We start from the raw sequence: 144,179 nt of genomic DNA, 5'->3' as shown, positions 1-144,179 counted from the left end.
CCCCTTCTTGTACACAGCGTCAGCGTTGATCCTCCAGTTCAGCCCATAAGTGCACTCCCAGGTACTTGTAGTCCTCCACAACAGCCACATCCTCTCCTAGAATGCGGCTGTTGTGCCAGACGGCAGCAGACAGAACAGTTTGTGGCTGGGGTGATGGGGGTCTTTTATAATCCTGAGGGCTTTCTTTAAGGTTAACCAGGTATGTTTACTCCACTACATTTATTTTAGTTACATTACAGATTCTGATTAATGATGTGAAATATAAACAACCCTTAAAGCAGACTTTAGTTACACCTGAGTAAAATACAGGGAAGGTGATTGTCAAGTGCCAACAATCAGGAGAGATATTTGATTGGAGGACTGGCTTATCTAAAGCCAGTTGAGTAGCCCTTGAAATGTTTTTGCTCTATGAAACCTGATGTACTTTATGATTCTGTTTTCTTCAAGCTTGTATTTTGTTGGTAGAATGCACTTATTGTAAGTCGCTTTGGATAAAAGCGTCAGCTAAATGCAATGTAATGTAATGATTGTTGGTGCTTGAGAAGACTACATATTTATCTGCAGATCCCTATAAAGTATATACATTACTCGTTATTCTCTACAAATAGTTAATTAAAAACTGTATATAATTGCTATTTTGGACATCCCTTTTCAAGATTTCAATATTACTCTAAACGTGTAATAACGTGCTTTAACCAGTAGGAGGTATGGGTTAAAAACATAGGTTAAAAAGCTGTCAAGTTTACAGTGTTAACAAAATAAAATATACTGCTGTTTCTGGTTTAGTTTACGACGGATATATTCTGTTATTGTTTTGATATTTGTAACAAAAAAGCGATGGATAAACCCCACAGCAACACAGAAAAGATGGTCTTAACATGAGTAGTTAATAAAAAACAATAATATCAAAACTAATTATTACTACTAACTTTATTGTGAAATTAAAACAGAACGGTAAAAGAATAGTTTCCGGTCTATTTTGAGGCCAGATCTCTGTAGATAAATAAAGAACTACGACCGATGTATAATATTTACAATGCATTCATGTGATGACTTTCAAAGAGTAAAGCAAGCACTGCTGAATAAAGTATGATTTATCTTTTACGAAACGTTTTTTTATATGGAATGCAGTTGGAGGTCAACCAATCACAGAGCTTGAGGCAACGCGGAACAATAGCTGAGGATTCTGGGTAGTGTAGTGTCTTCGGCCATCCTAAACTGAACAAATATTTGTTTCTCCGAATCGAAGGGGGAAATTACAAAAGCATTGCACACAATTTAAACCAATCAATGTTGTGTAATCAACAAGGATAATCTGGTGTTTTTGAGTTGATGAGTAATGCAGATATCACTGTAAAATCAATCGACAGTGAGGAGAATACGTACTTCCGGGGTAAAATCCTCCGTTATCCAATGGGAATGGATGCTCACATTGCTCTCCGTAATACAATAAAGGGGACATGATCAAATCGGAATATAATGTGCTTTTAAAAAACGTTAACTAAAGGGAACAATCTATTTGACACAGCTGAAGCGCTGGCCTTCCTTAAAAACTAACTAATTTAATAAAAATCACAGTTGTATTACACACAATGCACTGTTTTTTGAGAACAAAAAATCGTAACTAATGCACCATAATACATTCTGACGAAAAATAAAAATTATTATGAATACAAATAAAATAAAAGAAGCCTCCCGTGAGTTACTACAAGCTATAAAGTAGATTTTAAAAACGTTTTATAGAATAAAAGCTCACTGCAGGACGTTGTAGAAATGCGTGTGTGCACCACGACAAAAGAGCCTCATTCACTTTACATTGGGGTTGTTTGCTGGTGCCGACACGTAAATGTAACAAAGTTCGTGAGTCCACCACGCAATGCGGTGTTAAGGAGTCGTGGTGGAGTCACGCATTCTGGTGAGATCAGGTTGTTGGTATCAGCTATGCCCAGCATGGGCTCCTCCATCAGGCCTGGTCCTCCTCGCTGAGGAAAGACCCTCACGGACCGTCCACACAGCGGCGTGCGTTGACGCTTGGCGGTGGGCGTGTCTGAAGCTTGGGGAGTCAACGTGACCAACAACATGAATCTCCCGCCCCCGACATAGCAAAAAAGGAAAAGCCCGGTTCTTCTCCACTATTGCCAAAATGGATGCCGGTTTTGTAGCAAGTGTAGTAGCAAGGGTGGATTTAGTGTATGCAATGTCTCGCAGGAGGCCATGTAGTGTGCGTCGCTGTTGGGTACATCCGATACTCAGAAAACGTCTGCAACGGGGGGAATACCACGTTCTGGTCCAAGAGCTCCGCCTGGATGGTGTACTGTTTCAGCAGTACTTCAGGATGAGCAAAGACGTGTTCGACGAGTTGCTCGGAAAAGTGGGTCCACTCACTGATTTCAAAGGCAGACACCCATATGCGTTTGTCAATCGGACCCGCCGAGCGACTCGCCATCTGCCTACGGTACGTTTTGTGTATTTCTACTTCTGTAACCTGACTCTGTATATAAAGAGAGAGAATGCATGCCATGGATGAATGATGAATGAAGTCTGTGATTTAGTTCAGATGGATGACATTAATTAAGATAGCTAGGTAAATACAGTATTGCTCCCCTGTGTACGTGTGTGTGTGTGTGTGTGTGTGTGTGTGTGTGTGTGTGGTTGAACAGAGAGTGTGTGTGCAGTGTAGTTGAACAGTGTGTGTGTCTGTGTGTAGTTGAACAGAGAGTGTGTGTGCAGTGTAGTTGAACAGAGAGTGTGTGTGTGTGTGTAGTTGAACAGAGAGTGTGTGTGCAGTGTAGTTGAACAGAGAGTGTGTGTGTGTGGTTGAACAGTGTGTGTGTGTAGTTGAACAGAGAGTGTGTGTGCAGTGTAGTTGAACAGAGTGTGTGGTCTGTGTCTGGTCTGTGTGTGTTGGGGGGTGGTCTGTGTGCGTGCGTGTGTGTGTGTGGGGACATATACTTTTTTTTTAATCATGTATATTTTTTTCTCAGGTACCTGGCAACCGGTGACTCATACAGGACCATAGCATTCAGCTATCGGGTCGGGCATGCAACCGTGGCTGTCATCGTCAGGGAGGTTGTGGGTGCCATCTGGACCGCCCTGGTTGAGGAGACCATGCCGGTACCACAGACGGAGGACTGGAGAGCCAACGCTGCTGGGTTCCAGGAGCGCTGGAACTTTCAGAATTGCGTTGGTGCCATTGATGGGAAGCACGTGGTGATCCAGGCTCCGCACATTCTGGGTCCCTGTACTTCAACTACAAGTCCACCCACTCCTTGGTACTGCTGGCTGTCGTGGATGCCCAGTACCTCTTCAGGGTAGTGGATGTCGGAGGTTTTGGAAGGAGCAGCGACGGTGGGAGCCTGCGGAATTCTGCATTTGGAGAGGGCCTCCGAGATGGCAGTCTGCAGCTACCACCGTCATCCCAGGAGCAGAGCGGCTCGGCCTTCTTCCCCATGTCTTCGTTGGAGAGGAGGCTTTTCCGCTGATGGGACAACCTGCTGCGTCCGTTCCCTGGACGTCACCTCACACGCGAAAAGAGGATGTTCAACTACCGACTCAGCCGGGCCAGGTTGGTGGTTGAATGTGCGTTTGGCATCCTCTCATCTCAGTGGAGAATGTTCCGGCGTGTCATCACCACAAGCCCGGAGGTAGCAGAGTTGTGTGTGAAGGCCACCTGTGTGTTGCACAACTTCCTCCGCAGGAAGACGATAGGAAGGTCATCACGCACACCTGTCGCAGAGTCCACGGATGAAGCTCCAGCTACTCCAACCCTGCGTGATGCACCGAGGATGGGCTCCAACAACGCCACACGCAGATCCATCCAACTGCAGCTATTTCAATGAGGAGGGTGCAGTGCCATGGCAGCAGAACGTGGTGTAGGGTCACCATGGCTCTTTTAAGAGCCTCCAAACCAAAAGCTCTTTTAAGAGCTACCCATATTTTCTTTAAAAAGCAAATATTCCATATGAGCCATTTTAAAAACAAACATTCCTAATAAACATGTTTCTTAAATTGATATTATGCATTGCTAACAACCTTTTTCCTTCAGCCCTGTTTTTACTGATAAACCACTCGTGATTTCAGGTTTTCACATGAACAATTATACAGAAGACAGCACATTATACATCGACATACATGAAGCTTCTGTATCTTCCGTATGTTGTAACTGACAAACGACATGAACAAGTGAAGACACAGTATAGCCATAACATACTTTAAATAACTTTTATTTATAATAATGTATATGTAATATTGTGAGTGAAGTGTGTGCAGTGATGAGTGTAAAACATGTAGTGTGGATCAGTATGGCTGTAAATAACAAAACAAAAGTGATGAATCAGTCTTCCTCCTGCTCTGCTTCAAAAAATGCCTTACGAATGGCAAATTTCAGCCTTATTTTCTTTGCCATGGACATCCTTCGCAATGAAGGCAAGAGGCCCCGGAGAAACAACTCGTCCTCGTCCTCCTCCAGCACTGGACGAGGTTGAGGTAGTGACATGGAGAGAACAGGAGCGATGGCGGACATCTCCCTTCCCCTTTTTCCCCGGCCCTCAACATTATCCTCCTCCTCTCCTGCCTGCCCTGCCTCAGCTTGCTGGCTGCTGGCTGGCTGAGTCTCACCAAGGCTTTCATCTAGCTGGCTTTGGCTCTCATCCTCTGGCACCTGGCTGGGGTCAGGAGTAGTACAGGGGGGTGGAGGCAGGGTTTGCCGGGGGATATTGCTGGACGTCTCACGGTCAATGAGAAATGGGGTTAAAAAACCCATCACTGCCGTGAAACGCCAGGGCTGCCCTGACGACCCTGCCCCGCTTCTTTTTGCCTCCTTCTCCCTAGCTTTCTCCTTCCGGAACCTGTCCCTCAGAGACTTCCACCTTGTCCTGCACAATTCCTCTAATGAAATGAAATAATAAAGTTAATTTGTTGAACTACTTGAAGAATTTACTAAATTATGCCTACATTAATGAAAAGCAAATCCCTTTATCACTGTCATTTGCATAAAAGGTTTTACATTCACACTTTATATGATGAACATTTATGATATTAATGTCTATGGTGCTATTTTATGCTACATTCCATGCTGGCTAAATATACTGTCTATGCCTGCAAGCTGTCCATTCAATGTTAAAATTAAGTACACTGGATATATCAAATCAAGTTTTATTTATATAGCACATTTATAAACGATTTTTGGTTGAGCCAAAGTGCTGTACATATAATAAAACTAGCCTACAGTAGAGACACGTTACAGCTAATACAACAGCACAGTTTGTTCAGAATATCATATATAATATAAACTCCCCAAACTGGCGAAAACCTACCAGTTCCACCCACTGTCTCTGCCACCTCCCTCCATGCCTGGCTCCTCCGGTTTGTATCCCGGTAAATGAACAGAGACTGATCATACAGCACCGGGTGATTCACTACCGCTATAATTAATTTCTCCTCCATTTTTTGGAATATGAGGAAAAGACCTGCGTAGTCTCTCCCAGCATACACCCGGTTTGATTGGCTAGCGCTGTACTGGCAGATTTGCATAAACGGGATTTCATTGACTGACGCCTCCGTCGAGGCGTCAAAAGTTGAACATTGCTCAACTTTTGACGCCAGCTACGCCAGCAACACTCCACGTCGCTTCCCAAAATGCAGTTCGGCTAAAAGTGACGTCACCCCATTCAAAGTGAATGGGCAGAAGCGTTGGAAGCCTCAACGCACGCCGCTGTGTGGATGGGCCGTCAGTCCTCTCCAAACCAACAGACAGGACGTCCATCACACGGAGGTCTCTGCAGCTCTCTGAACACCAGGTTGTTTCAATCCGTCCACACTGAATATGAGAGGGGGAAAATGAAAATAATAAATGCTTTAGACAATAAGAAATATAAAGTTGACAGTTGAGTTGCTCAGTTTTTTTAGATTGTCAATACTATTACTGTATAACTAATATCTCAGGTTAAGAGGCACCTTCAAATAAAGATTGGTCTTTAAATACATTTTGTCTCTTGAATTGTTTGTCTAAAGTCAAGGATCTAGAACTGGTACTTGCAGTTTTAATGATACAGTCCGGTTATTATGCTGTTTGGGGGAGGCATCACAGGTAAGAGTACTAACTAGCTACCATCCCATGTACCTTAGCTTGACTTAAATGTATTACACGTATAATTAAGTGATGGCAAAATATAAATAATGTCATGCAAACATATTAATATTTGCTTGATTCCAGAGTTTAATTTAGCACAATTGCATACACACATTAAGGGATTTTACGATTCTGAAGTCTTCGTTCTAAATAGAAAATAGCATGGATAATTTACAAAGGCTTTAAAAACACAGCAGGAGCCCAAGATAATTATAAAACTTGCCATTATTTCAGTACAGTTCAATTGGTTTTAATTTCATAAACGGTTATCAACCGTTAGTGCCAAAGCAGTAGGCTAATATGAATTACTGCTGTTGACTGAACCACTACTTGTTTAGCTAGCATAAACTCAACAAAGCTAGCGTTAGCTGGCTAACTGACGTTATTTTGCCGCTAAACGGCACGATATAAAACGGTGGTCTTCAAAGCGGATTTAATCCTCAATCACAATAATAATATTCAAAGTAATACTGGGCAAGTAATGGGCAAAACTTACCGTTGATTGACACGCCATGTCAGCGGACTGGTAGCGACACTGACCGTAGCCCCGCAGTCATCCGGTTCGACGTGACTATGGCTGTGACTGTGACTGAACCGAGCCTCGTTGTTCTGATAGCTCCTCCCCTTCGCTCCAACCCCCCTCCCTCCCCCCACATCTACAGGTGAAAATTACTTTTGCGACACATTTATCACAAGAAGTGTAGCAAAAGTCAAGACCGCAGATTCGTCGATTTATACTGCCACAGAGCAGATTCGTCAAGTTGTAATGACTGATTTGAGAGGTTGTAATAACCAAGTTGCAGTTGTAATGGAAAATATATTTAAAAAATATGTATTTTTCTGCAAGTGAACATTTCATCACTAAATTCCTTTTTTTCTACACCTGTGCATAGTTCACGTCACTTCCGGTCAAATAAGTCATGTGACTCGTCAAAATGGCGCCGCCCACAGGGTTGATGTTATTTCGGTAATTAATCACCTTAAAATCACTGATAACGTCATCGGATTAAAAAAAAAAAAAAAGACTGGCAGAGACTGGTCTGTTTTATCGGATGCTAATTATTTAAAAATGCGTGTCATGAGGATTGCCTCCCTTTAATGTTATTCACTTCTAAAGCTACCTGTGGCTTTCCTGAGCGTTTCGTTAAATTACACTTGAGACTTTCACACAGTCAGACACACAAGCTTCATCATGGCTGGACGCCTGCTGTTTGTCATCCTCATGTGTAAGTTAAACCTCTTATTGATGTATTCATTATTAATGTAGGCTATTACAAACTTAAGCACACAAGCAAATAATGTTTTTTAATATTGCTAACCCACACGTCACTTGTTTAAAACTGTTTAGAGAGATTTGGTGTCGGTTTATGAGCAAACAGTTCGTACAGTTTGAAAGCTTCTAAAAGGGATTCATATTTAATATTTTTATGTTATAGTTAATATGTGTTCTTGTTGCCTATACTTTTCCCTGTGCTGGCTCAAATGTTACGTTTTTTGTTGTTGTTGAAGTCATTAATTTGTTAACTTTACATCTAGTTACCTTGCTCACTTGCTAATTCTTTTTTCAACAGATTGCTTTCACATGTATCAAGCACAAGGTCAGTCTCTGATCCATTGTCTTTAATATCAAGGTGTTTTATGGTTGGATAATGATTTGACTTATCTTACAAACTATTTGATTGTAAAGTATATATTTTTCTTCAACATCTATATTATGTAAATACTTCCCCCCCATTAAGAATACTTGTATATCAATTTAATTATTCAGTATTTAAAAGCATTTGGTTTCATTGTCTTATTGCAGCTTTTGAGTGATATCATTTGCTGCACGATTTCCAGATCTTCTTCCACCGACACTGACAGTGAATCCTCCGGTGATCACAGAGACAGACTCAGTCACTCTGCACTGTCAGACTCCACCCTCTGTTTCTGTGTCTCAGTGTTATTTCTACACTTTAAGTGGAGGAACTAGAGTCTTCCCTTGTCTGAAGACTCTGACAGGAACTGAGCTGCTGCAGATGTCACAGCAAAGATCACCTGCTGATCTTCAAGTGAAATGTTTTTACATTGTAACGTTTGAAGGGTCAAATTCTCTATCTCCACACAGTGACCCGTCCTCCATCACCGTACACAGTGAGTGACTTTTATTCCCATCCACAGCTATACAAATATTTATTTTAGAGAAAAAGTGTGACAAATATAAATCTCCTGAGAGTGATGTATCCTCCATCATCATTCAAAGGGAGTCAACACTATTAATACTCACTATGAGCACAATAGTTCTTCAGGTTTTCATTAGGCATTCTCTGCCATTATATATAAATGACCAACAGCAATGGTTTAAACAAATTACATATTCAGCTTTTGAACTGAACATATCCTTATATTTCCAGATCCTCTTCCCCCGACACTGACAGTGAATCCTCCGGTGATCACAGAGACAGACTCAGTCACTCTGCACTGTCAGACTCCACCCTCTGTTTCTGTGTTACACTGTTATTTCTACACTTTAACTGGACTCATTGTCAGAGGCTTCTCTTGTCTGAAGACTCTGACAGGAACTGAGCTGCTGCTGATGTCACAGCAGAGATCACCTGCTGAGGTTCAAGTGAAATGTTTTTACACGGTAACGTTTGGAGGGTCAACTTCTCCACACAGTGACCCGTCCTCCATCACCGTACACAGTGAGTGACTTTTATTCCCATCCACAACTATACATTTATTTATTTGAGAGAAAAAGCATGACTTGTATAAATCTCCTGAAAGTGATGTATCACCCATCATCATTCAAAGTGAATCAACACTATTGCTACTCACTACAGTATGAGCACAACACTTGTTTAGGTTTTCAATAGGCATTCTCTGCCATTATATATAAATGATCAACAGCAATGGTTTAAACAAATTACATATTCAGCTTTTTAACTGAACTCATCCTTATATTTCCAGATCCTCTTCCCCCGACACTGACAGTGAATCCTCCGGTGATCACAGAGACAGACTCGGTCACTCTGCACTGTCAGACTCCACCCTCTGTTTCTGTGTCTCACTGTTATTTCTACACTTTAAGTGGACTCATTGTCAGAGGCTTCTCTTGTCTGAAGACTCTGACAGGAACAGAGCTGCTGAAGATGTCTCAGCAGAGATCACCTGTTGAGGTTCAGGTGAAATGTTTTTACACTGTAAAACATGGAGGGTCAACTTCTCTATCTCCACACAGTGACCCGTCCTCCATCACCGTATACAGTGAGTGACTTTTACTCCCATCCAGAGCAATACATATATTTATTTTAGACAAAAGTTCTTTAATTGCAGGTGTGAATATTTTGTAAGGAAATTCAAATCCAAGCGAAGAAAGAAATACTGATTTGACAACCCCTATTTCCTCTAAAGTGCCATCCCTGGGCGATCAGATACATGTGATACGTTTAAAAAATACATTTCTAATCAAAGTATTTGTTTACTGAATGGTTTTACACATAAGCTTATGGTGGATTGGTGTCAACAATAGACATATATATTAGACACACAAATAATACTGAACATTTATTTATTTGTGAATGCTGAAAATGTTTCTCTTTTTGTAGATACTGTAGAAAAGGAGTCAAGCACCACCCAGTCGATCGCACCATCAAATGATTCCACAGGTAGGACATTTGATTTATTATAGAGACACGCAAGTGAACCATGGCACTTTTACATTTCCCCTTTGTGGGACGAATAAAGGTATTCTGATTCTGTGCCAGAAAATACATTTTAAAAATTCAACAGAAATGTTTCTTTTTAAAAATCATGCCTGGGGTTTTTCAAAAGTATTTACCGATCTCTTGTCAACAGTTTCATGTAGGACGCTTTTTGTTTCGGCCGAGAATACCTACCACACGAAATGTATATTTTTATTTTGGGGGGAACTGTCCCTTTAGGTCTGCAGTCAAGAACATTATAAAACAGCACTTAATTTTCAATTTGTTTGAAATGCTGTTGTGCTCTCTGTGTTTTCATTTGCGAGGTCTGACTGTTATCAGTCCTTATCCCTTCCCCCCTGTAACACCTGCAAAACAGACATCAGGTAACACATTTCCACATTTATTTTCAGAAATAAGTTATTTACCATATAGGTGTTTGAGTGCATCGGGTTTTTTGAAATGTACTTTTGTTGTTTCACAAGGTTGGACTGTCGTAATGTCAAAGAACACTGGTAGTTCCTCCTCTTCCTCCCCAACACCAGTGAAAGCAGCATCAGGTGCAATCATTTCCCATTATTCATACTGACTCATTAAAGATTTGAATATGTCTTGCTCATACTAAGAAGATGTTTGCTGATTGGTCACTCTCTGGTCAGTCTGTGAAGGACATCCAGTTGTTTGAATACAGATCGTGGCAAAGGAAAAACAGGAACGGATACTTAATATTTCATATGCAAACCTGCCGTACTGTGGATGATAAAAGAATATGTGTGGGCCGTCTGCACTCATAATATTCCATTGATAGTATGCCAGCTCCTTAAGAGGACTCCTTGCACATATTCCAAAAATGTAAATTAAAAAATATATGTTACTATGTACTCTAGTTACATACTAATAATAATTCTTAAATTGTTTTAAACTTTAATTCAGGTTTACAATATGATTTAGATTTATTTTGTATCAGTAACAAAGCTATACTCAGCTTTACTTTTTACATAATGGTGTGATCTGGAAGTGTTGGATGAATCATTGTATTCATGCACCGTACATGATAATGTTGGGAGGAGCAGATGTTGGACTGACGCTTATATTCCTGTCGTTTCAAAGCAGAAATATGGAAGTTTGTCGCAGTTGTGGCTGGATGTGGAGTTGCTGTGGGCGTCATCCTGCTGGTTTCTGCACTTCTCTGTAACAACAAAATAACTGGTATGAATGTGTCAATGTGTTTGTTTCATAAGGTCAGAATCTGCTTTGAGAGACTTGAACAACTACTCAAGATATACACCGTTTGGCTTGGGTCTTAAATGTCATTTGCAGTTTCAAACAAATATTTAAAGCAGCTTCACATTTGTTCATTTGAACGTTTGACGTAGCTCACATCTACTAAAATATATATTGTGGCGAGCAAGACCTAGATCTGAAACGTAAAATAAACCACTCGCGTGGGCGACCACCACTGCACGAGACAAAATAAACTCTGTGCTCAGGCCTCACACTGTTTTCACATACGAGCAAAGTATTGTTTGAGAACTGATGGTATAGAAATCTCCTCTCAACAGAAACATAACCCTGGAAGTGTACTCCATCACATTGTGTATGTTTTATAATCAGTAAAGAGAGAAGTATGATTTGATATACAGACCTTGAATTAAAACATTGTGTGTTTTCTCACTAGCTGGTCCCGATGAGGTGAAAAGGCAGGATACCAAAGTTGAATATGTAAGCTTGGCATGAGACACAAATAAATAGTGTGGTTTATATAACTATATTTATAGAACTACAAATTATATAAGTATATTTGTTTTCTTTCTTTCCCCAGTCTGACACATACCATATGTACTGCCCTGAGGAGCCAGCTGCTTCAGACCTGAAGATGGGTCAAATGTACAGCCCGGTGCAGTCACACTGAAGCCGTTTGTACTGAACAGAGAGCAAGAGGAACAAGTCTAAAAAACTATTTAAAAAAAACTATGTGTTTGAAGTAAACTTTTATAATCCAAACTAATGTTAGACGACTGAAATGTATTTCTCTCATCAACCAAACTGAGATTAAAGAAAGATTTAGCCAAACTTTTACCTAAAGCAAAAGTTGACTCTTTCTAGTTTGAAAATGTGTTTCTGTTTAATGTTGTGTATGCTGTTTTACATCTATTATGAACACAAGTTGAAAAAAGGGAAAACCCTAATATATACTGTATATCTATTAAATCGGATGTAACTTGTATAGTAACTCTGTGACTATGCCCTATAAATGTATTTATACTGCTTTGAGTTTCATTGTTTCAGTTGATCAGTTTCCACACACACACAGAAACACAGAGAAAATAACACCAGGGGTAAATAAAGGAAGGAAAATATGTCTTTGTATTTATTCATCATCTCTCTCAAACATGAGGATACGTGTTTGTGGTCACCTTCACACATTATGGCTGTAATATCAATGGAACATTCTGAGATCTTCTTCATGCATCTTTCGCTCGTCTGAAATGTCTTCTGCTTTAAAACAAGGAGAAACTGGCAGAATAAAGCAAGTTCTAAAATAAAATATCTAAAATAAATAAAAATGATGGCACTGTCAACTGTTTTTAGCAACTCACTGCCAAAAATAAAGACCACTCTGAATTCTCTTCACGTGACCAAGTGCATTTTACATTCCACATACTCTTACATTATACTTCTTCCTCCTCACTGAAGAATCAAACATGTTAAATGTCTTATCATACTTTGCACAAATTACATTTGTTATACTTTGACTAGAAATGCATTGTTGTTACGGTTGGCAGACTGTATTTCTTTCTCTTTTAAAATGTCAGCACACATTTGTGACACTATGGAAAACTGTCGTGGTGTGATCTGAAATGCTCTGAGCAAAGTCACCTAGCACTTTATTCTCAGTTTCTGTTGTTTACTAATGTTTACTGCTTTAATGGATGTGAGCCTTAGTGCTAAGGACAAAGATTTGTTTTCTTGATAGAGCGCTGCCTGTTGCCAGGTATGAGCAAATTCATTCTGATTGGCCATGTTCTCTATGTGTTTATAAGCATCTTCTTGTTGAGTTAGTCCGTACTGAAGTCCGGTCGTGCTGCTAAAGGTCACCTGCTGATGGTCGATGCTACCAGAGGGAGCAGAGCTGCGGCTAGAGGGCTGGAGAGGCGCGATGCTGAACCACACTCCATGGCATTTTCCTGCAGAAGACACTCTTTTTTAAAACATGAATAATATCAGGGTTGATGTGCTTTGTCTTGGAAGAAAGGAGTGGATGCTAATAGATATAAACTGAAGTTATTGAACGAGTCGTCTTATTTCCATAGTCTTTTGTAGAGGTTGTAAAACAGGACAACAGTTGAACCACTTCACCACATGGAGGTACAACTGAGAAGAAACACCCGGTCAATCGTCCCTCATTGAACAGGAAACAACTACGCTGGTTTCAAACAGCTACAGTTTAAGCAGTGAGTTGGTCTATGGATTGACAGTTTGCTGATAAGTATATAATTTACTTTCTGTTTTGCTAACTAAAATCTGTATATAATCTATAAACAATAAGAGTCAAGTTGTTAAAGCTGAAATTATCCTGTTATGGTCAAATTTTGCTTAACTTATTTGTTATCTATTTCACAGAGTTTCTCAATTTCATACAGGGATAATTCACATTAATGGTTCACTTGTTTAACTTTGAATTCCTGCCTTATAGAACAATCTGCAACAGTTATATGATCCTGACAAAGTGCTTTGTTTGTTTGTTGGTTTATTATAGTTGAACAGAATGAGATTAACTAAATGTGTCTTTGATATATAAATGTAGCTATAAATCATCTATTTGTTTCATGCTTTCAATCTCAGTTACAAATAATACAATATATGACTCATCATTTTTGCCATCATTCATAACTCGAGAGATAGATTTATTCCACTCTTATCTTCTGTACTGTTAATATGAAGCTGCAGCGACTAGTTTGCTTAGTTTAACAGAGCCAAGTTAAGTGCTAATTGTTTAAAAAAATCTGCCTATAATACGTCTAAATATGTTCTATTTCTTGCCCATGAGCAGTGACTTCCTGAAGCTTTGCCGTAACCATGAGGTCGCAAGCAACCAGTAAAAAGTCCAGGAAGTGAAGAAATACTCCGGCACATAAACCAGACTCTTCCTCCATACCCTCATCATCAACTAAACATTGTCACTGTACATGTAGCGCACACGGACACACATCCTCTTACCTCAGGGTGGAAAGGATGACAGGATTCAGGCTTCTTCCTGTCCTTCTGATACTTCAGTCTGTCACATTTTAGTGACTCGTTGTGTTCAAAGGAGTCAAGGGTGAAAATATACATTAACAGGACATGTTCAGCGCTTCACAATAATACAACCTATTTAGTCCGATGCAAGTCAAACCTAAGCTCTACAGAAGAAAAGTACATATATTTCACAATCAGTAATATGATCTACTTTCATCTGCTTCAACGTATGAATCATCTGTGCTTCCTCTAGAAAGGATATACATGATCTCGATGGGATCCATGGTAACTGGAGGATAACTGCTGCAGTCACACTTGTTGTCCACTACCACCATGAAGAGGTTGCTGCTGGGAATCTGCTGTATGACGAAAGATCTGCAGCACAAATAGAGAATAAGAATTAAAAAAAATTATGATTAGGAGCAGACTGAACATCGACTGTTTATTTTGAATTGGTATCGTTAGGAAAGGCAGGGATTATGTGATGATTTCACAAGTAGGCCTGGAGCAGTACCTGACACAGCCCTCACAGTCGATGTTGCCTGTTGTTTCTTTGATGGTGCGTTCGGAGACAAAGGCAGGGTATTCTGTGTCACACGGCACCATGTGGGTTTTACCTCGAGGTCTCTGAGCTGAATGTGTGACAAAGCAATTGTAGCTTTACAAAACCACAGAGAAACCGAAAGACGCTCAAGCCTGAAACAATAGACGTTACCTTTCACAGAAAGATCCACGTTCCACCAGCTGTACAGGTTAAATTCTAGCAGAAAACTTGAGGAAAAACACAAAGGTCACATCATAACAAATGTTTCCAGAGACAGCAATTAAATATGAAACTATATTAGTTAAGGATAAGCATGAATGAATAGTTAACTAATTTCTTTATTAAAGGGTAAAGCATTGTTAATTTAAAAAGAATTGTGATATGTATTACCTATTAAGCACAATATTGAGTATTTAGCCACCGTCAACCAATGTATCATGTTACTAGTACATGTGCCAAGCTAAGAAGTAATAACAGTTCATATAATATATTTGTATGTGTAAACACCTATATATAAAACTGATACAATTAATTATATTTTTCAAAACTTTTATCATTCACTAGGTGATTACCTAATTACCTCTCCCTCCTGTGAATACAACACTTATAATAGTTTACCACATTGTGTAGGCTTCATCATATCATGTCATTTATGGGCCTATGTAATGTGCACTTCCTTTAAATAATTGAGTATATTGCTTACATGACAAGTTCAGTCAGGAGCCACTTAAAAACAGTGAAGGGCTGAAACAGAGAAAAGTATTTAGTGTTAGAATCTGAAACAAAATGAGTTGAAATATGTTTGAGGTTGTTTAAATGCTTGAGTTCATTTTGCGACTCTGCTCTAAACACATGTTCCACCACAGATTCTAACTCAGGTGTAGATGCAGTAGTGAAGCAGATAGTAAAAGTATCGTTTCTAATGTCTTTATCTTTAAACCAGCTGCTGTTCTGCCTTACATTTGATAGAGAGCGTGCACTGTCGCTGCTCCCAGCGTACTCTCTGCAGAGCGCCTGGTAATCATACAGCGTGATCCTGCAACACAAACAGAGCAGCAGAGGATGGAAAGTCAAACTTGAAATTTATGTTTAATGGTTTAATGCAGGGGTGTCAAACTCAAATACACAGTGGGCCAAAATAAATAAATGGGTACTAGTCGAGGGCCAATTCAATGTTTATTATTTATTTATCGAAATGAACTTATTGCACATATTAAACCTATAACTAACAAAGCTTAAATGATTGCCTATAAAAAACAACGTTAAACATTAAATAATCAGTTGCATTCATTTCTTATGGCTCTATCTGCAGCTTTTCCGGAGTCATTTCTTATGATTACATTTTTCCACAGGCCAACAACAGCTTCAAGAAAACTATTTCCCTCAAAGAGAAAACCAAACATGCCCTGTTGTCGTGAGAGAAAAAGTGCAGAAGGAAACATCCATGTAAACTCAGTGTGCTGCTCTGTGATGCTAGCTCAAGCAGATACTTGGCATCTCATCTTGGGTGCAAGTTCATCAATGTTTGGGCTCTGGCTCTGAGCTGAGGACACCCTCAGGATTGAGTGAAGGTGTGCGTGCAATATACCGGCGGGCCAGATCTAATAGTAATTCAAAATTATCCTGTGGGCCGAAATTAAATCCACCAAGGGCCTGATTTGGCCCCCGGGCCTTGAGTTTGACTCATGTGGGTTAGTGTATCAGTTTAGGGCTCAGAGAAATGTGATGTTGTGTCTCTGACCTTTTGAAGGACCCCATTTGGAGAAGTTTGTTCATAACTGCACCCTCCACCTCTCCGAAGAAGAGCCCTGTCTGAGAGAGGAGTTGTGTAAAAGCACATAAAATAATGAGAACAGCCAATGAAAAATAACTTTTAACTAATAAGTCTAACTAATTCGATTTTTCAAATGTTTAAAACTCAACAGACAAAGACTGGTATTTATATCAGGGCTGCTGCTATGAATGAAAAAAGTAGACTTTCTTCCTCTAACTTTCATCCTACATCCCTTTAAATCTTTCAGCTATCCTATTTGGAAGAGCGGCCCAGTGTTGCTCTACACACGCTCAAGACTTATGGAAAAACATTTAAAGACAACTGTAAAAGCTTAGATAAATGGGAGTCCTGTGTTCAGGTGTAAACTCATAGATGCATTTTACATGCACACAGTACCTGAGAGGGCTCCTCTGTGACGAGAATGAAGGCATTGTTGTCAATGAGATAGCAGTTAATGTCCTATCAGACAAGAGAATATAAGAAATGATGTTAACAAAACAACCTGAAAGAAAATAATTCAAACGTCAGAGCTGTGTGACTTTACTTACCGCGCTATCACAGCTAATGCCACATTTTCCATCCAGAGCGGTACACTGAGCACAAAACAAAGTATTTATCTTCACACCTGATCACAGAGCTCTTCTTGTTGTAAAACAAAGCTGCAGTGATTGTTGTTTAGTTACCTGTCTGCAGGCCGTCCAGAACTTCCTCTGAAAGAACTCGAGCTTCATCTGGATCCCTACAGCTGAGCACAAGACCAAACATGTAAGAGACGGCATCACATACAAAAGTAATATCAATAAAATAATGATTTGAAAAATGCTTGAGAGGTTTGTTACCGGCAACGATTGGAGACTTTCTGTCATCGAGGAGCTGGATTGCAGTGCTGGCCAAGACCACACTTTTATTTTCTAACGCTAGAGGAAGAGCAGAGGATAATCAGATTACACTCTCTGCCCACTAGATGGTGCCGTTTACCCAGAAGCCCCAGTTGGTTGCCTCTAAAGAAACCGCAGTACCAGTCCATTACATTACAGTTATGTCAAGCCAGAGCTTTTTATTCTACAGCCAGATGCCTTCAATCATTTTTAAATGGCCACTGTGATAGGAAGAGTTCAGGTAACGGGAGGATGCAGTCATCATTAACAGAGCAACGGTGGTAAATGTCCAGAAGAGAGAAGCTGAATCCTCCATCCTCTGGCCCTCAGACAGAACGTGGGCCACATTAACTGAATAAAAGCTGTGAGGCAAGTGAGCTGTGCTGCACATCCTATCAGGGGAAACCAGTAAAAACCACAATCCATAACAAAAAGAGGGACATAGAGAAAGACTGATTAAGTTGTTAAAATGCTGAATAGCCCAAGCAACCACATGAAATCCAAAAGAGTAATTTGTATAATGCTGCACTGGATAATTGAAAGTATATTGAGATGGGTTTATAAAACGTTAGATGCAGATTACTGAGCTGCAATAGCTGGTGTAGTTTTGTGTGTGCTCAGGGAACTTTTAATTTGTACTGCACTTGAGCTCCTTAACCTCTGGCTTTGTTCTGCATACCTGTGCTGAAGGGGATGGAGTACACAAACGCCCCGGGGACCTGCTCTGCCGCTCGCTTGTACCACAGAGGGAAGTGATCGGCGTTAAACACACCCTCCTTTTCCTCCGCCGTCAAGAAGTCTCTGAGGAAGCACGCAGAGCCAAAGTGAGGCGACGAGGAGAGGATTGGATTCATCAAGCACAATCACAGAGTAATGATTAAAGACGTGTTGAGCAGCGGGACTCACTGATTGGACAGCTGATCGGCCGGGACAAACAGGTTGGTCCTCGAGAGGCCGGTGCGCGTACCCAGGAAGGCAATCTCCACTCCTTTGTCTGAGTTCCTGTTGGGGAAATGCAGAGCAGTGAAAAGTATTTGAATCTGAATGCTTTCATTCCCGACTGATGGTATAAACGCAATAATAAAATGCCACATTAAGGTTTGTGTGGCACAAGGTGTAGGACTTTTATAAATGTTTTAATGCAACATCACTCAGACCTGCTTCTTATTAATCTGAAGACTTCTTTTCAAATATAAATTCAAGTAATATATCTGTTTAAATAAAATAATGACAATTGCCAAAGCATTAATAACACATACCCTTCAACTATATGCATTTTGGGGTAATGAACAACATTATCAACATGTACATCAGCTCTTTAAACAAGGATTTAGAGTTAAAAGTTTACATGTCTTAAGTGTCTTAATAAAACACTCAAATGTTCAGATGTGCATCGATTTTTCCCTATTTTACACTGGTTGTGAAAAACACCTCTATACCTAACGTCATTCTAAAGTTCAGCTGCAGATTATACTCAATGAGGCTTCAGAAATCTGCTATAAACAAAAAGTGTGTCTCTAACATTGGAATTGCTATAAGAGGGAAACATTTAAAACATCAAACAGAGCTTATTTTCAGTGTCCGTAAAAACATGTGAGTACCACCAGGCCTAAGTTACAAAGTATGCATATTAAATAAGCATACTTTGTAACTTATGGCTTTTTAAATGGTTTGAAATGCTTAATTGGAAAGACATTAATAAGAATGATTTTCGGTTGCCAGGTTGGCCGATGCTTCTTCTACTTCAACTTATTACCATTTACAAATGCAGACTTAATGGATTGTTGTGTCATCAATAATTTGCAAACATTATTCACTGCAGATGACTTGCAAACATTTACTGACGGCTTATTAGAAATCCCTAATAAACCTCCCTTGTTAATGACCAGCTGTTTTGTAGATATGGAGAAAAACACATTAAATAGGGCCCAAAATGTTCTTACTCTGATTTGTTGAGGGCCAGTCCAGTCCAGTAGGCATCCAGCGGAGCGGTGACCACAGCATCAAACAACACTTCCTGGATCAGCTCTCTGTCACCTGCAGAGAGTCCCAGAACATCTTTTAATCTTTTATCCCTTCACACCAGTGACAGCAGTGGCCAGAGGTATTAGGTTTTCAGCTTGTTTGTAAACATTTTAGCATAAAAAGTACATTGGGTCGGATATTTGTCCAATTCTCCTGAATATCATGTCATTTGTATTTTATATTTATGCCTTATATGATAATTAGAATTTGATCACTGATAAACAGGCTTAAACAGAGTTTATTCAGGTCCGTCTCAGACGTCTCTTACATTTGAGGTGTGTTCTGCGGCCCGTCATAAACATCTTGATGGCTTGAATCTGGGTCAGGTGTCGGTGCTCGTGCTGCTCCTCTGTGTTGCAGTAAGTCCTGTGGTCCAAACAGAGCCACAGTGTTACATCACAGGCCTCCACATCCCTGATGAACACAGAGGGATAACCTACATAACGCATGATCGCCCGCTCCCATAACTCCAGCATTACCATTCATCTGCCAGGGCGACATCTGGCTGTTCCAGATCACGGAGCCCTGAAAAACACAAGTCAGTCACGCTTCAGCAGTGCCAGCCTGGGTGGACTGATACAAGAGCCCCAGTCAGAGTGACATGCGTTTCACTGTATTCACTAAATGACAGGGTTGGAGTGACATACCGGCTTCAACTGAGACATTTCCTCTGAAGAAGTACTTCCCATGACCTCTGGAGAGGGCCACCCCAACACTGGAGACACAAACACAATCAAACTTTAACTGAGACACAAACTGACAGGAAATCATTTCAGGAATGCATGGCCACTCTTCCCTCACCTGAACGGCGTTCCTTTGATGTCAGTGTAGAAATAGTCATTGTGCATCTTCAGGACACGCCTCTAAAAAAACGAAAAATAAATGCAAATGAGATTTACTCCTTAAATTCAGAGACAACGAAGAGAACAACCCTCATCTGATAGGGAGGCATTAAAAGTCTATGTGCAGCCTCACCCCTCCATCCACCGTCTTCTTCACCTCCATAGAGAAAGTCCCTGTCCTCCTTTTCACCATAGCGTTTCGTAGCTGAAAGATAAAGCACTTTAAAAAGCACATAGAGCAGAGAAGTCGAGGCTGGGTCACTGCAGCACACTGGATGCAGCTGCCATGTCACTAGGATACTGATAACAGAGTCATACCGTATAAAATGAAATAGTAGATCCTTTACTGGACAAACTTATACATGAAGTCCGGTAACAACGTCAAATCAAGGGATTTTTTTTAATTGCAGTCAAACAATGTTGCATGTGCACCAAAGTACATCTAGTTACTTATATGCCACTTCCGTTCTAAGTTTATGTCGTTAGGTAAATATTGTTGTCCGATATAAACCCAAGATTATGTTATTCATTTAAAAAGAAAATGGAAATTGGAAAATGAATAAAATATATAGCGTTTTTGTAACTTGATGCAGTATCAAAAAGCATAATACCGCTCGAAATAACATATGTTTTAGGGCTCAGGCACGTACAATATCATCTTTGTCTTCCCACTCCACCTCGGAGAGATCCACGCTGCTGTAGTTGGGCTTCCTCCTCTTCTTGCCATCCTGATACTGCACAGGGGAACAACATATAAACACTTTAATGATCCATTTTATGTCATGACATTTTATTTTAAATAACCACGCAAATCTGCATGTGACAGATCGTTGTGAAATGTATGAGCTTGATATTAAAAAGCTGTAATCTGTCCTTTGTGTTTGGATGTTAACATGAACACTTGCTGTATGCTCTTATTTATCAAGCCTCGCTATGAAGGGTTTTGCTGTGTAATTATTTAACAAATCATCTGTGAAATTAACACTGTCATGTAAATAAAAAATAATTAATATGATTGATAGGATTTCCACGCTTAAATACACCAAAGCATTAAACTGTACATGTCAAACTCTGCTACAGTATGACATCTGCTCCACAAGAAACAACCAGTCAATGACTACAACCACAGCACAGTTTTAGCCACAAGGAGACACTCACGAAACACACACACACACACACACACACACACACACACACACACACACACACACACACACACACACACACACACACACACACACACACACACACACACACACACACACACACACACACACACACACACACACACACACACACACACACACACACACACACACACACACACACACACACACACACACACACACACACACACACACACACACACAGTTGCACAGAGAGGAATAGCACTACACTGGCACACACAGAGCTCCTGAGGAACCAGTGGTCCCAGGGCGAGCGGCTGTGGTCTCTGCCAGCGAGGGTTAAGTTACCTCTGGGAAATCTCAGGCCAGTCAGCCCTATGAGTGGCCTTTATCCCTGCATGCATACATCAAAGGAAAAGGTGGGGATTACAGATATATACGTGCCCATTGAGCCTCCTAACACATTCTTTTTCTGTGTGCCCTTACTTTTTTGTATACAATTTCATGGAAAAAACAAAAAGGAAAACTGGGTAAAGTCAGGGAATGTTGTGAGATTGTTCTGGTTTAAAAGCCATGTTAAGAAAGTGAGTTACCAAAGGCCTGAGGTCCGGGTGCATCAGGATGTAGCCATTGTTTGTGATAGCAAAAGCGTACCCATGGATTCCTAACTGGAGACACAAAGTTTGATACACAAGGAAGAAGACTTCAATAATATATTCACAAAATGAAATTATGTATTCACATTTTAAAGAACAGCTGACTGTACCATATGTTTAGGGATAAGCTTCATCAGCTCCTGCAGAGGGATGTCTGTTCCCGCAACCCCCAACAGAATCCCCTGGTTCTTCTGCATGAGGAGATCCAAAACACACACACAACTTTAGATGAAATCTGCACGAACATTAACCTCAAGCTCCTTAAATGCTGGTGAAAGTACCAATACCACAACATAAAGAAAACTCTTTTACAAGTACAAGTCCTGATTTCCAATCATACATCAGTAAAAGTAATGAATTATACCCAAAATGTACTTAAAGTATCAAAGGTAAAAGCGTGTTACATATGAAATGTCCTATGTCACTGATATGTTAATATAGATGACCGTTTTAGATAGTACTAATTAATCAATATGTTTGCAACAAAAAGTAGCCACATCAAAAACGATTAAAAGCCATTGTTTATTCTTTAATAATGTATTCAATTGAAGAGGTGTATCATATTTTATGTGTGTAACTTGCAACTGAAGCTGTCGAATAAATAAAGAGGATGAAGAAAGTAACTATGTCAATATTTTTCTTAAGTAAAGTACAGATAGTTTCCAACATCACGAGTCACGTTCACTCACCGTTTCATTCTTTGTGCTGAAGACAGGCATGGCGACTGTGGTCATCAGACTTGGGCCCGATTTGTCCTTCAACTGAGAAAAAGAGAATTAGAAACCGTTGAATCTTTACCTGAGTAATCTCATTTAGAGGAGTATCAGCATGCTCTCTGATCAGGTTTGTTAGCATCAGTCAAAAACTGCTCAGAGAAAGAAGCACATTTAAAAATGATGGGAGAACTTTTAGATTGACTCAGCATATATTCATCAGCACACCTCATTAATTCTTAACAATAACAACACTGTACACATACACTGAATTTGTACAGTGTTTTATTCAACACGAGTAGACAAGCTGAGACTCCGAAGAAAATGTGACTTCTTCCTATTACAGCAACATCTACAATAATTGCAATTAACGATGTTTAACACATTTTAAAAAATCAAATAAAAAGAATAGCCGCCGTGGAAATGTTAATCAATGTTTGCCTGCGAAGAAAAAGCAATTTTGTTGGTTACAGCAGCTAATTACCAGTGAAGAGGCAGCCTAATTGACATGAAATTCAATTTAAATTCCCAGATAGAAAAGAGAGAAGCATGAGTTATTCAGCAGAGAATGACAGCTTCAGGGCTAGGTAATAAGAAGCCAAAAGTGTCTACAAAATGAAATACTGTGGTAGGGAGCAGAAAAAAAGTTCTCACTACATCCTGGTACTATTTGACACCGAATTACAGTGGGGCAAAAAAGTATTTAGTCAGCCAAGTTCTCCCACTTAAAAAGATGAGAGAGGCCTGTAATGTTCATCCTAGGTATACCTCAACTATGAGAGACAAAATGAGGGAAACAAAATCCAGAAAATCACATTGTCTGATTTTTAAAGAATTTATTTGCAAATGATGGTGGAAAATAAGTATTTGGTCAATAACAAAAGTTCATCTCAATACTTTGTTATATACCCTTTGTTGGCAATGACAGAGGTCAAACGTTTTCTGTAAGTCTTCACAAGGTTTTCACACACTGTTGCTGGTATTTTGGCCCATTCCTCCATGCAGATCTCCTCTAGAGCGGTGATGTTTTGGGGCTGTCGCTGGGCAACACGGACTTTCAACTCCCTCCAAAGATTTTCTATGGGGTTGAGATCTGGAGACTGGCTAGGCCACTCCAGGACCTTGAAATGCTTCTTACGAAGCCACTCCTTCGTTGCCCGGGCGGTGTGTTTGGGATCATTGTCATGCTGAAAGACCCAGCCACGTTTCATCTTCAATGCCCTTGCTGATGGAAGGAGGTTGTCACTCAAAATCTCACGATACAAGGCCCCATTCATTCTTTCCTTTACACGGATCAGTCGTCCTGGTCCCTTTGCAGAAAAACAGCCCCAAAGCATGATGTTTCCACCCCCATGTTTCACAGTAGGTATGGTGTTCTTTGGATGCAACTCAGTATTCTTTCTCCTCCAAACACGTCTAGTTGAGTTTTTACCAAAAAGTTCTATTTTGGTTTCATCTGACCATATGACATTCTCCCAATCCTCTTCTGGATCATCTAAATGCTCTCTAGCAAACTTCAGACGGGCCTGGACATGTACTGGCTTAAGCAGTGGGACACGTCTGGCACTGCAGGATTTGAGTCCCTGGCGGCGTAGTGTGTTACTGATGGTAGGCTTTGTTACTGTTAGCTCTCTGCAGGTCATTGACTAGGTCCCCCCGTGTGGTTCTGGGATTTTTGCTCACCGTTCGTGTGATCATTTTGACCCCACGGGGTGAGATCTTGCGTGGAGCCCCAGGTCGAGGGAGATTATCAGTGGTCTTGTATGTCTTCCATTTTCTAATAATTGCTCCCACAGTTGATTTCTTCACACCAAGCTGCTTACCTATTGCAGATGCAGTCTTCCCAGCCTGGTGCAGGTCTACAATTTTGTTTCTGGTGTCCTTTGACAGCTCTTTGGTCTTGGCCATAGTGGAGTTTGGAGTGTGACTGTTTGAGGTTGTGGACAGGTGTCTTTTATACTGATAACGAGTTCAAACAAGTGCCATTAATACGGTTAACAAGTGGAGGACAGAGGAGGCTCTTAAAGAAGAAGTTACAGGTCTGTGAGAGCCAGAAATCTTGTTTGTTTGTAGGTGACCAAATACTTATTTTACTGAGGAATTTACCAATTAATTCATTAAAAATCCTACAATGTGATTTCCTGGATCCTTTCCCCCATTCTGTCTCTCATAGTTGAAGTGTACCCAGGATGAAAATTACAGGCCTCTCTCATCTTTTTAAGTGGGAGACCTTGCACAATTGGTGGCTGACTAAATACTTTTTTGCCCCACTGTAATTAAAATAAGAATCCAAATGAATTCCTGCAGAATCATACAGGGTCCTGGTCGCAGTCTTTCTGTTGTCAAACTGAACCGTGAGAGTCTCAAGTGACGCTCAGAGGGCTCTGCAGGATGAAGCCTGACATAATTAAGCACATGAGCGCCGTTAAAGTAGGTCTACTATTCCCTCACCTCGAGCTGACACAGCTGAGTGTGCCTACATCCTGTGTGTGTGTGATATTCATTTGTGTATGTGCATGTATGTGAAGAAAATAGCTGTGCACTGCAGTGTGTACTCTCCAACTTGACAAAATGAAGAATGGTGGGTCCTTAAATTCATCACAAGAAACACACAATGGAAGTGGAAACTGGACTGCTTTAGTCTACGCACACACGCACGCATGCACACGCACGTACGCACACGCACGCACGTGCACGCGCACACACGCACATGCACGTACGCGCACGCACACACACACACACACACACACACACACACACACACACACACACACACACACACACACACACACACACACACACACACACACACACACACACACACACACCATGTATCCATCACTTCAGGGGACATTACATTGACTTACATGCATTTCCTGGAGACTTATCCTAACCTTAACCATAACCAACACATGCCTAACCCTAACCCTTACCCTTAACCTTACCCTAACCCTTAACCTAACCAAGTCTTCACCCTAAAATTAATGATTCCCCTCATGGGGACCTCCAATTTGTCCCAATTTGGGAGGCGAGTCCCCACACGTGACTGTGTAAACTGATTTAGGTCCCCACAAGTAATGCTAGGCCACACATACACACACACACACACACACACACGTCCACACTGCCCTCCCCCTCCTCTCTCCCTCTCCTCTCCCTCTTTCTTGGTCTCCCCTCCAATGTCAGTTTTATTATGGGCTTTAGGAGATAAAATGCAATGATCCACGGAATGATGAATGGTGTGTCTGAGTCTGAGATACAAGAGCACACACTCCAGAGGACAATCTCCCAGCCCTTCTGTGTGCATGTGTGTGTGTGTGTGTGTGCGTGTGTGTGTGTTCATTGTCTCCATACTGTTACAATGAATGCTTCCCTGCTGCTCCTGCCCCTCAGAGTCTCTTCTCCTCACCTTAGACTTTGTAAGAAACGGTAAAGCATAATGTTGAAAAGTAGGACAGTAAGCGGCTATTTAACCTCTCCAGTCACTTCCACTTTACACAACATGATTCAGATTTGCAGGGTCCCAGTGGAACCCTTTCATTTCATGCTCATAATCTCCTTCTTGATCCTAGTTCATAACTTTTACCTACAGCGTCTGGTCGATTTCTTTTTCGGTAAGACAACAAATGTTTTTTTACAGTAACGATTCTACCTGAAAGCAAAGCTCCGAACACATTTGGATATTTACCTTATGAGCCTGGGAAAGCTGAAAGGAAAGAAGAGACGCATAGAGATTGAATCGTGAATTAGAGCCTTCACATTTTGCATTGACTTTGTGGACGCAGATGTACAATGGGGGTGGGGTGGGGGGGGATCCATGCAGATTAATGAAGCTCATAATGAGGAATCATTCCAGCAGCATGAAGAGTAATGATGAGAAAGCAGAGCCACACATGTGCACACATACTTTATGGTGCAGGGATGGACAATAAAACATGAATCCTGCAACAAACTACAGCTTCAAAATGTGGAAACAAAACAGGATGCTGCACTGTACATAAAAGCATGCACTGTAACTCATGTACAAATGTAAATCGAGAATAAGGACTCATAACTTGAACAATCAGAGGAAGTTATGATACCGTTTCTACCTAACAAGTAAAGCACTGAAACACTCACAGCACTGTCCACGTAAGCTTCAGTCCACACCGTGTCGTGCTCGTGGTCGATGACTTTCGGGCGGCTCATGACGTGCAGATATCTCATCACGTTCTCCTGAACATCTGCTAGCGTGGAGATCTGACTGAAATATCCTGAATATAAGAACACATGTATATTACCTAAAATAAGGCAAAACATCTTACATGTGGAGTTATGTATTTGGATTACGGTAATGTTACAATACAAAACAGATTTCGTGCCCAAAATAATCAGCAAAATATTATCGCAATATCTATAGAAAACACGGAAACATTTAATCAATGCTACCAATTTGACTTTGTCTCTTTTTTGGCAAAGAAATTACACTACATTTGTGTGTGGGTCCTTGGGGGAGAGAAATGAGAACAGAAAGCAACAGAAATGTTTCCCAGGACCTGGATTTTTTACATTGTTTGAAAATGAGTATCTAATTTTTTAAAGATTTTTCAATACTGGTGTATTGTGACTAAGATTACACTTCACTGATATCTCGTGATCTGATGATCTGGACGTATTCGATCAGCAGCCTCCATCATAAACTTGAATAAAAGTGCTATCACAAAAATGTGTCCAAGTTTCCCCAGTGCCCTTACATCATCTTGTTATATGCTGCTGATGTAAACACTCAGTTTACAGTGACACAGGTGCCATTTTACTCGTGTCAGCCTCTGCTGTTGCTGACAATTACTCATATTGGACATGTAAGGTTATTCCACAGTGGGGGTCTGTATGGGGAAGGATGTTGGGGGCTTGTTTCCCTACAATCCCTATGTGATCTGTTTTCCTGCCTGTGACTTTCCCTTCCAGAGGGCACTCATCCACAGCGTTGACACGTGGGAGCCATCAGCAGCGAGTAGCCGAGGGGGAGACACTCTGACAGGAAGAGGGATTAGAGCGGATTGACCTCTGACCCCCCCCCCCCCAAGTGCCACTTCATTGCCTCTTGGCGAAAAGAGTCTGAGCCAGCACATACACATACATGCACACACGCAAATACACACCACTCACACATACACTGCCTAACCACACGGTTACCCACACATCCTCAACCGTCGTCGTATCACTCCACAGAAGCATCAGCTCGACTCTGACAGGAAGCTGTCCTGATCAGTGTTTATCAAAAAATCCCAAACCTTTGTTGGCACAAGCCATCCACTTGAGGTTATCAGCAAATGCAGACTCTCGTCCAATCAGGTATGGGAATATTCGCACCTGTGCAGAGGACACATGGATGTCGACAGTTTCAAAGATGGAAGGATTACAAAAAAACATGCAAAGTGAGGCGACTCCTTCGTGCTTTGTCTTCCTGTGCTGATTCTATCAGGCTTTGGAGCAAGAAGTAGCTGCATGTTTTTACATCCTTGTAAGGAAACACTAAGCTGCTAAGCTGCTTTTTTTTATCATTCTATCAACTATCATTCACTCCATTTTTGTCTGTGTGTTTAACAATAAGCTTTTTCTCAGTTTGCTCATTCTTTAGCTGATTTCAGTTCATGTTCTTTTGTCGGGGTTTGGCATTAGGGCATGTTTCTCTGTCCTTTTCGAGAACTCAGTGTGACATTTTGTCAAACCTGCACGGCTCATTGGCTCCAGATGCTTTGCTAAGCATGAAGCATATAGAAATCAGTGAATGGCGGCCCTGAGGGTGTAAGGGGGGGGGGGGGTTATTCAGCCAAATACTGCCCTGTACCCTGCCACACACTGCCAGCACACATATGCTTGGTAGGACTGAACAAAAGCCCCTGGGCTGTTGTTTTTATTGCTTTGTGTGTGGCACAGCAAACCATTTAATTTCAATTGCATTTAGGTCTCACAAAGGGAGGTTAACAAAAGATTTTAAAGTCGTCCTTGAGTCCAGGAAGAAAGCAGAGGGGGGGGGGGGGGAGGGACAGAGAAAGAGCTGCTTGCACTGTAAAGAAGGGGGACATGTTGCGTTGTAATGCACCAACACATGAAAAACTGCATATGACATAGATGGTGCCTTACAGAGTTCTGAGTGGTAATGAAGTAATAAACCAATTCCTCAAAACATCAAGACAGGAGCTCCAGCTGCCATTAAGTGTTCAAATGTACATTTATCCCTGCTGTAAGAAACATGCTGAGCAAGCAGAACATTCTGAATAAGGACATTAATAACGTTTAAAAAATTGACACCGTGAAGAACAGAAGAGAGGGGGAAAGAAAGAAAGAAATAAAGAAAGAGAAACCCACCTTTCTTTCTGGCCAGTTGTACTTCTCAAAAACGTCGTCATACATTTCTGTCGCCCCGTCAGTCACGAGCATTATGGCCTGGCTGCACAAACTGCCACGTCCAGTTTGATTAAACTGCAGAAAGACATAAAAACCAAGATTTAAAGTAAAAAAAACAAAAATATAAACTATATGCATTGTTATTGAAACATTACACAAACAGAGCTGTCTGTTTCCATTGTAAATGACTTTGCAGCCATCAGCCAATACAGTACAGATAATGTCTTGGTGAATAAAGAGTGTGCTCCACTTTATTCTGATGCCAGAAGATGCATCGCAGTAATTAAGTGGTTTATTGACCTGTAACAGAGTCAATGTGGAGAGAAAAAGGAGGCGTGGAGTGACACGATGACGGGATTAAACCTGCAGAGCTACTCTCAAATCACTGAGGCCTTCAGATCTCTCTGAGAACATCTTGTAGAAACTGTGATGCCATGTCATGTAAGACACATTACATGTCTGATAACTGTCTCACCACTCTACCAGGATGTATATGTTCTGGCTTCATAATGGCTGGGCACAGTCATTCCATTATGTCCGTCGTACAAAACATATACAAGTTCATTATTATAATTTGTTTGAATTGTTATCTATTATTTTATGTTCAATTATAGGAAATAAACTCTTAGGTTAGAAGTTCATCCGCACAATTTTAATGAAATGTTAATTGTTTTGCTCACAACAGACCTTTTTTTCACAGTTAACTTTATGATTTGCCGCAGGAAAAAAAAAGCTCAGGTGTAATTAATCATTTTAGCAGTTGGTCTCTTTTATTAAGTTACCCAGAAAGCAGTGACAGTGAGCAATCATGCACAATGAGTCTGACACTGGAGAAACTGACCCATAGTTTCATTTATTTGATCCGTGTTCTCAGTAAAGACGTCGTTGCAGTGAGCATCCCGCAGTTTGTGTGAAAACAAGCTCAAAACTCAAATGGCTGATATGAGAGGGTCAACAGCTTCTCTGATGTCTTCGTTTTCTCTTTCACTTCAGCTCGTTTCCTACCTGCATCTGCTTCTTTCCCATTGTGTAACAACCATCACAGCACATACACGCTATGTATGCTTTCCTTGCTGGTGTTGCTGATTTGAGCATGCTCTGAGTTTGTTATGTTTATTAAAAATAAATATATTATTTCTAATGTGGGGTCTTTATTCCCTGAGGCAGTGACAGAGTGAGTGTCTGTATACTGTCTGCTGCTGAGCATCTGTCCTTCAGCTTAGCGCTTGTTTGAATATCATGCCATATGTTTCAGGATTGTAAGTAAATAAGGATGAGTAAATCTAAATGTTAACGATAAAAGACATAATCAATGACAGGGATCGTTAAACAATTGATGCTGATACAATCTAATCAATCTCCACCTTAGAGAGTTAAATCAATGATCTTGTTATAAAATCATTGAAAAAGGGAAAGATTTGGGAATAGTATTATATGGTGAAGTTTTATTATGCTCCCTTTTTTAGTATTCTTCCACATCATCTGCCTGTGAGAGGGGGAGACGGTGCCTTATTCAATATCGGTTTTTTTCTTAATCGTAACACTGGTGCAGTGCTCTTCAAGTGAAGCATGTTTCTCTTTGATGTGGTCTTTGACAGGATGCATTTCGACTTCATTCACTAGGCAGCGGTGTAGCAATGACTTTCAGCGGGAGGATACTGGCAACCTGATTACCATATTCATTGCATGGCTTTAATTAATCTGACAAATGCAGAGGTAAAAGCTGCAGTCCCTCAGCGGCGCAGGAAAGCTTGCCTGAAAACAGGGAGATAAAAGGAGTGCGGCGTGGCTCCTGGCCTTATCTGCTTTGTGTTCCAATCAGCCACGTTATTAATCATCAACATTAATTAGAGCCATTAATCATGATTCAGAATAGATGTGTCTGTGTTTGGACGGCGGAACAGGGATAGCACTGGAGCGTTTCGACAGCCGACACACCTCCCAAACGCTCAAATATAACCGACTGGAGTGTGCTACTTTTAATGATTAGCAGAGAACATGCAGAGGGTTGTACTTGAACACTTCCCTTCACTGAAAAAATAGTAGCTTATAAAATGAAAGTTTTCCCTATGTTCACGTGGAGTCCTTCAGTTAAATGAAACCTAAGCAGATATGTCATAACAGGGAAGATATTCATTATTGTAAGTTCAAATGAATCGATAAATAAATGATTAATGTTGGGAAAACGTATGAATACTCAACAGAATTGTCACACAATCTGTTAACAGTAGACTTTAGGGATATATTACTTCAGTGGAATATAGACTTGCTTTGTGTTTGCACAGCATCCCTATCAATGTGTCAGTCGCCGAGTGAGAGAGGTTTACTGTACGGGAACTTACTTCATTCAGGATTGTGAACGCTTCAGCCAGAGCGACGCCCAGCAGCCCGATCCCCTTAGCAAACAGCTTTTTCAGATGTTCGCGGAAATGCTAGCAATAAAAACAAATATAAACATTTCAAACATCAATCACAGAAATTCAAACTGAAACAATCTACGTACATTCATCACATATCAGAATGAACTCGACTCACGTCTTTATTGGTCCTGTCGGCTCGGACCAGAGTGCCATTCAAACAAGGCTCCACATAGTGGATCTCCTGATTATACTGTGGGATGCAAAAACATTTAGATACATCCATACATACCGAGAACTCCATACTTAACACAGAAATGTGACAATATTTTGTTAAGATTACAGACAGTGAAACCAGGCTGAAGACAGAGACATGCACAAACATACAAACAAATAAAGACACAAACTAAGGAAAAGTTGAAGTAAAAACGTACTGCAATGACGTTGAAGAAGTCATCATCTCCAAGTGTGTCTAATATGGAGGAGACCGTCTGCCTGGCGATGGTCAGCCTCAGTCCTTTCATGCTTCCACTCACATCGATTAAGATGACAACATCTTTAGGGGACGTTGCTGCTTGAATATACCTGGAATGTTACATAACACATTTTGATACCTTGTCACAGTAATAAGTAAGACGTTGAGAAATATTGCAGACAATAAAATGCAGTAACTAGAGCCAGAGCAGGTATGTAGAGGCTTACCACTTCCTGTTTCTACAGTCAAATCCAATCACACCATGTTCATCTGGATGCCACTTTACTCCTGAAAAGTAGATCAGAAAGTTAGTAAAGAGAAGGAATGAGAGATATTAAATCACAACATTTCACAGGTAATAAGCAACCTGAAAGACGAACTGCACCATATAGTGCATGTTGGGTTGTTTTATATTTAAAGCTGACTGTATTAAGTCATCACAAACAAATTATACTTTACATTCACAGGGAGGTTACCAACAATGCTGGAAGTTTAAAAGGCTTTGTTTTTTTTTAAATTGGTGACCATTAATTGAGTTGTAGATTAATTAAATCCTACATATATAACAGTGTAGATAGAAGAACCTTCAATTGACTAACAGAACAAATTCACTGTGTAAAAAAAAAGTCTTACATTCAAAATGTTTCTAATTACAAAAGTATCAAAAGTAAGTAAATGCATCATTAGCTAAATAAACTGCTAAATAGCCTAAGTGCTATATTACTATAGTGTTGGATCATAAATATTCAACTGGATACATTAAAAGCTATGAAAAACTTTTTTCTCAATAAATTATTTTGTGAGAAATGCAGTCCTGCATGGAAATACATGTTTTTGTAAAGGTTAGAAGAGTTGTCGAAACTTAAAGCAGGCGGCCTCAGATTAAACCACGTGTTGTCACATATCTCTGAGCAACACACAGACACAGTCCCGATGAAGGAGTTGCACTGTTAATTGCTCCATACATAACAACTTAAAATGGTTGATCATGTCACGGATATTTAGGATTATTGGCTTTTAACATGTACCTTGAGAGGGTTATTATTAACTGCATATATACAAATATACCATATGTTCTAAACTGGTCCTATCTTTTGTATAGAAAATCTTTATCTGAAAGGAGGGGGAAATAAATGAAAAGTGAAAAGTGCGAAATCTCCCTTAAATTTCTTTAGAGTAAAAGATAAAGGTTCAGAAAATAAAGGTACTCGAGTAAGGTTCAGGAGATGTTACATGCCCAAGTGCTTGAGTAAATGTACTTAGTCACTTTCCAATACTGTCCACGGTATAATCTACGTATTTTGGGGATCTATCTGTCTTTATTCATTTGAAAACTCTCTGGATATTTCATAAAGCAGGAACCCAGAATCCAAGAAGAGTTAGAAGAGTGCTTTTTGAATATATGATATACATGATGAATACATTGGTACAACTAAAGTAGTGTGGAGTGATCTCCCTAATATAAATGGTTTCAAATTAAAACACACCGAGTCTATATCTGTATTGTAATATCCTCATCAGCTGTCTTTCTGTCGCGCTACCTTAGCACTGCAGTGTTTCAATGTAACAGTCTGATGGGTTCGGTTGGATCCAGCAGCCATGCGCTGTTCCTCAGCACGACAGCAGACCCACACCGGCAAATTCTGATTAATTACAGTCTGTATATATGCATCCTCTCTGATGGTCTGTACAATTACAACATTAGCCAAATTACCCCTTTAGTGATTCTAAATCATTTGTCCTGATCTGGGTTTTTTTTTGTCTTGTACTGTCGTCTGATGGCTCTGGCTCTCTCTCTCTCTGGCTCTCTCTCTGGCGCTCTCTCTGGCGCTCTCTCTCTGACTCTCTCTCTGACTCTCTCTCTCTCACACACACACACACACACACACACACACACACACACACACACACACACACACACACACACACACACACACACACACACACACACACACACACACACACACACACACACACACACACACACACACACACACACACACACACACACACACACACACACACACACACACACACACACACACACACACACACACACACACACACACACACACACACACACACACACACACACACACACACACACACACACACACACACACACACACACACAGTTAAACGCAACGACAGACAGACAGACTGACGCATTGACAGCACTCACCAGGGTACTGCCTGAAGAAACCTTTGGCGCTCCCAAAGTACTGCCAGATCAGCGTTGAGTCTCTTTCAAAATTATCCACAAATACTTTATTCAGAGCCTCGGACCAGTAAACTCCGTTCACTATATCAGGATCTGAGGAGGATGTGGGGAAAAGGCAGATTAAACGTTAATTAAACGGTGATAATAGTCGTCATCATCCTGGTTACTATTACAGAGTGCACAGTTGACCTTTGTCCCTTATTGACCCCCCTGAAGGAGATACAAAGCCTGTGACTAAATCATCCCCTTCCCTCCTCCTGCTGGACGAGCCTCCCTTTGTGCTGTGTGCTTATGGGGAGTTCATTACAGCCAAACAAAAGCTGCCCTGGTGATTCACAGAGCGAGGTGACACACTCCGTTAAAAAACAAGAAGCGACTTAACAGCAAGCGTATGACAAACATCTCTCCCACCCCACCCCCTGCTCACCACTCTTTTCCAGTCTCCTTGAGAGGTCTGCAGTTGCTTTCCCTTTATGTTTGGACTGTTATTGATCCCACAACTCCACTTCTCCCAGGCCGTGACACTGATACAGAATTAGCTACCATTTCTCTCTCTCTCCACTTACTTTCCTCCCTCCTGTTCTTCTCCCAGTTCATCAGCCCACAGTGGGTGAATATCACTCACATGATGACAGAGCTCTCACCTTTGTTGTACATGTTGGTCGGCACCTGCACCACGCTGAGGCTCAGGTTGACTGACAGGTTATTGAAATGGTCGTTGGGCTCCAGGAGGAACTCTCCGCCGAGCTCTACGTTATTGCCCTCCTCGTCCACCTCATTGATCAGCACGGCGTTGAAGTACTCGTACTGAGGAAAAGAGAGAATAGTTTTACATTAACTGTAATAAAACTTGATATTGTGTTGGTATTAGTGCTTAAAAGATAGGTTAGTTTAAACCAAACTAGCTTTAAGCAATTCTTCCGATCTCAGATGTAACTGAAGGAATGTATCTTGCTTAAATCATTCTTCCATCAGGAAAACCTATCAACAATTATCTTCAAAAAGGGATTTTAATGTAAGTGATGGAGTAGAAAGATATCTACTCTAAAGTTCAACCAAAGTCTGAGCGTTCCAAGTACCCTCTAAAGAATACGGGATAGATTTTATCACGGCCAGTATGGACAGGAACAACTATAAGACTAGGCATCTAGGATTGTAAGTTCTGTAAGTACTTAAGGGGTTACACACTTTTCCCTCATAAAGTTAATGCTTTTCTCCCACGCAATATTTATCAAAACATATAACTATGTGTGCTTTGTCCTCACAACAGAATAAGCTCATAATAACGAAAGACAAAGTAAAGATGACAGAATGAAGTACTGCAAATAAAGCAAGTATCCCAATAAAATAAGATAATAAAATAGGGTTTAAATGATTCATAATTACATGGCTTCCCACAATCTGGAAATATTACACAACATGTTTATATTGCATTTATTTGAAAGAGGCTTATGACTAAAAGTATCCAAGTAATTTCCTCCAATTACAAACAACATTTGTGATACATTTGGTGGCTTGCTCAGCGACGCTTTGCTTTGTGAAATGTGTATTCACTACAGCAGCTCTAATAGTCAGTATCATGTAGGGAGGAAGTGCAAAAAGGACTTCATGGCTGCTAGTGAAAAGTATTGCCTCTTTAAAGTGAAACTCAACAGTTTGTCTGTCCTGTCCTTCACTACCTGCAGAAGAAGGACTACCTCATCTGAGCGGCCTCTCTGTGGCCTGTGCTTCTTATATTGGCTGCACCAAGAGAGGGAGGAGGAGAGAGAGAGAGAGAGAGAGAGAGAGAGAGAGAGAGAGAGAGAGAGAGAGAGAGAGAGAGAGAGAGAGAGAGAGAGACAGAGAGAGAGAGAGAGAGACAGAGAGAGATGGGTGATGGACTCTACAGCATCACACTCGGGGGAGGCCGCACGGGCATCACCATCAAGCAGCCGCTGACAGCTCATACCACGCCTGAGCAGCTCCCTGACGAGCTGCGGCAGGGCGGGTGGTGGTGGTGGGTGTTGCTGCAGAGGGGAGCAGCGGGGGAGAGAAACGTGCACCCTCAGCAGAACTGATAGTGCTGTAGAGAGGCACGTTAACCACCAGGGTTATTACTGTAGAGCAGGCCATGGGACACTGCAGCTCTCTGAGACGCCCCACCGACTCTCGCACCACCGCAGTTAGCTGGAGGCCCTGCTGCAGAATGAGGAGCTACATTACGGGCTACTGGGTCTTAATGTGTACCGCCAAAGTCTGGAGACAGTTGGTCCAAATAAGACTTCTCTCTTTTCCCTGAAGGTTTAACAGGCCCTGACTTTGCTGCGTTTTCTATAACGAAAAGCTTCGTAGTCGAATAACTTGTTTAGAAGCTGCGCACTGATTTTTTACGGATCACATTGTTCAAGGGGATGTGTTTTTTTAGATGTTCGGTACAGTAATATTTGAACCACAAAAAATATACTTTATTTTATAGCACAATCCCCCTTGTATAGTTGTATCTTTGATATAGGCAAAATACACTCTGGACTGTACTATAACAAATAACTACATTCTTTTTCTTAAATATGATTCTTAGAAACCACTGTGATAACAGCAACCAATAAAACAAATATAATCATCTAGCATTTTAATAACATACTTCTCTTCCATTTAAATGAACGTAAAATACTAAACATTCATTTTAAATCACACAATACCTTTTATATGCTTAAAAGATGTAAGGGGAAAAAGCAGTGGGCCTTTTCCTTAAGGCTTCTTAAGACAAGGTTTTGGGACAAAGGTTAAAAAGAGCTTGAATGCAGACAAGGAACATTAAATGCAAACACTATGCGCCTTAATTTAAAATGATAATGTAGATAACATTAACATTTCATATTTCTGACATATATCCAAATGTTCCTGATTTTTTACATCAGGCTCTTTTTCTAGGTCCACATACATGTCGAGAGTTAAAGGTTAAGCTCTATTAGAAAACATGAAGCCAAAGAAACTTTAAGCCAATAAACATTAATGTAAATAACATTTTAGAACCAAGTCTCTTTTTGCAGATTTTATCTGCACACCCTTGAACTTCTGACTATGATCGGGTCAATGCAAAACACCAACTGTCCTGACACGAAGCAGCTGAGATAAGAGCAGCCGGCTTATCTCATTGTGGTCAGTGAAATGGTGCATGAAAAATGTGCAGTGTCAGGGGAGGCGAGGCTGGCTAAATGATGCCACGAGGAGTAATATCATGACATCACATCATTATCGCAGGATATTGAATTTTCCTTATTATTTTTATGGCCTTTAAGATGAAATGTCTTTGATGGGCCTGTGCTGAATACAATAGCTTGAAAAAAAAATTAAATCTAAAAGCTTAACTTAACTAAATCATTTATTGTCATATAGAGGTATTTAAAAAACTAATTCATAGTTAGAATAGAAACATATATTTGACCTATAAAAAAAATCCAACGCACCTATCATATAGTATATTTTGCAGAATTGTTATGAAAATGTTTTATCTAAAATATATTTTAAGTAATTTGTATTAATACTGGTGTTGTATTATATTTTTGGAGTCCATATATATTGTTCAATTTAAAGATTAATGGTTTGAAAGATGAAGAGATATAAGAGATATATTGTCAATGACATTTGGAGAAGGAAGCCTTGTTTAAAAAGATGATAAATAACATTCATTAAAAATATGTAATAAAAACAAGTCCTATTGGCTTCATGCATACATCTTTCAGTAAAATATATGTTTGTAAATAATTAGCTTTAGAGGGGAAATCCATACGGTATGGAATATGTATTAAAGAAGAGGTAAAATATGATTAACGATAAAGGCTTAAACTAATAAATAACAATTCCTTAGTCAAAAATGATCAGTCGTTTTTTCGTAGAAAGTGCTCAAACGTGGAAACAAGGAAGGGAAATGCATTCCTATGATGTAAATGCGACTATTAACTGTAAAGTACCGTCGTTATTTCAGTGTATTGTTGCTCGAGTGGGTTTCCAATTTAGAGCCATGAAAGTGAAACAATGCGCCGCGCAAAAGAGTTTCATTTGTCTTTGTCCGGTGAGAGACAGAGGGAGGGAGAGACAGAGAGGGAGGGAGGAGAGAGAGAGAGAGAGGAGAGAGAGAGAGAGAGAGAGAGAGAGAGAGACCAACAAACCACAGAAATACTGCATTCCCTCTGCAGACACTTGGAGGCTCAGTGTGCCGTGGAAATCCGCACTGTGAGAGCCTCTGAACAACGTCCTGAAGAGCATTCACTGTAAAATACTCTAAAATGAAAATCACTGCAGGCCGACTTCTATCTCCATTTTTTTAAATCGCTGCCTTAGTCACAAAGAACGAGTCCTAATCATCTCTCTCCTGGAAAATGTTACTACTTTAATCGAAATATTTAACCATGCATTACAACCTGCAGCACATCTTTTAATTCTGCATTCATCAGGACACATCTGCATGTAGCCTAGATCGCTCACCGGCTGCAGCAGCACAGGCTTGCTTTGAGCAACGAAAACATGTAAAAACAGTCAGTGTGAGTTATGGCAGCATGGCACTGCAGCCTTCAATATGTGCGCCATTGCTTATAAAAGAAGCGTTATGTTTCAAAGCGCTGACAGGACTTGAGTGTGAAGGGCGATGCCAACGCAATTAAAGACTTTTAGGGCCTATTACCCTTCTCTAACCTTGCAGCATCTCCTCCCTTGCCCAACTAAAAATAATGCATCCTGGTCCAACACGATGTCACACCTATTTTAAAGAATAATTATATCCCTCTTTACTTTTCTTTGTCGGGGACAAACCTCACCTGCAGGTCGGGATTATCTTCATGCTGATGGTGCGCTTCTTCTGCCGCCTCCACCAGCCGCTGAGGGGCGGAAACGGTGGTTAATAATGTCTTGTAAAGGCAATGTTATAGGTTAAAACATACATGCAACTCAATTACAAAAAAAACGTTGATAGCATTCGCTATATCCTTCCACAAACTTCGACTAAATCCATTTATTCCCAGAAGTCTACACCCCTCAGCTCTCTGTATTTGTAAAACGTGCTTTTTTTGCCACTCAATTATTTTCAACTTTACAAAATGTCATTCGATTGAAGAGGAACATGATGGAGGACCAATGCCTGACTTTAGATTAATCTTTGGACGGAGTCCATGTCCATCTTTTTAAATTGAACTCAATAATAGGTTTTGTTGACAGAACTGTTAGTTTCTTCCTCTTGGCAAACCTTGTGTTATTTGTTTGTAAGGACACAAATATGCATAAAATGTAGGGCAGTCATACTGTGGAGTGCTCTGTGAAATGATTGATGGAGGCAGGATTTCATGCAGCGATAATAACTGGATTCTGTAAAATGTGCTTTGCTCTGATTTTCCGGGGGAAATGCCACCTAAACGTTACAGTCACAGTCACTCACATCCTCGAGCCAGGCAGGTAATTAACACCTCTCACATGTGTCAAAATAACTGCTATATAAACACAACTAGGGCGCTGTGGCAAAATGCAATTGACCTTGCGGTGAGATTTCATGTCGTCAGCAGATGGAAAATAAAAAAATAGCATCAAGGAATAAATATATGTTTTTCTGATTTATAATAGAGAATATGCATGTTTTAAACCTGCAGACAGGCGACCTACAACACTTTATTGAGGTCACTTCCTCATTTTAAACTCCTTTTCAATTTGGAGAAAGTGATGACGTCATTAGTTTAGGAGCTAGCTTCACACGTGTAGTGTTTTTTTTACGACCGTTACATCTGTGCCATTTATTGTTTTTACCTAATTAAAAAAAAAATGCCCTTATACGTCGATGTATCTCATGGAATACAATCATGTTAATTAAATTAAGCGTTTTTGTTTACGTGTCATTTATAAACTGAGCTGTCATGAAGTGTCGCACACATGGGATCAGGCGAGGGGAGATAAACGTTATCATTTCCCAGCAGTCCCTGCGAGGTGCAGCATTACAATGGTTACAAGCTCCTCGGCGCTGGGGTCACAGACAGGCTGCTGCTGGGAGGCTGACAAAGGCTCAGGCCTGCAATAAATTACATGAGACCATATTCAAAATGGACCTTTCCATTAACAATGAGATGTTGGTCTTTGAACACAGCACAATAGTCTGCTTTTTAAGTGATCATGTGCTTGATTTAGGGACTGCAGGAAGGCCTTTTGTGGTTGAAAAAAAAAATCTTACACTTTATAAGAAAACATATGACAGTCCCCATTAATATGTTTCTTTTGACCTTTTAAGACACAATGCAGCCTTAACCAAATATCACACACCAATAAAACAGTGTTCTCCCCTTTTAAACCATCATTTACCAAAACAATAATGTTCACATAGTCTCTCAATCACACATTAGTAGATTTAGCAATTGCAGAAAATGATGGCAAGCTCAATGACATTCTGCAGATTGTTCCTGAAATATGAAATGCCTTTTTTTAAGAACATATTGCACATACCCTGGTTGCCTCTGCTTTTTTCCAGAACACTTCCTCCAGCTTCAAAGCCAGGTTCTTGACCAGCTTCACACCATCAATTTCTTCAACTCTGACTGACTTTTCAGGTTCTTTATATTTCTGAAAATAATCAAAATGTGGCATTCACACATATATTCACACATATTGTAACTCTTATAAAACTGGCTGCAAGAAAAAAAACTGCTAACCTAATGAGTTAATGTGGTTGATTAACCGATCAGGATTAACACATTAGGGGTGAATTAAATGTCCACTTAAAACAAAAAAAACAGATAAGATAATTAGGATAATCCTCTTTCTGTGTGCGTTGTGCAACATCTAAAGCTGTTGATTCAAGGAACAAAGAACAAGAGCACTTTTGTTTCCCAGCGTCCCACTCCAGAGAGGAGGGGAATTGTTAAACAAGGTTTATAAGAATTCACATGTTGGCTGACAAGCTGCATGCATCCAGTCTCAGATGAACGGTTGATAAAAACCCTCCCTGCAACACAGAGTGATTGATAGTCTTTATCCCGTCGCAGTCATTGGCTGCACATATTGCTCCTTTATCTGTGATTGGCTGGAGATGGCCATGTTGTGTGGCCGGTATAGGGGGCGGGGCTGGATCTGAAGGCTATGCATGGTAAGAGGGTAATTGAAATGGAGTCAAAGCACAGGAGAAAGATAATAACGTGTCAAGCTTGGGCGATTCTGGGTAATGAACTACACCTCACATAATGCTGATTCTGCTGTATACACAGGACCTCCAGTGATACAGAACAAAGCCTGCCACAGCTCGGAGGAATATAACATTACATAATCCCAAAACCTGCCTCACACACACACACACACACTCTGAAACACAAAGCAAATAAAAACCTGATCCTCTCACGCCGTCCAGTCGGATTCCTATAATCCTATCTAAAAATTATACATGGGCCACGTAAGGCACACATTCAAACACATTAAACATCGCTGGGACAAGACGCACACAAAAACACACACTCACCAGTACATGAGGCGACAAATTACCTACTGAAAGGAAGAGTGTGGGCTCTCAGTGAAGCAGAACAGTTCATTTCACGCCTGTCCTCCTCGCCTCAGCACCCGGAGTCCCCATGCCCCCGCATCCCCCCCGCATCCCCCCCGCCTCCCTACGCCCCCCCTCACACTCCTCCAGTCATCAAGAGGAGGTTAAGCCCCATCCATCAAAAGCACTGATCATGGTTATTGATTAGAGCAATGACCAAAGCAGGAGGGAGGTGGGGAGCCTGTGAAGGAGCGGCGTTTCCCCCTCTGCAGAAATCTTAGTAAAATCGGGTAATTCACCATAAAAGCATCTAATGATCAGCCTTAATGACGAGCCCCTAACGACCCGTCAGCTCCCTCACAGCTCACTGCTTTGTGCTGACTGGCTCGGCACAGTTCTCTGCAGACATGCCTCCATGAACAGGAACACGGACAAAGTGCTTACATACACACAAAAAGAAAGGGGACAGATCTGCAGGGCATATAGCAAAAACAATTTGTACAAAGATGAAATATAATTGGGAAAACATTGAAGGGCATTGCTTCAGCCTCCACCACATGATTGAATATTAAATCTTATTTGATATTACTGTCACCTCAGTGCAAGGAGGTCCTAGGTTTGGACCCAGGAGTCGCTTTCGATATGCCGTTTGAAAGCTCTCCCCATGTTTGCGTGGACTTCCTCTGATTCCTCCGCTCTCCTCCCACGCTGCGAGACATGCAGCATTTTTTGGGTTAATCCTGCCCTTGACCGGGGATCCGGGCTCAGAGCTGGAGTTGGTTCCTGGACGTGGTGCTGTGATGGCCCACAGATCCTAAAATAGTGAGCAGGGTCAAATGCAAAGGATTAGTAAGTGTGTCTCATGGTGTAACTTAACCTACAGAAAGAAAGTAAAGATTCGTCAAAGTCACAAAAAAACAGGGTGTCCCAGAAAACAGTTTACACAGGATTTATACTTTGCACGAGTGACGCAGTCCTGTGATAAATGACAGCTCTTACAATGAAACCATGTTGTCGGAGAGGTGTTAATTCAATTCTACTGTCATTCTGTGGCTAATGTACGAGGTGTTAGTGAATTAAAGATGTGACATTAAAAAGTGTCTCCAATCTTTTCGTTCTTTCATATTGTGCATGCAATATACAATAGAGTTTAACTCAACACTACACCACAAACTACAGCAGAACATCTGAGACAAAACTGCTAAATAGTCAAACAAAAAGCAAACATTTTAGTTACAAATAGTTATAAATAGTTTGTGGCATGTCCTACAAAACCCAGCAAGCATTACGTTTGACCCCACAGAATAAAACAAGCTTTAACTGCTGATTAGACAGAACAAATTGGAAATGTGAGTCGCAATCCTTCAAAAGCCATTATTTAGTTTGGTTATAGCCTCAAGTGCCAATTGCCTACTGTATTGGTTTGAGGTGTTATGTACAGGTACACAACCCGTCATCCGTTTTACCTCTTCAACCCTCTTTGTACGTCCTTCTCTTGTTTTCCTTTATACAGTTTATGTTGTTTCCCAGTTCATTATATGTGTAGCCAAATCCAATCGTTGGACACATATAATGCACACGTTTTCCAGAACATTTACATTTGATGTAATGATGCAGACATTCAAACACAGTGTGTTGGGTGTGTATATTTAACATGGTCATTAAGTATCCCCAGTCGAAACGAGTAAGAATGTAAAACAGAGTGGATATCCTTTTCCTAAATCTCTTTTGCAGTCTGTTAGCAGGTGTATTATAATCCAGTCTGACTCCTTGTATTTGTACATAATAAGGAGAAATGTACAGCTAAAACCAGAGTCAATTCAGATTGAATGTCTTTTAAAACAAGTACAATTGCTGGCAAGGGTTAAGTAGACTTCAAACACATTATAAGCCTGCTGATGAACAGACTCAGCGGAGGCCTGCGAGCACAGAGCACACATGTGCCATCAAGTGGTCAGAAAGGTAAATCTGCTGCAGCATCATCACTCAGTCGCTGCTGACTTCACTCATCATATCAACACTCCCTCCCTCACCCACTATCGAACACATCCACACACTTATTCAATTTGTCTCCTTGTCACATTCATATCCAGAGGTGGAAACTCTTGACTCCAGAGAGTTAACTGGAGAGATGAGAAGAGATGAGATGAGAGAGGAATCAGAGCCGTGGTTAATGGGCCGTGTCAAGAACAAACACACATTTGCGCAAGCATACACGCATACAGACACACACACGGAAACACACGCATGCATGCACACACAAACACACACACATGGAGCCTTGTCCCTACTAAACACACCTGAGTCTCTACAATGCATCAGCATTCATCTGAAACACCAAAATGTCTCTGCAGCCATTACAGAGGGAATACAGCATTACATTGTACAATGTGTGCATCAGACAAAAAGGTGAAAATACATTTGTTCAGACTGGGTGATAAGAAAACTACCTTTTGAAGGAGTTGGGATCCAGAATATTTTGCAGAAATTGATTTTATTTCTCCACCAAATGCAGAAGCCCAGAGCTTCACGCTAGAAAACAAAACAGACAAATAACTGTTTAGTCAAAAATCTCCTGAGTATGTTAAGATGTGAATAAAAATGAGTAAATAAATGTTAAGGAAATTGATTTAATTTTTTCAAAAAACCCCATTGATAGTAAAGTAAGTACATTTATAGTAAATAATATTAGATGTTATTTTGAACATCAGTTAACGCTTTGAATGTGTTATCATTTTCTTCCACTGAATACTTCCTGTCCTCTCCTCACCCCAGCTCCTAAATGCCTTTATGCTCTCCTCAGCTGTCACTTTCTTTTAGCTTTTTTTCCTGACACGATCAGTCAAAAGATTATGGTCATGGCCCATTGTCCCTGACCTTCACTCTCCTGACAGAGGATTGCTTGTAATTCTGATGATCTATACTGTAGTTACTGGAGCTCCTTCCATTAAACTGCAAATTACTCTGGCTGAGCCTGCAGTGGAACACTGTACCTAAACATTTCAACAAGACGCATTTAAACGCCCTTAGAATTTGTTTATAGGATTGGGAAATTGTGGAAAACTACATTAGGAAAAGTATTTTATAATATATAATTAAAAAAAATAATAAGGATTTGCAGTTCTGAACAGTGTTTAACAAAAACAGCTGTTCTGATTTTCAACTCAATTGATGTTCTGTTTGTAAGGGTTTGAAAAAGATGTTGGGATATTAAACCAAACAAACTATTAAAAGAACTTGCAGGAAATGTTACTGCAATCTTTTTTGCACATTTTTGCACAAAATGTTAAAAAAAAAATATAACTCTCATGAGTGTAATCCTCAGTCAGATTCACTTTTTGAATATTTACATATTGGACTTTTATTTAGAATTTTCCATACTCTTCTCAGGTTTTAGAAACAATTTGAAAAACAACATTTCACAAAAGCTTTTGCAATTAGAAAAGATAACAACCGTCTACTGCAAATAAGATCTGCTTTAGAAAGACAATGTGATTCACTAACAGTACATTATTGGCATTATATGTGGACTATTGGAAATTATTAGATTACACATATAAAGGCCCGCAGCATTGAGATTGCAACTTTGCAACTTTAGAAATGTTCTTATAGATAAGAAGGTCATTTTTTGTTTCGTTTAAAATAATTTCCTTTTTATCAATTGGAATTTTTAAAAATGTGTGATAAAAATATTTTATAGTTAAAATGGACACATATAATGATTATTATCAATTGACTGATTTATAAATTGCAGCCAAATACTAAATATAAACCTCTTAGATCTAGCAGTTAAATCAACATTTCAGTTTCTCTACATTTTGTTATTTTTAGTCATGCTACTTTTCTTGCAAAAATGCAAATGTGTCTTAACTAGGCCTGTGTGTGGTGTGGAAATAAACATACAATTAAACTTCACTTCTTAGTTTAATTGAATTCCACTTGAATGCAAATAAACGAATCTATCTGTACCTGTCCCTGTTCTATCCTCTCTCTTTTTTAAAGGGGAACAAAATAATTCTGCATTATTAATGTCTACATTTCCTTTGTGTAACAGATCAACCTATCAGGTAACTCATGTGAAACAAAGTTGCAGAGGTGCTGCTCACTCACACTGACAGAGGGATCCCTGGATGTGACCCCGACACCTCCACCACATCCAGCCCGACGAGGGTCCAGAGCAGGAGCAGGCTGCTGCTACTGCTGCACATGTGCGAGAACAGGAGGCTCCACTTCCCCAGCATCTTCCTGAGAGAAAGTCTCTGTACAGTAAAAACAATCCCGTCTCAGCCCCGTGCTGTTCTGCAGGACCGGTGCACCGTCTCCAGCCGCGAAACTGCCCGCACGTACCCTACTGTATATGAGAGAGAGAGAGAGGGAGAGAGAGAGAGAGAGAGAGAGAGAGAGAGAGAGAGAGAGGAAGAAAGAGAGAGAGATATATAGAGAGTCACCCTCCAGCCTACGCTGCTCATTCCGCCTTTTTACTCTGAAAGGGGACCCCCCCCCCCCCCTCATCCGGCTTTCTGCTGCAGGACCTTTTATTCCTGTAAACGTGTCGTCTGCGTTTCTGCACCGGAGCCCGAAAAGCTCGAGGAGGTAAAATGTGCCGAATCTGCTTCATGCAGACGAGAGAGAGGGGGGGGGGGGGTCCTCTGTTCAGTCTCCAGCTGAGAAGAGGAGCCTGAACAGGTGTTACCGGACACAGAGCTGCAGACACTATTTAAATGCAATTGCAAAATAATGAAATCAAACAGCCCTCTTAACTTTGCTTTTGTCTGCGACTCGCTTCTCTCCAGTCGACTGTTCAGAAGTTGTTGCATGAAACGCTGATTCTGCATTATACTGTACACGCTTCATGTATTGCATTGTCTCAAATCTCCACGCTACAAACAACAAAACAGCTGCAAAAGCTCTATAACCGCAATTATATTTTGTAATGTATAGCATAATGAATTATTATGAACATAGAGGTTGAAATAAAAAGCACAGTATAAGGGGAGATTCTTGACTTACAATGGCTCTGTGGGCGATAATGGGACTGCAGATGTTTGATGAAGGCTTCCGCAATGCCAGCAGCACAGTAACAAAAAAACAGTGAGCACACTGAGTTCAAATAGATACTAACACAATGACCAAAATAAGAGAGCCAGTGGTGGAACAAGTCTCAAACTATTTGTTTTAGTAAGAGTTGCAATACAAAAATCTCCATTACAAGTGTGTCAGCTGAAATGTCCCATTTATCATTTATGTAAATGGCTTAAAGTTAAAGTCAATATGGATAAGATATAAAGATATTTTTTATAGATTGGCATGGGACATATTTGTTATAAAAGGGAACGGGTATTGTTTTCTGCAGTATCAGCATGTTCCCATTAGAGCTGCTTTATGACATTCAATATTCAGCGGGAAGAAATGTGTTCTTTATTTTAACAGTAAATCAATATTACTTATGGTTTTTGGTGTGCCATAGTAACACAAAATGAATTATTGTGAATATCAGATTGGATTGTGTTTGTTTTCTGTTGATATAGACCCCTTTTTAACTGTGAGAAGAACTGTTACACTGTCCCCAAAAAAGAGAAGTCATACTCTAAGAAAATGGAGTTGTATAATCCGATATTACATACAAATACAAAGCACCTCATTAGAGAGGTTTAGTCCTCTAGGCTTGTTTTTTAATGTACTCGGTTTGTCTATTAATCACAAAGCAAAAGTCATCAGTCAGGTCTCTGTGGGAGTGCAGAAGTTGTTAAGCTGTATCTTTGTCATTGTAGATCAGAAGCAGGTCTTAGGACAACGGAGACAACTCCGCTCAGCTGTGGCATTGTACAGAGAGACACAGTGTCTTATCCACCTCACTAAAGACCCTGCCGCACTTCCTCCTGCTACCAGAAAACAAGGGAACCAATTTATTACCATTACACCTGAAAGTAGGGGGAAGAAAGGTCTATTTCCTGCACTATCCTGGCTGAAGGTGGTCAGGTGTCTTGCTCAGTAGTGTAGACATACAATAGGTACTCTCCATATCTCCAGTGGTGTGATGATCAGCAGTTCTTCAGAGACCGGAAGTCAACATCAGTGAATCCTCTACCATGGGCAGCCCAGTTCTCTGTCGTGATGATTGGTGAGTGGACATCAGGGATACTGTTCCTGTTAACAAGGGACATCGCTGTGCACCTGAATCCAGCATGGACTTCTGTCGCAGTCAGCCAGGCCTGTCAAAACAGAGGAAATAACTGCTTGTCCACCCCCCTTCCTCCTCTCCTTATACCAAATGTGTTTCCTTCTTAAAGTCAGCATACTGGAGGGCATGTACAGTGTAAGATGGATGGGCCATCACATGCACATTAAGGGCTTTCATCAGTTTGATGAAGTCAAAATGGTAGACATTGCAATCTAACAGGAAGACATGTATTGGTAACTATTCTGTAAACATCTGACCCAGTACACAAACATTGCAACATTTTCTGAACAACGATAAACCCCCCTCACCCCTTCTCTTTTGAGATGGCCATTGTCGACTAAATGTCCCCGCTGCATGAAGGCTGTAACGACTGACTTCTTTCTCCCCATCACTTACCTCACGGCTTATTTACCTCCGCAATCACACACATTGAGCCAAACAAGTCTGGCAACCGACACTCATTGCAATTCCAAGATGTGATGGAACATATGATGTGAAGTTCATCTAGCAGATTTTCACACCGTTGAAATCACTTTTCAGGATTCAGCCCTGCTGCAAGAGCCTCTGGTTATTTAGTGCTGAAGTCTGGTTTCCAATTCAAAACATGTTGAAGGCAATAATACCCAGCAGTTCATTTTACTTCTGAGAAGCCCTTGATATTATTGGCCTTTGTATAGCAAGAGCCCGTCACTTTGCCAGTAATGCCTCTTTGCAATAAATAAAGGAAACATTTAGTTTCTTTCTCAACCCAATTCATTAATGGCACCCCTCATTTTGTCTTTCCTCTAACCATTTTATTGATACTTCCCATAGGTTTTTATCTTCTTCTCTCTCTATTTCCTCATATCTGCCTGTCCTCCTGCCATAGTAATTTAGCCTGAAACATATGAAGAACAATGAACCTGTTCTGCGCCTTCAATTCTGTATCACTGTGTTTGTCATTTTAGCTGAAAAATCGTGTCCTGCATTGAAAATGTCACTGAAGTACAGCCAACTTAAAGCAAGCACAGAAAATGTCACCTACTCATAAGGCAGAGCTGCTTTTGTCAGTGTTGTCATATTACTATTAATACTAGGAAGGCTTTAGGTAATGTTTTTGTTGATCAAGGTGGAGCTAAATGTAACTGTATCTCAAAGTAATTAGTTCGATGTGTGATAGTAAATTAAGTTGTAACCTATAGGTCTTAACAAAACTTAAACAATATTTACTGCTAAGATGTGGTGGAGTATACTGTAGGTGTAAAGTAGCATACAACTAAATAAATTCTAGCACACTTACACACAAGGGGATAATGATGTTGGTGGTGATGAATGCAGTGCTATTGTGTTTCCATGGCTCTACAAAAGTGACTTCCAGGAGTGCATTTAAAATAAATGTGTTTACTTGGTTTCGTTCTGGAAATACATAAACACAAACACATCACTGAAACGTATGGAAAGATGAAAACCGTCGGTTGTAAACGCTTAAACGTGTAAAACAAATAGCAAAATGTGCTCTTGCACTTAAAAACAAACAAATCAGTCAGAGACTCACGATATCCTGCACAAATACACAAGCTAGCTAGCTTTAACAGGTTCCACTCCGGATGTCCATATCAGCTAACAGGTGAAGCACTGTTTCACACTCCTCATTTAACCGACATTAAACTCAAATCTGAACCACCAATAGTTAATTTAATATATACATCTGTGTCACTACTTTTATACACATTTTAACCACTTTTTCTCACCTGAAAATACATAAACAAAAGCCCATCTGCGACGTCAACAAAACTGCGGGCTCCGTCTAATGACTGGAGCCGATCGTGCATCTCACCTGTAGGAAACCTGAGCTGCCCCAAGTGCCTGTGTGAGCTTCACTCATTGTAACTCCAACTTAAAATACTATCTATAACTGCTATTGCACATGAACATATATATGAGAAGATTACAAGTTCATCTATACAAAATAAATACTGTGAGTCCCCCATAATCAAGTAAAATACCTCAACATTTTACCTAACTGCAATACTTGAGCAAATGTGGGCCTACCATAAACTACATAGGGCCTGATTATGTTCTTTTGTAATTTTGTATATTTATCTACTGTATGATTAACTGAAATATAATATTTCATCACTTCGGCCAATGACATGACCCCAGAGACAGATGTGTAGTGAATGGTGGAACAACTTCATGTATGAAGTATGAAGTTTTGGTCAGTTTGCCACATTCATCAGTGCTTACTACAGAAAATAAGACCCATAAATGTTCCCATAGTCATCTCTAAACGCTGATTAGGAAGCGATAATGATGTCACGACAGCAGGCGGGATGATGCACCACCTTCACCCCTCCACCACCACAGGAACCGTGTTTCCACTTGAAGCTTTTATTAGTTCAGTAATTGCATCATACATCAAAGTTGTGAGGAGCCTGTACTGTCTGGGACGTGCCGATAAGGTGCCTGCATGTTGGATGACGGACAGTATCATCCAGTCTCTCTCACAACACCGCCTCCCTCAATGCTTTAATTAACTATCGACGGCGAATAAAAGCAGTTCTCTGTCAATCCTGAAGAAAGTCCTGTAGTTGTATTTGTCTGGTTAAAAAACAACACCTGCAGCTCAAGTATTGCTGATGTAACCTGCTTTGGGGTCATTGCACGACAAGTCTCACCACCACTATCATTTATGCAAGAGGATAGAAATGTCATGACCTCTGCCCACAGAGTGCAGTGGGTCAAAAAAACATATTAGTAGGTTGGTAGGCATTCACCAGATGTCAACGGATTCATGGTGTACAGTATAATGCTGCATGGCCAGTGATTTGTTGCACTGTTGGTGCTTGTTTTCAAATATTTATTGTGGTGCATTTCGTGGGTTGAAGCAACTTTGAAACAAACATTTAATGATCTTAATGATATTATAAAGACATATAAAGTGCTTTGCTTGGAAAATTCAACTGTGCCTGAAAGTGTTTGTTTCCACAAAAAGGTCCTCTGCCCCCTTCATTAGGTTTTCCTCATCACACTTGCGTACATGGCATACAGTACTGGATCAAGATCAGCTCCTAAGCTAGAACTCAGATGAACTTAACCAAGGCTGAAGGTATTTCAGGGCTTGTTTATCTGGCTCGATGTAGTCAAAGACTTAACATCTAAGGAAAAAAACACATCTTCAATACTGCATACAAATTGACCATTCTTTGCCATGTAAACAATGAGATTAAAGTATTGCACATCGGAAATTTACACATTATATATTAGACCAATTTATACTCCTCCCGATCATCAGAAATGGAAAGCAAATGTATAAAGAATATATCTAACACATGTATTTTACCAATGTTTACTTCCCTTACATTATTGACTCAATTGAAATCTTGTATTGTGTAAAACTTCATCATAGTGTCAAAATGTAATATAAAACTGAAATTGTATTCATGATTTTGAAGCCTAACCTTTCAAAACTCTAGGGGAAACTCTGGTTTATTCTTTCTTATTTAATAGTTTATAATAATAATAATAATTATATATGTATTTTATTATTATTTATGTTTGTATTTAAAATGTTGAGCATGTCTGAAATGTTTGTAAATGGGAATGTTTTTATTTCTATGAATAAATGAAATAATACAAACACAATTTCATTCTAAAACGATCTAAACATTCACTAAAATCTCCTTGCTTGTCAACCTTTTCACACGTTATCTGGCACAGAGGAGCTCAAACATCACAGTGAAACCCTCTGATGTTAAAGGAGCTCTCACTGCAGGAACAGGGACGAATTCTTAAGCTGAATTGCAGAAAACAATGTTTTGTGTGATGAAGGTGTTGCTTGAATAAATAGCAAGCTTCAAGTAGATTTAGTAGATTGGTTGTCCCAAAATCAAGGCTAAAGCAGCGAAGAGACAGAGCCTTTGCTGTTGCAGCTCCGAAATTATGGAACGAATTGCCCCTCCAAGTTAGACTTGCTCCAACTCTGCCTGTTTTTAAATCTCGTTTAAAAACCCACTTCTTTTCCCTGGCATTTACAGGCGAGGTGACACTTGTGCTTTTAAATTTGGGTTTTTATCTTACTAGTGTTTTGTCTTACGTCATGTATGAGAGTTTTTCAGTCTGTGGCTTCTGATCTGGTTTCATTGTCTCGTGTTTTACATTTGTTTCATGTCCTGTCTGTTTTGTATGTATTTATGCTATGTTTTTATACAGTTGTTGATGTACAGCACTTTGTTCAACTCTGTTGTTTTTAAATGGCTATAGAAATAAAATGGATTGGATTGGATAGTAATTGACGCAGTGTTCTCCCTTATTTTATGGGTTTAACTGCCCTAATTACTTACTGAAGTTTAGAGTGATATTAAATCCTGTATCATGTGCTTTCCAAGTTGATGGATTTGGTTTGAAGCACAGCATCTCTCGGTATTGCCAACTTTTATCTAAAGAAAAACAACAATTGTGATTCATGGTAAACTCAGAAGCTTTTTTAGGGGGCTTTTAACCATTTGGAACATTTCAAGCACAAAAAGATAGCAAAAAAATCAGGAATGAGACAAAAACTATTTTGAAAAGAGATACAAATATAGTTATATAACCAGAGCCAGACTGCTTTCACAAACAATTGTAATCTCTTTCTTGACTTGATTGGACATAAACCTCTTACAGGGTGAAACGTTACCTGTTGTCATTCAGTCTTGAGGATTACACTTCAGGGTTTACCTCACCTCGTGCCCTCAGCAGCCCAGGGATCATTCATGTCAGACCGAATACAACTGTTGACTTATTCTCATCCAGCGAGCTTTAAATGCAGAATAATACATCTGACCTCTGTGAACCTTGGAGACTGTTCAGTGATGTACAAACCTATTGTCACATTCAGGTGTCTATAAAGGTTAAATGACTTGTAAATATGTTTAATAGAGATTTATGAGTGAGTGGGTGCCAGACTCTCCATTGTGTACCTAATTAAAAGCTTAACCAGTTACTTCACCAGTTTGTGAAAATCACTGGGGATAATGGGATCTTAGTGTGGGAACGTATATATAGTGTAGTGTGTATGTCCCATTCTTAAGCTGACTTGCATAAAACAATGTCACTTGAAAGGCATAAATATAAAGGTACGACGGTCAACTTTAATCTCACTTAATGTTTTAATTCACATGTAAATAACATTCCAGGAGGTGGACAAAATAGCCCAAACAGCTCCATACAGTATAATACCATTTTAGTGAAGTTCATGTAATGTTTAATCTACCAAAGATGGTATTTATTTGTACACACAACCTAGTAGTTTACACTGTTGTGTATCAGATGATTAAATTAAATCTGCAATATTTGTCTACAGTCAGGTTTAAAAGCTTTTTCGTTGTAATCCTGTTTGGCAACCACATAAAAACATTGTCTACTAAATGAATGTATCCTCCACACGCTCTGTGGAGGATAAAGACCTACCTGCAATTTCTTTACTTGCCATTTATTTGTGCAGTTAGTATTCCCAGTATGCAATGAGGTTTTAAAGCAGGTTTAAATCATTCAAATTCTCTGTATTCGGTTTGAAATTAAATAAGTTTATCATGTTTTACATGCTTTCATATCTCCTTGTCTCGATTCATCTACCATGTTTGTTACAGGCTGTTAGAGCCTGTTAAAGAAAAAAAGGGTTCAACACAAGACATAAGAGTCCTTAATTGCACAAAAAAAGAGAGACAACATAAGTTTATATTTTATTTTAACAGTTATTACAAAATATATTGGAACGACTCTGTATAGCGCTTTAGTCAAGAGGTATTGTTCTTACATGTGCTGCAGTAAATACATTGACCTGACTTGATACTAATTAAACTGTCTCTGACCCCTGGTGTGTGTGTGTGTGTGTGTGTGTGTGTGTGTGTGTGTGTGTGTGTGTGTGTGTGTGTGTGTGTGTGTGTGTGTGTGTGTGTGTGTGTGTGTGTGTGAGTGAGTAAGTAAGTTTACTTACTTACTCTCTCATTATGTCTATCTCTCTCTCTCACATAATGAGAGACTTAACAAGTGAGGGAAAGAGCCAGACATCATCAGCTCTCATTAATATTTACTTTAACTACATTCTTGTGACAAATCTTCTCTGATAATTTATTTTTCACACTTTCTCAGAACCTGGTGAGAAGCACTGCAGAGATGTTCTGTACCTTAAATTCAGGGAAAACGGTGAGGGATCAAGGATCATCATTTGGAGGAATTACTCTTTGTTAAATCCAGATCTGAAGGACTTATGCTTAGACTGAGGGCATCTGATCCCAGCTGTCATACTTGAGGAGTGAGAAATTGAACACCTAGAAACTCCGGGAGGAGGAGGAAGAAGAGGAAACTACTCGACAACTCTGCAGGAAAAGAAAGCTTTGTACCATGCATCCATCTGCTGTGCAAAATGCTTCCTACTACATGGGCCCACGTGGGGAACCCCCTCTGTCACGCACTGGCTTCCTCATCCTCTCCATCATTATGGCAATTTTTACCGTTCCGGCCATCATACTCAACGCTACAGTGATCATCGTGTCCCTCCTGCACAAGCAGCTGAGGCAGCCGCTCAACTTCGCTCTGGTGAACATGGCTGTGGCTGACCTGGGAACAGCTATGACTGGAGGGGTCCTGTCCGTGATCAACAACGCCCAGGGGTACTTCTCCCTGGGAAGAACAGGCTGTGTTATGGAGGGCTTTGCAGTGTCCTTTTTTGGTGAGTAAAAGAGAGTATAAGTTGAGTACTCTTCTTAAACTGTTCATACTATTACGGATTTATGGTTCAACATTCATATCCTTTCCAGAAATGTTACATTTAAGTACATTTTTACAAGATAACTAATTTCATCCCATACATTTTTGCTAACAACATTTTTAACAAATTCCCCATTTCCTTTCTCCTCACTTCTCCACAGGCATCACATCTTTGTGCACAGTGGCTCTGATTGCAGTGGAGAGGATGTTTGTCGTGTGTAAACCATTGGGACAGATTACCTTTCAAATAAAGCATGCGTTAGGAGGCATAGCCTTGTCCTGGCTGTGGTCCCTCATCTGGAACACCCCCCCCCCCTGTTTGGATGGGGCAGGTATGAGCTGGAGGGCGTCGGGACGTCCTGTGCACCGGACTGGCACAGCCAAGACCCTCACAACGTCTCCTACATCCTGGCTTACTTTGCTGTGTGCTTTGCCGTTCCCTTTTTCCTTATACTAGCATCCTACTCGAAGTTAATGTGGACATTACACAAGGTTAGCACGTATACATGTTGCTTCATAACAGGTGTGGTGAAAAGTAGCTAAATGCATTTAAGTACTCTCCATTTCTTTCTTTACATTTTTTACGTCATTTACTCACTATTTAATATACTACTGAGGTACAATTTCCGTATTCCCATACTAAAATGTTATACTATTAGAATCACAAGATGTATCTGAAATCTGGAGTTTACGGACTTCAAATAAAAATAATTTACATTGCCAAGAATTTGCTAAGTTTATAAAATACAGGGAATTGTTACAGATTAAACCTGTGACTCTCAACCAAGCAAAACATACATTCAGATGTCAGCTGGTAACAAGTCCTGTCAGCCTCTCAGCTGATTTTTTAAAAATGACTTTAGGCTGAAAAAGGTTAAATAACACAATACTTTTCAAAAAAGATGACACAATTGTTGATTCAGATTTATCATGTGACCCTTTGGAGGCGGCCAGAACAAATCGACTTAACTGGATATTTATAATTAGCTCAACTTAAATAATTAGCTTAACCTAACACTGCTTATTTGTTGACTTAGTATTAACAATGTGATCATACATCATAATTTATCCCACAGATGGGCCATTTTACTGCAGAATGATCACTTTTATTTTGTATAATTTACTTTTTATTGAATATACTTGCAATTGAGTATATTTTCATTGTTGTATTGGTACTTATTGTATTTGTAATACTTTTTCTAAAGAGGAATATGTTATAGCTTACAAAGCGATATGCAACGGTTGTCCTTATTGAAACCAAGGCTTTGCATTCTTGTGGTGTGATCCAAAGACCATTGGACCCATAAGTGTTTAAAACGATACTCTGCTCCCACAGGTATCCAAGATGGCCTGTCTGGAAGGCGGTGCGGTGGCTAAAGGAGAGGCGAAGGTGGCGTCCATGGTGGTTTTGATGGTCCTCACATTTCTCATCAGCTGGTTGCCTTACGCCGGCCTGGCCATGCTGGTGGTCTACAACCCGGATGTGGAGATTCACCACCTGTTTACCTGGCCAAGAGCAGCACTGCGTACAACCCTATCATCTACATCTACCTCAACAAACAGGTAATGTTACTCCACGCATAGATAATAATTGCAGGTCTCCCTTGAAAAAGAGATCGGTGATCTCAATGGGATTGATTCACCTGGTTAAATAAAGGTTTGAAATGAAATGAAAATAATTGAATTTAGCCAAAAGAGATGAACAACATGCAGGTAATAAACCTTGCTGTGAATCGGCTCTTAAATACTTAGCTCCATCTAGTGGTGTTGATGGACAGTGTTTAAGGATAAAGGTTTAGACGTTTCTACAATTTTATGTAATATTTACATGTTTTATTGGGTATACATTTTGCATATTCAAATCAACATTTTTTTGTCTTCCCTTACAATGAAATGCCTTTTTTATTCTGAATTATTTGTCAACGCTAAACAAAAAACAGAAATAATTTATGTAGGCTACCTGACTGAATTACAACATGTAACACTTTACTTGAACTCCCCCTAGCAGGTAGTTTTTATGCACAATTTAAAGATTTAAATAGTTTTAATGTATGGTATTTGTATATTATTTGTTTGTTTTAAAATATCCTATATTGACATATTATATTATTACAACAGTGTTACAACTACAACTTAATATTATTATTAAAATATAAAAAGTTATTCTTGCCCCTAACTACATCATAGCATGTTTAACAAATGTTTATATACAGTTCTGCTTATAAATGCTTAGAAGGTTAAAATGTAACATAAGTGATTGTTGATTTTGCCACATATTCTAACATTGGTGTTAAATAATAGTCAATATTATTATGGAGCATACATTATATGAATTGTATGCATTTTTTTATAATAATGCAGCTCTAACTTGCTGCAAATTGTTGTCAATATGTTTAAAGAAGACAGTATGTGTTTGCTGAACTTTTTAGGGCTCATTTTTGTTTTTTTACAGTTTCGTAAATACGCAGTTCCCTTCCTGCTGTGTGGGACAGAGCCTTCGGAGGATGAGACATCAGAGATGACGACTGTGGAGAGCAACAAAGTGTCTCCCGTCTGAAATGTATACAAACATCAACCATCTAATAGATTTCTGGCTGAAATGTTCACAATCCAGATTGCACATCTTTGTGTCACCTGACGCACACATATCAGTAACACTGTCGCTCCAATGTTTAAATGTGTTTGTATTTTTTAAATGATGGATTGATGGTTAAGACTAATATGTCTTTGACTTCACATGTACAGACAGTGGTGAGGAAAACAGTGTCATGTTTTGTGCAGAATGCAAATAAATGAGAACAGTAATTCAGCATAAATTTATTCAATGATGATCAATAGAAAATAAAATATCAGTTTCGATTCAAATAAAATCAAGGCCAAAATAAAATGAAAAATACAAAAAAATGTATTGATACAAAACCTAGAAGGTTATAGTAAAGCATTTGCTACTAAGAGAAATGATGTTTACTGAATAAAAACATTAAGGAGCAAATATCAAGACTTTCAAGTAGAGAACATTACCATGGGTCTTTCCATACGTTTGTACATATTTTACATTATCTTCTATTTTAATACAGCTTTCAGAACATTAATAGTTGTAAGAGTAATTATAATCATAACAATATGAAGAAAACTAATAGAAACGTTCAAATCAATAATGTGTTTCTCTGTAAACCGGTACTCTACCATTTTATTTTTTCCCTACCTGCGAACAGAGAAACAGTGCACCTTGAAAATATTTTTTTGAATACTCTTTCATTCCCAGCATTGTAAGGTGAGGTGTAAATGACAAATATAGATTCCACTAAACCATACACACAGTCACAAAAAGTACAAAATTGTCTCACCTTAATACACAAATCTGTTTAGAAAAAGGAGAAACAAAAGCACTATACAGTCACTTGTGCAAAGACAAACAGCTATGTGCTAATATTTAAATACCATTGGTATAGACCAAATCATCTTTTCTTTTTTCAGGAATCCCTGACATGAGGTAAAAGTAAGTTATTTTCATCTGAAGTTTAACACAACTTTTAAAAGTGTTTACAAAATAATGCATATCTTCAGTTCATCAGTACTGTATTTGCTACGAATAGTACAATGTGCCTGTTATGTGCATTGGTCCTTTTATATGACAGTCATCAACAAAAGGACTAGAACACATTTTTTTTTACTCACAAACAATTCAAAGAGCCCTTTCAATGTGCACACAAAATGGAAAACCTACATTTTCATGACAGTATTTGGTTGAATTAGAGTACAGAGCGCACTCGCCTACAAATCAAACACTCATGAACGACACATTAACCCTAAATATCCCAGGTGCTAATTCAAACTCTCAATGGTAATGCCTGAAAAAGCCCACTTCAGTTTACTTAGTCCAGTATTGTAATAGATAAATAAAGGAAAATTGATAAAAACCTAAATATACTTTATTGTCTTGTGTCCAAACTTGTGGGCTTCAGTTGCTCATTTGTATGCATCCATGTTGAGATTTCCCTCCTAGCCTCATTGGTAAAATATGATAAAAACACAAAGTCCAGGTTCAATCCCAATCTCTTTCACAGACTTGACTACGGGACACTGACAGATAGGTAAATTGAGACAATGATATGTTGTCACGTTGCCTAACGAGGTATACTGTACGCACCAGGCCGGCTGAGAGAGAAAGGGGCAGGGGGTACTAAGTATTGCTTAGCCTCTCTCCAGCATCCTGACAGCAGGACACCCTCTGTCCTTCTTCCTACAACACGTTGGACTGTTTCTGACCTTTGGATGTGTGCACGAGCCTCCTGCCACCACCCCACTGTGAGGCCTCTCACACTTTACGAAGGCTGAGATGTGATTGCCAAGATTCAGTACAAAGGTTGAATGGAATTGCACCCTCAACAAAGAGTATGTCAGGGAAAATCCCAGCTCAAGCTATGAGAAATATTTATTTATCCCTGTTATAACCATCTATCACTTCCCGTTCTTTCAGCAGCAAAAAGGCATTTCAGTAGGGGCTGACCTAGGCTTGACTCTGAAACCAACTAAAAAAGCAGCATTGTTAATGCACTATGCATCTTAAATTCTTGTGCATGCCCTGCACAAAATATGCAAACAAAGGTGTTCATCACATCGGTATAAAATTTCAGCGCTGGATCCTAAAAATGCTCCTTTAAAGGGGGCTTAACCTTATGCAACTGGTGTTGGTTTAATGAAGTAACACGTGTTCTCCTAAGCTAACAAATCAAAGCCATTTGCATATCTTGTGCAGTAGTGTTGTCACACAAGCAGAACCTCTTCAAAATGCTGTTTTCATAGGCAAAAAAAGGGTGCATATCAGCAAAAAAGGCAAATAAAAAAAGTCTGCTTTTATAGCATTACAGGAGTCACAAGGGTCCATATTGCTGATCTTTTAAATGATACATAATTACAAAATATAGAATATCTCTTTACAAAGTTTCTTTTGTTATATAATACAATTTACAGCATATCAACTAGGAAATATTAATCAGGATATTCTAACATTTGAAAATAACCTGCCTGCTAGTGCATTTATCACAAATGCTTTTGTCGCTTCAAAAGCACATATCTCAAGTTGAGTGATGCTATAAGTAGGACAGTTAGTTCCTGGATAATCTGGTACGACTCTACTGGTGCTCTTCACTTTTTTGACTCAGCTGTAGCGATCATTAAACGGTCTGCACTAAAACAACAAAGGGAACAAGTAGGAACTACGGGACGAGATATGCCTTTCTATGCTTGCATTGAAAACTTGCATGATATGCCAAACCTTAATAAAGTGACCGAGGTAATGACATCGTACATCTGATTGTCATCACCCTTAGAGAGTATCTCATACCTTTGCCAATTGGTCCATCTTTCACTGGTATCAATGTCCTCATCTCTGATTGGCTGCAGGCTGAACCGGTTCGTCACCTCCATTCCCTCAGCAGGTTTCTGGCTCTTTGTTGTGACCTCCGTTGCCGGAAGGTGGAGAACAATTAAATGAACAGGACTAATGTGTCTCTCTTCTATATGCCTTTTCTCTCCAATGTAAAAGGCACTTCTTTTGGTCAGAGCCAACAGATGCATTTCTTTTTTAAATTTCCACTGATAGTAGTCTTTTAAAGTTCTACGTTGCAGTTTTCTTCAGCCACTGCTATAAAGTCGTGATGCAGATCATCTCGTCTGCCAGGTCCTCCTCATAAGGAGCTCTAAGTTCTGTCTCTGGCTCCTCGTCGCTGTAGCTGGCTGCAGTGTCCTGCGGGTCATAGTCCCTTGGAGTCAGGATGGGGAACACGTTGACCCCGTTGGGGCTCGGGGCCATCCCTCCGTTCAGCAGGTGGCTGGCCGCACTCTCCATCTCATCTATCGTCATCTCACACGCATCTGCAATCTCGTGCTTTGTGGCAGCGACGAACTTGGGATCCTTGGCATATCTCCCAAGCCCTTCTGATATCAAAACCTGCTCCACAGAATGAGAGGAAATAAATACATAACTGTGGATTTCTGCAATCTTGTTTGACTTATCTTGCTTGTCACATTTTTATTCGACAACAGAATAAATATAACAAACGCATATTCACAATAGCTGCAAAAATAAAAGTGTTAATAAACAGTGCATACACTGGTTTACAGACACTCACAACATCACAGTCCCTTGACCTCTATCCATATTTCAACCTGTCGAAAAACTGTTGCCGCAAAATAGTAGGGACACTTTTTGATGGCAAAGATAACTTTATTTGGTCCGTCACGCCTCTCCTCCTTCAACCAATCCTTAAACTCACCGCTTCCACGAGGCTGGTGGCGCTGCCTCTCTTCTGGTGGTACTGGTTGTGGAACTCCGGAGGCACCTGCAGGTGGACGGGGGAGTACGTCCTCTGGGAGAACTCCGGGTCGTCCGTGTACCAGGAGCTCTTGCGCACAGACACTTGGCTGCTGGCGACGCTCCCCCTGTGTTTCTGGTCCACTCGGATGAGAGGAGTGTAGTATGGCGACTGGTCCTTATTGCCCGGAGTGGCGGGGGGCGTGGCCCAGGAGCGGGTGGAGCGGGTTGGGGAGAGGCGGTGGGCTCTGCTGGAGTCCAGGCCTGCTACGGCCATGACCTGATGTGTCAGGAGAGACAGGGTACAAAGTGAGCACACAGCCACATAACTATACTACTACTCCAGGAGGATTAGTGCACACCTCCTTTTATACTATTTGTAGGCATATACTATAGGTCTCAGATATATAAAAGCAGGTCTATGAAGTGTTTTGCTCAAAATACAAAACAGATCACCCCCTAGCCATGCCTCATACCCCTCTAATTCAGCCGAGACGAGAGCTTATGCAGGACAATTCTACCCAGCTAAATGCTGCCGTGATGAAACACCATATTATGTTCCAAACCACATGAAGGATTATTTCTGAAACAGGATGAAGCTCAAATGCTTTTTCTCTCACGGGTTTACCACAAGGTGAGTTCCTTTTACTATTTCCTGCTTTTTTACACATACTCTCTCCAGTACAGCGTTAGCTCGGAGTGTTAGCGATGCTTGCTAATGTAAACACAGACCATATTACTTCCAAAATAGCACATTGTTTCTGACGTTTCTTATAAAGCCAGCCCACATTTCTGATATAACGTCATATCAGCAGCAAATCTGGATCAGCTCCATTGTACCCCCGTTTTTAGAGATGTGAGTAAGGAGGAAAAGAGAGAGGGTTGTATTTTGTGTGTGTCTACTGACACAACGGGGACACATATTTATGTATAAAAGATATCAAAAAGTGCATTTTGCATGATAGGGGACCTTTAAATAACTTTAACTAAATGTACATTTGATATAATTCATCATAGAAGGGGAATTATACATTCCATGCAAGTCAACAAGGTAGTGTTCAATACAATGTGAGCAGCAGTACGGTGAGGGGGCCTGGTGCCTGTGTTACCTGTTGCTGCATGAGGTGCAGTGGCAGAGCAGTGCGCTGGTGTGGAAGCTCGTCCTGGCTACCTTGTCTGCGCAGACACTCAAAGTTGAAGGATGGCCTCCTGTGACCTGAGCGAGTGAGGAGTGGACAGTGAGTGAACACGTGCAGGAAGCTTCGACAGCATGCAACACTCAACGAACATTAAACGGTGAGTGGGTACATCATACAGTAAATGTAGTGGTATGAGTGCATTAAGAAGCTATTTTACGCCTTGCATATACACATGTTTTTGGAACAGTAGGTTTGTAGGCAACTTGTTATTTTTTGTTCCAATCATTTGCTTTTACCTACTATGAAGTCATTATTGTGTTCTCTATAACATTGTGAGATTTGATTATAACTTAAAAATAGTTTTTTCGCCTCTTCCTGCATGTAGATGATGTGTTATCTGTTATGTTTCCATATGTTTAAATAGTGCAACTTAATTATTAGTGTGTGTTACAGGGGATGGGGTCTGTTATAAGACACAGGAGTAACACTCTACCAATATTTGGACTCTACATCCTACATTATATGGCAGGACATCTTTGTGTCTCATTGAACCTAACATGTATAACATATTGGTATGAAGACATGTTGCAGGATGAAAAAGGGTCAAGACCTTGAGGTGTGGCAGGCAGTAACCGTCTCTTTGGTGACCTCCGTGAGTCGCGGTAAAGCAGCTGCTCGTCATCGTCATAGTAACTGTCAGGGTGATGGTAACCTTTGGGAGTCTCATACTCGGTGTCACTGTTGGGATACCTGTCAACACAAACAATACAGATGTTGGACGACAATGATTTTGGACACACTTTTATGAAACCATTTCCTTTGGGTTAAGTTTTATGGTTCTTTAAAGACCTTAGTACATGCTTCCTTTTCTGAGTGCAACTTAATGAAAATGTAGTCGTCACATTAGGTACAACTTAAATTGCTACATAAGTAAGAGATGTACCTCTCTCCTGAAAGCATACTATCGTCTTCATAGAACTCCTCCCCGCTGTAATACTCCCCGGAGAGCCGGTCTTCTTCAAACTCCTCCTCCCTGCGGATGGTGGGATGGTGTCCATCGACTCCATGCGACCTGAAGAGAGCGCACAGGGATCAGAGCGTTCACACCGCTGCTGTTCAGCGAAGTTACTAAAATATGGCCATGCACTGCCATGCAGACGCAAGCAATGCAACTGACCACCCTTATTTGATTGAATACCATCCACAGCCAAACCAAGACAACAGGCAGAAGATTTGAGCTGAGGAGCATCACTCTGTCTTCTCATCACCTCTTCTCTTTAGAGGTGCTTCGTTAGTTGAGTTAAAACACTGATGTTTTCTGGAGTGAATAAGTGGACTTTTTAGGGCATATAAGCATTAAAAAAGGTGACTAGATTTACAAATAAACATTCTCAAACACTTCCCTTGTTTGTAGGTCCTTCTTCAAAGCAAGCACGTCACTTTGTCACATGCATATACTGTAGAGGGCCGCTCTCAGCAATATGCCGCCCGCTAACGCTCATGTTATTGCTAATTCAAAGCATCGACACAACTGCTTCACAACAGAGGCAGATGACAACCAGACAAATGACTTGCCAGCATACAGTATAGCACACAACACTGACTTAGTGAGGATGCAACCATTCCCTGGATGAAACAAATAACATAAAAATAAAGTCCTTCTTTTGCTTTAAAGACATACCGCTGGAGCCAAACCTAGAAAAGCAACATACCTAACATAGGTCTCATAGTAGCGCCTTCTGTCCCAGAGAGCAGAGGGATGGTTGAGAGAAAGCATTTTGGTTAGGAAGGAGAAAAGGAGGAGAGAACACAGAGAAAAGGGCAGAGAAAGCATGACATATATATCATACAGTATATGAAACATATACAGCATTCTCATATATATGTATGAGGAGGAGAGCGTGTGATGGCAGGTGTTGACGCAGGTGTTGGGTGACAATTCCATTTTCTACTTATGAGATAACAAACAATCTAAAACTCATTACTCTTTTGTAAAGTGGCAGCAATGAAATTGTCCCCCAAACGTATTGGGTACTAAAGAAAAGACTGGAGCAGCTGACTAAACAGGGCATGGGAAATCAGGAGATAAGTGCACTATTGATCACTTGTGAAATGAACTGTCAGTATGAGACTAGGCTTGTGATCCATTATGAAGCGAAGGGTTTACAGTACAGCAAAGGGTTGTGCAAAGGGAAGATTTGATAAGAAGCTGGGTCCTGCCTGTGGGGAAAAAGTACTTTCAACAGATAATGTCCTTCTCAGGGAGCACAACTAATGGGTTTTTTTTATTTCCTGCATTGGATACGTCAGTCAGATAGCTGCATGGCAGTGTCAAGTAAACAATAAACAGATGAAAAACTTCTGAAATCAATGACATTTCTACATTTGGCAGGGTCAGATATAAAGAATGTACTCAGAGACACAGATCTGAATCCACGTGTAAGATTTTAACTACAGTGTTTCTGCAGCAGATCAAGCGTTGATGATCAGCGTGTGGTTACCTTTGACCCTGGGGGGTCTGGGGCTTCTCGTAGTCGTAGTAGGAGCTGCGGAGACCTGGGTAGCCGTTGGGTGGTGCATGCTCATAGTACCGATGGTGTCCTCCGTTAGGCAGGCTGGACACGTTGGCGTTGTTGAGGTTGATGTTGGTGGATTTTGGAGATTTGCCGTAGGAGTTGTGGTGGCGGTTGTGATGGTGGTGATGTTGGTTGGGGTGGGACATTGCGTTAGCTCGAGATAGGCGTCCCACCGGCTGGTCCATGTGGGCGTAGTGGGGCGGAGGCTGCACCTGCAGAGGTCTCTGCGTGGCGTTGGTCTGGTGGCCGTTGGATCGCCGATGACCACCGTTCATGAGATGGTTACCGAAGAGTCCCCCGTTACGCTGTGGAGGAACGCTCAAAGTAAAACCACTTTCTACTTCTCACAAAGAAGCACAACTAATGTTTAATTGATGTTAAGGCTCAGGGTTTCAGAAATGGTATGAGCAAATATAAGTTGAAAAGCTGGTTTCATGGCACATGACGTGAGCAAAAATGTTTGTAGTTTTGAATTGAAATGAAGAAAAAACAAGCCAAAATAAATCTAATTAAAGCTACATATTTGTAGAAATATAAACTAGAGACACGATGACAACTATATATTTAGCTCATCAATATTTTCTTTTACATGTACATTAAGAAACTTTTTAAGCACAATATTTAATGTTGCCACAAACATTCCTCCTGTCATGTAAAATTAAATCAGTTACCCTATAAATTTCCTCGTCTTCCTCTGGAATAAAGTCTACTAGCTCGTCATCCTGCAGATCACATGATATCGCTCGGCGAATTTCGGGCCCGATATCATGCAGGGTGCGAAGGCCAGCCTGTAACCATGACAATAAGAGAGCTAAACGCTACAGTGGGGACCTTCATCTCACAGCAGCAAATCTGACAACACAGTCACAACCAACACACACACACACCTGCGCTGAATATGCAACAGCTGACAGTAACAGTACTGACAGACAATGAGACAGACAGATGTGCTCCCCATAATGCAACCTGCTGAGAGGCTTACTCACAGCAACCAGCTGTGCTTTGTGGTGGAAGTATAATTTCCTTCCTTTTCTTTATTTTGGTGATGTTTTTTTAAACTAAATTAGCACAATATACACAAAAATGTCCTTATAAACAAATTAAAAGTTGGTTATGTTTACGGTCAATGATACAGATATATGGGGGTACACTGTAGCCATATATCATATATTATATAAAGGTAACAGAAATGGCGACAAGCTCGTGAATTTCATGAGTGGATGAGGAATTGTAAAGCAGACGATGACACACGCTTAACATCAACATTGATGATATTTAGAGACGCAGAGACATAAATAACAAATGTACACATTGGGAACATGAAAAAAAAAAAACATTAACAGATTCATACTGTACACCAAGACCATGAACGTCCTGCTGGATCATAAACCATAACATTAGCATACTTAATGATATTTAATGAAATGCACAAAAAAGACACATTTTACAGGTTGACACGACACAATTGCAATGCTTGAAAATCCATGTTTTCCCACAATTTCAAACAATCTTTCTCGCGTAAATAATACACACACAAACTGGGCGAGACTCACCTGTAGAGCGATAGCTGTGTTGTTCTGCGTCGGGTGAGCACCCACCAGGCCTTCCTCTTTACGTTTCTTGAATTTCCTAAAGTAGTCCTGTATCAGGAAGGTGGCATAGAACTTCCCCACGGTTACCTCATCATCTGAGTGAACAGACCACACAAATGCTTCCTGTGTCAGCAGGTCACTACACACTGAACCCTGGGAGAGAGAATGAGACACTCTTCTCCCCTCTCGTCCATACTGTTACAAACTGTGGGTCCATCACCTCGGGACGGCAGACAAGTCAGACAATCTTTAAGCACAAAATGATTTGTATTGTTACTATATACATCCATCTTGATGGAGTATATACTGTACCTTAATATGCACCACATTAATTATTTTACTTCATAACTTTCATGTGAGTTTGCATATATCTAAATCTGAACAGCTTTGGATGATAGGTTTAATAACATATTTCTAATTTAAATGACATTTAATTGTATTAATATGACTGATTTAAGATGTGAGTAATAACTATTGTAACTCCTTCCTTACTGTTGCACTATGAGGAAGACAGAATAAGCAGAATCAAAATCAGATAGACTTCACATACACATACAGGGTTATAAAATACTGTTACTCTTTAACTAGCACCGAGTGATTGGCAGTTAAATACAGGCTGCAAAATAGAGACTTTAACATATTTAAAATATATAATCTATGTTCTACAACTTGTAACCTTGTAATATATTAACACTTTTGAGATTGTTAAGTGGGAGTAGGGTGCATGAACTAAATATTTCGTAATTTATGTCAGAGAATGCCATTTAATTGACTACTTTAGCACATGCAAGCAAGCGGATCTACAGAATGCATCATAATGTACATGTCAGTGTGTTTGGGTAAATGCACCTATTCATGCCGATGTTTGCCTTTTAGTTATATGTGTATGTCGTCAGATATTGCACTTAGAACTGTGTATTCATATCCTCTTGCATTATGTATTTTTGTCATATTTTGATTTATTTTTTCTAAGTGTGTGAGAATCATTCTGAAGCAGGGGTCTGAATCACTTTGAACAAGCGCGCTGGGGACAGAGATCGGAGAGAGGCAACACTAGTTCCATGCCACCACCCTAAAACAGAACTGCTTCAGAATATTCTGAAGTGCGCCAGAGTTTTGAATACAGAGATATAAAAGTGTGAGAAGAATAAGCTGTGGAAGCCCAAGCAGTGAGAAGAGGACAGATATTAAGACAACTGAGTGGGACAGAGAAATTGAGAAAGGAGAGAAAGAGACAGGTAAATAGGAAAAGAGAGAGAGAGGTTAGTGAGAGGACAGAGCATGCACTTGCACGTTGTCTACAAGGCCATGCAAGCCCAAAGCCCAGCAGACAGTCAGTGGCCTCCGTCAGCATCCGGGGCAGGAGGAGGACACACATGGATAAAAACACACTGCTGAGGGGACAACTAGGAGAACATGAGCAGAGCAGAAACAGCACAATACAGCTTTACTTGTGTGTGAGAGTTAATATGTGTGAGCACGTTTTTATTTGAGGATATAGTTATGAAAGAGTAGTTTGGAGATTCCTGTAATTTAATGCAACAGCGTACGGTTAGTGTGTGTGTGTGTGTGTGTGTGTGTGTGTGTGTGTGTGTGTGTGTGTGTGTGTGTGTGTGTGTGTGTGTGTGTGTGTGTGTGCTGCTTTAGCTTGGTTTGTGTGTCAAACTATAACAAAAGGACCAGGAGGTGTGTGTGTGATTTCACTAACCACCAGCAGGGGGCACAACTTGATCCAGGAGCTTCATGCTGGTTCTCTTCCAGATTTTCTTGATGACAGCTCGCAGCTCTTCGTTGGACTGCTCTAGATTACCTGCACCACAGGGAAACAAGCGTCGCTGAGAAACCAGCAGTAACAGCCATCTTAACTCCTCACAAGCATGTTATTACTGGTAACAGAGCATCAGCAGTGTTGTATGTGTTTTAAGAGAGTGTTCTGGGTTTTATATTTTGCTCATACCTTCTGTTTTGATCTTCAGGGCAGTGCGCACCAGTGCGAACAAAGTGGCGTTAAACATGACCGTGCCGTCACTGTTTAGAGGCATGTTCATAGCTACCAGCCTCTGAAAGAAGAGCACATCGAGGTTTTAAATAAGGTTGAACAGTCCAGCATAATGATAATGATCAGCATTTATGTGTATGTTTTATAAAAAAGATTATAAAATATGGGAGGAGCAGAGACCTTGCAAGCGACTCTGTGAGGGCACAGCTTGCCGAAGCCGAGAGGAGGCTGGATGCGACGAAGAAGTGTCACAACATCCAGATGCTTAATTCTGCCCCTGTGAGAAAAACAATCAGATGTAAAACCTGTACTGGGACAAATCACTGCACAGAAACATGACTGCGAAATACTGTACTATATATATATATATATATATATATATAATAAATGTACTTTAGGTAATAAAGCACATACTTGGCCTCGGGGTCATACTCTGACCAAATTCTTTTGAATTCATCGAGGTGGTGTGGACCAAGAATGGACCAATCACGTGTCAGATAGTCAAAGTTGTCCATGATGACGGCCACAAACAAGTTGATAATCTGGAGGGGCACAAGAAGATGGTCTCTCACGTACATTTGCTTAGCATTGTGTGGCTGTTAGTGTTAAGCAATCGAGGTTTAAAAACAATCTAACAGCTCTTGTAGAAAGGGCTGTGAATTGTGAATGCTACATAGTTTTCTATGAGTCTTGGAGACTAGATCCTTTAAACTAAATGAAAAAATAGACATACATTGTTGTTGCATGAGTGGGGATTTGTTTTTGTGCTTGTATGATAATTGAAAAGGAACTATTCATCTATTATATTAACGATCCTTCTTTAACTGTAGCAAATGTATACATTTAAAATCGTTAATCTTACGGTCCTCTTGTGATACTGGTATGAAAAACAGTGCAGAAGGTAATAATACACCGCAAATACTGCACTTAATAAATAAGTACTAGCCAAATATTGTTAAATGTGTGTGATTACCAAGAAGGCGCAAAGCATGTAGAAGCTGATGAAGTAAATGATTGCAAATCCACTGCCACACGTCATCTCCTCCCCGGGGTTGTAGTCGGACTCTGGGTCACACAATTTCCCTGCTATACAGGCCAACATGATCTCCTGCCACGCCTCTCCAGTGGCACATCTGGACAGGCATGAAAGATACAAAATGATTACTTAAATAAGTGACCCAAAAAGAACACTAAGAACACAGTGAGTCCGTTTCCTGGTGACCCCTGACTCCAAAGTCCTTCACACCTGAAGAGGAGGAGCACAGCCTGAGGGAAAGTCTGGAAGTTGTTGTTTCTGTTGATGTGTGTGCCGTCCACCATGGCAACCTTTCCAAACACCTGAAGCAGACATATAGCAAACATACAATTACCCATGACCCTACCAACTCCAGAAAAACCTCTTCTATCACACAGTGTTACTCACCTGCATGCCAATGACAGCGTAGATGAAGAACAGCATGGCTATCAGAAGAGCAACATAGGGCAGCGCCTTTAGGTCAAAAGAGAAAAAGAAAAAGGTTTAATATGGTAATATTCCCTCGGTAGCAGATCAGGTAATCGTTTCACTGTGCCTCACCTGGAAGGATTTGATAAAAGTCCAAAGGAGGGTGCGAATGCCTTCCCCTCTGCTGAGGAGCTTGACCAGTCGCATGACTCGAAACAGTCGAAAGAAGGTGATTGAGATGCGAGCGCTGTCCTCCGTGTTCTGTGGAGAAACAGAACAGAGTCAGAGGACAGGAGAGGAGCCATGCATGAGGAGAACACAGAGCACCTGGCTGCGCTTCACAGCACGACAAGGTCTGAACTGAGACCCCGGTCAGAAACATATGGGCTGAGAAAGCACTGCGTCTTAAGGGCAAAAGTGCCTGTTTAGAGCACACCCATGCATTTTGCATTTGAGCATGAATTTGTTTTCTGCTCATGTGGCAACATCTATTAAGATTCAAATAGCAGACATGATATACAGTAAATACAAAGCTGCAGATTCTGGCAAATATTTGATAAAATCATAATCCAAGAGTGTCTGAAGCAGTGTAGCTCCAGCTGATATGTTTCTGTAATGCTGCGTCTAAAGCACTGTCAGGCGCCTTGTCACTGTACGACCTACAGGGAAGGAAGCAAGGAGGCAAGCATGCTGGAGAAAACCTTGCCATACAAGCATGGCACCCTCAGTCCAGAGTCACTGCATGCAGAGTCACAGTGGGGCCAACCCGAGCGGGTCGGCCAGGAGGTTCAGAGGTCAACCTGATCCCAGGGCTCACCCATGGGTCCCCACCCCACGCAAGTATGGTGGCAGAGACCATGAAGCGGTGTCAACAGCACAAACGTGAGGAGCGGCACAGAAACCGCTCCCACCTAACAGGACACACAGCGTCACGTTTGAGTGACACACTATCTTAAGAAATATGTCCAAACATTAAGGAAAATTAAAAGCGTATCTCTTTAAAAAAGAAGTATATACAGTATGCAAACAAAACAAATGCAAGAAAAGAACATTCAAAGAATGGGAACATACCATGAGAAAGTAAATAAAATAGAACATAGCCAAAGATCATAGGAGGTATAATGGAAACATGTCAAACCAGGAAATGCAGATCTAAACATGGCATGGCCCTGAAAGGGAGGAGGGGAAGGGAGGAGAGGGGGTTTGGGGGAGGAGCATCTTACCCCCTGCTCATCCACCACAGGTGTCTCCGTTGGCTTTAAAATCAAAGACCTGCATTAATGACTTGTACAGAGCCCGCAGGTCTCACACACATAATATGGCCAAACATATAAACATCACATTGGAAACGTTATCACACAACGGCAGCACACGTGAGACGCAGACAGAACAGAGTCACTACTCCTCTCATTGACGAGACAACACTGTCTTATTGTTACACTATGACAAAGACAGACATTCATTTATCACTGTCTATGTACACTTCATTTAAGGACAGACATAAACACATTATCGTAAGACTTTAAACGCCTGCCACACAACAGGTTTACAGCTTAACATTCCTATGTAGGACTCGCAGTCAGACTGACATACAACATGAAATGACTTCATTACTTATTAACATGTAAGACTGACATACAACTTTATCACTCCCCCGGTGTAATGGTCATTACTGATGGGATTGAATGGATGTTATGGTTGAAATGTCTTCACCGCTCTCCAGACAACGTTAATGAGAAGTTAACTGACTGACAATCAAGTATTTTTCAACACACCCTCAGAGTTATTGCAATTCATGTCATTAACAATAAATCACAGTATATCGGCAGTATTAAGCGAGCATTTGTTCATATAAAAATGCAAAAAGAAATCGTTCAGAGGTGAAAGTTAAATTCAACCTGTACAATGATATTTTTATAAAATAATTGAATAAACTCAGCACTGAAAAGAGTCATATGAAAACAAAGAGATACTCCAGACAGATATGGCTTTGTTCAAATCCCTCAGCGCGATACTTCACAAAATGAGGTGCAGAATGAGCAGAAATCATAAAATGAAATAAAAAAATGAGCTTGAGGAGGTTCTTTAGGTAATCCTGGCCACAGCCTTGATGGAGCATGCGCTGCTGGGGAAGCACTGCACGCACACGCAAGGCATTTTGAGGATGAGGAGCCGTTGGTAAAGTCATAGCAATACAGCAACTCATGCATGTCAGTAGTGCCCTGAAACAAAACTGCCATAGCAGGGCGCTCTCACAGGCCGGTGCAGAAAGAGGTGAATGAACAACAGAAGAGAGAGGAGGAAACCCAGAGAGAGAGAGACCAATACTGGGTCAGGAAGTAGAACCAGACAGTGCGAGTCATACTGGATGAAGAGGAGAGGCAGAGAGGTGTGAAGAGTAGAGAGTTACTGTAGGAGTGTTCATGCACCTGACTGGAGTCTACACACCTGCGCTACACATGAGCTCCACTCTGAGCTTTAAGAGCTCACTACAGGAAGACAGAACAAAACACAGAGACAATCACTCACAGAGACACAGACACAAGATCATCAAAGAACCTCAAACTCAGCTCCATCAAACCACCATCAGTGTAAGTGTACAAAACCAGGTCTAATTCAGTGGTTTACTGATTCTTACCTGATGACTGTATAATAAAAAAGATGCTGAGACTTTTACTTTAATTTGTGGACTGTACATTAAGACTAGTCTGTTTTAATCTCTCCAAGTAACTGTTTCTATCAATGACAGTACGCGTATTAGTTTTTCCTAATATGATCGCATTGAATAAGAAATCTGTGAAGTTGCAGTGGCCTACACAACCTTAAGGAAAGTAGATGATATTACGTTAACGCAGTTCTCAGCTTTTCAAGGAGTTGAGCTCCACTGATTCTATATTAAAAATCTCCTTAATGTTGTGTAGGATGGACTTTTCCAAGCTCGGAGCTTCAGGGCCATTCTGTCTGGAGGGTAAAGAAAGATCGAGGAGTATGGCAAGAGAGAAAGGGCAAACTTCAAGAGGCTCTGTGAAAACTGACCGGAGGGGAAGGGAGTGAATGGCCGCGCGCCATCTGTATGAGGCGGGACATGGAGAGGATGTTAATGGAGCAAGGTGAATGGCTAACACTTCCCAGCATGCATTTGGAGAGGTCACAGCAGTCCAGTGAGAAACTTAACAATCACACAGCCTATGACTGGAATGGCAAGCAAGCAGCTTAAATTAATACATCAAAAAGCCACTACAGATCAGCTTTCAGATATGTTTTGATAAAGAGTTTCATATCTGATCCGCCAGTTTGCTTTATGACACAAACCACATGCAATGCAAACCACAAGTACATTTAAATGATGGATAAAATGCGCCTCACAAGAATGACTATTAAAGTCCTTGTGAAATTGATATTATGCCCCCAACCTTCACAACACACATGTTTATACATACAGCACACCTTAAAGTATAGGCTGTATACATGTTAAAACACACATGCATAACAATTAAACCTGCACACGCCATATGTTTTAAACAAAGTTAGTGCTCTTTTATACACTCATGCAGACACACATTTAGGAAAACAAACTGAGAAAACATGAATTATAACTCCAGAAAAACAGCACTGCAGCTCAGACGTCAGGGCACTCAGGAGGGGGCGGGGGGCCGGTTGAGCAGAGAGTCCCCATCATCACTTAACTATTGATTCTGGTCCTAATCTGTTTCTGGGGTTTGTTTGTATCCTTGACTTCAAAACTGACTTTCTTTACCATTTTAATAAACTCAAACTAAACACAACAAAGTCCTTTACAGACTTAAGTCATTGTTTTAGGTGTTTTTGTGAAGAGCAGAGCCATAAAGAGTTGAGTATTTTGTAGTTGGTTTAAGTAAAGAAGTAGTTATCTTATTTTTATCGAGCCTTGACATGAATTTCAAAGAGACTGACTTTGATTAATACTGAAATACGCTTAAAGTAATTACAATTCAATCTATTTGATACTGTTCTAACAAAAACCTATTTCTGAGTCAATAACATTTGATGACCAATGAATCCACTATAAGGGGTCCCGGAGATAAAGTTGTTATAGACAACAGGTCACACACACACGACGTTGTTGTTCATTGCCATACTTGCCTCTACAAGTTTCTATGAAAACAAAACGGACAAAAGTAAGAATTAGAAAACGTCATCATTAATCATCCTGCTCAAAACAAACATGCAGTACAGGCCTCAGATCACAAACAAATGTGAGAGGCTCCTGTTTTTGTTGTGTAAAGGGTTAACAGTCAGCATGTTCAGCAAACATTTTTTTATATTTTCTGCAACAAACAGTACTGCAACAGATTGAAAATAAAACATTTAGCAGAAGGTAAATTCCAACGACAGACTATTGTGCTGTAATGTAACAACAATAACAATAGGACATAAATGAAGATCAAACTGAAGCTTTACAGAATAAGCCAATGGCGCTTTAAAACTATAAATGCCTACGTTATAGCATGCAAAGTACCATAATAAATATAGAAGCTCATCATTTAAAAAGGCTACACTGAATACACTGGATAAGTGTTTCCCAAAGTCTAAAGGGACATCAAGTGATTAAAGACAATAAATAGTTGTTTTCTTCTTTTTGAAATACTACCTAGTTTTACTTCTTAAGGACTGAAAATATCCCTTAATGAAAGAAAAGCCAGAAGAAGAAAAAACATAGTTTCACTTTCACGGTCCTGGAGACAAAGAGGCTGGGAACCGCTGCACCAGAGGTTGAGAAAACATCTTACAAATGCCATGTGGCTTTTCTGTAAGGCTTCAGTTCAACTTGAAAAGCAGAATAAAGAAGTACTTACATTAACTTCAGTGATAGCAATATCGACGACACTACCGACAACAATTAAGGCATCGAATGTGTTCCAAGCATCAGCGAAATAGTGCTGTTAAATCACGACGGTACATATAAGGGAGGTGAGGGAAAAGATGGAAGCAAAAGACCATGAAGAGAAGGAGAGATGATCAGAAGAGTAGATTCATTGAAATGGCAGGGTCAGGAGAGGACAAAAAGAGAGAAAAAAGGAGAAAAAGTGTTAAGATTTAACAGATAAAAAGCCAGAAGTTAGAGTCCTGCCATGGAAATCCACAGTGTGGGCCGAGGGGGCCCGAAACAGAGAGAGGTCGGAGGGCAGCGGGGCTCGTTGCAGCTTTACTTACATCAATCTCACTGAGCACAATGTCTACTATGCTGCCCATCACAACCATGGCGTCGAACACATTCCAGGCATCCCCAAAATAGCCCTAAGTGAGGTGGAGCGAGCGGTGGGCAAGATGGATGTGAGATCAGCACAAACAAAACGTCTTTACTCTTGCACTGAAATAAAAACAGCCTAATAATTTCAGAAACACAGAAACCACTGCTGGCTACTTCAGCTGAAGTGCTCACTGCATTATAGTGCACGGAGATGTGCAGAATGTGGTTGATCTGCACCAAATTCATGTTGATACTTAAATCACATGCAGAAACACTGCTGCCAACAACTGGACAAACAGTGTTGGCTTTTATATTTAATTAAAAGAAAGTCGCACTGCACCCCACACTGTCTCTTACTAGCAACCTGTCCTTCTTCGCAACACAGAGCTGTTGGCCAGGCAGTCGAGGGTAAAGTGAAAAAAAAAGATTACTGACGCACCCTGCTCCACTCTTACACATAAAGGTAATAGTTTGTCATTTGATCTTTTACTGAAAGTTAGATGGAAGCGCTTGTCTGTGAAGACATTTGCGGGGGACTCACCCTGGGCTTGAAAGCGATGAGTTTGAGAACCATTTCCACAGTGAAGACAGCAGTGAAGACCATATTGAGAATGTCCATTACGTAGTTAAAGAGCGCTGACTGGCCGTAGTGCTGCAGAGAGGAGATGAAAGGCACGGGAAAGGAAAATAAAAAAAAGGGAGAAGCTTGTATTCTGATGTGCAGTTTATTAATTTTGCACTAAACAAAAAACCTGGTCAAAATTATAAAAAAACAAACAAATTGTACAATAAGAACAAATAGCTTTAAGAAGACTTCCATTAAAGCCAGTAGATGTCAAATATGTATTAAATTACAGTGTGGTTGAAAGTTTAAGCTTTATAAGACGAGAGTAAGACAGTCAGAGGGGAAATGTGTGTTGCTTTTAGTCCATTTTTCTCTTTTCCCTGCATCCTGCATTGATGTCTACCACAGTATTTATTTCAGATAAAAACCACTGGAGGGAGCCAAAATGAAACATTATAAAAGTGTTTAGCTAGCACCAGGAAAATAAATTGCTAAAGTAACAAAGGCAGTTAGTACTTCAAAGTCAGTTAGAGCAAAAAGCTTGGTGAAGTTAAGATATTAATACAAAAATATATTTTTATTTTCATCCATACCGGTGAAACTATCTTTGCTAAATATCTGCCATCAGCGTGTGATACATTCTGATGAAATCTTTATGAGATGTAGACATGTTTAAATACATATATTAGAGGATGTTGTAAAACTTACATAAGAATTTTAGTTTTATATTAAACATATCAATCACAATAATGACACGTATGTTAACTGATGACTTCTTACCTGTACAGCCAGGCAGAGCGTGTTGAGCATAATGAGCACAAACATGATGTACTCAAACCCCGTGGAGTTCACCACGTACCAGAACTTGTACTGGTACGGGTTCTTAGGGATGTACCTCCTCAGTGGACGGGCCTTCAGAGCGTACTCCACACACTGACGCTGCACGGAAACACACAAAGACGGTTTCAGTGCTCATTTATTGACACACCTCTTACATCTCAGTCCAACCTCGACTTTTTAACTTAAGAGACTTACTGAAGCCTATTTTATTTTCTGTTGAATAACTTGAAACCAGTATATTTGAACACACACAAACACACTGCTTTCAATTTCCCACATTTCGTGAACCCCATGACTGACCTGATTTTTATCGAGTTCACAGTTTTTGTACTCTTTCTCTCCTTGTTCCTGAAATGTGACGATCACAAAACCTACAAAGATGTTCATCATGAAGAAAGCAATGATGATGATGTAGATAATGAAGAAGATGGAAATCTCCACGCGGTAGTTGTAAATGGGTCCCAGGTTCTCCCTGTTGGAGTCGATTGCCTTGTAGAGCAAACTGAGAAGAGAGGACAACAGAGAGATCAAAACTCACAGCCAAAACTATTATTTTAGTAATAACACTATATCGGACTTCTATTGTTTCAAAGCTCTAACAATGGGATTAAAATATTTGAATCTTACGAAGGCCAGCCTTCAAAGGTGGACACAGTGAACAGAGCCATCATAGCCATGAGGACGTTATCAAAGTTGAATTCACTGTTGTGCCACATTCGTCTGTGGATGGACGGCTGGTTCACATCTCCATCCTTATACAGGATGTACGTGCCCCTGAGAGGAAATAACATGTTAGGTAGGGGTTAAGACTGAAACTAGGATCACATTTGCAGGTAATCAGCTGTGAAGAAACACAGAAGAAAACTAACTTGCACTCTTCTGAGTTGGACTTTCCTTCATCCGTGCAGCGGTAGAACTTTCCCTGTGGAGGAAAACGTGAAATGAAATGCTTATAACATAAAGTGTTAACCACTATCTGTTGCTACGTGTATGATGTGAATTTGCTGCTGACCTTAAATAGCTGCACCCCTATACAGGCGAACATGAACTGGAGCAGAGTGGTGACGATCATGATGTTTCCGATAGTTCTGATGGCCACAAACACACACTGCACCACGTGCTGTAAGACAGAAACAAAAAGATGTTGCGGAATCCACCCTGACTGTGTTATTATTGTGGAAAATAATGTAGGAGACTTCGGGATGAGACCTCACCTTTAGGCCTTTGGCCCGATTGATGGCCCTCAGGGGTCGAAGAACACGAAGTACCCTAAGAATCTTCACCACTGAGATGGCCGAGGACCTGAACATGGAAGTTAATGGTGTGATGTCTGGCTAATTTGCCAATTTTTTGTTTTTTGAAGAAGCGCAGGGAAATGCAAACATGAATGTAAATCCAGTAGTGCCAGCAACAATTGAAAAGGGGATTTTTCAATTGTTGCTGGAACTATTTCATTAAACAGGGCTCCAATCAGAGGGCGGTTGTTTCCTAGTTTAATTGTACTCACTGAATGCCAAAGGAGACAAGGGAAACTCCCACCACCAACAGGTCGAGGAGGTTGAAGTAATTTCTACAGAATGCCCCTTTATGGAGAAAGGCTCCATATGTTGTCATCTGAGGAGACGACAGAGGAAGTTAGAGGAGCAAATGGCAAAGAAAAAACACACATATTTCATCCAACACATACAAGACACACCACAACACAAAGTCACACTGCAGAATACGCAGACACACATATTGTACTGTATTAACATGTTAAATAGGTAGAAAAACATATGCTAACATACCATATCTTACACACGCACACACGTCTCCACACTCTTGAAATCACTCTGATTCGGGGGGGCAACTCAGAGCAGTGAAACAGGAGGCTATATCTACCGTCGCCACCCCCACAGCCATTAACTACATGAATGTAGTAGTAAGTCATTCATTTCACAATCAACTATGGGATGAGGCAATCAAACATGCATTTTGTTGCCATGATGTCAGGGATCGTTACTACCTGCGAGAACTAGTTATAGTGATCGGAAAATAGAAATGGCCTTACTGTCACATTCATGTGGACCGTTATCTTAAAGCACATTCCGTTATGTTCTTTAATAGTTCAGAATAAGGGGAAGCAGCTCCCAATTAAAACTTCAGAGTTTAGCAGGCAGAGAAGAAAAAACAGCCAAAATAACTCTTCTTTCAAATAATAAAAGTAAAGGATTAATTTTCAAGTGCATGTAAATGTGGAGCCTTGCAGAGAGCCGGAGAGAAGAGAGCGCTAACCAGGAGCTTTTGGAGTAAGAGATGAACTTGGCAGGTTCTTTGCCAAAGCGGCTGCAGACGCAACTCCACATTTCTATGCACTCAGTCAGGGAAAGCAGACTGAACCATGCTCGGCAGGAACATGGTTGGTTTTGCCCCCTCTTTTATGAGTAATCTGAAGAGCAGTCAGTACGAGAGGCATGGAGTCAGCTTTGACTGGAGTTGATTTCAAACACCTCCCTGAAGATGACCTCAAACTCAACTTCAGACAATGCCTTAAAGATGTCTGAACAGCCCATTAAAATGTGTTGCACAAAGGGTTGCATCATGTTTTTTACATATCTCCATCATCAAAATCATTTCAGCGATGACTGCCCGGATGACGTGACACCCATGTGATTATGTAATGTAATGTAGACGTTTCCTTTCCCCAACTTGAGTTCTTTGATTAGTGTATTTTGAAGAAATCTGTTTGTGTAAGTGTGTGCAAAGTTAAAACTCCAATATTTGCTAAAAGAGGTGCCATGAAGAAAAAAGGAAATAAGAGAAAGGAAACAAACAAGCCAGGTTGTACTGAGTGGCAGGTGACACACAAGGAGAGAATGCAGCAAGGCTCTCGTTGTCATTTAAGGGGTTACCTTCAATACGATCTCAAATGTAAACATACTAGTGAAGACATAATCTGCATAGCCTAGGACCTGGAAGGCAACGAAACGTTTGGAGTGTTATTGGGGTACAGTTAGGCACAGCAAGGACAGGGGACATGGCATTTACCTTCAATACGATCTCAACAGTAAAGATAGCCGTGAAAGCATAGTCAAAGTAACCAAGTATCTGCAAAAAGCAACGTACATGTTTAACAAAGACAGTTCATCGTGCAGCTTCATACATCATATTTAAAGATGAATGAGATAAAGTACATCTGAAGTATTTTCTGGAAAGAAGTTGTTAGGATTCAACACAAAGCTCTAATTAGTTCAAGGTGATTTTACCCCTGCATCTTATGCAGAGGATATCATTATCAAGCATAAAAAAAGATCAAAAAAACGACACAATAACCAATATTATTGAGAATAGTGCAGTAGAAATTATAACAATGCACTGCAAATAAAATAGAAAGCTCTCTGGTTGATTGTTTGCTTCCTGTACCGTTGTTTTGCCTCTTTGAGCTCATACAAATAAAAGTTAATATGCTTTATATTATTGTCAACCATAAACGAAAAACTTCCTGATGGGATTGTGGCTTCATTTAAATTCTGAAACGCAACACTAGCTTGACATAAAGCATCTCACTTTAAAATATTCATCGCCTTTTGTTTTGTTCTAGCTGTGTCCTCACAAGCAACTCTTTAAAAGCTCTCCTTTACGGTGCATTCAAGGACACGCTGTGATTTGTGAGTCATATTACGCTCATAGGCTTTGTTGCTGTTAAAACAATTCCAGGAGACAAACAACATTTAAAAAAAGCTTGCTGCTGAGTACATAAACTGCTAAATCATGAATGTCGGAACAAAGCAGCTTGAGCTGGTCGCAGACCTCACCATCCAATTTGGACAATGTGTAATTTCAAGCATTTATCCCGGTGTCTTGACAGGAACAGCCTCTGTTCTGGTAATTACTCTGTATGTATTGTTTTGGATACTAAACTGCAAGCCATATTTTTGAAATGTATTATCAAGGACATGATGGATGACATAGAAGCAAAAACCTGTTTTCCCTTTATCTCTGCTTCTGTTGGCCCTCGTGGAGAACATAATAAGAAGAAGAACAGCAACAGTGGACAAAAGTATATATGTTTTTCTGATAACATCTCTCTAACAATATATTAAAACACACTTAAATCCTCCAAAGACAAAGCTGTTTTCAAGATGCTGCCTCAAAAGAAATAAATCACTTTATAACCTCAGGGGGGAAATGCTTTATAAAAGGTTCAGCAGTTATCTAATGTACTGTATGTATGTTATAATTGGGCTAAATTATGCAAAACCACCAGTGTGGTTAACAAATTATAACACCACTGCATTTAAAAAAAATGCTAACTAATATTAAACCTAGAAAAGTGTCATATTATTTATTTGACTTCAGCCCCTTATCTTCGCTACACAGTTTCCTAGAGCCAGTAAATACACTTCTTGTGAAGGTTCGTAGACTTACATTATTGCGAGTTGAGAAGTTTCGGATGGGATCCTCAGCAGCAAGAGAGACGGAGCTGAGCATGATGAACACCAGGATGAGGTTGGTGAATATGTGGTGGTTGATGAGTTTGTGGCAAAACACCCGAAACCTAAAGAAGAAAGAAAATAGAGCACAGCCCGAGACATCAGTGTGATCCGAGGTCTGACCGTGTGTATGTGTCCGTGTGTGTCGCTGTGTGCTTCATACGGGTTGGTGGTGCTGAAGATGAAGAAGGCACTTCCCTCTGGGATAGGGGTGATCTTCTCCTTCTTTACCAGTTCAGAGATGACTGGCCGAGGCCCCGATGGAACTTCTGGATCCTCCTCCTCCGCTGCAGTGTCCTCAATCTCCTCCTCTTCCTCCAGACGGACAAGCAGAGCGGTTTAAAGTGTGTTTAACTCCTCAAAATGTAAAGATAGGGTATTGTTTAATTCAGAAAGTAAGAATACCTTTTCCTCTTTTTCGTCCTCCTTTTTGTCCCTGTAATGAATATAGATATTGTTATAAACGATGGAGAGGAGTTTGAGTATATACATCTGGGCATGTTTGCCACAGAATTACATGGTAGGAGATCAGCTGTCACCCTTTCTTGGGTTCGTCTGTGTTGAGAGACTCTGCGTCTGCCAAGTTGTCCACAGCGATAGCCAAGAAGACGTTCAGCAGGATATCTGAGCAAAGTGTTCAGTAAAGGACAACGCTCTCTGTAAAAACACCATTAATAAAAAGATGAATGTAGGTGAACTCAGGTTCTCTCAGTTTCAGCAGTGTTGCGCATGGCGGAGGATACAGTTTCCACAGATGAAGAGGATGATGAAGTAAAAGCACACAATCATCCCAGAAGAGGAAGGGCCTCCGTACGCCATGATGCCATCGTACATCACAGCGTTCCAGTCTTCTCCGGTCAGGATCTAAAATGTATCAGAATATTAATTTTGTGGGAGAATAATCAACAGCAGTTTTCTCACATGTATAGAGTTCATTGTCACGCCACCTTCCAATCCTTGCTTTGAGGCTTTAATAAATCCATTAGAGCCGCTTTAAAGGTCCCCTATTATACCGTTTTATTACTTTATTATAGGTCTCAGATATATACAAACATGTCTCTGAAGTGTTTGGCTGAAATATCAAACAGATCATGCATTGCAGCATCCCATAATCCCCTCTGTTTCAGCCCTGTTTCAAAAGTGCTGATTCTGTGTCTGTTACTTTAGATGAAAATAAGGAGCTACTCCCCACGCCCCTCTGAGAGATATTTGGTTAAAAAAAAAAAACAGTGGTGCTCTAGGAGGAGATTCAGGTGATAAGGTGGGCGGGGGTTACCTTGGTCTGTTATTGGCTAATGGTTACACAAGCCAAAACATCGTTATGACATCATAAAGTGGCCAAAATCTGATCAGCTCATTTTCAGACGGGTTTTTATATAAATGGATCAAAGTGAGCGAATCTTTTCTCCTGAAAGTTTCAGAATCTCTTTACACAGAGAGGACACATGTTGATGTAGAAAATACATGAAAAAGTGGATTTTGCATAATAGGTGACATTTAACATGGCCAAATATACTCAATGTATTTGATTGATACTTAGAGAGTGCATTGTTCTAGTAATTAAAAATAATATTTGGGACTAACAGATAAAGTTTGATTAGAATTGAGATGTATCTAGAGACAATGTTTGGCACACGTTTTGCATTTGTCCATTAATTTACCTTTAAACACCAACCAAAATACTGAATATATACTAAGCAAACTATGTGATAGTGACTCTTCTTTAAATTACATCAAACCTTGCCTGGCATTTCTTTACTACTACTCTCTGCAGTGAGCCAATACTGGGTTATATATCAGCCATATTGATTCATTGCTCTGGCTCTGTTTCTCTTCTCCCTTCATCAGTCTGTAACACCTCTTACCAGGATTAGTTCTAAATCTGAATCACACGACAGCATTTTTCATTTTTATCTGCATTTGAAATGTATTTTCCATAGGATGCACCAATGGGCAAATACTGATTGTTTGCTTTTCCTACTGTGTTGTCCTAATCTGAACAGTATATACCTGAAACACTGTGAGGAGGGCTTGGGGAAAGTTGTCAAATGTACTCCTCTTAGTCTGGGTCTCGTCAAAGTTGAACTTTCCACCAAAGACCTGCATGCCTAGCAGCGAGAAGATGATGATGAAGAGGAAGAGCAGCAGCAGCAGGGAAGCGATGGACTTCATGGAGTTGAGCAGAGACGCCACCAAGTTACTTAGAGACTGCCAGTGACTGAAGTAGAGGAGAGAGACAGGTGATTAACTGAACACACACACACACACACACACACACACACACACACACACACACACACACACACACACACACACACACACACACACACACACACACACACACACACACACACACACACACACACACACACACACACACACACACACACACACACACACACACACACACACACACACACACACACACACACACACACACACACACACACACACACACACACACACACACACACACACACACGGTAACAATCTTACCGTGTGACCTTGAAGATTCTCAGCAGGCGGACGCAGCGGAACACAGAGATACCGAGAGGAGACATGATTGCTAGCTCCACCAGGATAGTTTCAGTGATTCCTCCACACACCACGAAGCAGTCAAAGCGGTTGAACAAGGACACAAAGTAGCACTGTAGCCCAAGACTGTACATCTTCGTCAACATTTCACATGTGAACAGGGCTAGCAGCACCTTGTTGGCTACATCTGAAACCCAGAGAAAAAGAGATAACATTAAACAAATAAATTGGAGCGATATATAAGGGGTTTAGGATGACACTTAAGGACAGTATAAATGTTGCTAAAAAGAATGCACAAAACGGTCGATGGTGTTAAAAAAAAAAACTGCATTGAAATAAATGTTATATTAATAAAACTATAGGTTACTTACGTAACCCCAGTTCTAAGAGTAACATGAAGTGAGATGTCTCACTATGGGATGCGCCTCATCGCGGAGCAAACAGAAGCATCAATCTCATTACGCCAATCCTGATTGGCTGGTGATCTTGACGTCAACGTCAGGGGAAATCACCCCCTATAAGTAGCCTGCGCCACGACGCATGCGTCATTCAAAATAAGCACCTCTTCTCGCTTCACCATAGCAAGGAGGGCCTTCTGGTGAGACATCTCACTTCATGTTACTCTGAGTACTGGGGTTACGTAAGTAACCTATAGTTCTCATTCATAAGACTCCGTTCGATGTCTCACTATGGGATATTGTAGCTCCCGTATTGCCAGACGAGCTTATCTCGAAGATCACCGATCAACCAGAATTTAACAGGTAGAGTCCCGACTCAACAAGGTGCCCAGCACTGCTCGGGCCACGCTTGGAGCGGAGACGTCTAGCCTGTAAAAGCGGACAAAAGTGAGCGGCGAAGACCAGCTTGCCGCTGCACAGATGTCTTGGATGGAAACACCCTTGAACAAAGCCCAGGATGTAGCCAGGCCCCGAGTCGAGTGAGCCCGCAGACCCGAAGGTGCTTGCAGATTCTGACTCGTATAGGCCAAAGCAATCGCCTCCACGATCCAGTGGGAGAGCCGTTGCTTAGTAACAGGCTTACCCTTGTGAGATTTAGCCCAGGACACGAAGAGTTGGTCATTAAGACGAAGCTCTTTTGATCTGTCCATATATGTGTGAAAAGCCTGGACTGGACACAACAGATCCTGCTGCTGCTCCCCGGAGGAAACCAGCTGCGGAGGAAATGCCTCAATGTCAATTGGGGTACACGAACCAACCACCTTTGATGTAAAGGCAGGGTTGGGTTTCAACAACACTCTCGTTTGCCCTGGGGCGAACTGAGTGCATGAGGGATGTACAGACAGTGCATGGATATCGCTGACCCGCTTGGCGGATGCCAGGGCCAGTAACAGCACTGTCTTGAGTGACAGATGTTTCATGTCAGCTCCTTCCAGGGGTTCAAATGGGGTAATTTTGAGCCCATTTAAAACCACTGCCAGGTCCCATAAGGGCACCAGCGACCTGGAGACAGGGAGGAGCCTGCGACCTTCGTAAATACCCTATCAGCCTGTCTGACCTGCGTCCGTGGTGACCACCTTCCGTGAAAGGACAGCACCCGTAGGCGCGTCCCGCACTAGAAAAGTCGGGTGTAGTGCCACTATGCATTACATAATAACCAAAACTCTTAGTTTTATTATGAGGCCCATGTTGAGTGGGTGCTTTACGAGGACATTTTCCCCCGTAATCTGACTCCGCTCGGTGGGCATTATAGATAAAACCCTTCTTTCTAGGAGAGAGAGAACCTCTCTCTCCAGAATATGGGTTGACTCTCTCTGGGTTTGTGAAAACAGATAAAGTATAACTGTTTTGAGAAGCCCAGGCAGATGTCGTGAGTATCTCCTGCTGTATGCTCCTTAGAGCCAGCTGAGATGTCACGCTTACGGCTCCGGCACTGCGCATGCACGTGACGGAGGTGCCCTTAAAGCCCCAACCGGCACTGCGCATGCGTGTGGCGGTGGTGCCTTTTTTTTTTTTTTTTAATATATTTATTTGACAGGGACAGTGCACATTAATTGACATTTCTGTAAATGCGCCAGAGTTAGCCAACAGGCTATTTTTCGTCTGTAGTCCCTGGACAGATGTTAAAAGTCATCCTAAAAACAAAAATTCACTTCAAATAACAGGTAAATACTATCAGTAAAACAACATTCAACAGAGATACTTATATTATGATAAAAGCATATATAAAAACATAAAAACTAAACTAAAATACAAATTCACAAAGCAGACAGATACAGGTCAAGGCATATAAACAGAGCGTTGTCATGTACAGATTGTGTCAGTGTTGACAGAGCTGACTTTCCACTAACCATGTTTTTAAATTAGATTTAAATAAACTGCAGGTGTTTGGTCCTTCACAGACCCGTTTAATATCCGCCTTTTGAGAGAGGCCGTAGCTGCTCTCAGAAGGGGATTTATAGTTAACGGACTGTTTATTGTTTTTCTTTTCATTTTTTTGAGCTGCGCCCTTGGCCGAAGCCTGGATGCGTCAGTGGAAAATGGTTTATTTAAACAACAAAGATGTGACATGTGTTTTATGCAGACTTGAGGATGACGTTGAGGCATCTCTCGAGGCAGCGGGGACACGATTAGAGCCGGGGAAAGAACTTCCAGCTCTGTCACAGAGGGGAGAAGGAGGGGCTGTCAGGCCGCTCGCTTCTTCTTCCTCGACTGCTGGCCGAGATTCTGGGTTGGCTGCAGCCGGAACCGGAGATTTTCTAGGCCAACTCACCCTCGTCTCCTGCCTGGGCTGGGGACTCGGGGCGGGCTGCGACCTCTGCTGTCCTGGTACTTTAAACCTAGCAGGGTTCGGTGCAGCTTGGGCGAAGGGCCGCTGCTGCGAAGGCAGCGGCTGGACCCTTCGAGGGAGACAGAGGTGGAGGGCCTTGTCTTCCTTCTTTTTCGACTCGCACTTCCTCTGCATGGAAGCGAGAGCAGAGCCGAAAATCCCCTCGGGAACGATGGGCATGTCAAGCACATCTTCCTTTTCCCGGTCTGGGAGGTTGGTGAGGTTGAGCCATCTAGCTCTTTCCTGCACCACCATGATCCCCATTATCTTGCCCGTGGCCTGGACGGCGCAGCGTTGGACACGGAGACAAATGTCTGTGATCGAGGCTATCTCGTCCAGAGTGGCCGGTCCAGGATTGCTCGACAGATCCTCACAGAGCTCCGCTTGGTACGCGGTTAGCATCGAGGAAACGTTCAGAGCCCTGGCGGACAATGCTGCGGCTCTGTAGGCCCGTTCAGTCATGGTCGACTGGAATCGGTCCGTTTTTGCTGGCAGCGTGGGGTTCCTGCTTGGTGACGGGCCCATCCTCGGTAGGAGGTGGGCTGCCACCAGCGGTTCCATAGGCGGTATGCGGAGCAGGCCGAGCCTCTCCATACCGTCACAGTCAAGGCAGGAGGCACCCTGGATTGGGGCCTTGTTGCTAAAGGGCCGGTCTCTCCACGAGACCGACACCTCATCCAACATCTCCGGGAAGACCGGAAGGAGCTGCCTCTTCGTCCTCATTGTTTGGGGGAAATGTTTCCCCTCGTACCGGGACCTGGTAGGTCTCCTTGGCCATTTCGGGCCACGGGATGTCTAGCCTGGACGCAGCGCGCTGACACACGGCCTGCAGGTCCATGCTTAGACAGGGCGAAGCTGGTGTGCTATCGCCCGGGAGAGCAGCCATCGCTCCCGGCTTTGCAGCCTGAGCCGATGACATGAAGATGTCGTCTTCCTGCTCATCCGAGTCAGACAGGAGGAACTCAGAGGTATCCTCTTCGTCCTCCATGTAGTCTAACTCTAGGACATCTTCCGTGGGTGAAACCATGGTGAGGTCCAGCCGGGAGCCCCAGCTTGGTGAGGCGTGGGGCTCCGTTCCCGCGTCTCTTGCCACCACCGGGTCTCGGCCTGATATGGCGCGGGATTCCGGTTCTGCGGCTGCCGCTGTCGATGAGCCCCAGACCGACCCAGTGACGGGCTCCATCTCTGCGGCGGACGCCCCCGTGTCTTGATTGCCAGCCGGCAAACCAGTGGACATGAGGGGGTCCTGTCCCGACAGGCTAGCTTGTTGTGCTAACCTTCGGCGGAGGCTCTTCATGGTGAAGCGGGCACAATGCCCGCACGAGCCGGGGTTGTCAATGGCCTCCTGGGCGTGTTCCAGCCCGAGGCAGGACGAACAGATCTGGTGTGAGTCTGTGCCTGACACTTTCAACCCGCAGCCGCAGAGCCGAGCCTCCGAGTTCCTGACTCCTCTGGTGTGAGGGAGAGAGGCGTCCATCTTATATGCTGCGTGGCGTGAAGAGGACCCGCTCGTAACAGGTACGTCGAGAGAAAAAATAGTTCCCAACCTGTCTTTAATCCGTAGAAAAAATAACGGTGTGGGTCTTTTTTCTCAAAGAATATTACCTGGTGTGGTAATATCCTTTTTCTCCTTCGTGGAAGAAAAAAGTAAAAATCCGTCCTCGCTACCGTGGTGTCGGCAGTGAGGGAAAAAACAAGCTAGCAGCAGGTGTGTTGCTAGCTTGAACAATCAAAACCTTACCTTAATTCCTGAGGAAGAATGGCGAGGTTGATTATAATACTAACTGGTGTGTTAGTACTATACTCTTCTGCGAGGCAGAATAGGGTAGCCGGCTAACGCCCGTCGACCGAAAATTAGCTTTTGGTTCAGTCTGTGGACTGTTAAGCTAGCCCGGCTACCATTAGAGATGTGCTCTGAAGCGAGAAGAGGTGTTTGAATGACGCATGCGTCGTGGCGCAGGCTACTTATAGGGGGTGATTTCCCCTGACGTTGACGTCAAGATCACCAGCCAATCAGAATTGGCGTAATGAGATTGATGCTTCTGTTTGCTCCGCGATGAGGCGCATCCCATAGTGAGACATCGAACGGAGTGTTATGAATGAGAACTGAAATGCATAAAGTGTTCACTAACATTTTATTTTTATTATACATTCCTAATAAGACAATTGGAAAAATGTGTATCACAACATACAATATTTAGAAATCCCATAAGATGTATGTTCTCCTACCCTAGTTCTCATTCATAACACTCCGTTCGATGTCTCACTATGGGATGCGCCTCATCGCGAAGCAAACGGAAGCATCAATCTCATTACGCCAATCCTGATTGGCTGGTGATCTTGACGTCAACGTCAGGGAATGACCCGCATGCGTCATTCAAACACCTCTTCTCGCTTCAGAGCACATCTCTACAGTAGCCGGACAAGCTTAACGGTCCACAGACTGAACCCAAATCCAAAACATTTCGGTCGACGGGCGCTCGCCGGCTACTCCTTCGCAAGAAGACGGTAATACTAACGCCAGTTAGTATTAAAATCGACCTCGCCGTTTCTTTCCCCGGAAAGTAAGGTGAGGTTTTGATTTTACTCAAGCTAGCTACGCACCTGTTGCTAGCTAGCTTCCCCTTACTACCGACACCACGGTAGCGAGGACGCTTTTCTTTTTCTCTCTCACGGAGGAGAAAAGGATTAGAAGTATATTGACACACCAGTCAATATTCTTTGAGAACAAAGGACCCACACCGTCCCTTTTTCTCCGGATTAAGGATGGGTTGGTAGCACTTTTCTCTCAACGACGTACCTGTTACGAGCGGGTCCTCTCCACGCCACGAGGCGAACAAGATGGACGCCTCTCCCCAGACATGGGGACTCGAGTCTGCGACTCGGACTCGAGTCGCACTTAAGTCGCACACACAGAGACTTCAGACTTGACTTGGACTCGTGACCAAAAGACTTCAGACTCGACTTGGACTCGTGTGTTGGGACTCGTGAACAATCATTGTGTTTTCTATTTTTGGCGTATTAAAGGTGGGGTAGGTACATTTGAGAGAAACCGGCTCGAGATCACTAGAATTTGAAAATACACAACCGGAGATAATCTGCTAGAGGCTGCTACTTCCTTATAGAGCCCGCCTCCTCCAACACACACGAACGCGCACATGACCAATGAGGGCACGAGATAAATGTGTGCCCAGGTGGAAGGCTGACAGGCAGGTAGGCCATCCAGTTACTTTAGCCGGGCTCATTACGCAGACGTGCGCGCCTCTGTTACTACCTCGTAGTAACACAATGCCACCGGTGGCACACCTGCGGCTGTACCGCTTGTAATTAGGTTCAACTACAAACACTTCGAACAAAACGCCGGCGGCACCAACAAAAGGAGCGCACACTGCAAAGTCTGCAATATCAAAATCAAGGATGCTGGCGCAACAACGTCGAATTTCATCAGGCACTTGAAAACTCACCCGGAGAGGTCAGTCACATTAACGCATGGACGGTTAGCAAACATGTTTAGCTCAGCATCAGCTATGTAATGTTAACTTAGCTTGCTACTAGCTTTGTAACTGAATATTTGAAAAGATTAGTGAATTGCTTGTCACACTTGTTTGAGTTGAGTGGCGTTGACATCCAACTCTTGACATGACATAAAAAAGGTCGGTAACGTTAATCATTACGTTCCGCTGCCACCATCTACTGGCTAACGTTAAACGTAGAAAAAGTTACATACATAAATACATCTGTCGGTTTATAGGCAGGTTACAGGTTTATTGTTGACCACGTAACGTTAATGTTACAGGTTTACCAGGTTACCATGACACTGGGTTTGAGTGAGAGGATAGAGGAATATGTTTATTTATAGTAGACTTAAAAGATGTCATTAGAGACCCAGTGTAATTAAACAATACGGTTGCAGAGGTGCAGTATAGAGCTGTGCAGTATTCTTAACAGACCGGATAGCAGCAGGCAATAGAAGGCTTATTACAACCAGAAGAGACATGAGACTTTTATTTTTTTAGAGACTTGAGACTTGACTTGGACTCGTGACCAAAGACTTGAGACTTGATCAAGTCTCACCCCACAAAGACTTGAGACTTGACTTGGACTCGTGACCAAAGACTTGAGACTTGACTTGGACTTGCAAAAAAAGACTTGTGAACATCTCTGCCTCTCCCCCTCACACCAGAGGAGTCAGGGACTCGGAGGCTCGGTCATGCGGCTGCGGGTTGAAGATAGCAGGCACAGACTCACACCAGGTCTGCTCGTCCTGCCTCGGGCTGGAACACGCCCAGGAGGCTATCGACAACCTTGTGCCCGTTTCACCCGAAAGAGCCTCCACCGACGGCTAGCACACCAAGCTAGTTTGTTGGAACAGGACTCCCTCATGTCCACTGATTCGCCGTTTGGCAATCAAGACACGGGGGCGTCCGTCTCAGAGACTGAGCCCCTCATTGTGTCGGTCTGGGGCTCACTAACAGCGGCAGCTGCGGAACCGCGATCCCACGCCGTGTCAGGCCGGGACCCGGTGGCGGCAAGAGACGCGGGAACGGAGCCCCACGCCTCACCAGGCGGGAGCTCCCGGCGAGACCTCACCATGGTCTCGCCCGCGGAGGATGTCCTGGAATTAGACTACATGGAGGACGAAGAGGACACCTCTGAGTCCCTCCTGTCTGATTCGGATGAGCAAGAAGAAGATATCTTCATGCTCAAACGGCAAAGCCGGGAGCGATGGCTGCTCTCCCGGGCGATAGCACACCAGCTTCGCCCTGTCTGAGCATGGACCTGCAGGCCGCGTGTCAGCGCACTGCGTCCAGGCTAGACATCCCGTGGCCCGAAATGGCCAAGGAGACCGCCAGGTCCCGTTACGAGGGGAAACATTCTCCCCAAGCAACGAGGACAAGGAGGCAACTCCTCCCGGTCTTCCCGGAGATGTTGGATGAGGTGTCGGTCTCGTGGAGGGACCGACCCTTTAGCAACAAGGCCCCAATCCAGGGTGCCTCCTCCCTAGACTGCGACGGTATGGAGAGGCTCGGCCTGCTCCGCATACCGCCGATGGAACTGCTGGTGGCAGCCCACCTCCTACCGAGGATGGGCCCGTCACCAAGCAGGAACCCCACGCTGCCAGCGAAGGTGGACCGTTTCCAGTCGACGATGACTGAACGGTCCTACAGAGCCGCAGCGTTGTCCGCCAGGGCTCTGAACGTTTCCTCACTGCTAACCGCATACCAAGCGGAGCTCTGTGAGGATATGTTGAGTAATCCTGGACCGGCCGTTATGGACGAGTTGGCCGCGGTCACAGACATTTGTCTCCGTGTCCAACGCTGCGCCGTCCAGGCCACGGGCAAAACAATGGGGATCATGGTGGTGCAGGAAAGAGCTAGATGGCTCAACCTCACCAACCTCCCAGACCGGGAAAAGGAGGATGTGCTTGACATGCCCATCATTCCCGAGGGGATTTTCGGCTCCGCTCTTGCCTCCATGCAGAGGAGATGCGAGTCGAAAAAGAAGGAGGACGAGGCCCTCCACCTCTGCCTCCCTCGAAGGGCCCAGCCGCTGCCTTCGCAGCGGCAGCCCTTCGTCCAAGCTGCCCCGAACCCTGCTCAGTTCAAAATACCAAAAACGCAGAGGTCGCAGTCCGCCCCGAGTCCCCAGCCCAGGCAGGGGACGAGGGCGAGCTGGCCTAGAAAATCTCCGGTTCCGGCTGCAGCCCAGGCGCCAACCCAGAATTTCGGCCAGCAGTCGAGGAAGAAGAAGCGAGCGGCGTGACAGCCCCTCCTTCTCCCCTCTGTGACAGAGCTGGAAGTCTACGGTTCCCCAGCTCTAAATGTGTTCCCGCCGCCTCGAGAGATGCCTCAACACCATCCTCAAGTCCGCATAAACACATGTCACACACTTATTGATTTTTCTGTCATAAAACATTTTCCGCTGACGCATCCAGGCTTCGAGCCAAGGGCGCAGCTCGAAAAAATGAAAAGAAAAACAATAAAAACAATAAACAGTCCGTCAACTGTTCCCCTTCTGAGAGCAGCTACGGCCTCTCTCAAAGGGCGGACAATTGACGGGTCTGTGAAGGCACCACCGTCACGCGCATGCGCAGTGCCGGTTGGGGCTGTAAGGGCACCACCGTCACGCGCATGCGCAGTGCCGGTTGGGGTCGTGAAGGCACCACCGTCACGCGCATGCGCAGTGCCGGCTGGAGCTGTAAGGGCACCACCTTCACGCGCATGCGCAGTGCCGGCTGGAGCCGTAAGGGCACCACCGCCCAGAGATGTTCACAAGTCTTTTTTTGCAAGTCCAAGTCAAGTCTCAAGTCTTTGGTCACGAGTCCAAGTCAAGTCTCAAGTCTTTGTGGGGTGAGACTTGATCAAGTCTCAAGTCTTTGGTCACAAGTCCAAGTCAAGTCTCAAGTCTCTAAAAAAATAAAAGTCTCATGTCTCTTCTGGTTGTAATAAGCCTTCTATTGTCTGCTGCTATCCAGTCTGTTAAGAATACTGCACAGCTATATCTAAGAAATTCAAAGCATTTACTGTGTTATTATACACTGGGTCTCTAATGACATCTTTTAAGTCTACTATTAATAAACATATTCCTCTATCCTCTCACTCAAACCCAGTGTAACGGTAACCTGATAAACCTGTAACATTAACGTTACGTGGTCAACAATAAACCTGTAACCTGCCTATAAACCCACAGATGTATTTATGTATGTAACTATGTATTTTTCTACATTTAACGTTAGCCAGTAAATGGTGGCAGCGGAACGTAATGATTAACGTTACCGACCTTTTTTATGTCATGTCAAGAGTTGGATGTCAACGCCACTCAACTCAAACAAGTGCGACAAGAAAACATTCACTCATCTTTTCAAATATTCAGTTACAAAGCTAGTAGCAAGCTAAGTTAACATTGCATAGCTGATGATGCTGAGCTAAACCTGTTTGCTAACCGTCCATGCGTTAATGTGACTGACCTCTCCGGGTGAGTTTTCAAGGGCCTGATGAAATTCGACGTTGTTGCGCCAGCATCCTTGATTTTGATATTGCAGACTTTGCAGTGTGCGCTCCTTTTGTTGGTGCCGCCGGCGTTTGTTCGAAGTTTTTGTAGTTGAACCTAATTACAAGCGGTACAGCCGCAGGTGTGCCGCCGGTCGCTATTGTGTTACTACGAGGTAGTAACAGAGGCGCGCACGTCTGCGTAATGAGCCCGGCTAAAATAACTGGATGGCCTACCTGCCTGTCAGCCTTCCATCTGGGCACAAACTTATCTCGTGCCCTCATTGGTCATGTGCGCGTTCGTGTGTGTTGGAGGAGACGGGCTCTATAAGGAAGTAGCAGCCTCTAGCAGATTATCTCCGGTTGTGTATTTTCAAATTCTAGCGATCTCGAGCCGGTTTCTCTCAAATGTACCTACCCCACCTTTAATACACCAAAAATAGAAAACACAATGATTGTTCACGAGTCCCAACACACGAGTCCAAGTCGAGTCTGAAGTCTTTTGGTCAAGAGTCCAAGTCAAGTCTCAAGTCTCTGTTTGTGCGACTTAAGTGCGACTCGAGTCCGAGTCGCAGACTCGAGTCCCCATCTCTGCCACCGCCACACGCATGCGCTGTGTCGGTGGGGATTGTCGAAATGGGGCACCACAGTGCTCAGACACTGGAGGGCCCCATAACACAACAAATAGAGACTCAGAGGGGAAGAGACGTGACATCTCAGCTGGCTCTAAGGAGCATGCAGTGGAAGATGCTCACATCATCTGCTTGGGTTTTCAAGACGGTAACACGGGGCTACAGACTCCAATTCGCTGTCACCTCTCCTCGCTTCTCGGGCATTCTGCATTCGCAGGCCCGAGGAGAGTCAGCCCTCATTCTGGAGAGAGAGATTCTCTCACTTCTAGAAAAGAGGGCTATATCTATTGTACCCGCCGAGCAGAGTCAGGGCGGCTTCTATTCCAAGTACTTCCTCGTTCCCAAACGGGGAGGGAACGGAATTCGGCCAATACTTGATTTGAGGGCTCTGAACAAATATCTAAAAAAAATATAAGTTCAGAATGCTCACTCACACATCTCTGCTGCGGCTCGTGCGACAAGACGACTGGTTTACATCAGTCGACCTGAAAGATGCGTATTTTCACATCCCAGTATATTACCCACACAGGAAATATCTGAGATTCGCATTTCAGGGGATCTGTTATGAATACAGAGTACTCCCCTTCGGTCTGTCTCTCAGTCCAAGGGTGTTTGTACGAAGTACGGAAGCCGCGATAGCCCCGTTAAGACAACAGGGTATTCGCCTGGCGACCTACCTGGACGACTGGCTGCTTCTCGCACAGTCGGAGCAGGAGGCTGTTACGCAGACAAATGTCCTCGTAAAGCACCTGCTCAACCTGGGTTTCATAATAAACACAGAGAAGAGCATGTTGTGCCCCACGCAGACTATACTCTTCCTGGGTTTACGCCTGAACTCGGTGCCCTTTTCAGCTCGCTTGTCAGCGGAGAGACTGAAAGCTTTCAGAGCTTGTCTCGCTCTTTTCCAGCTGCGCAAACATGTTCTCTTCAGATCATGCCTGCGATTACTGGGGCTCATGGCGTCCATCCTGGTCGTACGACTGGGACGCTTACACATGAGGGAGTTTCAGCGCTGGGTGGCCGCCCTAAAACTAAACGCCATGGCGCACGGAGAGTGATGGTTACTGTGAAATGCGTAATGGCACTGCGCCACTGGCTGCACCCGACTTTTCTAGTACGAGGTGTGCCTATGGGTGCTGTCCTTTCACGGAAAGTGGTCACCACGGACGCTTGTCTTACAGGTTGGGGAGGTATTTATGAAGGTCGCCCGGTGAGGGGTCTCTGGAGCAGAGACCTCCAGCGGGCGCACATAAATTACCTGGAGCTTTTAGCGGTGTTTCTCACCCTAAAAAGCTTTCTGCTTTTCCTCAGGGGACATCACGTCCTCGTGAGGACAGACAATACGACCACAATATCGTATATTAACCGCTAAGGGGGTTTGCGTTCTCTCCAGTTACACACACTGGCGCGCAAACTGATCCTTTGGAGCGGTAGACGTCTCCTCTCTCTGAGAGCGACGCACGTACCGGGAGTGATGAACCTCGGGGCAGATCTGCTGTCCAGAGGTGCACCACTTTATGCAGACTGGACTCTACATCCAAGGATTATGAGCCAGCTGTGGGTGCGTTACGGCAGAGCCGCGGTGGATCTGTTCGCATCGAAAGAAAACGCTCAGTGTCAGCTGTTCTTTTCGATGCGCGATTTAAATGCACCGTTAGGCGTGGATGCACTCGCGCACGATTGGCCCCCGGGCCTTCTGTACGCGTTCCCACCCCTGGCTCTGATAACGCCAACTCTGGCCAGAGTGAGAGAGCAACGCCACACACTTATCCTGATAGCTCCGCACTGGCCAGCTATGTACTGGCTAGCGGAGATATATCAGCTGCTGTGCGGGCAGCCATGGCAGCTCCCACTACGCAGGGACATACTGTCCCAAGCGTGGGGGGCGATCTTTCACCCACACCCAGAGCGCTTGGCTCTATGGGCCTGGCCCGTGAGTGGTACAATCTGAATACAGTGTGACATGAAGCTGACCCTGGCAGCTGCCAAGCGAGCCAGTGGCACTCATGCACTATCTGTACAGTCTTCATGCACTCGGTTCGCCCCAGGGCAACCAGAGTGTGGTTGAAGCCCAACCCTGCCTTTATCTTAAGGCGGTTGGTTCAGGTACCATATTTGACATTGAGGCATCCTCCCCGCCACTGTATTCCTCCGGGGAACAGCGGCCGGATTTGCCGTGTCTAGCCCGTGCTTTACGCACGTACAGGGACTGATGAAGGGTGCTTCGTCATAATGACCAAACCCCTTGTGTCCTGGGCTAACCCTTATAAGGGCAAGTCTGTTACTAAGCAACGGCTCTCCCACTGGTTTGTGGAAGCAATTGCTTTGGGGCCCATACGAGTCAGAGTTCGCAGGCACCCTCAGGTCCGCGAGCTCTTTCGACTCAGGATCTGGCTGCATCCTGGGCTCTGTCCAGGATGTCTCCCCTCCAAGACATTGGTGCAGCGGCGAGCTGGTCCTCGCCGCTCACTTTTGTCCGCCTCTTAACAGGCTGGACGTTCTGCTCCCAGTGTGACTCAAGCAGTGCTGGGCACCTGGTTGAGTCAGAGCTCTACCTGTTAAGTTCTGGTTGGTTTGGTGATTTTCGAGATAAGCTCGTCTGACAATACGGGAGCTACAATTTCCCATAGTGAGACATCGAACAGAGTGTTATGAATGAGAACTATAGGTTACTTACGTAACCCCAGTACTCAGAGTAACATGAAGTGAGATGTCTCACCAGACGGCCCTCCTTGCTATGGTGAAGCGAGAAGAGTGCTTATTTTGAATGATGCATAGATTTCCACCTAGCTTTATTGATTTGTAAAATCAATAGATAATTATAATAATAATAATACAATAATTATAAGAATTCATACCCTGCACTTGTGTCAGCCACATAGGCTGGTTGTAATGCTCTGATGATATGGTGAGTGTGTTGAGGAACACCAGGATGATGACCAGCCAATAGAAAGGCACCGATTTGACGGCCAACCGGCACTTTCTGCGGCAGAACCTGTTCCAGCGACGCCAGCGCCGACTGCAGGAGGAGAAAGCAACGTTAGTGCAAAGAAAAACACTACATGTGTCACGCTTTGCTAATTCATTGATTAAGAAGTACACATGATTTGGTCACAAATATTACAGTGTCCAAACAATAGAATAAATACATCACCTCAGTGTTTTCTAACAAAATCACTACAGTCTGAATCCAATAATAAGAAGAATGCAAAGGAGTGAGGGAGAAGAGCCACGGGGGAACTGCATCAATACTTTTTTGCAAGTCACACGTTCCAGTAAATGAGGAGAAAAATACTGCGTAAGACTGTTCTCTAAAAATACCTTAAGGCACATGCTGAATTTCTAAAAGCTGTTGATTTATCATCCTCAGTAAAGACTCATTAAAATACAGTAAAATGAAAGCCAAGCATTTAAAAATAAAAATCTGTATAATATAATGCTGGGCATGAACCCCTATAGCAAAAGCTGTATGCACCATGCAGAGACAAAGACTCACAAAGATACTGACCTGAACTTTGACTTTGAAATTTTTTGACTGAAAGAAAGAAGAACGTCAAAGTTTACAAAGGAAGGTTGTAGCAGAGGTTTGTTAGGCATAGAAGATGTCCAACTGCAAAAGTCAACAGAATTATAGAGTAGGAAGTCAATATACATGCAAGTTTTTATTGTGGCTGTTTGTCTTGTAACCTGAAAAGCAGAGGTTTTTTTTAGACTGTAGCAACGCTCCAAGCAGCTATCTGTTGTATCTTAATTTGAAGTAAAAAAAGTGTTGTTGTTTGTTGTTCTCACCACAGAGGTCCGCAGCATGGTGTCTTTTCATCCTCCCCGTTTTGGTTCTCTGTGTTCACAGATTCTGTTTCGCTCGCTGGAACGCTCGCTGCAGCAGCAAATAAAGCACATAATTACAAAATAATACTCGCTTCACTGTGGCACCACATTCTTCAGATTCAGTGCCTCCCAGGGGCAAGAAGTGTGAAAATAAATAAATCGGAGACTGCCTTTCTCACATTACGTTATTCTGACAGGAAGTTCTTCAAAAAGGAAGTGAAAAGAGGCACTGAAGGAACACATTTGACTAATGAGCAGAGATTTAAAAAAAAGGATCATACTCCCAAGCCTATGTGCGTCACAAAGATTTGATACTGATTTAAAAAAAAAAGCAACATAATCATTGTGTTTTTCATTGCTAAACCACGTTACAGCTACACAACTTTGGACCTCATAGAGAGGAAGGAGCTGAGCACTGTGGCTGCGCATCACTGTCATCATTAGTATCATTTACCAAGTGCTGAAAGGGAGCTGACACGGGACAGGCGAGAGGACAGCTGCTCTATGAGGGCTGACTGATGCAGACAATGAGGGAGCAGAGGGAAGAGGGGAGCCGGCCGAGGAGGACAGAGCTCTTAAAGCTGTGTCTGAAATGCTACACTCAAATTACTGCCAGCGCTGCGGAAAGACTTTCTGCGCAGACAGATGATTAACTGTGCGAAACGTCTCAGTGCTTTAACTCGTGTGAGGGAGCGTGGTGTGTGCCGCTGCTTAGCTTATGTAGACGTGTTGGCTTTGATTCCTGAGCGGTCGGACAGCTCTCAGCTCTGAAAATAGTGCTGACTGCTGGAGTAGTGATCTGGGTTTAGCCCTGTTTCCTATATTCATACTGAGCCCCTGCTTTTTAAATGGATATGGAAAGGAAACAGGGCGTGCCTGCTATCCAACGCAGCTAATTAATAGTAAAACATTTAATAGTAAAACATAAAAAAAAAATTAGAAACAGAAGACCTTTAAAAAAGGAAAAAACAGTGAGGAAAAAAGGAGAGAACACAAACTGGAAGAGGCTGTGATGCTCGGACACAACAGGTTTGACAGAATAGTAAAGCACAAAGTGATGCACAGCAACACACACACACGCACACCAACACACACTCTGGATGCTCCAACTGGGATCTTTTATGCCACTGTTGCTTACACTTCTGATTCATTTGTTTTTTAAAGATTTGTATTTACCAATTATGTGGAGTGTTTGTAGATAACAGATCAATGATTCTTCAATGATAGATTGTAAGTCGCTTTGGATGAAAGCGTCAGCTAAATGATATGTAAAACAACAATGATAATAATCACTTAAATTAGAGTTGTAAAGTATTATGTTTGTTTTTTGAAGCAGCAGCAGCAACAGTGATCCTCTGGCACTTTTAGTTTGTTTTTTTGTTTAATATGTTCTAATATGAAGTTTTTATTAGTTATATTTTGTGTTAATGGTTTTCCTGCCTGTCCGGTTGCACTATGAGTAAATCAAGGCAAGTTCTGTTTTTTATAAAAAGGCAAACAATCTATCCAAACATTATTATAAATCGAAAATAAATTCTGAAGACAGTCTGATCTGATTCTGGTCAAATTGACACATTTTCCCGTAGCAGATTCATTTGAGCATCAAACACTCACATACACACACATACACAAAAGCAAGAGAACACTGGAGGGAAACCACAGGATTTACCATGAGTGTCGGACGACTGGCTGAACCACCCAAACCTTCCTTTCTTCTTCTCAGTAAGGTCAGCCAGAGTCACCCCTTCATGTGTAATGCATGCAAGCCCATGCATTCAGACACAACGGCACAGCAGAGGGACATGGGGGGCGAGAATGGGCTGCTATCAAAATGGGTCAGAGCAGACAAGCACCACAGGACAACAACAGTATTCAAAATATCAATATCTGACAATGACAAGAGCAGCAGGAGCCACGGGGGCTGGGGACACTGAGGAGGGCAGAAGAACAACACGGAGAGCCGTTAGTCACTGAAGGCGCCTGCAGGTGACGAGGCCCTGCGCTAACATGTCACAGTGCTAAGTAAAGCATTTGCATGGCAACGTGTTAGCCGGGGATCGTCATGTATCGTCGTCAGACACCAAAAGCCGGGATGGGTGTGTGGACCTGCCTCCCCGTCACACAGAACCTCCGCGGATTAGGGAGCCTAAACTTTAACTCTATATGTCAAGTATGACTAGAGGAAAAGACAGGTGGGAGAGGCGACAGTAAATGGACAGAGTGCATTAAAAAATGAGGGGGGAGATCGTAATGAGAAGACAGAATGTAAAAAAATAAAGATTGTACAACTCAAACTAAAGGTGCATAATGTTGAAGTTCTGCATCATGTGCTGCTTATATAAAGAGGATTTGGATTAAGAGTTTCTCTACTGCTCAAGTAACATATTTGTTCCTCTTCTCAGATAAACTGTAAGGGTAGTCGCAGCGTGCTCCACTTCTATCAGTGACTGCCATCGAGCATGAAGATAAGAACAGTCTGTACCCCTCTGCTTCAAACACCTCATGCATCTATGTTATGTTGGTATGAAAATGTGTTCTTTGATCATAGTCAGGAAAGTCTCACTGAGTATAGCTGAAATATTGTTCATCATTATGGGAAATTCCATCATGAATTGTAAATAAATCATTAGATTATAAAGTGTGTAACATTATCTGACCTTTTACCTGCAGCTTTGATCGATCAGCAGGCTTCACCTATTTCTGCTTCACTTAGGAATTTCCTACAATTCCCATGATGACTTTCCGATAAAACGTAATCAGACATCAAATCTGCAAGACTTTCAAAATGGATTGTTTTTGCTTTCGTCTGTCAGTGGAGAATGTTGAAATGATGTCCTCTCTGTTGGATTTCTTCTTACATGATTGTTAAAAGAGGAGCAACATTGTAGGGCTAAAATACGAGCAAATGATTTAGATTGTAGGTTCGTTTACTAATAATATCTGCTATTTCTGTGCTAGATATGTCTGTTTCTGTGCTAGATATGTCATACACTCATGATTGACCAGTTATCTAAAGCAATAAGAAGAATAGAGTTTTCTAACACTAAATAGACACAGGCATGCATGCATTGGTTTGGTTTTAAACAGTATAAAGGGATACATATTTCTCTTAAAAAATCTAAACATTATCTCAACCTAATTCACTTTTTAAAAATAAAACTCCAACTATGACACATTAAAGATTTCTAGGGTACAAACTGATGCATTTCATTATTGTATATAAATACTCTAAATAATAATAATTCACAACCCACTCAAGCTACCAATAACTGCGGGATAGATTTTCTCAATGTGACCCTAACAGACTCGATCAGTTTGTAGTATTGAAGGGCTCTTGAGATGCTAGCGCAGCGTTTTCTGTGAGGAATGGGAGAAGGTGCTTACGGTTGCGCTTGGTCTCATCGGCCTCATCCTCGTTGTCTGGGTCGATGTCCTCGGCCTGAGTGATCCAGTCCAAGTAACCCTTCAGATCCTCCTCCAGCTGCTGCTTCTCCCGTAGCTTCTGGAAGTCTCCCCGGGCTTTGGCTTTCTCTCTCTCCTTGGAAAACTCTCTGGGTTCGCAGAGGGACACACAGACCAAACAGGAACACATACAAAAGAGTGCATGAATGACCAAAACACACACAGGAAAAAATTATGTTTTTCAACATGCAATGGAACAGTATTCCTTCCTGAATTAATGAATATGCATTATTATGATATTTTCACTACATTGAATAAATATTATCTACATATTCACATACGTAAATCCCAGCTTTTAAATGCCTTGTGTGTTTGTTTTAACCCTAGCCACTGGAGGGAGTTGTACACCTTTGAAAGCGAACACAGCACTATATTTAGATCCCGACAGTACAGTAGTGTATTCTTCAGGCGAGCGTCTTAAATCATACAGAAAAGACAATTTAGGTGGACAGATGGTTTCAAGACACACAAAACATTTGCACAGCATCTGAATTAAAAGATTATATAAAACAAAGACCGTTGAAACTAAAATATGTGGGGATCCAGAAGACGGTGTGTAAATATATTCAGTGAATGTTGGGATATAGCATTACTGAGAGAAATATGTATTAAACTGTGATAATTTAAAAAAGCAAGGAAGCTGAAAAATAAATTATGCCAATCTAAATAAAGAGACTGCAAGTGTCTGTGTTGATGATTCTGTTAACCTTGTTGGATTTTAATTTTTTTGAAATCTGGGTTTTCAGGCTGGTCAACCATCCAGAGTTAATTCTACTGTAATACCCCACCCCCACTCCACAGAGCTGGGGAAGCAAACTGGGGTTTGAGAGAGCTTAGGAGCGCAGAGGGAGTGAAGGGCGAGGAATAAGATTAATTTCTCTCTCAGGAGGATGGGTGGGTTTGAGGACGGGGAGGGAGAGGAAACGCTCACTTTGCAGTTGCCGCGGAAAGGACGTGATTCTTTTTATGCCAACAGAGGTCAGAGAAGAACGCCTGAGAGAGAATATTCATTTATCTTGTGGTCTTAACACAGAATAGATAAATAAAGTATAATATCTTAATATTTGTGTATAAAGATTGTCAGGATCCTTACATCCCAAGACTCTGCAGCACAGCCTTACTTATTTATAGGCTAAAACTCAATAGTAAGCAGTGCCAGAGTGCACAACAAAACACTGCACACGCTTTGCACACTGCACTCCAAAACCACTGCACGAATGTCCTCTTACCCACTTAGCACACCTAACACAAGGTTTAACACGAAAAAGGATCCCAGTATGATCAGGGTAACAAAATAAACACAGGGTGTTCCGAAGCCGATGGCGTCATTGACCTACAGGAGCCAAAAGTAGGCGGTTAACAGACAGAAACACGAAGAGCAGAGACCCTCCAGCCTGACACCAGGCAGAAGGTCTCTGTTTGCAGAGAGAGGAAAGTGCTTACCCGCTCAACACACCCAAAACCAGGTTAAGAACGAAAAAGGAGCCGAAGATCACAAGACTGACAAAGTAAACCCATGGAAGCTCTAAGCCCATAGCATCGTTCATCTGGAGAAATAAGCATAGGCACAGAGGAAGGAGAGGAGTGGGAAGAGAGGAAGAAAAGAGTGAAACAAACTGTTAAAGGAAAACATAGAACAGCTTTTTCTTCAGATGAAGAAGAATAGAGATCATGCAGGAGTATTAAAAGTAGCAGGACAGCATGTTATTGTGAGTTGTTGAATGCATTCAATCTTTTATTCAATCAATCATATCAGAGTGATAAGAGCTGCCTCAAGACGTTTTCAGCAGCGTCACCATCACAATGTCAGTCACATGTTGGTTTGATGTGATCTGAAGCCGGCTGGCAGTCACATGATATTGGACTGGGAAGGCAGAGACTCACCCAGTACAGCACGTCCGTCCAGCCCTCCATGGTGATACACTGAAACACTGTGAGCATGGCAAACAGGAAGTTGTCAAAGTTGGTGATGCCTCCGTTTGGACCGTGCCAGCCTTCCCTGCACACGCTGCCGTTGATGGGGCATTGGCGCCCGTGCCCTGAGATCGCACATGGAGCTGGTTCCTCTTCTGCTATCGTGTCTATAGAACGAGAGCATCATCAGAATTGTGGGGAATTACTGGTTTTTAAATATTTGATTATTTTAAACAGGGGTCTCACACAGTATTTGGAGTAATCAAACAACTTTCTAGCAAGACTGTAAAATTAGCAGATATATATGAGATGTGTAAAGTAGAAGGTGTACTCATCAAGAGGGCTTACCCACACCAGGAATAAAGCAGGTTGCGTGCATTTTACCGATGAAAAGCTCCAGGCCGATAATAGCATAGATGATGATGACAAACAAGACCAGGAGGGCAATGTGGAGCAGAGGGACCATGGCTTTAATGATGGAGTTCAATACCACCTGTAAACCTAAGCAAGGCAGAAAAAGAGACATTTTATATGGAGCTTGGCTGGACTTTGCACAGTAATACAATCCAGCTGCTTCTACTTTCTACCACTCTCTATCCCTGCGATTACTGCAAATACAATCATGATGGTCTACATTTCAAAATATGAAATCTACATTTTGTACACAACATTCACCATTAAATATGCAGTGGTGGAAAAGTATTCAGATCTGTTACTTGAGTAAAAGTACTAATGGCACATTACGATGAAATACTCCACCCAAAGTAAACGCCCTGCATTCAAAACCATCTCCATCCGGACTAATAATATATAAACCTTAAACTCACTATTAAAAAAGGACTATCTATCAATGGCTAGGATCATTAAACAATATGAACAAAAAATAGGTGGTAAACTGTATGTGTTGGGTAAGAGTTGTCTGTGTGTGGGTTCAGCTCAGTACTCACTGGGAACTCCTGAGACCAGCCGCAGGGGTCGCAGCACACGAAAGGCTCGAAGGGCTTTAACATCGAATCCACCTCCAGGTTTTCCTGCGTGACCATGCCCTGACGGATGGTTAATTTCTCCTTCTAATTCGACTTCTACCTTGTCTTCTTTGGTCAAAAGCTCCAAGACAACACTGAAGAGTCTGTGAGAACACAAAAACGTCACACTATGAGTCTGCTGAGGAAAACATGCTGTATGACATACTATTAATCGATAATTAGTTTACACACAGAAAATTAATCGGCAACTACTTTGTCATGGTCCAGTGATGGGTTGTCAATGGTGAACGACATGAATTCATAATACATCCTTCATTACTTTAAGATTTGCACCCTTATTATAAAGAATTACCAATGCTTTGTCATACATACTGTAAGCCCAAGCACTGTACAGAAAACAGACTGTTTTGTATCATCCATAATCACACATTCAATCATTTCCATTACAAATGATTAATTAATACAACTTTTTATTCATACTTAGTTACTTTACATTTACTTCCTTAACTAATTGTATTAACTGTAACATATTGTATCTCATGACACAGCTAATAAATTGTGGTTAGCTTAAGAACTGATAAATCAAGGTTTTAGCGTGGTAACCTAATTACTGAATCAACCAATAGGAAGTTCTCTCGCACATAATATATTGTAATTCTGGGACTCTATAATACCATAGGCTGAAAACATTTACAAAACCTTCTGAAACATCTGAAGCTTAAATTAATTCCTGGCTGAGAGGGTTTTAATTGAATTGTGGATACCAAAGCATAATTTAGCTGTGAAACTATAATGTAGCATGTGTCATCAGTTTACTTTACAGCCACCCACAAACCATACTGATATCACCAGGATGCATTTGAGTTTACAAGAGTGCTACAGCGGAGAAAGCTGAATACAATGCACTGATAATGTTAATAAATAGTATATAAAATGGGAAGTTAACACTGTAGCAGTAGCTTCCACATATTCATAGTGTTTGTAAAAAACGTTTTGTTTCAATATAAAGTCATGGCTGATGCTGAAAGTGCATTACAGCAGTATTTGACCCCTTTTGTCTCAATATCTCTGCCAATTAAAGTATAAAGACGGCAGAAGAATGTTTTCAAAAGTGGCCTAAAAAGGGAAATCAGCAGTGAAAAAACCATTAAAGAGGTCACTGCATCACAGTCAGTCAGACATTCCTCACCTAGCCAAGAGGGGAAATCATCTGGACACATCACATCAAAGCTGCACTAAAGGCAGTGAATGGAGCTGCCGATGGGAAGGAGTTCTGAGGGCCTGTGAGCGCAGTCTGCTCAGACTTATGTTGAACTGAGTCACAGCTGCAAAACTGCCCATGTGCCACCGGGGTATCATTACTCATCCAGTCATGTTCAAAGGAAAACATATCGACACCTTTTACCTCCTTTTTACTCCTCCTACTCCTAAGGAGATCCAGCCTCATGAATGTAATGCTTTTTTACAAGGTTAACAAAGTGTATCCTCAAATCAAGTGGATTAAACCCGTTAACATTAGTTTCTTCTATTTTAGGCATCCAATGGTTCAAAATTAATTAATTTCTGTTTAAAAATAACTGCTAATTGATTTTAAAATGCTATGCAGAAAATAATGAAAACACTTGAAAAACTATACATCCTTCTCTTTTTTACTCATGGTTCTGAGTACATTGTGAAACAAAAAAACACATATTTGTACATTGAAAATCGATACAATTTAAACACATTCATCACTGCACAACATTAGTGTTCAAAGTTGTTGGCGCTATTTTCTTTTTGTTTTGGTCTCCACCGACTCCTTTGAGAAATGTAGAGTACGTCTCTTTAGCTGCTAACTGCTACACTAGGTACTGTATGTGTCAAGATCTGTCTTTATTGCATTTTGTCTTGTCTTTTTCCGTCTTTTGTTTCAGGTTTTATTTTGAAAGGTCTTCACCTCCTGTCTTGCCTGTTTCTGTCTGTGTTGTGTTTTGTCTTGTCTAGATCTGTTTTTGTTTTTCTGTCTGCGTTGTGTCTTGTCTAGATCTGTCTTTGGTTTTCTGTCTCCATTGTGTTTTGTCTTTAGATCTGTCTGTGGTTCCCTGTCGTTAGTTTCCCTGGTGTGTCTTATTACCCGATTGTGTTCACCTGGTGTCCCTGTGTTTTCTCCTCCCTCCTCACCTGTGTCTTGTTTGCATGATTAGTCTTGTGTGTATTTAAGTTCTGGTTTTTCTGTCTGTCTTTGTTGGTTCGTCTTGTGTTATGACGTGGTCTTCGGTGAGTGTTCTGTTCTGTCTTCGTTTATAGTTTAGCCTTGAAATAAAGGAGTTATTTTTGACACTTGAATCTGCATTTGGGTCCTGCTTCCTGCACACACCGTAACAGTATGTTCACCAGCTGTCAGGAAGAGCAGATTTGAACAAACCTTCTACTGTATAAAGGTTAGTTGGAGTACCATATCAGTACATACAGTAATTAATTATTAATGAAAAAGTAACATTTAGTTTAGTTTAAGAGCTTTAAATACATTGGAATGATACAAGTAAAGAAAAATCGTAACTCATAATTACTCACCTCCACTAATCTACCCTCAAAATGAAAAATGTCACTTTTGTAAGTTCAATTCAATACATATTTGTTTTCATGACCTTACTGTTACTATTTGTTTTGTTGCAGAGCCATTTTATATTTCTTACACCCACTTTATTATACATGTAATACAAAAATCGTTTTAATAAATCTTTCCACTTGGGAATGGCTCTTTTCTTGATTAAAAGTAAAAGGCTTTTTATCGTAACATCAGACCTTACATGTATTATCTATCTTGCATTTAAACATATTTCTCTCTAACGAGCATTATAAAAAAAACTGCATTCAAGCCCTAGTAAAAGCACAGCTGAAACTCCAACCCCTCTCTCCTTAGGCTGAATGTAGGCTGAACCTTGACACATTTATAAAGCCATATTGATAAAGCTATATTTGAATACTGGCAGTATTATTCCAGTGTGTCATTTCAGTGATTTAGCTGCAGCGGTCGATCTCCATAGCAGACGTCTTTGCATTTGACTGCATGGCAGCTCAGCCCTGCATGCTGCATACAGACAGAGATTTGACCCAGCTACCCACTGGACTGTGTGTAGGAGAGGAGAGAGAGGAAGGAAGATAGAGGAGAAAAAAAGAGCCGCTGCGATAAGGATGAAGATAACGAGAGCAGAGTGTGCACGGGATAAGGAAGAGGGGGGGGATTGAGGTGGGTAAGTGTAAAGCATGACGTTCAAGATCAAAATGGAAGGGGGAAGTATAAGAAAGAGCTGCAGTGACAACGCAAAGCAGGATGGGAGAGTGGGAGAAGAGAGGAGAGGGAGTGTTGGAGAAGAGATGAAGTATGGAGAGATGGTGACTCACTCCAGTGGTGGTAAAGCTCTGATTTATTCTCTCTGTATGTTCTGGGTCATACACTGTGGGTGTATGAGGGTCTCTGTTAGCACTTGGTCGCTTGGAACAGAGGCTTAAGCAACTTTCACTTTAATACTGACTGCCTCTCTCAGAAACACTGTCAACGGCAGCTGTCAAACTGAGATCAATGTGCAAATCACAAAACCTCATGATTTACGACACATTGTTCAGCTGGCTTGATGCCAAATGAAGCAGGAACTAGTTTTAATCAAATACATTGTTTACTTTCAAATTAAGTATATTGAAATATCTAAACTCGATGACTTACCCTATGACGACAATGACGAAATCCAGCATGTTCCAACCGTTTCTTACGTAAGCGTTTTGGTGCATCACCAAACCATAAGCGATAATCTTCAGAAAGGTCTCAATTGTGAAAATGATGAGGAAGGCATACTCGACTGTTTCCTGCAGACACACAAAAAATAGAAGAATAGATTTTTTTATAGGAACTACATATGATGGATTATCATGAAAAAACATGAGCATGGCATTAATAACACACGCAGGAACAAACACTGAGGCACAAATACAGCAGCATACAGACACAAACATATACAAAACTGTGGTGTAAACATTTAAATCCAGCTCTGTAGTATTCATGAATGTACCGAAAGAGAAAAGACAAAGCAACTTTACAAACGGGAGTGAAAAATGTGCAAAATAATGCTGTTAATTGTGTGCCGTTATCTAAAACATTACCCGTTTGTTCAATCCGTAACACAATGTGATATTGACATAGCATTTGAATGTATCAAACCGAACCAAAGAAGAGTTGCATGTTGTTTCCCAAATGCCAGTCACTCACATGGCTGCAATGAGGAAAGCTTCAACACATATGGTATTTAGTGGAAGAGCTATGAAGCAGGCTGAGCCCAAGAAAAGGAGGATGGCTGGTTTTACGAGAGATTTACATTTCAAAGTACAATCAATTCTAAAAGAGAAAACATAACTGTTTAACCAGAGCAGCCAAATCTCACCTTGTCTCGACCTCATTCTGATCTGATTCAATTCTCACACTTTCCGAGACTGTCTCAGCAAATATTCACAGAAGACTTTAATAGCCATGACAAGAAGAGAAACCTTCAGTTACACGATAATATTTCAAGCCAGGAAAGAAAGGGAGGAACATCAGTGTTTTTTTGTTTAGTGTTTTAACCTCCATATTACAATGAAGCTGTTTCGCCTTTTGGGTCAATTAATTTGTTTGGCTATTGAACAGACCACAAAGAAAAAAGTGGCATACAGCTGACCACTGATACACATGTACTCTTTGAGCCTGCACAGTTATGTTTCTTTGGTTTAAGCTTGGGAGATTTATTAAAAATATCCTAGAAAAGGTAAAAGATGCTTGGCTTTGCATAGGCCTTGTCAGACGGTTATCTTTTGCAACTCAAAATTGTAGAATAACCAAAAGAAAAAGCACAAATAGGACTATGGTTAAGAACAGTGATTCACTAAACTGAACATCCGGTCAAAAATCTCTCTCCCTGTATGGATGTACCCGAGAGAATAGAAGAAAACAAGGTCAAACACACTTTTGTTTTTAGACAGTATGTACTGGAACCAGTGATGTAACTCAACATTACGCCTCTCTGCGGTTGTTTCAAAGACAGAGAACACGAGAACATAAAGCCATCAGGTTGAGGTCGATTAGGAGTGTGGCTTACTACAGAGGCACACGTTGCTGGATAAAGGGGGGGTGTGCATGTTAGTGCACAGGGATGTGTGAGAGGTTGATGGTGGACACGCCACAGGGTGACTTGTCTTATTCAGGACAGTCCTGGGACCTCCCTGGAGATATGAAACCAGAGAGAGGCATCCTTTATGCATGAGACAGGTCAACGTAAACTCTGCACGCAAGCTGGTATACGTCTCTCAATACAAACTGCCATTTGACTTTTAACATGGGAAGAGCAAGGGTTCTTATTATACACACACAAATATACAATATATATATAAATACAACTTCTTCCACTTAAGAGAGTCCTTAATCCGTGTATTCTCTGCAGACACCATCAACGCTTTGGGCTGCGGGTCTCGTTTTCCCAACAGTTTACTGAGGATTGTGTGAAGCACTTAGTCCAGAATAGGAGACACGAGCCTCTTTGTTACTGAAGTAAAAGGTTGAGTTAAGCTTGTGGCTGCTGCCTCTGTGCCGGAGCATGCTTAGGCCTCAGGGAGCACAGAGAACAGAAAGATGCATACCAACGGGGATGGAAAGGAAGTGACGGAGAGAAATGTGAACAATGAGAAGTATTTCTTGAACAAAAAGGACCAAACAGCTGCTGCAGGAAACGGTTGGTACAAATGAGGATTCATTTAGGCGGTAATAAGTCCAAAAATAAACTACAATTATTGAGCCTTTTCTTCGCCTGCCAAAGATCTTAAGAATTAAGATCTTTCTTTCTCGTGTTTGGTCAGTAATTGAGTAATAATTGAGCAAATATGGAAAGCAGAAATTCGTTGTCAGAACAGATTTAGCTTTCCAAGCCACAATTCATTTATACAAATGGCCACTTCCTGGTTCGAGAAAGCATGTTTAATATAATAGCAACTGATAACCATTCCCTCTCAATTAACCAGCAATGTATTCAATCATCAGCATGTTAAACTGCAAGCAGAAAAAGAACGAGGGAGAGCCACAGAAAGAGAAAGAGTGAACAACGAAGCCTTTGGGAATGACCATAAATATCTATGACTCATCCCAGTTTATTTGTGCTGAAAAGAGACTTACAGTAGTATATTCTCTTTTCTCATACAGTATATGAAACAATAAGCAGTTTATGTGTTTACAGCCACTTGCTTATATTCTGTATACACAAACAACATGATACAACAAGCGCTCACACAGGCAGTCCTTCAGTATACAGCACATGCTTATGTACTAAAATGCATGCTAACAGCACATTATAAATTCATGCAGAGCAGGAAACAACACGCCATTATACATGTCCGTCCTCAACACCCACAGCACTGCAGACCCTCCCCTGCCACAGGGAGACATTCTTGTGTTCATGCACATCTCAGTTCATCTCACACACTCACATCACCATAGGACAAAGGAGGCTAACCCGCTCAACCATGCATTCTTCTACATAACTGCCCATATGACTGAGCCATGCGGACATAAGCATTGTAAACCTATTAAGAATTCAGATGGGCCTGTGTGCAATGCCCATGAGGCTCCGTTTATCTTCTTCCAGACTATACACACAAAGCACCAATTACATGTTGTGCACACTAATAAACAGTGTAAATGGCGTCATGAAAAAAAAGAGACCTTTTTATTTTTCATCTACATAAGTCTGGTTATACGGCAGCCTCCTGTGATACACGAAAACTAATCACAGTGTTGAATATTTTGAATTCAAGATATGTATTAAAAATACATTAAACATGAAACACTGTCCATAATGTTCATTATTGCTTCCTAACCAGATACTGTATGTCCCGTTCGTTTATATCAGCCAGGTCAATGTAATCTATACAACACAGAGTTATTTTATGTACAGAAAAGACTAAAATAATCAAATTAAAATATTCAGATTGTGCTTAAAAAACAAAACACATGTTAAAAATGTAAAATAGGTAGGACAGTAAGTCATGACAACATTTAAAAGAGGCCTGCAGCCATTAAATATATATCTCATTAAGGGCACGACAGTGAATTGGAAAATGATTTTTTTTTGCAGTGAGTTAATGTGAATAATGCCAATACAGTAATACAGTATATTAGTTGGGGCTGCAACTAGACTATTTTCATTATTGAGTATTTTGTAAATAATATTTCTATTCTATAAATGTCAGTGAAAGATGTTTATTGCAATTTTACAAAGCACTAACTGATGTAATTCTAGTTTACTGCAATCCAACAGTCCAAACCAAAAACAGAGCAGTTCAGAGCAGATGACAAATCTGAAGCTGGAAAGCAGATCATTTCTGTAATTTCTTAAAATAAATGTCTCAAAGTTTTAATGTGAAATTCAATACATTAAACTAATTGCTGCAGCTCTAATTTATGCTAACAAATGCATTCTGCAGCCAGTAACATGTATTTCTTATTTTCTTATTCCATGATCACCTGAGTGTTACTACATGTGCGTGTATGAAAAGCCACATCTGAGCGTGTGGTGGCGAGGCCATATTCCCATGAGTCACAGTGACATCATGCATGTTTGATATCTGTGTGCGACCAGAGCGCTTACAAGCAGAGCAAACACAACAAACTACGAGCTATAATACCAATGTCAACACAAACCATATATAGTGCAGCGGAGAGTCCACACAGTCAGCACATACAACCAACACACAGAGAGACCATGATGTGCACTGTGCAGCTGGCAGCCACGGGACAGTTTGAGAGCAGACCTCAGAGTACCACAGAAACGTTATAATGTCATTTTGGATCTGATCCTGCACACAATAAGCAGACGTATATTCTGTAGGACTTTCCACATCATTCTCCCTCCCCATGTGCTCTCATTTCCTCGCTAACTCTCTTTCCTTCCCCTGTCTGTGGAGATCAGTCAGTGCCATCCAGCCACACCAGGCATTTAGTGCTTCTTCACCGCCTACTCCTGCAGGTTTGCACAGTAAATACATGTGTTTGAGTGTGCAGGCTATGTTGGGATGCATGTTTATGTGTGTGTTATGCATGTGGTTCGTGTTAATCTTAAGGCCTGTGACATTACCATAACAGCTGATCCTACTTTCAAGAATTTGACATTTTATTACCGTTTGTATATCATTTCCTGGTAGTTCTTAACAGGAAATAGACTGATTATGCATGTCTCTACATTGAATTTCATTGTTCAATTTTCAAATATTTTAAACTGCTGACTAAATTCAATAATAAAAGATCAAAAGAGCAGCAAAATGTCTTGAAATCCAGCAATTACATGACAAAATAAAATGTGATATACCTCATCTGTTCTAATGTCATGATGATCCACGTGTTTATATATATATAAATGTATATCTACATACACGTGTATTTGTGGGTGGTATGTGAAGTATTGTGGGGGTGGGCAGGAGTAGTGTGAGGATGTGGATGTCACACTGCCAAGAAAAACACTACATGTGCAGGTCATCTTAAGTATACACACACTACCAGTATATTCACAAAGAAAGAAGACATCACACTGAATATTTCTTGCATAAGCTCTGTGATGTATTGCTAAGTTTGGCCCTATAAGTAACACAATCTACACAATTGATGTAGTTGTAGAATCAAAATGTTCTCAGTTAGAAAAATGCTGCAGCTTTATTACTACATTAAACATATTTTAAAGCAACCTGTGCAGAGAAGCCAATATCATTCAATCTGCTGAGGTCATGTGACTGTAGTGAAGAGAAGAGGGAGGTAATGGAACTGAAACCTGAATGCATCACCTCGGGGGGAATAAAGCTTTCTCATGAATTTCCATTTCAGTCAAGCTTACACACTATTTTCTCTATTACAAATATGGACACACACACATAAACACACACACTTTATGTAAGGAGGACAATATGATATATAGAGTAACTGGCATGAAAACCAAATCAAAACTCAGGAAATTGAAGTAAGATCCCAGAAGACAAAGTTCAGCTCTTCAGCTCAACGCTGCACGTCAACCAATCAGCTCGGCTCTTCACTTTTATTGAAATTCCTCCCTTGTAGCTTTTGGCTCAAGCTTGCATTGAACAAGACTTTGCTTAAGTCATTATGCTTACACAAAAAAATATTGGATTGCTGACTCAATGCATTACATTCAGTATCTGTGTTATTATAATATCCGCATGCCATGATAAGGAAAGGAAGATAACTGTAGCTAACATGTACCTCCACTGCTATATTTGGGTTTGCAGGTTTTCTTTATTGTCTCTTCAACAACTCTTCTCATTATGATTTGGTGTCATACTCAGTTATCATGCCTCGCATTTTAAATTCATTGCTCTCACTCTGTCGACTTCAGTCTCCCTCACATACACAGATTGGAGAAGTTTGCAAAGTAAAAAAAAAATATATATATATTTGGTTCATAGAAATCGTCTGTGATTCTCCTTTAAGAAGGCCCATTTGACGCACATGCTCTGCTGTTGTACTTAATCATGGCTGCACTTTCACGCTGTATCCACATGAAGCTAACACCGCTCTCATTTCCTCTTTGCTCTCTCTTGCACAGTCTCTTACACACACACGTGCACATGCAGAAATACACATTCAAGATAACAAGCAGGGACAGTGCTAGTGTGAGCGCCAAATGAGCAGTTACATTAAGTGACTAAACACATACTACTACCATCATCTCTATGGGAGTCCACAGTCCAGACGTTGCTCATTGTGCCAGCCATTACACACACACACACACACACACACACACACACACACACACACACACACACACACACACACACACACACACACACACACACACACACACACACACACACACACACACACACACACACACACACACACACACACACACACACACACACACACACACACACACACACACACACACACACACACACACACACACACACACACACACACACACACACACACACACTTTCCAATGCTGCACACAGACCCGCATGCAGGGTTCCAGGTAGTGTGTATGAAATGCCTACATACACACTCCTGACGTTCTAGATGCACATTAGCTAATGTGAAAAGACGTCTGAGCTGAATTACCACTAAACCTAATGACTGTTTCACGTCAGGATCAGATGAAGAGCAGAGAGGAAGATGAGAGGCCAGGAACTGCACAGGGATGGTTTCAGCAGGACTGATTCTCCATACTTTATTTCCTTACCATCCTTTGTTAGTCTCTTGTCATAATAAATGGATCTCACAGTCTATGGACGGAGCTACTTTTTTGTCTGACCGGTTTGATGGTATTGATACTCTTAATCCCTTATCATACTGTTTTTCATCAATATATTATAGGTCTCAGATATATACAAAACATGTCTCTGAAGTGTTTGGCTCCAAATACCAAACAGATCATGCATTGGAGAGTCCCATAAACCCCTCTGTTTCAGCCCTGTTTCAAAAGTGCTGATTCTGTATATGTAGCTTTAAATGCAAATGAACATGAGCATGATTTGGAAAAGAAAAACAAGAGACACTTGTTTCACACAAATGTCCAAAGTTAAAGGTATTGTACACATCACCTTGAAATTCAGGTGGTTAGGCTTAGGTTACAGATGTAAGTAGACCAGTGGCGTCACTACCAAGGGACTGTACTTAAGGAACTTTACCCCGAATAATGAAAACACATTTTTTAGAAAGTCACTGATTTTTACTGCAAAACCCACACACATACCACCAACTGCTTCATTCGTCACCCACATACAAATGTACAATATTCTTTACACGCGCAGCCACAACATTGGCACATAAAGCACATTCCATGGAAATGCATGTCATCAACTCCCAGAGCGTAGACTAGAACCACAGGCTACGATTACTACATCAAAACAAAGAATGTAGCAATCAGCAACATCAGTGGCTAAAGGATTTTATATCATGTTTGCTATAAGGCGATTCAAAACAAGAGAATAACAAATACAAAGTGTGCATGTATAGTACGTGTGCAAAATGGGGAACCTAATCTGCATCTTTCAAATTGTTTGAAAAAGTAACATGAAGGAAATCATTGATGCACCTACAGTATTATCAGATAAGACAGAAGACTTCACAGTATGGTGCCTCTGATAATCTATGACATATGAAGCTTAGCGCAAGTTCAACCAGGAAGACCGTCTTTCTCATTCGTGTTTACGTTATTACTCTCTCTCCTCTCAATAAGTGACAGGGGGCGTCACATTCAGTCTAACCAATCACTTCGCTCTATTTCCAAGAGCCTATCATAGTGCTCTGTCAAACCTTTGTAATCTGCTCTTTCCCCCTCTGACAGCTGTCATTTCAGGTGACTCGACACAACCCTCCTCCACCCCTTTTCCCCTCCCGTCCCTCTGAATCCAGGTTCAAGCTAAACCGCTCCTCTTCAGACCGACCCCAACTATCCATTCACCACCACCAGTGTCTAGACCCCAGGGGGTTTCATCGGATCGGTTCTACCCTCCCGAATGATACTTCCTGCACAACAGGGCCTAAATCGCCAAAATTACCATTACATTCATTTGTTCATCTGTGCAATAAATATGCATCACTCAAAACCGTATGTATTTGCATCGTAGTTGCTCATTTTGTAGTACACACAGTATGTGAATTTCACACCTACAGTATAACATATATATATATATATATATATAACAACACTTTACTTTAGCGTGGCATTTGTCTTGTCGTGTAACAGGCCTGAGAGTTCATTGAAGCTGCTGTTAAATAGTGAATGAGTGAACTGACTGTCGATGTAAGTTTTAGGAGGTGAATGCAGATAGATCCATGTGATTAGTTAAACTGCAGTGCATTTGAACCAGATTGGAACTGCTGACTGCTGACCTAGATGGAGCTGATAAACTATAGCGTAGTATTCATTTAAAATAAAAATACAGCTATTCTCCTAAAGCTAAGAGCAATTGTATGTTAAATGGGCTTTTAATGTATCTCGCAAGAACAGGAATACCTTTCATGTTGCACTATGGCATCAGGCAAGTGTAACTTTTGAGGATAAAACTGTGGTTTAAACTTTAGGACTTGATGTTTAAAAAAGACTTACTACTCAACATAGTTTCGTTCTGTTGAATCCATTGATCTTTCACTTGCACAAAGCATTTAGTAAAACTGCAAGATAATCAAGTCGTAAAATGAGTGTAACATATTTGTACAAAACCTGCCATCTCAATTAAAGATGACATTAGAAAATATGTGCTGTCTGGTTGTGTGTCACAGTATAAAACACAATAACACTACATTCAATTACTGGGGGATGTAACTGTCATTATTCTAAACAAGCTGCACTTGTTAATCTTAAACAGGGGGGACAGTTGTTTACAATGACCAACTCCGACCCCATCACCTCTTCTTGTCTCAACCACTTGAGCTAGTTGTTGCAGCAAATGTAGCAAAAGAATATCCTTTTTTATTTTAAATGTAGGAAAGCTGTCATAGTATGAAAAACATGCCACCATGCAAACAATCTGAGTATAAAAGATGTCTTGTAACAACCAATATCATAGCACTACCTTTTGTGCAATCTGAGCCAAATGTCTACACGCTTAGTCATTAGCATTCAATCATATTTAAAGAATATGTATCAAAGTGATTCATGAATTTAAAAAATCCTGAAGTGTTAAAGCATCCTAATGTGAAACAGATTAAAGCTGTGCATTCTCTGCTGGTTTCCAAATGACCTCTGAATTGGTTTGTGGAAGGACATTTTTGGCTTTACATGCTTGTGTCCTTTTGTCCCCAGTAAAATAAATAGCACTGCGGCTCCAGAGTTATGCAATTACTGTGGTATGGGCAAACATTTCATGATACCGTACGCAATTCGCTGTGTTGCCTTCAGAAGGATGAATCATATTCTTCACGAAAAGGTCATTGTTTTGCTCAGCTACCTTCAGCAGCAGGAGCTGCCCGGGGTGTTGAGTCTCAGATAGATAAGTCAAAAGTGACCTTAAAGTGAAGGCAGACTTTTGTCTGTCCCCTAGACAAGGTGGGTGCAGAGGAGACACAGTCACATGCAGAATGGGCTGTGTGTCTTATGACTAAACAAATGAAGAGCAAGAAAGGAGAAAGCTTAGCAGGAGAATATTGGGGAAGTTACTGAGTTCCGGACAGGGTTTGTTTTCTTACGTGCCTGTGTGTGAGCTCGCTACATCCTGTTACTCACTTGTGCCTCCTGGTGTTAGCAGGACCCCAATCTTTTGCCCTGTGTTCAGCCCGAGGAGGAAATTGCTTTCTATTTATAATGAGCTGCTGCATTTAACCAAGCCTTACTAACAAGACGAGCAGACTCATGCTATTTAGGCCTCTGTGACTTTGCAGCATTGCACATCCTAACCCAACGCATCTCTGCAGCACATATAGACTCAATGTGGACAGTGTAGCACAAGCAGAGGAACAGATAATAATAATAATAATATATTAATTTTCTATAGCGCTTTTCTGAACCCAAAGACGCTTTACATTTGGGAGGGAGGGTAGACAAACAAAACAAAAACAAAGACAAAACCAAAAATAAACAAAACACAACAGAAAAGCAGGTGGAGCTGATGCCGTAGAGGAGGGAGTTGCAATAGTCAAGGCGGGAGGAGATGAAGGCGTGAACGAGTCGCTCAGCTGCAGGGCGGGTGAGAGAGGGACGGAGTTTGGCAATATTGCGGAGGTGGAAAAATGAGATTTTTACAACATGACGGATGTGGGGCTCGAGGGAGAGGGTGGGGTCAAATATCACGCCACGGTTGCGTGCCTGGGTGGAGGGGGAAACAGGGGTGCCGTCAATGGTGACTGTCAGGTTGGGGGTTTTGCTGAGGGTGGATTTGGATCCGATGAGGAGGAGTTCAGTTTTACTGCTGTTGAGTTTGAGGAAGTTGTGTTGCATCCAGGATTTTATTGCAGTCAGACAGGATTCGATGTGGGTGAGGGGGGGGGTTGTTGGGGGATTTGGTGCTGAGGTAAATCTGGGTGTCGTCGGCATAGCAGTGAAAGTCCAGGTTGTATTGGCGGAGAATCTGACCAAGGGGGGATGCAGTAGTTAAGGTTAAATGAGAACGCACTAAGTAAACCGTCTACATATCCATGAGTCTAGAAGTCAGCTCGTCTGTTTCAAGGTTTCTGTTTCTCTTGGTGCTGAAAGTTACACCACTTCTGAATGTGTTACTCAGTGAAAAGCAGTTGAGCTCTGCAGCATTGTGATATAATGTGATCCTTGCTTTACACATCAGGCCTCTCAGCACCCCACCTCAGGTTTCATATCAGTCCTCAGCCCACCTGTGAGGCTGTGGAGCAGAGCGGTGTGAGATGGCAATCTTCCCGACAGCCTTACCTGCTGGCTGCTTTTGCAAAACTAGCTCAGCACTTTTGCCTGTAGTGCTCCTCCACACTGTGAGTTCTGTAGAACAACTAAGGCCAAGCTGGCACACCTGCCTGACAAAGTATTCTATTGTTCAGCCTCTGCTGAAAAGGGAAATATTGCATTATTCACTCTCTGGTATCTGATTTATTGTTGACACTGCAGGATTAAACCAAAGTCCTGTGCAAGCTATAGACAAGTATCAGTATAAGGATCAGCAAAAACACGTATAGTGCAGACAAGAATCCATAAAGGAGGCAGTTGTGCATTTGAACTTTAGCCCTACTGAAAAAGCATTGAACTGATAATTCATTAGCATTAACATGTTTTACCATCTCTACTTGCATGTGAGCCTTATCAAGGATGAAGCTCAGTTCTGGACCGTGTGAGAGGCAACACACAAATTATAGCATTTCTTAATGGATGCATCCCTGAATCCAATCGGACATTTTTGTTTACAGAGACATATAAACTCCAGTAACAAATACTAAACAGCGAAGCCTCAACAGGTTGAGACAACAGACATATTACAAAATATTCCGTGGCATTATATTAGATCAGATTAGAAGTGGATCATAGATTATTTCCAAGCAATGTTAGTTATTAAGTTTGATGGCATTTGGTTATCCCTGGAGTGAATATTGAAACGCTCCCAGATCTCCTGAGAGTGCTCAGGATTTATTAACACTGCAGTTAGGCTCCATAATGATTGCGTTGCAAATCTATAAAAGGTCCCGAAGGTAGAGGCTATACGTCAGTTACTTACGAGTATAAAAAAAGCCCCTGTCAACGCTAACACACATGGTTCATTATCAGTCTGAGGCCTGGACACACTTTAGTGAGTAGCATCTGTCGCTGATTGCTGTTTAGCTCAATGGAGTTGCTACATCCGTAAAGCAAAAAGAGAAAGACAGCTGGTGTGTGTGTCACTACTCTACTGCAGTATTAAAATAGTCTTCCAATGGTATTGTTAATGTTTTTAGATTCACATTAGGGGCGCAAGATGCAGTGTCCTCCCAGTCTCTAAAACCGTTTTCCAGATTCTAGTTCCATACTTCTCGTTCAACTTTCTGCCTCTTGAGTCTTGACCCTGATAGGACAATCCAACTCTTCTACTTCCACTCCCAAGCAAACCCTGACAACACACTGTACTGTACATGGTACTTTATCATACACTGTAATGTCCCAGGTGGCCCACTTTCCCCTGATGCACAACCTCTGTGTAAACAAACACCCTGAAATCACCCACATCAGAAGCAGGACACATTACTTCTTTAAAGTAGACCAGACACACTTTTTACTGAAGCTGTAGCTAATCTAGCACAGCAGGTTGAGCAGCGTAACATTCAGAGAAACACTCCGGTCGGTCCTTTACAGCAGGCTGGTATCATTTCTCTAACATGGTCCTGCTCTCAGACGAAGCTTTCAAGAACATTCAAACGTCTACACTGAATAAACTGCACATGAATCATTGAACACAGCTGCATACTGCTCATAAGGACCACATTCTGTGTGTTTGTCTGTCTTTTGGAGAGTGCACTCATCCCCAGCTGTGGAACAATGCTTACAACACTACATCACCCATAATTCATCACACAGACATAAATGCACAAGGTGCACAGAGTGGTGCAATGACGATAAATGCTAAGAATAGAAAGCTGAATAAAACCTCAGTACAGGGAAACTATGACATGATAAAGCACCAATGAGGGTAGTTGTCAAAGTGTTTCTGTGTATAGGCACAGCAGCATATCTGCACCATAAAGCAATATGCTGAAGATACAATCTGTATGCAGCATCTCGAAAGAGGGATAACATCAAGCTTTGTCAACTGAAAGAGGATTATGAAGTAGCATTTGGTTGTGTATCTTAGGATCTAACTAAGATTGTCTTCCAAACATATCACAAACATCGCAACTGATAACAGTCATTCATTCAAGCCATCCATCACGGTCTCCACTCATTGAGTTCATCTGAAAACTACGCAGAGCATTACCAATCAATCTTTAGTCTGAGGAGCAGCAATGAACAACAGGCACCAAATGAATAAACAGATTATTACAGTGATGTAGAAACTACTCACCAGGTCATGGTTTGTGGAGTTGGAATCATCTGCTGGGAAGGGTACATACACAGCTAAGGCCATACAGTTGGCAAAAATAGCAATTAATATAAAGATATCAAATGGCCTGAGGAAAAAGGTTAAGGAAAACACGAAAAGTATGTATTAAACAGTAAGAAATACTATGGATACAACATGTTAAGTTATTAAGTGTGATATATTCTTCTCCTAAATGATTTGATCCGTATTTCTCGAAAAATATCTCAATCTGCAGATTTACCATATTAGCCAGATGACACCAAGAAACAATTTCCATCTCAAAATTAGTAATAAATCAAAGCACAAACTCTGTCAAATATAAAAATGAAATGTTGCCCTGATGCACAACTTCATGAAAATAGATTATTTGTTAAAACAACCAACCAAACTACATTGCTTTATATCTTTCTTTAGACATTTTTTGTTTTAATCTTATGGTCAATTATTCACACTCCTTTGATCACTGACAGGATATTTCAATTAACAACTTTTAGAAAAACAAACACACGGCTGCAGTCCATGCAGAACAACTTGGACTGCTGATACAGCCACAGCTACATTTCACAAAGAGTGCTGATGTTAAATCCCTATTGACCTTTTTTTTTGACAGAAACACAAAGGCGGATTATAAAATATTTCTTTGCCATTCACATTAGGCAATCTCCTTTATGACATCTGATGGATTTTGTGATATCAACATCTGCTTAAAGGAATGGTATGCTCATGACACTCATTTTTAAATAATTACCATCCGATAAAACAGACCAGTCTCTGCCAGTCTTTTTTTTTTTTTTTTAATCCGATGACATTATCAGTGATTTTAAACTGATTATATACCGAAATAACATCAACACTGTGGGCGCCGCCATTTTCCGGACGTGACGTAAACCATGCGTTTGGTTTTCGAAGACACGTTGATCTCCATGTTATTTACTGTAGTTTCTCTCTTCAAATATGCCTCACTGTATCGCGAAATATTGCCACAATTCTGATAGGAACAATCCACGGAATGCTCGGTTCCATCTGTTGCCAAAAGGTAAGCGTAAGAAGTACATTCGGAGGCAGTGGCTAGCGAAATGTGGCCGGCCCGTACCGAAAGATTCACAGGCTCATGTATGCAGCGAACATTTCAAATTTCCGGACGACTACTCTGAGAGTATGATGAAACATAACATGGGATTTATGGAACAACCATTACTTAATGGAGATGCAGTACCATCGGTCTTTCTGGTGTCATCACCGACCAGGACACCAGTTCGGCCAGTTGAGAAATCGCCCTCTGCAAGTGTGAAGCGACGGAGGAGCAGAAGTAGTGCTCGGAGTAAGAATAAGGTATGTTATAGCGCATTTCCATTGCAGCGGCTAGCCCCGTTTTAACGTCCTTTAGCGTCCAGGTCAGGACAGTTTTTGGTGGCCTTTCCATATAGCGTAGTACCGGCTAGTGTGTATTTCCCCCCAGTTTTTTCCGGCCCCATAAAATCGTGATTCTATGGCCAGGGACAATGAAGCTGAGTATGCTAAACTAGAGAGGGAATCGCTAGCAAGGGTGGTACTACATGCATACATATAGTATCTTATATCATCTTCCTATTATACACACATGCATTTCCAAACATTTGGACTACCTATGTTGCAAATGTATTATCTTTTCAATTTACACACGGCATCTATTGCACGTCTGTCCGTCCTGGGAGAGGGATCCCTCCTCTGTTGCTCTCCCTGAGGTTTCTCCCATGTTCCCTTTAAACTGGGGGTTTTCTTCGGAAGTTTTTCCTTGTACGATGTGAGGGTCTACGGACAGAGGGTGTCGTATTGTCATACTGATATGTATGGATGAATTCCCCCATCCAATCTCTTCACATTGGTCAAAACTTCTTCCTCTGCTGACGAGTCCGAACTCAAATACTCCGCCATGTTTCCGTGTGTTGACAAAGTGAACGCATGGATGACGTCACGACCATCACGTGACTACTGAAAATGGCAAAAATGGCGGCGGCCAGGCGGAATATACAGGTTTTGATAAAAAAGAGCTATAAAATCATTATTTACTGGGGAATATCGCAGATTTCTTCAGGGTATGATTTAAACATAATGTTTCACTAAATACTGAAGTTTGGAATAATTATCTAATGAGTGGACCATTCCTTTAAGCAACAAACCCACCAGACACACAGCTGCATCGTGGCCGTAAGGGTTGCACGGTTAACTTTAAAGATGTAATTCGATAGATCTTTAAAGCAAAAATAAAATGTGAGCAAACAGAAATGCTCAGTATTGGTTTAATGGATTCAGTTAAGCTCTCCCTCACTATTGTATGGATATGGGTTCAAGAACAAATGAACAAAAGAAAGTAAAAACCATAAAGCACCTAGTGAAAGCGTTGTTTGAACTAGAGGTTCAGATGATATACTGGAAGATTAGCTCTGGTTTAACTCGAGACTCATTTCACTTGGTGTCCAACCAACAGGCCAAAACCCGAAGACATCCAATCTCCACGGACACAAACGAAACAAGTCTCACATTGAACCAGATAACGCTTAGTGTTTTTCCTTGAAAGATTAATCGGCTAACCAAAAAGGTTCCAATTAGCTTTCCAATCTTATCGATTTATCAACTTAATCTGAGCTCTGTGAACAGGTAATGGTCTTTGATCAAATCTCCACACAGACATGCACCCAGCCCCACACTAAGCCGCAGTTAAGGATACTTCCACTCCACCAGGCTGATGCAGGCCCTGCGTATGGGGTTGTTGAGTTTGAGGCAGAACAGAGCCCTCGGGGGCCTGCTGTTTGCGTTACTGCCCTGTTTCTTGCTTTTGGCATACTGCTGCCTCTTCTTCTGTGCCAATGCACCTACCGGGATGGTAGTGGACGCTGGGGCAGGCAGGGCAACAGGTGCGGGGGGTGCCACAGGGGCTGGGGCAGGGGCCACAGCAGGGGCAGGGGTAGAGGCAGGAGGGGCCTCTGGGGCCACGGGGGCTGGGTCCGGGGCGGGCCCGTTGGCGCTCATGGTGTGGGCGTGGCTCTGTGAGGAGCATCCAGCAGCATGGATCTGCCAGGGTAGACGGGGTGGCTAGAGGAGGGCAGAGCAGTCTGACCAATGAGCTGGCACGTCAGCAGGGGGAGCGACTCTGGTGCTGCTGGCATAGTTTGCCTCTGAGAAGGAGAAAAAGGGGAGAAAATCATCAGTATATTTCACAACAATATGTTTTACAACAATAAAGACTAATTGATATTGCTTGTCTTCAAATCACTACAGTACATCGACTTGCATAATGCAATACAACACACTTTAAGGTTGTCGTCCGTGTTTATAACGCTTTGTAAGACCCAAATGCATACGTTTGACCTGCAACAACGCTACTGAGACCTCTCAGGTAACGTTTCCGTTATTCCCAATATTTCAGTTCATTATGTCAGTTCAATGTCTGATAAAGCTGCCTTTAGATTGTGTGACTCCAAATGCTTTAACAGGCCTCCTTATGCAATACATTGGTTGTAATATAATAATTTGAGACCTACTGTATGCCTGTTGGGTACATCATTCAAATAATGTTGATCTCTTCTTCCTATCTTCTCCCTTCTTCTTTTCTCTCCTTTCTTTTTTTAAATCTGTGTGTAAAGCCTCGTATACATGTGCTATCTAATACAGCTTGACTTGCCTTTATAAAATGTTTTCTTTATTCAAGTTACTGACAATCCAGCTCAAACTGTAATGTTGCTATTAGAAGATGGAGCTAAATCAAAATATGTCTCTCCCAGCAGTGCTTGTGCTGCAGAGGTGCACTGAGAAGGTATACAATACATTAGATGGTCCAAATGGTCTCAAAGGCAATGGGAGTACAGTGAAGTAAAAAGATGAAGGCAGGGGTAATTCATATTGGTATACAAAAAAAAATACTAAGCTACAACTTATGTAACAACGTTTTAGTTTAGCTTAGACATAACTGATGTTATGATCACAGACATATCAAAGATAGCAGAATAAAGAAAATAAGTCGGACAGCTCATTGAACTTTTAAGGATGCAACCTAGATAATTCAATAAGGTCAGAACACTTGTAATGTGTCTTGTTTTCATAAACAGTGAACATTATGAAATGTGCCACTGAAGCTGAGGACCGTTCAACAAGAAATATAGCAGGTTGGCCTGGTTCTGGTGATGCCATTACATTCTTAAATGTATTTAATCCAACATTTCCTAAATCTGAACATATAGGAGGGGGAAATATAAGCAGATAATATGCAGATGTCAACAGGGAAATTAAGCTTTAAATGCAGCCCTGCCACTCTCAGGCATCTCTTGGTCACATCAGTTGTGTAAGTCCTTGAACTGCTGAGCAGGCCCCGCAGAGGAAGGAACAGAAAAGGTCACATTGCAGTGATGCTCCAAGAAGAATTCATCTTCATATTGCAAAGAGAAAATATGATATGTGTGTTACTGTGATGTAAGACTGCACATCATGTAGTGAATTCAGCCAGCTTTTCATCTCCTTTATGCTACGATGGTGTAGCCGAGGCTAGTGAGCTCGATTTATGAACAATGCCTACCAAATGCGCTTATTTTTGGAATTTTAATTTCACTGCTGCATCGACAACGTCGACCGTGCACCCGTGATGAAAATGAACACTGATATTTCCATGAGCGATTCGTGACAAAGTAACCATCATCAAGCGTCCTCGTAATTCTCCTTGGACGCCACCAAGGTAGGAAATGGTAAAACCCCCCCAAAAAATGATGTGAAATGACGGGCTGACTCCAGGCGCTCATAGTGAACAATTGAGCATCGCACAGCCGTCAGATGGTCCTCGCTGCTCAGCAGAAAGCATCTTTATTACAACAAACCTGGATCAGAGAAGCTTTGACTCTCAGGGCTAATATAGTGGACAGTCCACATGACCAGAGCCCACCTCTGTTTGTGGAAAAAGGTACCAACCCGGTATCAGCACAAATCAAACTCCATTAAAATGTATTTACGTGTATTGTTCATGACAGGGCGATGAATCCCCTCCTCTGAATCCATAAATCATGACAGCGTCGAGAGAAAAGTGGCCATTTAATTATAACGGCTGTCCTCTGACAATAAAGGCTATCATCATTGCCTGCATGCAGGAAAACGCAGCTATGCTAAGAGGCTAACTTCAGTCAGTGGAGCAGAAACCGCACCGTGCTGTACCTTTTATCCGAAGACTTTATGACTCAGGTCCTCTCCGCTCGGTAACACGGGTCCAGGGCGAGAAACGCAGGTTCGGTCTCAAACAGCGGGGTAAAATTCATCAGCTCCGGTAGGGACACATACAGCCTGTGCATTAATTAAGCTCTTCCATGGTGATCGTGGAGAGCTGGAGACAGGAGAGTGCGCACCAGACAACAGAGCATCCTCGTCCGCTGCCTGCTTACCGTCACGGCGCCAGTCAACAGTGAAAGAACAGCAGAGCTCTCCTCCTCACATCCGGAGGTGCTGCTGCTGTGGCATGTCCGCAATGTTACCTGCTCACCGATAAAAAGGTGACCCACTTAAAACAGGGTGTCACATGCCGCATGCGTTAATCACGTGAAGGTCACTAAGGCAACAGAATAGACTCAAATCAGTGAGCCTGGTTATTTGTTCATTTTGTAAGTGATCTATGACTATGAGGCACTAAACAGGCTTAGTAAATTATCTTACTTTCTAAAAGGGTTTACAGGTTGAACCTAATGGTTAAACAAAAAAACTACTTTATTAATGCTTTATTGTTACGTTTTAATAGTCTCTGGTGTATTACCAAGAACAGCTTTTGTGTTGCCAACATATGAACATCCCTATCACATTAACTGACAACTTATCAATACAATAGGATTATAAAGCCAACTGATTTATTTACCATAACACAAATTGGTATTCATTCCTATGATTAGCAAGGGTAATTTATTAGAATGCAGCCCACTACCAAATAAAGACAGGATCCAGCAGGACAATAACTCCTCCCCAAATGTCAAGACCAATTTTGTTTTGTTTTGCCACTCAACTATAAACCATAGGACTAAGACAGAAAACAGTATCTCTTATGTTTGTATTGTTTTGTCAATAAAAAATTGCCATTCTATAAGTGAAAACTGACACTATTTCCTGCTCAAAATATTATTATTTTTTTAGAAATTATACAAAATGATCAAAAGGACATGGAATCATTATAAAGTAAATTATAAATAATGAGCAATAATCATTTATAATTTCAATCTTCAGAGATCTGGGTTCTGTAAATGCAAAAGGCCCATCAGTCAACACTAAGGCAGGTTTGACAATGCACTGAATTGCAGGATTGGGAGATTCTGCTGGTGAAAGGATTCTCAGCATTCCCCCACTACAACAGGCTTTCTATTGATCATCAGCAAGCAGTTGCTCAGCAGTTTTTTTGACATCGTTATATCTTCTTTTTCCCTAATGTTTTTTTATGTGTATCTTGTTTAAGTCAGTGAAAATGTCTCCTTTACCCTGACATGTTGCCCTCCATCAAACTGTTCCCTTTGCAATGGAACTACATTTCCCATTTGCGCATGTGATGAGAATGTAAGTCACACCACCCTCCTTTTCTAATGGTAAGACACACTAGAGCAGCTAATTGTGAGCAAGCACATTCTGGAGTGCTTCAGATGTACAAAAAGATGCCTTCCCCCACAAACGTATCATTAATTTAGGTATGTCCAGCATGAAACCATTTTACATCCAGAAATAATACATTTGGTTTTACATCAGCCTCAAATAGAATGCCTCCCATTACGCACTACATAAATAAACCATTGTAACTGTCTTTACGGCTAAATAATTGTAACTATGTATGTGTAAGTTAAAGTATACTCATTATAAACTTGTCATTCATTTTGAATGGTGTTAGTTTTGACGTAATCTTTTAATCCAATGGTTAACATTGTTGTTAAATTAGAAAAAAGCTGATTGTAGGTTAAGACAGTCTTGACAAATGCAACTGCATCACAAGGTACACACTAGTCCATGCACCCTTATAAAAAACAAATGACCAAATGATAGCTTTGACCTACAGAAGACCCTTAAATACTCTTCAGTTGTTTTTTACTTTCAATGACTAATTATATTGGTCAAGCGAACGAGTAAAAGCATGCAGCACTTAGAAACACCAACCGTTAGGCCACTGACTTTTGTTATAGAGTATTTCAATGAATGGTTTCACCCAGAAGTATTTTCCTCCCTACCTGCCAGAGTAGAACAGCTGAGCCTCGTCTTCACCTACATGTCCCAGCTGACACCAGGCAGCAGAAAACAGTCCTGTTCTCGGGTGGGCTGGTCAGTGAGTGAGCGGCAGCAGTGTTTGGTGAGAGGAGGCAGGGACGAGGCTCCCCATATCAACTTACCTGTCTGCCCAGGATAATGGTTTATTCTAGAATCGCCTTCAATTATTCACCTATGGATGAGGGGTGTGTGTTGGTAATTGTGTGGCTGCTGCTGCATGTTATTGTTTCAGAAGGCCGACAACTGTGAACTCATTTTTTGTACATTTTGTTAATGAGAGGCAATTCTCTATCCAAATTCAAATCTGAGTTTTAACAACATCTTCATTTAAAACACAATGTATTAATATAATATTAAGATTATTTTGTATTTAAAAGGTCCCATGTCATGGCCATTTCTACTGATCATAATTCCATTGTTGAGGTCTACTAGAATAGATTTACATTGTTCAATGTTCCAAACTCACATTGGTTTTTCATATAGCATCTCTGTATAGTATGTGTATTCACTCTCTGTCCTAAACGGCTTGTTGGAGCTCCTGCCCCCCCCCCCTCCTTGTGAGCCCAGTGTGCTCTGATTGGTCAGCTCGCCCACTCTGTTCTGATGAGTCCACCACGTTACAGCGGAACATCAGTGATTATGTGTTACAATGGCGTTAGCAACCAGAAAACGACACCAGCAATGACAAACAGATGAGAATGCTGCGTGGGGTCTGGGTGCCGTGTTGGCGGGACGTTGCACGGCTCTCTGCTGTGAGGAGCGGACAGTGTGAGCTGGATTACTGGTGTCGTTTCCTGGTTGCTGCGTGGGGTCTGTGAGACAGCGAGACATCGCGAAACTCAGCCTGAACTCAGCCTGAGCACCATGGACGTGGGAAGGGGGGGTGCTGAGGGGGCTGCAGCACCCCCATCTGCGAGGCTCCACTACATAATACAGAAGGGGACAGGTAATAACCGGAAAAGCATGACATGGGACCTTTAATACAAAATAAAATGGAGCTTCTAAGACAGATATGGTTCCCTCATTTTATCTTTGGTGATGAAGCAATAGTTTGAAATTGGGAAATACACAATTATACATTTCTGTTTGACAAAAATAAGATCAATAAATACAATAATAAATCAATACAACTCCAATTTCTGTATAGTAATGCGAAGTTTGAGCGAGAAGGCATCCAGCTCAGCATTAGCACTGAAACAGGGAGAGGCATCTCTAAAGATCACTAAATATGACACTGCAGGGGGTCACTGTGTTCCTCAAGAATCATTTTTGGAATAATATCACAAAATAATAAAGTACACAACTTGCTGCTTTAACATTTTGGTATGTGTAAAGATGAAACAAACAAAAATTAGTATAAGGTAATTATTATTGACCTATTGAGGCTCTGGTAGGTTTTTTTTTACAAAGCATCTCATAACTCCTGACAAGAAAGCAAATAAGCACATTCAAAATGTCCAACTATTCAATGGATTATAATCTTTAGCCTTTCTATTAGTTTACCACGTTTGAAACACAGTATAAAAATGATATGCCCTAATTTTAATTAATTAATTAATTTGAACGTATCACTTCTGTTTCACTCCTTTTTTTCCCTCTGCTTGTTTCTCCTGATGTTCTTGACCTGGTTGTGTCTGTACTGTTGATTTCACTACGAAGCTGGCCATACTGCAGGGAGGATGGTGGAAATAACAGTAAATGTTTCCGTATCCATTCACCTGGAACAGCCGATGTGCAGGTAGCTGTGTGTGTTTATGGTTTTTGTGACATTGTGTTTAAACTCTGCATCTCTCTTCAAACACACACAACCCTAGTGTGTACTTCCAAGGTGGATGGCGCAATGCAGTTTGTTTTCAGGGAAAATGGAGAAACACAGAGGGTGCAGTGGCCCTCAGGGACCACGGGTGTCATTTGGCTCTGAAGAGCAGAATGCACCCACTCTGATTTGATCTGCTTCTCTACTCTCTGTGCCACCAAAACATTTGACTGAACCTGAAAAATGTAACAACTGTATTTCTCAAGATAAAAAAGACATTATAATCTTAATTTCCCAATAGTACATTTTCAGTACTTGTACTTTTTGAAAGGGTCCTGATTAAGATTTCTTGTCCTCTATTCTGTGGATTCGCAAATCCGAAAAATATAAATGTTGTCAAAGCACGTCTTTGATTCTTGCTGTGTTAGAGCTACTTTGTTTGGCCATTCTCGAAAGAGATTATGATGTTTTGGGACTATAACAAAGCACAATGTGTTTAGTTTACACACTCAAACAGCTGTTATGTTTGTAGATCTCTTTGAAAATACACTTAGCTTTTACTATTTGCTTTATCCCCCTCTCTCTCCCTCTCATTCTCCCTCCCTCTGTTTCAGCAGCTTTTTTTTTAAATCAGATCTCAATAAAGCTATGAGTGTTCACTCTTAAACTGCAAAACCGCTATTTTCTTTCCAGTGCTGTTCTCATCTAATCTCAATTACATTCAACATTTCAGTATCATAACTTGCTCTATATCTGAAAAGTATTTTGTCAATCATACTGTGGTAATAAAGGTTTCTAATATTTGAAGCCTTTATTACTTTATTAGCACGTGCAAAATGATGTTGATTTCCTTGCCTTACCATGCATATAAAACCTGTTTAGTATGGCACTGAATCAAAAGCACTGATGCAAGAATCACTGCTTCTGCATGTTTATGAGAGGGCAGTGTGTATATTTGCGTATGTGTGTGTGTGAGGGGAATGTGTTGGTGGAGCTGCTTGAAGGAGAGCAGTAGTGATGGAGCCTGAAAGCCCTGCAGCGCAACTGTTCTCCCAGTGCATCGTCAACTTCACTGCTGAGCCCACAACACACGCTCAGCCTTAACCCCTGCTCGCTCCACACTCTACTCTTCTCTCTGAATCTTCTTTTCTCTCTTTGTTTCTCCTCTTGCACTCTCTCTCTCGCTCGCTGGGCTTATCTGAAGCTTTTCAGCTGAATCTTTATAAAGCGTATCTTCAAGTAGTTGAATCCACTTGTCTTGATTTCCTAATCTATTCATCCACATTGGTACCAAGGTCATGTCTCAGCCTTTTTCAAATTTTTTCCACCCACCCATTTGGGCCTTCAACTCAATCCAGACCCTTACTTTCGGGATGATCACCCATTTCAGCTGCAAACAGCTATATGACTGAATGCTCTGTTGATAATCCAATCATACGTCCTATGCTATTGTCATAAGCACTGTAAGGAGGTGGGGCCTCTGCGTGACAGACAGCTCTCAGATAGAAGGGCAAGCAGTATGTCATCATGGTGACTGCAGAGCGATTTAAGTAAATGGAGTGATAAGAGCAGAGTGGAAGAGGCTCAAGCCTGAAGGAGCGACTGGCATTAAAGCAATGTACCAAGATTCATGGTTGTGAGATTCTATGCATACGAGTGTGAGAATATTCAGAGTTCACTTATGTGTGTGCATGTGCACATGTCAGCATGCCTGAGTGCATGTGCACATATGTAGGACTTTATATCAGTAGTGTGAATCTGCATCTGTGCTGCTTCTAAAATCCCATGAATCATTAAAACCCAACAATGCTGACTACATTGTTTAACCTGAGCACTGCATTGTGTTGGAAGAGCCACACACATGCTCTGTGTTATATTAAGGCATTGTTTCAAAAGTGGTTGCTTTGCTCCTCTTTTTCTGCCAGAGAGATTAAAAATAGAAACATTCATACTCTCTGAATGTACTTTCCCTCCAGGAAGTGTGCAGTTGTGGATGTTCGACATTGGCTGCTCACCATCACGTGGCATCTTCATCCCAGGCAGCCATTGGCTGGCACCTGTGGGGCTCTGTGAAGAAAAGCTTTTCTGACAGGACCCAGGAGCCCAGAGGAGTTGCTGCAAACTGGGAGAAGGACAATGTTGGTGGAACCAGAGGAGCATTGGGGGCGCTCAAGAGATGGCATCACCTCGGCTGGGAGCGTGGAGGTGCTGGGAAGTGACCTCCAAGTCGCAGCTAAGGGCAGGAATCAACAGAGATGTTGACATGGATGGTGAGATGCAGAGGATGTGAATTAGGGGCATCATCACATGAGCTCAGCTGACATTTAATTTTTTGTCATCTTATTTTACTGTTTCCTAAAACTTTACATCAATCTGGATTTGTTTCATCCTGTGGTTTAAAATACACGTGTCATTGCCATTTGACCTCACTATTGATTCCGTATAAATTAATTTCAAAATTAATTAGTTAATTCAAAAATCTTCTCTGCTGAATGAATATGTTATATTCCAATGTTCGTTTTTTTCCAGTTCAATAATAAGCTAATAAAGTGAATGGAACTATCATATTAACCACAGGCCATAGAGTTATACATGTATAGGGCGACAGGGTCCTCTGGTGTTAAATGTGAGAAATACAACAGGCCAGTATTGCAAGGCTTTTCAAAATGGAGTAATGAAATACAGTGAATGTTCATACAACACATGAAGGATTATTTCCAGCTGATCTTAACACTCTTTACCTCACATGTGTTTTGTGTCTGGGTTTTTGGTGACCTTTCATGTTAAGCAAGTAATGTATGATTTATATATGAAGAAAATGGTCACAAATCATTGAAAAATCAAGACATTGAACACTGTATAATGTTCATTCAGATCTAATTATATTATTTCCTCACTGCTCCCTAACAGGATTACTTTTCATTGTTTCCATCCATTGGAAGCTTCCAGACTGAACTACAGCAGCAGACTGAGCAACTCTAAGCTGTGAGCAGTTTCATCAGATACACAGCAGCACATGTTCAAAATTAAAGCTGACACGTCTCTTCGCATGGCTAAACTGGTTTTTTGATATTATGCAATAAAATGTTGGCCCTTTTTTCTGAATAACCCACTCATTAATAGACAGTTTGTAATTGAAAATATATCAGATTTACCGAAAGGTCCTAGATGGTACAATGTAAGCAGTTTTAGAGTCTCCTCATATCTTTATCTCCTTTGTTGACTCAGCAGGTGATCATTGAAAGAGGTCAAATGTAGCATCAAAGATAATCCTCTAGGTGGCAGGCCAACTCTCTCCATAATAATAATCCCCTCATGTTCTGTGCATGTCAAGCATCCCATTTAGCTATATAAATCTTGTGACAGTAGTAGTAGTAGTAGTAGTAGTAGTAGTAGTAGTAGTAGTAGTAGTAGTAGTAGTAGTAGTAGTAGTAGTAGTAGTAGTAGTAGGCCTACTATGGGTTTTGCATGGGTTACGTTTTCAATTAATGGCACTATTTATCTGTACTTGTAAATAAATGTTCTTACAACCTTTGTAGGTTTTTTGGGCGATGCCTCTAGTAGTAGATGTAAAGTTGTATACCTTATATTTAATTTATGTTATATTGCTTATTAATTTAACAAAATGTATTTAGTTTATAACAACATATGAATTAGACAAAAATATATAAATTCAAGGCAAACTCAAAACACAAATGCAAATAAAAAAAGTAGATCCTAAAGTAGAGTAAACACAACCAAATGATTAGTTTCTCTTAAAACGTGTTTGTCGATTATCTTTAATAAAGCTCTAATATTACAAATACATAGCCACTTTTAACATGGGAACATCAACATTAACCTTTGGGCACACCCTCACACTCGCTCTCACTTTTCAACTAAAGCTCAATTGTAAACAAACCCTCGTTGCAGGCCTGAGTTGTAGCTTGTGAGCGTTGAGGCCTAAAACAAGCCAAGTGTATGGTTAACACAAGCAGTAAAATATCAGTCAGTCTCTCAGTACTTACGATTCATTTGGAACAGTCAGAAGGAGTAGATTGGGGGGAATGGATGTCCGGCTGCAGGCGGGAGAAACAGCTCATGATCTTCTCCACTCTCACAATTGTCCGTCTCCTGAATCAAAACAATCAGGTGAGCAACATGTCAACATGCTATTTCATGACGATTTAACAATAGCTTGGCTCAACTAGCTCCAAATGCAAAACGAATAACTACTATGCTAATGCTAACGGCTACCCCCGATTAGTTAAACAATAAGAGTTTTAGACTAAAAAATATTAGCTCACAGGTAAGAAAGAAGTCGGATACATGGTTTACATTGTGTATCCCTAAATAGAGTGGCGCAGGAAAGCAGTTTACCAATTTCGTTTCATGAAGAGTAGACAACTATAAGTTTATGTTTTAATGTAATGTGTTTATAGTTGGCAGAATATAGTTAGAATAAGTTATGTGGTTAACACAAGATTATTAGGTTTTTAAGTTTTGTTTGCGGTGTTGCAGTATAACTTGAGTCATGACAACTGGCGACATTCTATTATTTTCGTCATAGGAATCCGGGGCGTGTACATTGAGGACCCATTGTTGACTTACCATGTCGATCGCCTCGTTTGTCGTTTACGTTCATCTTTTGCTATATCTGCCTTCCTAAAATCACTTTGATGCACATTCAGTACTCGTATGTGAGGTTGTGGGTGAGAGGTGGATATCGTGACGCTTACAGGGAGGTATCGAACATTACAAAGTAGGTGACAGTGTGGATGCCTGTTCAAAATATTGCAAACTTGAATAAATCATTTAAATTATATATTTGTGTCCAACTTTCATTTGTACATCGTTCTTAATGTGATGTATAGTAGCTTTGATAGCTGTCCATACCTTCAGACAGCCTAAAAGTAAAACACAAGTCGTTTATTCACAGGCCGAACGCTCATCGAGAACGATGTACAAATGAAAGTCGGACACAAATATATCATTTAAATGATTTATTCAAGTTTGCAATATTTTGAACAGGCATCCACACAATTACCTACTTTGTAATGTTCGATACCTCCCTGTAAGCGTCACGATATCTACCTCTCACCCACAACCTTACCTCACATACGAGTACTGAATGTGCATCAAAGTGATCTTAGGAAGGCAGATATAGCAAAATATGAACGTAAACGACAAACGAGGCGAATTCGCCGTTAGCCATGCTACCGTGATGTAGTTCATTTATAGCCTAAAGCAGGGGTAGCCAACACGGTGCCCGCGGGCACTTAGTCGCCCTCTGGGGCAACGTGAGTCACCCTCTGGGGCAACGTGAGTCGCCCGCTGGGGCAACGTGAGTCGCCCGCGGGGCATGTTCTAAAAATAGCTCGCCAAGCAAATCCAAAATGTATAAAATACACAAAACAAAAAAGGAAATGTAATTAAAAGAATCTACCCTATGTGTTGAGATATAACATACAGACATGTATAGTGTATGACTCCATGTATTACTGTGTACCATATATTGTTTATGTAAGTAGCTGCGACTACTAACTGTGTTCATTGGTTAGGGCTGTACCACATGATTGTGATGTAACTACCTGGGGTATAAGACCGTTGGAAGTCACGCCCCTTCTCTCTCTGTCCTCAAGCCTCTTGAGATGTGTGCCTATAATAAATAACGCCGTGATGAATGGCTAAACTTGAACTGCTGAGATTATTCACCTTTCTGCTGCAGGAGACAAAAGGTTTAAGTTTAAATCTGCTAACAGGTTATGGGCCCAGATGCGATGAATTATTCTACAGTTCGAAGTGCACGTGCGATAACAAGGCGAGAAGATTGCCTGTTAGCACGGTTAGCATAGGAGTAGCTAGTTAGCCACGTGTTAAGCTAGTTTAGCATCGGGAGAACCGAGGGAAGCTAAAGCTAAGCTAACGAGGACCTAAGCTAAGCTACTGAAGCTACAAACGAAAAAGCCATGGCGAATAGAACCACGAGGAAGAGCAAGTGGCCCACGTTTGACGGGAAAGCAGAAGAGTATGAGCTCTGGGAAGAGAGGATGCTGTGTTGCATACACGGAGTGGGATTGAAGGAGACCATCCTTCGAGCACCCGCTGGAGAGCTGACCGCGGCACTGAGGGCTCAAGACGATTTTTGACCGCACCTTCAAGCCGGAGAGACACAGCATGGAATTGGCAGACCGGAGGCGCACCTTCGGGGTGGCGCACGGCAGAGGAGAAGCAGAGATGTGTCTGATAGACAGCGAGGGACGACAGTGTAAAGTGACTCTGAGGAACTCACTATACATCCCATCGTACCCCAAGAACTCTTTTCCGTGAAGTCTGCTACAGCTAACGGAGCCAAGGTTTTCTTCGACGAAGGTAAAGATGCTCTGATGTTACCGGATGGTACCAAGTTTGACATTTATGTATGTAAGAAAATGTACTATTAGCAAACAGTGTGTGATGTTGAAGATAAGTGTCATGTCAGCAATGATATCCAAACGTGGCATGAGATTATGGGTCACTGTAATTATGAGGATGTGTTAAAGCTGCAGGATGTAACTGTTGGTATGCATATTAAGGGTACAAAGCGTAAGCCTGATAAAGATTGTACAGTATGCATAGAGGGAAAGTTTACCCAAACGAGAAACAGAGATCCGACCGATAAAGCAAACACACCACTTGAGTTGGTAAACACTGATCTAGCTGGTCCAGTTAATAACGAGTCCATAAATGGCTTCAAGTATATGCACTCATTTACAGATGTGTGTAGGGGCAGTGTTTGTTTATTTCCTGAAAGCGAAGAGTGATGAAGTTCAAGCCACTGAGAAGTATCTGGCAGATGTAGCTCCCTATGGGACGGTGAAATGCATTAGATCAGATAATGGAACTGAGTTCACTACTAAGGAGTTTCAGACACTATTGAGAAAGAACAAGATCAGACATGAGACGTCTTGTCCTTATTCCCCACATCAAAACGGGACAGCTGAAAGAGAAGGGCGCACTCTTTTTGAAATGGCCAGATGTATGCTTATTGACAGTGATCAGTGACAGTTCTTGGTCCCCTCCTCTTCTCCTTGTACACAAACTCGCTCGTATCTGTCATTAGCCCGCATGGTTTTTCATACCACTGCTACGCTGACGACACCCAATTAATTCTGTCCTTTCCCCTCTCAGAGACCCAGGTCGTCGCACGCATCTCTGCTTGTCTAGCTGACATCTCTCAGTGGATGTCTGCTCATCACCTCAAGCTCAACCTTGACAAGACTGAACTGCTTTTCCTTCCGGGAAAATATTGTCCCACTCTTGACCTAACAATCAACATTGGCACCTCTGTTATTTCCCCGACTCAGACTGCAAGGAATCTGGGCGTGATCCTAGATAACAACCTGTCCTTCACTGCACACATCGCTGCTACAACCCGCTGCTGCAGATACACGCTTTACAACATCAGGAAGATACGTCCCCAGCTGACACAGAAAGCGACGCAGGTTCTGGTCCAGGCTCTCGTCATCTCATGCCTAGACTACTGCAACTCCCTCCTGGCTGGTCTACCTGCATGTGCCATCCGACCTCTGCAGCTCATCCAGAATGCAGCGGCTCGTCTGGTCTTCAACCTTCCTAAATTCTCCCACATCACGCCGCTCCTCCGCTCCCTCCACTGGCTTCCGGTAACTGCTAGAATCCACTTCAAGACAATGGTACTTGCGTACCATGTTGCGAATGGATCTGGCCCTTCCTACATCCAGGACATGGTTAAACCGTACACCCCAGCACGTGCACTCCGCTCTGCATCAACAAAATGGCTCGCTGCACCCTCGCTGCGAAGGGGACCCAAGTTCCCATCAGCAAAAACACATGGGTTTGCTATCCTGGCTCCAAAATGGTGGAATGAGCTCCCCATTGACATCAGGACAGCAGATAGCTTACACACCTTCCGCGCAGACTGAAAACTCATCTCTTTCGACTCCACTTCGAGCTATATAACTATTAACAAAACACTTATATACTAATAAAGGACTGGCTTACCTAAAGCCAGTTGAGTAGCACTTGAAATGTTTTTGCTCTATGAAACCTGATGTACTTATATGATTCTGTTTTCTTCAAGGTTGTATTTTGTTGGTCGAACGCACTTATTGTAAGTCGCTTTGGATAAAAGCGTCAGCTAAATGCAATGTAATGTGATCTGCCTAAAAACCTGTGGCACTATGCCATTCAGGAAGCAGCACATACCAGAAACCGGTGTTTTAATAAGCACACGGGCACTACGCCATATTCAGCACTGACAGGGAAAAAGTGTAACTTAGCTAGGATGCATAAGTTTGGAGCAGTGTGCTATGCGTACCAGCAGGACAGGGGAAAATTAGATGCTAGGTGTGAGAAAGGACGTTTTGTAGGGCATGACAAGGGAAGCCCCGCCAACTAGTTTACTACCCCGACAAAGAGAAGGTTCAGAAGCACAGACTAGTAAAGTTTATCACCAGCACAACTTGTGATAGCGAGACTCAGACACAGTGGTTAGAACAGGATTCGGAGGAAGACTGTGAAGAGGGAGTAAAGGCCCCACAGCCTAGTGTACTGAGCAAAGATGTACAAACTAATGCTCCACAGTCAGCACCAGAGGATGATGGCGAACAGCACCCTAGGGTGGCGTCACATGCCTCAGACAGTGGTAGATATCCCAGTAGGGAGCGCAAACCCCCAGAGTACTTGAGAGATTATACTCAGGAAGATAGTGATGAAGAGGATAAAACACTCACTAGTATAGATTATTGTTACAGAGCAGTTTGCGGTGTACCTCTGACCTTTAAAGAGGCCATGACATCGACCGAGTCAGAAAACTGGGAAAAAGCGATGGATGAGGAAATGAAGTCTCTCGAAGACAATCAGACTTTTTCCCTGACAAAATTGCCTGAGGGCAGGAAAACAGTGGGAGGTAAATGGGTCTATTCAGTTAAGGGAGACGTTGACGGACACTAGGTTCGTAGCGAAAGGATACAGTCAGAGGGCGGGGATAGATTACGGGGAGACGTTCTCACCTACAGCCAACCTGACAAGTGTACGTGTATTAATGCAGAAGGCAGCCCAAGAGGATTTGATTTTACACCAGATGGATGTAAAGATGGCCTACCTGCATGCACCCATCGATCACGACATTTACATGGAACAACCTGAGGGTTATGTAAAAGAGGGAGAAAAGCTAGTGTGTAAGCTAGAGAAGTCAATTTACGGCCTGAAGCAGTCAGGGCGAAATTGGAATACGATGTTGCATGAATGCTTAACAGATGACAATTTTACACAGAACCCGGCAGACCACTGCGTGTACTCCAAGGAGTCTAAAGAGGGGAAAGTAATTATTGCTATCTGGGTCGATGATCTTATCATCGCAGCCAGCAACACCAAGATTTTAGAGAAAGTGAAAAACATGCTTTCCACAAAATTTAAAATGAAGGATTTAGGGAGATTAAATCATTTTCTGGGCATGGATTTCAGTCAGTCTGACGGCTGTGTGAAAGTATCACAAAAGAGATACGTCGAAAAGATACTGGAACGTTTTGACATGCAGGAGTGTAGGGTAAGGGACACACCTTGTGACCAAAAGTTAGATTACACTGAAGATGCACCTAAAATGGTGGATGTGAAGAAATACAGAGAGGCTGTTGGCAGCCTAATTTATTTGACTACCTGTACACGTCCAGACCTATGTTTCGTGGTAAGCAAGTTATCACAATATTTTGCTTAACCGACAGATGAACATTGGGTTACAGTAAAACACGTTTTGCGTTATCTCAGGGGTACTGCAGACAAACAGCTTTGTTTCAGAAAGAGCAGCGAGAAACTAGGCCTCCAGGCTTATAGTGACGCTGATTGGGCTGCAGATAAAACAGATAGACGCAGTATGACAGGGTATTGTGTGAGCATGAGTAAGGACAGCTCACTAGTCTCTTGGAAAACCAAGAAACAGCCTACAGTAGCGCTTTCCACATGTGAAGCTGAGTATATGGCTCTAGCTCTAACAATACAGGAGTGTATTTACTTGGAGCAGCTACTGGAAGGGATAGACACATACGTGTATAAGAAAACAGTTGTAAACGAGGACAATCAGGGGACAATAGCCCTTGCTAAAAATCCTGTGTGTAGACAAAGGTGTAAACACGTGGATATTAAGTACCACTTCATTAGGTCCACTATAAGGCAGGGAAAGATGACACTGGTTTATTGTCCTACAGACGAAATGGTTGCAGATGTGATGACCAAGCCTGTATCCAAACTGAAGCTGAGGAAATTTGAAGGGATCATGTTTGGTGTGTAAAATGTGTGGAAGAAGCCCACATTTAAATCATTTGTACCATGTTTTTGTTTTGTTGATTAGATATGAACAGGTAAACAGTAAGCACATAATTCATAAGTGGGAGTGTTGAGATATAACATACAGACATGTATAGTGTATGACTCCATGGCCCTTTCTCATTTCTCGAACTCCCCTCCTCGACTCCTATCCTCGATACTTAGTCCCGCCCACAGGAGATGCGAGCAGAGGAGCCGAGGAGGGGAACCGAGGAGAGAGGAGGGGAAGCAGCAGGCGGTTAGAGAAATGAGAACTCCTCTCCTCTGAGCGGTCATTTTAAAGAGACGTCCATTAATGATGACAGGAGGCACAGCAGCCCTCTGTCTGATGGACAGATGTGTTCATGATGACTTCTATATTTACTTTGATTCATTCACAGTGCGGTATAATGAGACAATAACAGGCTACAGATGCGGACACACACACACACACACACACACACACACACACACACACACACACACACACACACACACACACACACACACACACACACACACACACACACACACACACACACACACACACACATATATTTATATATACAATTTCAGAATCAAACAGAGCACTCTCATAATAACGTAACACTATCGGAGACTGGATATATCCCCCCCCCCCCCTCTCTCTGGTCGCTACAATGAGGAAATAAATTACGGGCCAAAAGTTTTATTTACAAGTATTAAAAGTAAGCAGAGGACACCAAACCAACTGAGACCTGTCTGTCCGCTGCATCCACGCACTGTACCACACACACCCAGGGGCGCCGTAAGGGGGTGAAAAGTTAGGACGATTCTAAGGGCCCGTGACTGACAGGGGCCCCAAAATGTTCAGAACATTAAGAACAAAAATGTAAGTAACCTTTCATCAATCCTCAATAATTAACATTAATAGAACGTTATATTGATAAACTACTCACTAAACTTACGATTCATTTAACTTAATTTCTTCCAAAAGTTAATTACCCAAAACCTCTGTACACCCCCTTCTATTTACATGTAATGGTTTGGTCCTGCCTCCAAACACGGTGTGGCACCGGCACTTGCAGAGAGTGAAAGCATGTGAGGAGGGATGCTAGTACTTAGCCTACATACGTGTGTTGTACCATGTTTCAACGAACAACAAAGTCAGGCTCTAAGAAAAGAAGAGAAAGGAGAGAAAGACAAGAGAGAGGGACTAAAGGGCGACAGTATGTCACCCAGTTTTTCACAAGAAAAGGTGGGTGTGGTCCATGAGTGGTGGAAATTAGTCTGTTAGCTAATGTTTTTTTGTTTACTAAGCTGACATTAAGTACGGTTAATATCTTTACAGAAAATTCAGAGGTCTTTCATTCACTGCTCTTTTAGCTGATATTTAAAGGTATGGTAGGTAATTCACTTCAGAAACACTTTTTGTTATATTCCATGGAATGCTCTTAACATCCCGATAGCAATGAATATATTAAATGCTTTGACAATAAATACATACAAAAATGTCATCTGTGGAAGCCGTGGCACTGTAAAAAGCACGACCAATCATCTGAGCTGGCCCGGCAAAAATGACTGGACTTTTGGAAAAATGACTTCCATGATCTGCCTGTCAGCCTTCCATCTGGGCACAAGCTTATCTCGTGCCCTCATTGGTCATGTGCGCGTTCGTGTGTGTTGGAGGAGGGGCTCTGTAAGGAACTCTGAAGGAAGGGGCAGATTTTTTTCGGTTGTGTACTTTCACTTGAGCTGGTTTCTCCATTCTTACCTACCTACCTTTAATAAATGCAGGCACATTTTTAGCGCCTATTCATACTAAATCAGTTGTCCCTCCCCCTGGTGCCAGGTCCAACAGATCCATCTTTAGGCTCAGCAGCCCTGCCCCCCCATAAGGCTGAACTTGAACCAGCTTTTCTCCCAACTGAAGGAGGTGAGCAGCATTGTGTTGAATGACATGCCACTTAACATATCTGAAGGGAGACTGGAATACAATATATATATAAAAAGCTAACTAATCTAGCTGTACAAACACAGTATTTTCCCACATAGCCAATGATCTATATAAAACAAAAAACTGCTTTTAGTCTATTTAGGATGATGGACAGTTTGAAGCATTGAGTGATCAGTCTGTAAACAAAATGTTAATCACAGACATTTTGGTTATGATATTAATACTAATGTTATTATATTAAAGCAGGGGTGGGGAACCTCCGGTAATTTATAAACAAAGTGGCCTGTGCCTGGTGATATATTTCCATGGGGCCCAAAATCCCTGGCGGCGCCCCTGCACACACCTACACACTGTACCACACACACACACACACACACACACACACACACACACACACACACACACACACACACACACACACACACACACACACACACACACACACACACACACAGTTCCTAAAACAGGCTACAGCCTTTGTGTATTTTATTATGTGAAGCACTAAATGGTTTTAGAATTTTTTTAAATATCGACTCTTTGTAGATATCTACTAAACTAAAGCAAATAAAAAGAGTAGGCCTGTTATACTGAGTGATATATATTATACACACTGCTCTGCTTTCTGCACGGACCTCACAGCTGTTCTCACTGTAAACATCGCGTCGCGATGAAAGCAGTTAATAAAATAATATCCAGGGGATGCATGCAGAGCTGTCATTGGCTGAGATAAGTCCGGCCGTGCGTCACATCTCTGTTCCCGGAAATGCATCCACGAAGGAGCCGTGGAGGACCCATCAGTGTATCCTCGGTTATAGCTCCTCCAGAGAGCCTCCTCGACGCTCGATCCTCGGTCCTCAAACTGCATTTAGAGAAATGAGATGTCCTTCAACATGGCGCGCTGAAATTCATTTCCGGGTCACTACCAGAGGACCGAGGAGTCGAGGAGGGGGATTTGATTAAATAGAGGCTTCTCAATACTCAAATTTCCCCTCCTCGACTCCCCTCCTCGATACTTAGACCCGCCCACAGGAGATGCGAGCGGAGGACCGAGGAGGGGAACCGAGGAGAGAGGAGGGGAAGCAGCAGACGTTTAAAGAAATGAGAACTCCTCTCCTCTGAGCGGTCATATTAAAGCGACGTCCGTTCATTATTACGTGGCAACAGCTGCATCATCTGTCGAGTGTTTTGTCATATTTTATAATCTCTGCTGGATCAGCTGAACATTGTTCCCCCACATATTTACTTTGAATTCATTGAGAGTGCGGTATAATGAGACAATACCAGGCTACAGCTGCGGACACACAGACACAAATATATTTATATAAATATATGCAATTTAAAGTATGAGAGCACTCTCATAATAACGTAACACAATCAGAGACTGGATATATCCCCCCCCCACTCTCTCTAGTCGCTGAAATGGGGAATTGAAATTACGGGCCAAAAGTTGTATTTGCAAGTATTAAAAGTAAGCAGAGGACACGGTACCAAACCAACTGAGACCTGTCTGTCCGCCGCATCTACGCACTGTACAACACACACCTACACACTGTATCACACACACACCTACACACTGTACCACACACACCTACAGCTCCTAAAGCATAATCAGGCTACAGCCGTTGTGTATTTTATTATGTGAAGCACTAAATGGTTTTAGAAAAATATCGACTCTTTGTTTGTAGATATCTACTAAACTAAAGCAAATAAAGAGAGTAGGCCTGTTATACTGAGTGATATATATTTTACACACTGCTCTGCTTTCTGCACCTCACAGCTGTTATCACTGTAAACATCGCGTTGCGATGAAAGCAGTTTCTAAAATAATATCCAGAGGATGCATGCAGAGCTGTCATTGGCTGAGATAAGTCCGGCCGTGCGTCACGCCTCCACCGTTCCCGGAAATGCATCCGCGGAGGAGCCGTGGAGGAACCATCAGTGTATCCTCGGTTATAGCTCCTCCAGAGAGCCTCCTCGACGCTCGATCCTCGGTCCTCGGTGTGCATTTAGAGAAATGAGACGTCCTTCAAAATGGCGTGCTGAAATTCATTTCCGGGTCACTACCGGAGGAGTCGAGGAGTCGAGGAGGGGAAATTTGAGTATTGAGAAGCCTCTAATGAGAAAGGGCCCATGTATTACTGTGTACCATATATTGTTTATGTAAGCCTCGAAAGTAGACGAGAATAGCCGATCGCAGCCGGGGGAGGTCTCAAAAAGCTCGCCTGAAGTCGGACAGCTCGGAGTCTTTGTCGTCGTCGTCTTCGTCTTCTTCTTCTTCTTCTTCTTCTTCTTCTTCTTCTTCTTCTTCTTCTTCTTCTTCTTCTTCTTCTTCTTCTTCTTCTCGGTTTTTTGGCGGATTGCAAACCACTTGAAGGTGCATACCGCCACCTCCGGAGTCGGCTTGACTCGGTTTGTATTTATAAAGAATGCACACATGTGTTTAATCGTTAATGTCAGATATGTACTAAGTAAATACATTTGTTCCTGCTCAAGATTAGATTCAACTTTATTGTTATTGCACATATTACAGGTAGCTTACTGAGACAACGAAATGCAGTTTAGCTTCTAACCAGCTGCAACAAGCAGTAAAGTGAAAAGTAATGTACACAATAGACAGAATAAAATATATAATGAATTGAATGATGAATAAACAGTGAGGGGTATGAATACACTATATA

The 144,179-nt window shown here is 41.6% G+C and overlaps 3 protein-coding genes and 1 pseudogene across 5 annotated transcripts; 2 read left to right on the top strand and 2 right to left on the bottom strand.

Annotated features, from left to right (window-relative positions):
* Window positions 1–7,140: 7,140 nt before the first annotated feature.
* Window positions 7,141–12,172, top strand: LOC117446068 (mucin-6-like). 2 transcript variants are annotated; one of them, XM_034082070.2, is made up of 11 exons: window positions 7,141–7,356; window positions 7,702–7,728; window positions 7,970–8,263; window positions 8,524–8,814; window positions 9,080–9,376; window positions 9,718–9,777; window positions 10,140–10,199; window positions 10,299–10,373; window positions 10,927–11,022; window positions 11,492–11,535; window positions 11,636–12,172. In XM_034082070.2, the coding sequence occupies exons 1-11, from the start codon at window positions 7,323–7,325 to the stop codon at window positions 11,723–11,725; spliced, it is 1,368 nt and encodes a 455-aa protein (XP_033937961.1). In that variant the 5' UTR covers window positions 7,141–7,322; the 3' UTR covers window positions 11,726–12,172. The 2 variants fall into 2 exon arrangements, with proteins under 2 accessions (XP_033937961.1, XP_033937960.1); XM_034082069.2 differs by having other exon boundaries at window positions 10,924–11,022; window positions 11,636–12,163.
* A 100-nt stretch (window positions 12,173–12,272) lies between these two features.
* cacna2d3 (calcium channel, voltage dependent, alpha2/delta subunit 3) lies at window positions 12,273–45,778 on the bottom strand. The gene is made up of 40 exons (XM_034082068.1): window positions 45,648–45,778; window positions 43,988–44,069; window positions 42,133–42,351; window positions 40,511–40,627; window positions 38,848–38,907; window positions 34,699–34,861; window positions 34,016–34,147; window positions 32,061–32,121; window positions 31,793–31,943; window positions 31,537–31,611; window positions 31,344–31,433; window positions 28,963–29,076; window positions 27,885–27,963; window positions 26,731–26,864; window positions 26,300–26,317; window positions 22,588–22,659; window positions 22,009–22,089; window positions 21,836–21,910; window positions 20,766–20,849; window positions 20,249–20,320; window positions 20,075–20,136; window positions 19,921–19,988; window positions 19,753–19,798; window positions 19,542–19,639; window positions 19,192–19,285; window positions 18,155–18,250; window positions 17,928–18,049; window positions 17,210–17,287; window positions 17,054–17,115; window positions 16,919–16,963; window positions 16,767–16,829; window positions 16,338–16,408; window positions 15,557–15,632; window positions 15,300–15,340; window positions 14,768–14,823; window positions 14,567–14,684; window positions 14,315–14,427; window positions 14,035–14,117; window positions 12,913–13,001; window positions 12,273–12,309 (listed from the first exon to the last, which is right to left on the bottom strand). Exons 1-40 carry the CDS (start codon window positions 45,776–45,778, stop codon window positions 12,279–12,281), a joined length of 3,522 nt encoding a protein of 1,173 aa, XP_033937959.1. The 3' UTR covers window positions 12,273–12,278.
* Window positions 45,779–54,081: 8,303 nt separating this feature from the next.
* Window positions 54,082–57,048, top strand: LOC117447390 (parapinopsin-like; annotated as a pseudogene).
* Window positions 57,049–57,305: 257 nt separating this feature from the next.
* Window positions 57,306–125,646, bottom strand: cacna1da (calcium channel, voltage-dependent, L type, alpha 1D subunit, a). Of its 2 annotated transcripts, XM_034082617.2 has the most exons (47): window positions 125,441–125,646; window positions 122,973–123,420; window positions 120,248–120,353; window positions 107,457–107,596; window positions 103,715–103,896; window positions 103,116–103,268; window positions 102,738–102,934; window positions 102,297–102,400; window positions 100,776–100,942; window positions 99,061–99,135; window positions 97,353–97,440; window positions 97,072–97,098; window positions 96,422–96,582; window positions 83,117–83,342; window positions 82,631–82,838; window positions 81,364–81,484; window positions 81,160–81,244; window positions 81,026–81,056; window positions 80,784–80,935; window positions 80,556–80,685; window positions 79,176–79,235; window positions 77,656–77,762; window positions 77,363–77,450; window positions 77,161–77,268; window positions 77,018–77,070; window positions 76,776–76,922; window positions 76,449–76,650; window positions 76,089–76,247; window positions 75,285–75,395; window positions 74,349–74,432; window positions 69,646–69,774; window positions 69,493–69,558; window positions 69,316–69,407; window positions 69,043–69,202; window positions 68,484–68,611; window positions 68,250–68,346; window positions 68,028–68,130; window positions 67,779–67,880; window positions 66,032–66,165; window positions 65,150–65,266; window positions 64,404–64,783; window positions 63,615–63,641; window positions 62,846–62,974; window positions 62,513–62,652; window positions 61,873–61,979; window positions 60,726–61,043; window positions 57,306–60,400 (listed from the first exon to the last, which is right to left on the bottom strand). In XM_034082617.2, the coding sequence occupies exons 2-47, from the start codon at window positions 123,272–123,274 to the stop codon at window positions 60,095–60,097; spliced, it is 6,309 nt and encodes a 2,102-aa protein (XP_033938508.2). In that variant the 5' UTR covers window positions 123,275–123,420; window positions 125,441–125,646; the 3' UTR covers window positions 57,306–60,094. The 2 variants fall into 2 exon arrangements, with proteins under 2 accessions (XP_033938508.2, XP_071059238.1); XM_071203137.1 differs by lacking the exons at window positions 79,176–79,235; window positions 99,061–99,135 and adding an exon at window positions 79,040–79,099.
* Window positions 125,647–144,179: the final 18,533 nt, after the last annotated feature.

Source organism: Pseudochaenichthys georgianus, chromosome 5, assembly GCF_902827115.2.
Source record: "Pseudochaenichthys georgianus chromosome 5, fPseGeo1.2, whole genome shotgun sequence".
NCBI lineage: Eukaryota > Metazoa > Chordata > Actinopteri > Perciformes > Channichthyidae > Pseudochaenichthys > Pseudochaenichthys georgianus.
The sequence above is the reverse complement of the archived record's forward strand: the minus strand, read 5'-3'. Positions and strand labels throughout refer to the sequence as shown.

Excerpts from the sequence above, each read along its gene's own strand:
- LOC117446068 (XM_034082069.2), top strand. The coding sequence starts at position 7,323 with ATGGCTGGACGCCTGCTGTTTGTCATCCTCATGT. Across the intron at positions 11,023-11,491 it reads CTGTAACAACAAAATAACTG|CTGGTCCCGATGAGGTGAAA; the intron begins GTATGAATGTGT and ends TTTTCTCACTAG. Across the intron at positions 11,536-11,635 it reads AGGATACCAAAGTTGAATAT|TCTGACACATACCATATGTA; the intron begins GTAAGCTTGGCA and ends TTCTTTCCCCAG.
- cacna2d3 (XM_034082068.1), bottom strand. The coding sequence starts at position 45,778 with ATGCTGGGGAAGTGGAGCCTCCTGTTCTCGCACATGTGCAGCAGTAGC. Across the intron at positions 17,288-17,927 it reads CTCCATCCCCTTCAGCACAG|CGTTAGAAAATAAAAGTGTG; the intron begins GTATGCAGAACA and ends CTCTTCCTCTAG. Across the intron at positions 14,428-14,566 it reads GACTGTGAGGGCTGTGTCAG|ATCTTTCGTCATACAGCAGA; the intron begins GTACTGCTCCAG and ends TTTGTGCTGCAG.
- cacna1da (XM_034082617.2), bottom strand. The coding sequence starts at position 123,274 with ATGAGCGCCAACGGGCCCGCCCCGGACCCAGCCCCCGTGGCCCCAGAG. Across the intron at positions 102,401-102,737 it reads GGACGGACGTGCTGTACTGG|ATGAACGATGCTATGGGCTT; the intron begins GTGAGTCTCTGC and ends TTATTTCTCCAG. Across the intron at positions 61,980-62,512 it reads ACTGCCTGCCACACCTCAAG|GTCACAGGAGGCCATCCTTC; the intron begins GTCTTGACCCTT and ends TCACTCGCTCAG.